A 144179-nucleotide genomic window follows, 5' to 3' on the forward strand; every position below is an offset into this window, starting at 1 on the left:
TCGGGCGTTGAAACTCGTACAGCTCTCCGAACTGCCAAAAATGCGGTACCGGTGCCCTGTGCAGTGCGCGACACCTCCTGCGGGAATGTTCAGCACTCAGTGTTCCTAGAGAACGCTGCCTAAAGACCCTTGGCCCGCTACGACCGGCAGACTACGAACTTTGGATCCATCCACTTGGAGCCCCACCTTACATGAAGTACCTGTTGGACACTCTGCTGATTTTCATCAGAGAAGCCGGCATTGAGGACTGCTTCTAGCTGCCTTTCTTTCCATGTTCTCCCCACTCCTTACCTCCCATTCCTTTTCCGACTCTTTACCGAGGCCTCCGGTCATGTCAAGGGGACTTCTTTCCCTCTTTTTTTCCCAATAAACCTGTGTTCTCTCTCTCCACAAAAGGGTGAAGCCAATTGCAGGATTGAAAGCCTTGAATTCAATAACAAAAAATGTTTTTCAAGGGCGTTTATAGCATTTTATTCCTTCTTAAAGGCAATACTTCCCGCATTGTAAATTCGCAGAATAATACAAAGCAGCTAAAGTCATTCCATTTTTTTCATCACGTGATCGCTGTTTATGATAAATCATTCAGCGGTCTCGCAAGAAGTTCCATTTACAACTTTCTAGAACACGTCAATCACTAGCACTTAATTAACTTTTTAGAAGAGGGCAACAAAATGGTCAAATATCAACCGGGTATTCGAATGGGCGGCTCCTTCGACAACCAAGTTGCAGCGTTCTTTTATGACCCGCAACTCGCTTGTATACAAACTGATTCAATGCTAAATAATTTTCTTCATCTCTTTTGGTAAATCATTTCCTAATCACATGTTGGCCGCAAAGGTTTCTTAATATTCCGTACTTGTACTTGGTGATTAAGGGTAACAGAGTAACAGAGTGGATCCTCAGAGAAGGCAAGCGTGGCAGGGGGCGGCCGAAAGTTAGTTAGATATATGAGATAAAGAAGCTTGCTGGGATAAATTGGTCGCAGTTAGCACAGGACCGGGATAATTGGAGATTTATGTGAGGGGCCTTTGCCCAGCAGTTGGCGTAGTAGTTAGGCTGGGGATGGTGATGGTGACGATAACTTGTACTACCAAACCTTAATGTCCTTTCGTAAGAGTTTGGTTTAATAAAATGAAATAAAGTATTTTTTTCCAGGTAGCGTAAGAATAACACTGTGCGTTAGCTGTGCTCATATATTTTAGGAGAAGAAAGATTACATTTGAACCCATATTATACGACTTCCTTGCGACCAAGAAAAAAGCAGCGTAAAATAGGTCGCGGTAAAATTTGAAAAACAAAATTTTGCCTAGAAGGGCAGTTTCACGCGAGAAATTTGCAAGAAGCTTCAATGTAAAGTACGAACTAACGCCTCAAACCCAAATCACTCAAACTGGCTGTGGCCTAGCTTAGCTGACCCTCGATGTGCTAAGCTAAGGGTTGGCTTATCCTGGTGAAGTAGTGGTTTTACTTGGTTAAATTTACATTAGGCTGTAGTTATTTTAGTTTAGTAGAGCATGTTGTTGGGCTAGTTGGTGCAGCATTATGACAGCATTGCTTTGTACGGCAAAGAATTTGAATTTTTAAAGAGGATGGTGCACTGACAGGAAAAGATAAACGAACTGGCTTCTGTGTGCGCATGTGCCAGAAATGACATATATTCTTCTTCATTGTTTCAATAAAGTTAGTTGTGAGCCTGCGCTTGTCCTGTCTACTTGTCACGGTTCTGCCTTTTACGCGCAGTTTTTTCTACTGTCGTAAAGTTATTTTAGTATTCGTACGGAGCCTGCCTTTGGATACGGTTGTGGTCCCACTTCCGGCGTTTTCCGAGGCCTCCCTCTTCCTCAACCTCCGACGTTAGCTTCGCGGGCTTGGCATTCCGGACCCTCTCCAGAGAAGAACTTCGGGTGCGATGTACGCGGGGTGGTCAGACGCCGCTTGCCGACAACGGCTCAGAGCCTTGAAGAAAAAACGTTGATGTAAACACCAAACGAATGAATAGCATGCTCGTAAACCCAAATCACTAAAAAATTACATTGGAAAGGAATAGCGCAGCGCAGGTGCAAATCAAGCTGTAATAAAGCAAACTTTGTACTCCAGTGTACTGCTGGGGATTCCGTAAGCCAGCGCAAATCATGGTATACGTGATCGCGACAAACATATGTGCAAACGTAAGCCTCTGCGCGTTACCTTCGTATGTTCATAAATGTACACGTTCATACGTCATACACAGTTATAAATGTTGTGGAATATACGAGTTTCTTAGCGGTAGCCAACCGACTCTCAAGCGTAGGCCAACACGCTAGGACACCACACCACCATCCACGGCAGCCCAGAGAGGTTCGGCGGTAGGAGAACGGTCCGCGGTACGAGAATAGAGTGGACAGCTGTGCCGAAGCATAGAGGTTTATTTCATCATCATCATCACCACCACCACCACCACCACCACCACCACCACCACCATCATCACCAGCCTATCTACGCCCAATGCACGGCAAAGGCCTCTCACATTTATCTCCAATTGGCCCGGTCCTGCGCTAACTGCGAGCAATTTATCCCCGCAAACTTCTTGATCTCATCTTCCCATGTAACTTCCTGCCGCCCCCTTCCACGCTTGCCTTCTTTAGGGATACACTCCGTTACGGTTAATGGCCAATGGTTATTTTGCTTTCGCATTACATGCCTGCCCACGTGCATTTATTCTTCTTAATCTCTACCAATATGTCCTTAACACGCGTTTGTTCCCGGACCTACTCCGCTCTCTTCTTGTCCCTTAAAGTTACACCTATCATCTTCCGTTCCATTGGGCGCTGAGTCATCCTGAATTTAAGTTGAACCCTCTTAGTGAGTCTCCAAGTTTCTGCCCCGTAGGTGAGTACCGGTAAGATGCAGCTGTCATTCACATTCTTCTGCAGGGACTATGGTAGGGTGCCATTCATTTTCTGAGAATGCCTGCCGAATGCACTCCACCCCATTCCTAAACTTCGAATTATCTCTACCGCATGGTTAGGATGCGGGGTCAGAACTTGGCCTAAGTAGATATATTAGCTTACCAGTTTCACGGCCTCGCCACCTATCTCAAACCGCTGTGCTGTCCCGAGGCTATTGATCATTACTTTAGTTTTCTGCATACTAATTTTCAGGCCCACGGTTCTACTCTGTTTGTCCAGTGCGGTAAGCATGCTTTGAAATTCCTCCTCCGAGTTACTTAACAATGCAACGTCATCAGCAAATCTGAGGTTACGGTTTTATTTAGCAGTAGTTTATTTAGAATCTTGCAAAGTATGCTAGCACGACGATTGATTGCTTTCACGCATCAGGCCATCCAATCATGATTGGGAATTGGATTCGCTCATGGCGCTCTGCAACAACAGTCCCCGCTTGAGATATGCGCTCCGCCGCGGCTGTTCCATCGATGTCACCCAGACTGGATCTCCGATCTGATTTTCTCTGCTTCCGCGCGCTCACCTTCGCGGATCCCCTGCTAGAGTGCGAACCATAAGCTTTTCTTTCCTCAATGGTGTAAACGCACGGAGCGGTGGTGCCACTTTCCGGGGCACTGGTAAGCTAGCCTCTCGCCCGACCGGTTTTCGGCGCACTTAGTCTCTCCCCGTAGCGAACACTGGCCACGGTTTGAGGATCTCTACGATTTTGACAATAGGCCCGCATAAGGTAAGCCGTGCCGACATTCGCATGCTGCCAAACCGCGGCAGCGCTGGCGGTTGCGACGGCTATTTCATGTAGTCACCTGTTGTGTAGTCACCGGCCTATTAACTCCAACTCTACGTATACCAAGGCTGTGCCAGGTAAGTTCATTTGTCGAACTGCAAATTTTGTCTTCTTAGAGTTTTTGGATAAACGTTATAGCATGAAAATGCATACGTACTGCCATTAGGGTACCTGTAACAAGGAGTGCATAGTGCCGTTTATTCACTTGGCATTGCGCGCTGTTACAAGTGAAAATAACAGCTGGTGCCACACAGTCAAGCCGAGTGCATAGATAGCAGGCCAACGCACTGCAAAAATCAGGCGTCCCTCCGTGTAAAGACGATGATGGTAGAACGCGAAGCTTTCTTGTGACGAACTATTTGGCTGTCGTCTGAGTTTTGACTGGCTTCTGACCACGTTGAAATGAGACAATCGGATAGACTCAGGTGCGAGTTCGGCCATTGAAACGTTTTAAGACCGCAGCTGTTTTGCAAGTTGTAATTTTTCGTGTCCGCAGTTAAAAATACCAAGAAAAATCCGAGCGAGGACACGTGATTCCGGGCCTTGCGGCTACCACCCGGCAGTTAACAAACCAAGAAAATGCCGAACACAACGTGTGTGCGTGCCTTGAGACGAGCGCTTAGCGTCCCCTGCGCACGTTTGTCAAGCCAGGCATACGCATTTGAGAGATTAGACAAGATCGGATAAAGAAGAAATACCAGCGTTCGTCATAATCGTGGCAACACTCACTCGGAACGAGGAAGGCACGTCATGGCGTACGCCCCTCCTAGCTGACATCCTATGATTATAACATGCAAACTGATGAGATGGCTCACAATTATAGCAATTATGATAGAGTAAAGGCTCTTTCCCTCCACCCACGATCAGTCATTGCCGTTGTCAAAAAAGTTGGCTTTTCTACAGGGTGTGCTAGCGTGGCAAACGCCATCAGTGCGAACACTAAACATTCCCTTTCAATGTCCCAAAAAAGGCCCCAAGCCACCACCTCCCTTGGGCAGCGCGCGGTGACCTTCATGCAGAAGACGCATCAGGTTCAGTCCACACCCTGCTGGCCCTGCGGGCAGTTCACTGTCACTTCTATTATTTATCTATGTAACCCATTCTACTCACGGTCCCAGTTAACCACCCAGCATACCCAAAGTTCAGTCTTCTGTACGCGAACCCAGAAAAAACGGTTTATTGATTGATTGACTGATTTATTTATTTATTTATTTATGCATATATGTTTATTTACTTATTGATTGATTGATTGATTGATTGATTGTAGCGTTTAACGCCCCTATGTAACGCTGTTGATGAGGCGCGTCGTAGTGGAGCGCTCCAGATTAATGTTGACCACCTGGGGATCATTAACGTGCGCCGAAATCTCATATACACCGGTGTTTTTGCTTTTCGCTTCCATCAGAAAAGCGGCCACCGCTGCCGGTACAACACCTTGCAAAGCCAGCCCAATTCCTTAGCCACTGCAGAAAAAAGCGGGCGCAAGAATAGTCGATGTCCACGTATGCCGTATTATGGGCAGCCTGGAAACAAGAAAAAAATCACACCATGTCCCCGAAGGGAACTATGTGGTGATGCAAAGCAGAATTGTTGGCGTCCATTCAGCTCATCGGACGGTGCAGCGTGTCTCAACCGAAGCAGCAACTGAGAAAGCGGCGCGCGGACGGGGTTTATTTAATAGAGCAGATGGAGTGGAGAAGAGGAGATAAGAGAGGAGGCGTGCATGCGCGCTTAGCGCGCTGCTGGCGTGTTGCCGCTATGTTGAGTGATCTTGTGTTTAGTAGCGCCAGAGGGAATTCCACGTCCGGGTCCACACCGGTGGCAAAGGTACGTAAGTACTGTTGTGTTACGGTGAGTAGGCGGTGGTGCTCGAGGCACCGAAACTTGTCCATCATGTTATTGTCGATGTTGTCGTCTCTGTGGTAGAATCGGTAGTCTCCGTCAGCGTTGGTGAGGTAAAGGTTGTTGACGTTGGTGCACCGGCTGACAGCAACGTGCACGCCCTCGTCTTCGCAGCTTTGTTGTTGTTGTTGTTGTTGTTCCTTCACAAAATGGCGCATACCCAATCAGGGGATCGGCCAAACATCAGTTGCTAATTCGAATGAGATTGCTGCCTAGGTGGAAGATTCAAGGAAAGTTAGAAAATTTTGGAAGCTTTTTTCTTCTTGTTTTTGAGGAATCGAGATTGGAAATCAGTCAAAATTGAAACAAAATAAATAGAGAAAGAAAGAAAGAAAGACGAAGAAGAAGACGAAGCAGAAGAAGAAGAAGAAGAAGGAGGAGGAGGAGGAGAATAATAATTATTTAAAAAAAAAGAAAAACGGCAATGGAAACGTTTGGACGGCTCTGGTGAGGTTCCAGAATAAGATACGAATTAGGTTGTGAATCTTTTGGAATTTTCTATGAAGCGCAGAAGAGCAGAGCAAACATCCCGGCGGCCATATCCAGTTTCTGAAGCCCCAAATGATAAAAGAACCGGCACTGATAATGCCAACCCCAGGCGATGAAGCGGCACCTCCAGGAGCTGACGTCTGAGGCTTGAAAATCGTCGACAGGGCAAAAGGAAGTGGTGCACAGACTCTTCTTCATTACAGTAACTGCACATGGCAGACTGCGCCAGACGAGACCTGTGGAGGTATCTATTCAACTGGGGCACACGACATCGAAGGCTCGTTACTATCACCTCCAGGTCGCGTGAGGGGCACCAATTCGGTTTCCAGGAGAATTTGAGATGACAGAAATCTCGCAACGACAATAGGACTGATTCGTTCTGCCTTTGCAGTTTCAACAATCTACGGAACCTTGCGGCGGCTAATAGAGGCGTAGTCTCAATGACATCGACAACAGGCCCGGAGAGTGCTACCCTTGCCAGAGAATCTGCGGTTTCATCAAAGGTGATTCCCGCATGCCCAGGGACCCAAAGAAGGTCGACTTCAGTAATATGAGGTGGCAGAAGTGACCGAAACGTCCGTAGAAGTGAGTCTTTCGGAGAAGAAAGGGCTAAGCCTACGGATAGGGAATCTGTAATTATGAGTGGAGACGATACCGATATGTGAAGCTTTCGTAGTGCCAACACTATTGCCAAGAATTCCGCATAAAATATTGGGGTAAAATCTACCAGACGAACCGAAAAGTACCAATTTAGGGAAGGGGAAACTATACCTATTCCGGATTTTTCATCTCGTTGAGAAGCATCTGTATAAATGATAGTATCTTGCTGAATTGAGGCCAAATGATCTTCTAGGATACCATTGAGCAGTCTGGCAGTTAACATTTTAGCATTTTGGGGAAAGATGTTCCGGAAGTTGACCGTTATCGTATGACCCCTATCAAGAGATAGAAGTATGTTATTGAGCGCAACCCCTAATGGAGACACCAAGCTTTGTGCTAGAGTAACTTGCGGTCGATAGGACCTGGGCCACTGGGCCGCCAGAAACACAGCTGGCTCAGCTACAAAGATAAATTGTGCCCTGCTAACCCCCCCGCCATAGGCTCTCAAGAAAGTCTCCACCGTAAGTATTCGAAATCGGTGATTTTGTCTTCTTCTCCTTCTTCTTCTTCAGCGGTTCCCCTACGGGAAGTAGACGACGGTGGTTGAACGCGAAGCTATCTCGCGATGGATTCTTTGGTTGGCCAATCCCTAGGGGCATCCTGCCAAAATCATCATCAGAAGCGCTGCGGACGGGGCGTGAGCAACGTACACGCCCTCTTCTTCGCAGCTTTGTCTTCTTCTTTTTCTTCGTCTTCAGCGGTTCCCCTACGGGAAGATGACGACGGTTGTTGAATGCGAAGCTATCTCGTGATGGATTCTTTGGTTGGCCAGTCCCTAGGGGCATCCTGCCACAATCATCGTCAGACGCGCTGCGGACGGGGTATGGACGCGGTACATCCCCCCGAGCAAAAGACACTAACATCCTCCTCTAAAGTTTTCAGTTCGTCGTTTCCGTTGACGTTCAGCTTCGTGTGCCTTCGTTGTATAAGTAGCTTCTTGACGTAGTTTGGATGAGTCATGGACATAAGGCGTGTTCATAGCACTTTCTCCTGTCTCGGTTTTGTAGCGCAGTTGGAAGAGCGCCGGGTACCCCCCGTTGAGGCCAGAGAGTCGTGGGATCGAAACTGGGCGCCGCTAAATATTTGTTTTTTATAGTGTAGGGGGAGAGGTGTGGACAACGGACGGACGCCGGACATAGCCCCGAGCAAGAGATGATTTGCATCTAAAACATGTGCACGTAAAAGCCGTAGAAAAAAATAGCGTCGTGGACAAAAACAAATTGCACGCACCATCGCACACACACCCAAGCCGTGTTCTCGCTGCGGTAGCGCTATCTGGCAGACGTTTTGTATAGGTAAGGTAAAAGGCCGTGAGGCACATTCATACTGTGTAACCACCGTCACATGTCTCATGCGGCCCCAAATGTGGCGCACTCAGAGCGCCAGCTATCGACTTATATGGCCGGAAGTTGTACGAGCCGAGAGCGCAACAAACGGCTCCGGCGGCCACGAGCCTCACTTGGTAGGTTTCCTGGTACCTCATCGCGGTCTCATTCGCGGTCTGTTCACTGTTTGCGTAACACGAAACGTCATGAAATGACACGAGGGAGAAAATTCGGTTTTCAATTGACAATTTGTTGCATAGCATTTTTCACCACTGAATAAACCCTGAGAGGGTAACAGAGCAGGTGAACTTGGTTCTGAGTCCAACGTGCTAGTTGCATTCGATGTGCTTTGAAGTTCCCTCTGACATGCAGTATTTGGAAACCGACAAAATGGTGCGGGCGGTCGATACAGAACATTTTGAGTGCCTGCATTGACTGTATATTGCGGCCGTTCTCCTAAGTATAAGGTCAAACCCCTTTCCACATTTTAGTACATGTACTAACCGTATTCTACAGCTTTTGCACTGCTGAACTATGGCTAATTGGCTTCGGATACTCGATTTTTTATGTGGTCGTGCGCGCATTTTACAGAACCTCCAATGTCCTGCAGAGCAGTGGAAGCCTTTTCGGTTGATGCCCTTTTCCAATGCTTATAAAACATCCTGCGATATATTCTTCAGGTAACCAACGCTGACGTCAACTACCCAGGGCTGACAACGGTAACCTGGTCAACGTAAAGGCTGTGACAAAGTACGTGTTTTTCTTCCTTCAAACACTCGAGGTATGCCGATCAAAGGGACATTCAACAAAACCGGATAAGAGGATGATTTTTCTGGTGTGTCCCTACTTCCCGGCTAACCCCTGTGCTGTAGGTTTTCTATTTTTTAGGATCAAAAATAGTGAAAATGACGTGTGGCATTTCAGCTGCTTTTTATTTTTTAAGTATGTAATTTGACCTGCTTCTCCTGTTTCGAAACATTCCAGCTGTTAACCCTGGCGTTTTGTCGTGCGTTAAACTATCTAGTGCGTCTGTTAGGTCGAGCATAGTAATGGTATCGGTGCCTAAATCCAGACATTCCTGTTCCCATATAACTTGATGCTTCACCCTCAATCGCAAGCTCCTATTGGAAGGCTGGCGTCAAAAGCTTAACATCGTAAAGGAGAAAAGTCTTCTTTGTGCAGGTACCTACTCAGTCTAACACTACACTATTTGTTCATAGATTCCACATGGCCACAATAGGAAAGATTGGTCACAGGTTCATCATCACCATCATGTTAATATAATAATACTAATATTAATAATAATCATCGTCATCCTCCTCATTATTAGCCTAGCTACGTTCAATGCAGGGGAAGGCCTCTCCCATAGATCTCCAATTATCCCGGTTCTGTGCTAACTGCGACCAATGTATCTCCGCAAACTCCTTGATCTCATCTGCCCATGTAACCTCCTGCCTCGACCTGCCACGGTTGCCTCATCTAAAGATACCCTTAATGATCAAGCGTTATCTTCTTTTCGTATTACATGCCCTCTCCACGGCCATTTCTTCTTAATTTCTACTAATATGTCCTTAAGACGCGTTTTTTTCCTGACCCACCCCGCTTACCTTCTTGTCCCTTAAGGTTATATCTGTCATCCTTGGTTACATTGTTCCCTGAGTCGTCCTGAATTTAAATTGAACATTTTAAGTGAGTCTCCAAGTTTCTGCCCCGTAGGTGAGTACCGGTAAGAAGAAGCTGTTATATACTTGTTTATTCGGGGACAATGGTAGTCTGCCATTCATTACCTGAGAATGTCTGCCGAATGCACTCCATCCTATTCTTTACCCCATAATAATATTTGCCTCATCATTTAGATCCGGGGTCACTACTTGGCCTGAGTAGATATATTCGATTACCACTTCCACTGACTCGTCCCCTATCTCAAACCACTGTGTTCTCCTAAGGTTGTTAAGCGTTCCTTTAGTTTTCTGCGTAATAATTTTCAGGCCCATGGTTCTACTCTGCTTGCCCACTGCAGTAAGCTTGCTTTGCAATTCGTCCCCCGAGTTACTTAGCAAGGCAACGTCAACAGAAAATGTGAGGTTACTGAGGTATTCTCTATTAGCTCTTTTCCCACCTGTTCCTGATACTATGGTATGAATACCTCTCGTAAACGTGCTGTGAATAACATTGGAGAGATTGTCTCTCCTTGTCCGACATCCTTCCTTATAGGTATTTTACTGCTATCTCTATGGAGGGTGATGGTAGCTGTAGACCCATTGTAGATATCCTCTAGTATTCGTACATAATGCTCATCTACCCCCTGGTTCCGTAATGCCTGAATGACTGCTAGGGTTTCGACCGAGTCAAATGCTTTTTCATAATCTATGAAGGCTATATATAGGGGTTCAGTGTACTCAGCGCACTTCTCTATCACCTGATTGATCGTGTGAATATGGTCCATTGTTGAATAACCTTTACGGAACCCTGCTTGTTCATCAGGTTGACTGAATTCTAAAGCGGCAGAAATTCTCTTTGCGATTACCTTAGTTACAGGCTGACAGTGCGCTGATCAGACTGTAATTTTTCAAGTTCTTCATGTCACCTTTCTTACGGATTAGGATGATGTTCGCGTTATTCCAAGATTCCGGCACACTCGCGTTCATTACCCATTGGGTGTACAGGTTTGCCTGTTTTTCTAGTACAATTTGCCCGCCATCCTTCAAGAAGTGTGCTGTTATCTGATCCTCACCAGGTGCATTGTCCTTTTTCATGTCTTTTAAAGCCTTCCTAACTTCCCGTACATCTCCTTTGAACTACTTCCTCATTCGGTATTATACTGGATGTCGCGGTTACTGTACAGATATCTATAAAACTCCTGGGCTATTTTAACTAATTTATCCTTCATTGTCACGTCATTGCCTGGGTTGTCTATAACCGCATACATCTGAGTTTTGTAATCATGTATCCAGCTATGATTGTTATCGAAAAGGAATCCCAATCCCAGTTTTCTTCTGTCCACTAGACCACGGTAACATAGGAAGTGTCCATTTTTCAACACTGTAAAGGCTTCACCTGTCTTGCTAACCTCGCTGAGCCTTATGACATCCCATTTAATGCCCTCTAATTCGTCGAACCGAAGCTCTAGACTCGCCTCGCTCAGACATTTTTAAGGTGCAATTTCATGCCCGGCTCAGGACTATGACAGCATTAGTGTTGTCCTTGGTCTGTCTATTTTGCTGTCCTTCTTGCTATTGCTCATCTAATTTTCGAGAGCCTCCAAGAAGTTGTCATCCGTGTTAAGGGTGCACATCCCGTGTGGCTCACCGCATCTCCGCCGTCGTGTAAGGAAGATCGAGAGTCGCATTAGATGCTCGTGAGTATTTTTGAGTGCTTTTCGTGTTGTGTCGATAATACAATTCCTTCAGAAAGTGGTTGACCGTTGCCGGTGAGGTGCGAGAAATCTTATTTAGATTAAGCAGCTGCGTGGTATTACTTTCATCTTGGCCGATTGCACAACTAAGTATATTTTAGGCTTTTGTGATACCCTTCAGTCCCTTCATACCATCACATGTCTTATGGCAGCTTTGATGCAGTTTCTGCTTCGCGCAGGCCTATATTCTTTACTGAAGACTGCCAGCCCTCTGAGTGCTGGCGTGTCTCTCGTTTGTTCGCGTGTGTATTGTTTCCGTGGTTTAAAGCTTTCCTAATTAGTCTCATTCTGTAACGTTAAGCTGCGTGCCCCCTTGTTGTTCGAAGGGGGCGCCTCTATTGTGAAAACCTTATGGTGGTCACTTTGTAGGTTTTTGTGTATTTAAATATTTTACTTTAACATTTAGATTTCGCATAGAAGGTAAAGTTTAGTGTAGTGTCGACACAGTCGCTGTTTTGAATCGTAGTGCGGTATATTGGTCGGTGACGTGAGACGGACTTTGTTGCTGGGCATTAGGCAGAGATTCGGCTATTACATTGTCCCCCGCTTGTATTCGCAGCTTGGCGTAGTGCGTTGAAGTCCCCTAAAGTTAACAGCGTTTGTGGGTCACTCAATCTGGTGTTCTGCGAAGCAAGTTCACAAAACTACAAGTCTTGCGTATGGTGCTGTTCACGTTTTGTATTGAAGGGCGCCTACTTCCGGTGTTTTGACTACATGATATCCACGAGGGAGCGCTTTATGATTGTTACGCCGGTGTCATGATGAATGACCGGAAGGTTACGTTTGACAAGGGTCGCCATTGATAACTGTTCATTGTCCGAGGCCGGTCCGTCCTCCCAGTAGTACGGGGGCTACACGGAGAGTTTGGCCAAGCCTCCAGTCTCTCGTCTCCTGGTGGCGGATGACGTATGGCATCTCACCCTTTTTTTGTCTACGAATAGGTGTACGTTCGCCTGTACCTCGTTGTGCCCACAGAGAGAGAGAGAGAGAATAAACTTTAATGAAAGGAGTCAAGCGGGCGGTTTCCTCAGTTCAGGACCCCGTTGGAGGGTCCAGCCGCCTCAGCCTGGTGGATCAACCGAAGCTGCTCTTCGAGGCTAGAGCTCTCCAGCACTTACTCCCACTGCTCAATCGAGGGATTAGAAATCGGGGAAAGTGAGGGGCTAAGCTGGCACTCCCACACCATGTGATACAAGGAGCAGGGCGCGTTGCAGAATTGGCACTGTGAGTAGTATATTGTTGGCCAGAATAAGTGGAGTTTGGTCGGGTGGGGGAACGTGTTGGTTTGGAGGACACGCCAGGAGCGCTCCTCTGCCTTGCTGAGGGAGTGATGGCCAGCGGGTAGCATAAGCCTGGTGAGCCTGTATAATTGGGTCACCTCGTGGTATGAAGTTACAGGATCGCTGTCTCTAGCCAACTTTCTCGCGGCGCTCGGCTGGTTAGACCTCGAGCAATCTCATGAGCAAAGACATTACCTCAGAGGGAAGCGTGAGCTGGTGTCCAGACAATCGACACCCTTTTCTTCGGAGGGTTCTGGCCGAGGATCTTCATGGCGATGCACGAGATGTGGCTTTGGAGGTAGCTCCTACACGCTGACTGCGAATCCGTGATTATCACTTCCGCTGGGGTCTGCGTTATTGCCAGTGCAATAGCTACCTCTTCGGCCTGTAGCGTCGACACTTTGTTGAGAGTGAGGCTCGTGGCGTGGCTATCCTTCTTCGTCCCAGTCGCTACTATGGCTCCTCGTCTTGCATAATCTGTGGCGTCCCTATAATAAACTATATTGTTTGAGCCGTAGTTTTTCTCCAGGGGTCTAACTCGCGCCTCTCTCCGACCCTCGTGGAACTGCGGGTGCATGTTTCTGGGCAACGGGGCCACTCTGATGTTTCGGCGTAGTTCGCGAGGGATGTTTACTGTGGTTTCAGGAGGGCGATCAGGGATGTTTATGCCCAGTCTTAGCAGAAGGGCCCTGCTGCATCCGTCCCTGCTAGCCGGTAGCGCTGACTGAGCAGGTGGCCCTCAATCCGCTCGTCCACAGTGTTGTGCACCCCAAGCTTGAGGAGACGATCCGTGGAGGTGTAGGGGGGCAGACACAGGGCTTGTTTAAACGCCTTTCGCAAGAGCGTATCTAACTTGTTATTCTCTGCCTTGTTTAGTAGTGCATAGGGCGTCACATAGATTATTCTCGATACGACGAACGCCTGGACGAGGCGAAGCGTATCCGCATCCTTCATGCCTCTTCCCTTGGTCGTGATCCGACGGAGCGTGTGGGCAATCTGACAAGTCGTGTGTTCCAATTTCCTTATCATCGTGGTGTTTGCGCAATCTGCTTGAATTATCATACCTAGAATCTTCACTTGCGGAGGGTAGCGCCGTCCAGCGTGATCTCCATCGAAGGGACATCTGCTTGCCTCCCGCCTTTTCTGCGCACTAGAAGCAGCTCAGATTTTTCTGGGGCGCACGAGAGTCCAAAGTTCTTAGCATACTTGTTCACGGTATCAGCCGCCATTTGGAGACGGTCCTGCATCTCCCCGACCGAGCCCATCCAGGTCCACACCGTGATATCATCGGCCTAAAGACCATGGTGTAAGCCCGGAATCAACGCCAGTTGTTTAGGCAGGCCGATGAGGGCAATGTTGAATAGGAGGGGGGACAGGACCGCTCCTTGTGGCGTGCCGCGTCCGCCGGTGCGAGTCGGTTGTGTCTGAATGCCTCAAATCTTGAGGGTAGTTTGCCGCCCGGTGAGAAAGTCTCTGACGTAGGTGTATGTGCGACTGCAACACCCGAGCTCCTTCAGATTAGTGAGTATGGCTTCATGGCTGACGTTGTCAAAGGCCCTTTTAAATCTAGAGCCAGGATGGCCTTAGGTGTGTGGGTGTTGGCCCGTTCTATGATGTCCTCCTTCAGTTGCAGCAACACATCTTGAGTCGACAGGTGCTGCCGGAACCCGCACATGGTCGGTGGGAACTGCTTTGTGTCTTCGAGGAAGTTCCGACGTGTTCGAACAGCTTCCCGATACACGACGTGAGGGATATTGGCCGTAGGTTTTCGATGCCGAGGTGTTTGTTTGGTTTAGGTATTAGGCGCACCTCACCAGATTTCCATTCAAGTGGGATGGCTCCTCTCTCTCAGCACTGATTGTAGTAGCCTGTGAGGGATGTTTGTGATTTGGTACTGACCTTGCACGGTATTTCGGCGGATTTTCTGAAGCGCAGCTTTCACCTCAGCCGTGGTAATGGGTGCATCCAATTGCGGGTTTGGATCTCCCTTGTAGACAGGGGCCGCATAAGGTGGGTGCATGGGCAGGTATTTCTGCTGCAGTTTTCTGAGCAGATCCTCTTGGGATCCCTCAGACTTGTGAATAATGGTGTTAATTTTCTTGCAGGCTGCGCTTTTGTAATTTGTCCGATCAATGAGGTATCTGAGCAGCTTCCATGTTTTGGATGCGCTGAGGGTACCGCGGAGCCCGTCGCAGAGCTGCAGCCAGTTCTGACTGCATAGCTCCGCTGCGTATTTTGCGGCCTGCTCAGACAGTTTTGCTATTCTCTTCTTGAGTTTTCTGTTGTGGCGCTGACGCTTCCACCTCCTGATGAGGCTGCGGCGAGCCTCCCACAGGTGTAACAGCTTGGGATCGACACTTGGAGTCTAAACACTGGCCTTGACTTCTTGTGTTGCCGACTTTATGTCTGTTAGTATCGAGGAAGCCCAGTCACTAATGTCTTTGATTTCTGAGGCGGATTGGATCTCTCGCGTTGGGGAGGAGTACAGAGCACATAATGACGTAGCCCGCATTGTGGATTGTGCCCACAGATATTCCTTTGCCAAATTACTTACTTGTCTTTCTTCCGTGCCTTTTATATTTTGCTGTGCTTTTTATACGGTGGTTTGGCGCTTATTGGTGATACCGCTCTGTGGTAAGGCTTGAACTTTGTGAGCACCGCTCTTTTCTCGTGTCGGAAAGGCAGTGTAATTTTACCTTCAAAAGGGCCATAAAGAAAAATCCAAGGTTTGGTTCATTCGAACGATTGACTCGTTCGAATCATACTGGCACCACTTCTAACACACGCTTTGCTCAAATAAGCAGTTAATTAGGAACAGTGAAACATCCCCCTCGCGAGGGGCACGATCAAATGCAGAGCATTTCCGGGGGCGCACGACGTTAAGTAGTTTGCGTTACGTTAGTGTTGTTGCATTTGTGGCAACTGCTGACGAGAGAGCGCTCGTCAGCAGTAATTTGAATGAGTCAACCATATAAGGCGCGTTCGTAGTGTCCCATTCTGTGTCGGCTTTGTGGCGCAGTGGGTAGAGCACCATGTACATTGCGTTCCGCCAGCAGGGTCGAGGGATCGAAACCGGACGCCGGATAGTATTTTTTATATATAGTAGAGAGGGGTGCGGTGCGGACTACGGACGTCAACGCGGGTGACATTGTGAGTTACTGAAATGCTCTGCATTTACAAAAACCGAATGGTCATGCTACCCACTAGCTCATTTCCCGGAACAGAACGTTTGATGTCATACCAGCCAGCAATGCGATTGGCGGAGGCCGGCGAAAGCAAACGCAAATTAGGCAGAGCTTATAACGCTGCCGAACGAGCTATTGGCCCTTAAATTTTGGGCACATTTCTTTTATAGCATTCAGAGTGTGGGGATAAACCGTGTAAGTTACGAAAGCACCCGCAAACTTTGATGTGCGTATTCGTAATGTCGTTTGTACTGCGCGCACTATGCTTGTTTTAGCTGCACAGTAGTCCGCCGCTTTCGAGTTGTCTTACACGCAGTAGCCGATTGGTGTAAGCAACGTTGTCTTACGTGACTCTGTTTGTCGAGGATATTCCATGTTTCATGAAACGATTACTTTCTACAGTAACAGAACCAATCCAGGTATAAATACGGTCACAAAACAAAGCAACGGCACAAAATGGTCAGTGCATGAGTAGGGTAGCGCCATCTGGGAATACCGACGGCAAGCAGCGCTGCAGCCGAATCACGCAATGCAAGTTAGTTTGTATACGCGCGCTTATGACTTAACTGCTAACGTGCCGAAAACGCATGATTTGGTGGGAGAATCCAAAATTTAACCTAAATTGATTAATATCTTAGTTAATACGGCATCATTTGGGGCCGGACAAGCGCCAGGAGCACCATAAAACACAAAATATTTGGAGTAAAACAAAGTTGTATTTGTCCTCATAGCTGCTTTAATGGCTGTCAACCTGGCGTTAAAGCGCTGATTTTTCCAGCAGGCATCGAACTTTGTACCAAACATTTCGCCCATCTTCTCACCGAATATATGTTGTCTTTCTGTATAAGTCTTCTCCGCCCCCTGAAGGGCCATGGACGTCTGTTGCTGGATCGTTCGCCTTGAAGGAGTACTGACACGAAATTCCAAAGATCAGATAATTATGTAAAAAGCTTCCTTTGTATTTGGAGATACTCTTTACAAATATAAACCATAACCGCTCAGTAAAACATCTTTTAAATCAACTTTATTTCTTGCACCCACGAGAAAGCTGATCCGCGCCATCGAGCCAGCTCGTGACGTCATCTGCGCTTCGACCTAAACGGCCGACGGCGGGACTCCCGTGACGTATCGAGGCGGCGGAGGTGCGATGAGCGCGCGCTTTTCCGCCTTGTGCATCCCGTCACATGTTTCGGGACTGACGTCATGTGCGACTACGGATGGTCGGCCGATTTGGCGCGCGCGCACGCCCAGACCGGCATCGGCTGTGGTGCGACGAAAACAGTGACGTCGAATGCGCCTTCCCTTCAAGGCGGCTGCCTCGGTGTTCGCTTCACCGAAATCGACACTGACACGAATAACCGGAGCTGTAAGTAAATATTTATGCTGCGTTCGACATTATAATATTCCATTTTGGGATTACTGGGATCGTAGGCACCTCTGGCCGCGAAACAAACCCAACACAAAAAATTCGTGTCAGTACTCCTTTAAGCTTCTGAGGAAGACACTCAAGCTTCAACTGTTCTACTTCACTGCTACGCGGGTCAGCAGCTAATCGCATATTTACTGGTATAATCGGGTTTGGCTTACCATGGTTTGGGCGCAGGTACAGTGGTATTGATGGACCATGCATTACAGGGCCAGGTGACCGCGTGATGCTTTTTTTTACTTTTGCTGCTTCGGGCTTCAGTTGTGTATCCGCTGCGACTAACGTATCTGGAATAACTTGGTTGCGCCTGTTTCTAATTGCCTGTTTGGTAGCGATAGCTTTGTTGGAGCGTTTTTAAGGTAGATTTACTTCGCGTAATTTTTCTTCATTGTGCCGTCTTTATTGATATGAGCCCTGGGTGCTATGCCTAAAGTGTTGCCTGGCTTGAATTTTGCCTGGTGCTCTAGTGTCTACCCCGAGCCGATATCAATTCTTGTCTCACCTGAGCAGTAGTTGGAGAAAGGAGTTCAAACCGTTTGTTGTACCTCTTCAATCTCTCCCTAACACATTCGTTGCTACCGATAGCGGATGTGAAAGCTGGGTCTTGGTGCGCACCATGTTTGCCGGCTTCATGCTATTATGATTCCCTCTCCCTTTGCGTCTGCCGTATGAGGTGCGCCGTTTCAAAACACCAGCACACTTTTTTCCGTAATAGGGTGACGCCTGCTGTGTAATTTGCGCCGAGAGACAAAGAAACGAACACTAAAAAAAATAAGCTAGTGGACCGTACCATTCAAAAATTTTTAATAAGCATTACAAATGGCAGCCTTCAAAATGTCTGAGCTGATTTAGACGCTGCAAATTTTTTGTTCTCCGTGCAAGAGAGCTTACACAGCATTCCATATCCTAATTAATTAGTTCAGGTGCGCTGCTGAGCACGAGGTTGCGGGTTCACTTTTTGGCCGCAAGGGCCTCTTTTCTAATGGCTGCCAAAAACAAAAACGCCAGTGTGTACGAAATATCGGCGCACGTTAAAGATCCCCAGCTGAACAAAATTAATCGGGAGAACTCTACTACGGCGCGCCTCATCGCCTGCTTTGCGTCGGACGTTAAACCATACAATCAATCAACTTAACTTGGTCAGCACGTTTTTGAGAACGAATTTAAAATAGATTACCTTGAGCAATAACGCTGGTAAATTGTTTCAACGTTGGCGGCCGACGCTTGTACCAAACAACTCAATCTATTCATTGTTTTTGTGACAGCAGGAGGAAGCGTGCTACAGTAACCACATCGGTTGCTTTAAAGTTGGAAATTCGATGACGCAAGGAGACACTCTGCCAAGGTCACCAAGTTGTGTTCACAGCGTTATGAAACTATTCAGTCCTTCGACGCCACAAAAACCCCTCATTTTGAACTACGCAGACAACCGCTCCGTTGAAGATGTACCGGATATTGATACAATGAAAGGTATCAAGATTTTATTTCATGGATTCAACCAAGGTGGAGCAAGTCCATGGATCCAGCAGGCCACAACCGCGTTCACAAAATTAGTAAGTTGCATTTCAAAAATAGACTACGACCTGTTTTAGCGCCCGAATCCTAAATCACTACAGTTAGGTTGAAGTGTATAGATTTATTTTCCCCTGGTGGCGCTCGTTCTAGTTCGCCGTAGTTCACCTGGGAAGCCATAAGCTTTTCTTTATTATATATTGGGGCTTTTTGCTTCATAACGATTTTCGAAGGGAATCTAAGGTACATCCTGCGTACCCCTAAATTACGTTCAACACGTGAGGTCTTCCACCGACTCTTCCGCAGCAGTTATATTGTTAGGCGCTTTTGTTTAGCAATAAGGATAGCTTAAGTTGCCAAAATATACCTTATCTGCGCCTACAAAGAGAGTTGTATCTCTAGTTTTGCTTATGGAAGTGTGCTTAGTGTTTATAATAAAGTAATGCTAAAGTGCAGGTTTTATAGCTTTTATAGCGTAATTCACTGAGCGAATACGTATATCTGAAGGTTATTTCTACTGGTATGATTCTGTAAGAATTCGAAGGATGTATTCCAAAATCCATCGCGCTTTTCCGGAAACAAAGAAGGCTGTGTTCCAGACGGGAGAAGAGAAGCGCCATTCACACAGTCGTGCGGCAGCCAAGCAGTACAGGCAGGGGGAAGGGAAAAAGTAGGTAGAGGCGACGGCAGTTGTATCGCTTACTTCGCGCAGGATCTGGCCGAAAGGCTCGTAGTGAGGTAAGCTCAATGCAATGAAGACACGGAGGGTCGCAGGCATGTTTCTACTAGCCGCGCCGCCGCTTTACGAGTTCTTGCTTAGTTTTCATTACGTGCGAAGCAAACAGTCGGAGTCGGAACAGGGTGCAATGGAAATTAACGTGGCGGAGTGCCACTTTTCCAAACAACAACAAAACAAAATGTCGCGCTGCCAGTGACACAGCTAAAATAGCATAGGTGGCTTCTGAAACAGTGCGCAAAGCAAGGCTGCCAAAGTGCACGGATGTTGCTTTAAACTGACAAGTGAAAAACCGAAATATTGCGGACCTGCACGGCCGCAGCTTCGCATGCGCTTCGGGCTCATCCTCATGCACGCGAGGAACCGGAATGCAATGCAAAAGTATGTCTAAGTATCCACAAATAGCATGTTAAGGGTGAATGAGTAAACATTTCATTAAAGAGGATATGCGTGTGCGGGGTCCCTTGAAGGCTGTGATGAGTTGCCTCCCTCACCCGCCATCATCATCAGCAAAAGCGACGTCGGGGAGTGTGCCCGTGCGTCGCCGTAATCAATATATTTGGCGCATCGGCCAGGCTGTGGAGCACCAGCGAGAAGGCAGAAAAAAGCGGGCGCTTGCGGGAGACAGTTTAGCTCTCGGAACACCAGGCAACTGGCCATGATTCTACTTCAGGGAAGCTGGTCGATTCGTACAGCGAGGCTGGGCTACGCACGACTGACGGCGCACCATAACAAGGCGCTGAGTGCGCTAGCGACTGTTTCCACCACAAAGGAGACGCCGAACACCAACGGGCAAGTGCCGTTCCACGGCGCATCGTGTACTGACCGCATCCAATGTATCCTGCATAGTGAGCTCATCGCGTGTCTCCTCAATTTGGTTTTTGAGTGTATGAGTGTTGTAGGGTTCTTTATTTGGTTGTGTACCGCGCCCGTCCATATTCCTGTGCAAGTATTCAAGTAACATTGGTTTTCCCCTATCTGCGGCCCCTTCTATTCGTAATCTGCGCTGAACTCTTCCGGTTGTGATCCGTTCGTCTTCGACCGGCAATCGCACCACTCACGTAGTGTTTGTATTTACCAGGTGCAGTTTTTGTCACTGATATGCCGTTTTTCCCGATCCAAGGTAACTTACTCGGTGGTCAACATAACTTTTACACGCCCCTAAAAACGATAGACCTGACTTGCATATTTTTAATCGATCACCAATACAGGCTTCAGTATTGGGTCTCGGAATGGGTTATATCTGATTCCAATGATGGCTTGGCGTTTACAGTGCTTTTGGAAGTTTGAAATCGTTTACCATATCCCAGTTGCGCATTCTGGCGTAACGCGAGAAGATACCCCAGCTACAATTTTTACTGAGTTTGTGACTTTGAGGGACAGGGAAATACCCATGGGTTAAAATTACTGCGAAATGGTAAACGTGTTATGTTTATGTGTACGCACGTCAACCAGCAAATATTGTTACAATACAGAGGCGTTTCCTTGTTTACGGAGCTTCTTCATTAGCCTTTTCAGTCACTAATAATGATATTCACTGCATAAAAATTCAATACAAGGTAAATGTAACTGGTAGCGAAGCTTCCATAGAAGGCCATACGTTCAGAAAATGGCGGCTCTTAAGCTGCTCATGGGGCTTAGCGCCATCTGTGTGAGGAGGGAACACTTCCGGCGGAACAAAAACTAAACAGGATGTGACGCAAGATCCCGTCAGAAAGTGACGTCATTTTGGTGGCATTAGCGGAAAAATTTGACTTAAAATAGCCTGAGAAGGCCTCTGATCGTTGAGGGCTCATGCACAATAAACTTTTTTACACCCTTTTAGCCAAAAAGGGTGTAGCATAAGTGAAAAAAGGGTGTTGCGAGGCCTTTACACCCTTTTTTCTTGAGTCTCAACACCCTTTTCCTAGCTCTACACCCTTTTTGTTTGAAAAAAAGGGTGTTGGTCAACTTCAACACCCTTGTTTTTTCTTAGGGTGTTGAAAGGATGTGAAATAGGTGTTCAGCTGTTCATGGAATAAGGCCGTGTTTGAATGCATAATAACGCAATGAAGAATAAGACATCCCCTCAAATACTCCTCTACTCGCAAGAAATTTCCAAACGCAAAAAAAATAATTGCTCATATGCAATGATCGCTCGCTTCCTTATTCGGTGCACCACATGCCCCAAGCTAAGCTTTGGCACGTGAAACACCAATTGAACCTTCAAAATTAAAAAGACTGTAGTCGTGTGGCGAAAAGGATATTTACCGACTGCAACACGCTCGGCTTTCTTTAGGTTTTCGAAATGGTGTGAAATAGGTGTGCAGTTGCAAAAAAAGAAGAGCGGAGCTGGGGGTCGACCCAGTTTCTTCCACTGTTACTAAGTTTGTTATGTTTGCTAAGCTTTACAATGTTTTTGCTAAGCTAGGATGACCCCTGAGGGGTGGTACCAAGTTTAACCGGATTTTGCAAGGCTGTTCCAGTGTGCCCCCCTTCACCCCTCCCCCCCCCAACTGCCAGGGATCCAAGGGAGAAACAAGCTTGGTCAGACCCCAGCTATGCTGTTTCTCCATCCTTGCAATACTATTGCAAGCTGCGCCAGTTTTTTTGCCTTTTAGAATAAAAAAAGACTATTACCTTTGAAATGGTACAGTAAGAGGTGCGGATACGCATACGCCCCTTGTGCTCACACTCTAACAAGCTCGAAAGCCGACTTCCCTGTTATAATGCCCTACATGCGGTGGTGCATCCTTTACAGATGCCTCACTTTTTTCCTAGTTGGCGGTCTTTTCTTACACCCTTTTTCTTACACCCTTTTTTCTTTACGCCCTTATTCTTTCTTTCGAACACCCTAATTTGTAGCTTTGCACCCTTCTGGGAAAAAGGGTGTTGAAATAATGAACACCTTTTATGAAGGGTGTTGAGGTGACGGGGAAGATTTGTATGGTATTTAATAAAATTCTATAAGTTATAGATCACAAAAACTACCGCGTAATAAAAAGTTTTTGCAAATCCGCGTGTTGATTTGTATATTCCCATAGTAAAATCCAGACTTCCAAAGTTAGCGCTAAAATATTAGTTTTTTTGCGACAAGCCCACTGACTCCATCGGGGAGCTTTCCTCTGCTGGATATTAAAGCAAGAACAGCGCATGTAGTGCTAAGTATCCAGTCACTGTACCGCATGCATCCCGTGTTCCAATTGTAACTTGTGCATATTGGCTGTTTGTGTTGAAAGCTGCGCACTCCGCCGTTTGACATTGCCACTGCGCATGCCATCACCTCAAAAAAGGGGCGTGAGACTCAACACCCTTTTTTTAGGGTGTTGAGCATTATCAACACCCTTTTTTAAGGGTGTTGAGCTCAACACTCTTTTATCATTTGTACACCCTCTTTTTTGCCAAAACACCTTTTAAGGGTGTTAGCCATGGGACAAGATTTTTACACCCTTTTCGGCCAAAAAGGGTGTAAAAAAGTTAAGTGTGTGTCATTGCCATCTGATGCAAGTTGGCGAGCCCTTTGCGTGTGTGCTTCAAGTCAACTCCAGCTGAACTAGTACAGACTCGTGACTAGAGAAACGTACTTTAGCAGACTGTCGTATGATTCGCCTCGGTGTTTATAAAAAAATCTTGCATTTTGTCTGAAGCTTTAGTCTGTATTCATGCCTTCCACTGCTGTATTAAAGCAATCAGTTGTTTATTTTGATTGCAGTGGGTGGAAAACCGGGAACCAGGCACGTCCCCCCCCCGCCTTCGCCCCCCGACCAGAATTTGTTTTTCTGCCTTGGGATACAGAGCACAAAATGACACTTGACCACTGTCCCCGGCCCCCTTTCATATAAAAAACGTGCCCACTCCTTACCCCGATACAAATTTCTACCAATGCCACTGCTGGCATATGCAGGTTGCGTGCGTGCCTTAAGTATAGATCAAGGCTATATAATACTTGCTCAGTTCGTGTACACAGTAAACTTTTTTACACCCTTTTTGGCTGAAAAGGGTGTAAAAACCTTGTCCCATGGCTAACACCCTTAAAAGGTGTTTTCGCAAAAAACGGGTGTACGGACGAAAAAAGGGTGGAAGAACAAAAAGAGGGTGTTGAGCTCAACACCTTTAAAAAAGGGTGTTGAGGACGCTCAACACCCTAAAAAAAGGGTGTTGAGCATCCTCACACCGTTTGTTAAGGTGATGGCATGCGCAGTATTATGGTGCTGCGCATGTCATCACCAGGGCCTTGGCGGCTTGCGACCTATCACCATGGTGTCCTAGCGCAATTCATGGCGACAGGTGTATGTCTGGCGGCTCTGTAAGTGAATGAAATGCAACAATTTATGACTAATGGCACAATTTTAAGTTACATATACAGTGATTCCTCCTGGTGTCAAACTCGGATATCTTGAAATATCGGTTAACTTGACATGACACAAAAAAAACGTAGTAGTCTGAACCAAAAAAGAAGAAATAATAGAACTTCACAATTTCATGCACGTGACGATCACAACATTGGTGCACTAGAGGAACCACTGAAAAAATTTTCAGTGTGCTCACTACACATTAGCATTCAAGTGATACAACTCGACAGAACTGGACCCCCACTACAATTGCAATCATGTTTTCTGGTGGTGGCTTCCAAAAACAACATCTCATGTGATGTGCACCCGTAGAGAACTTGTATTGGTAATTGTCGTCACAACTTTTTTAAAAGGTAGACTCCAATGCCCGTAGCTGGGCCGAATTTCCGGCAGAGTACGGCTGGAGTACGACGACCTCATCTCGGCTATAAGTTCAAATGACCATAAATTGCACAATTTCTATTGTGTCAAAAATCTTGAGACTCAAGCCGAACGAAACCATGTTTTCCGAAGAAACTTTTACAATTGACAGTAAATGTCGCAACATAAAATAGAAACAATAATGTTTGCAAAATTCTGTGTATGAATCCTGAAACTAAAACTAATTCACAACCATAAACTATGATTGAGGTGTCTATTAATAAACATATTGGCGACTTCACTTTAAACTTTACAGCCAAGCACATACGAAATATCAAGATACAAGCAGTTATAAAATTCCATCCCTCCGAATGCAATCAGGTGGACACAGCAGTCTGAACTATAAAGAACATTTATTTTTGACCCATGCTATAGCCGGTATTGACAAGTTTAGCTGTCAATTTCTTCGTTTGGCAACAATGAAATAGCCACAAACATGGCTGATCGCGCCACGGACATGGCGCGGCTCGTGCTACTGCGGCCGCACGCCGAAGAAAAATATAACACCAACGTGCGTCGCCTGCTTCGTTTCAACCGATTCTCAACAGTGGTGTCATCACAGTTGTTATTAAAAGCACTCGCATTGGAGTCGAGGCATTACTTTGCGTTCGGCGGGTTAGAGCTTGGAATGTCCAAACCATATCATGCGCTTAGCATGGACAAGTACCGCCATCTTGCGGAGCTCGACGTAACCACACACTAAGCAATTTTACTCCCAAAAGGGTGCGTTCAGCTTGTCGCCCCAGGAGCACCCTCATAACACAATTTTTACACCCTTTAAGGTGCTTGGATTTTGTCGCCGCAGGAGCACCCTTTTCTGCCCAAAATATCATAGGGTGCTTACTTAGCACCCGAATCTGTAGGAGCTTTTCCTGCAAAATCACCCACCTCACGGGGTACAAAAGGGTGCATCATCCTTGGTTCACAAATGGCGCTGCAGGTGTGCAGCCACATATGGCACAGTATGACACACAATTACGATATGAAACATTCGTGCTTTCCAAGCTCCGTTCTATGAGACATACCGTTGAAGCTCAATGTCAGCTGATAATTTACTTGAACTTCTTGACCCACCGATTTTTGAAACATCCATTTATAAAGCCTAATATTACAGCCAGATCGCAGTACAGATATGGCACAGTATGACACGCAATTACGATATGAAACATTCGTGCTTTCCAAGCTCCGTTCTATGAGACATACCGTTGAAGCTCAATGTCAGCTGATAATTTACTTGAACTTCTTGACCCACCGATTTTTGAAACATCCATTTATAAAGCCTAATATTACAGCCAGATCGCAGTACAGAAGTTGTATCATTAGTGGTTGTTGATTATTCAAAACAGTGTTAAATATTCAATTTTATGTTCATTTTGCTGAAGTGCAGCGCACATCCTTCGATCTTCACTGCACAGCATAAACGTGTTATGCAGTGAAAGCAAGTAGGCGTGCAATACATCAACCACACAAAAGTTCTTTGAACCTTAAAAGCCTTGGCTTCTCAGCATTGCATCAAACTTCCAATTATGTTTAGTGCCTTATTCTTGAGCTTAGCAGAAAAGCTCAATATTAAGTCAGTCCAAATGCAATATGTATACTTCCCTCCATACTGTGGCTTTATTCTACCCATAAAAGTTGGGTCCCCACTGCCACTTATTTTATTTTGCAATATTCTTTATGCTCCAGTAAAAATGACCCTACATAGCAATACCAAGAACTGTAAACATCAAAGAACAATGCATATGAGTTCCCTGGTGAAGCCCATGGTTGAAATGTGATGACATTGTTGCTATAGCAGTATTTTATCATGAGTCTAGCTTATGCATGGTGCCTTCCATTATGTCCCTGCTGGTGGAAGTGGGGTCATTTTTTAATGTTGCAAATGAAAAGCCAACAGCCAGTGCCCATTAGTTTCGTCTAGTATTACGAGGTGTTTCACAGGAAGCATCAAACCCGTCTATAGCCCTTTTTAGAGTTGACTAGAAGTAAAATCAGCAAAAGAATATCGATAAAACGTTCAGTATCTTTTTTATCAGCAGCTTTAGTGTTGCTACTTTCCATATTTAGGTTTTTTCTGCTTTTGAATGACATTTTTGTTTTGCTGAGAAGGTGCATAACCAATGAAAACTTTTCTGTAAACCTTTGATAGTTATGCAATTGTTAGAAAATATTTTACTAAACAAGGAACCTTAAACTCAGAATACTTGCATTTAGAAACATTAAAGCCAATTTAAATTGATCATATATTTCTGGCTGTTTTTACACAAACCTGCACATGGGATATTAAGTGCGCCGCAGAGGAGGGCTTTGGATTATCCTTGGCCACTTTGGGATATTTATTGTGGACTGAAATCTCCACACATGGGCATTTTCACTTTTTGCCTCCACCACGAAAATGGCCACCAATTTAGAGAGCTATTCTTACTAGTATTTGACGTGCATTTTAAAATATTCTCAAGTATTATAGCCACAAGATTATTCTCTACAACAGCACCCAGCGGGTGCTGTTATAGCGAGATTGTGCACTACACGAGACACTGTACTACACTGTCGAGAGCTTTGACATCTGCAATGACCTCTACAAAGGAAGCTAATACTCGGAAAATGTTTCATACCATAATTACTGCGTGTTCAAAGCTCACGTGTGAAACAGAGATACCGGTGCTTCAGCAAGAACCGAGGATGAGCACCCTTCCTGGTTCTGAAAAAAAAATAAACATGGAAAAATTCTTTAAACACGATTAAGAAACAGGGTTGAAAGAAAGTGAGCAAGCAATTCTTTCAAAATATGTAAAGCAATGCAAACAAATATTTATTTCAACTCCATGTCTACAAAAGACAATCTCATTAGGGCTGGTAATGGGGTCTTGGGTAAAAAAAGAGCAGAGAGCACTTATGCTAAAGGGAACCTTCAACCCAAAAATTGCTTGAGCACTTAAACTAATCACTGTTCAACAAATTCGTGAAAATTCAATGGATGGAAAACAAGCTGTAAACACAGGACGCAGTTAAAAGAGAACAACGGGACAAGCTTATCCCGTCATTCTCTTCTGTAGCCTGTGTTTTCCGCTGGTTTTTCATCCATTGAAACATGTACCAACTAGCACAGTCCGATGCCTTGGTATCATAGAAATACGAATTGTCACTCCTTACAGACAGTTGGAAAAAAGAAAGTATAAAGCAGGTGACAAAATTAAAATGACAGCAGATTGGTTAACTTTTAATTTTAAGTGATAATATAAAAAATAATGGCATGAATGAAAGTGAGCAGCAACCAAAGGACCATCATGCTAGGCAGACATTTCACTTTGAAGCAAAATATCCGCTTTCAATGCTACATAGACCAAACATGCAATGAGGCAACCCTTTACGCCCACAAAAACATACCATAATCTTTAAAAAGCTAGAATTTAGTTGAGAAAAACTGATCACAACAAATTGGAATTGACAACTAGATACAGTTTCAGAAATACACAGCGACATCATGTAAAAAATACATGGTTTCCGTACAGAGACTCAATAAAATGAAAAGTGAGAATTACATATATAAGACTGGCATCAATTGGCAAAGCAGCTTAAGGTAGGAAGACGGTCTTCACTTAAAACACTAATATTGGTATCAGAAAAAAATTCAGTACATGTGTAGTCTCCGGTTAGAACGGCAGATATGAATTTTTTTCGTGTATAACTAGTATTTTAAAAATTATTTCAAATTTGCAAAAACAACTGCTGCTTGGGTGAAATTCAAGATTGTAATGGTGAACTGTGCACAAGTAAAAGATCGCAATAAGACTAACACCATCATTCAGTTCCCGAGCAGAAGCAATGACTGTTGAAATTTCAGGCTTGAAAAGTAGAACCACAAAAAAACCATTTTGTTTTTCAAGAGGGAACCTAATGGCTCCAAGTTATGCTTTAACAAAGATGGTATTATGTTGTCTTTATTACTGCCCTTGACTGGTGCAAAGTTCTTCAATACCATGGTTAGCAACATCTGAACAGCAGTTTAACCTGTACAAAGTTATATCCAGAAACTTGGACAAATTTCATAATTCTTGGACAAAACCAGCGGGAATTCAGACGAAGACAAAGAAAGTAACCACAAGAACAGCCGCTGGCTGTCCTTGTGGTTACTTCCTTTGTTTTCGTCTGAATTCGCGCTGGTTTTGTCCAAGAATGTCTAAATTCCAACCAGCCCAGCTCGCAACCCTCCTGAAATTTTATAATGCCTGTGTTACACAAAACAGAATGCATTTGTACCATCATAAGCTAAAGCTCCACATATCCAAACTTTGGCCCATCTACAGCAATAGGGTGGCTAACTGCACAGCCCAACAAGTCTGAAGAGAAGGTACACAGGGGAAAAGAAAGCCTACTAAAGACTTAAAAGGACACTAAAAGCTGATTAACTGTTAGCTCTAACTGAAAGACCATGCCTTGCTCTCAGTTTTTCCGTACCATGTGTTGGTGCTGTTGCAGCCTTTCTAGCAAGCTCCAGGTTTCGCCAATGTACGTGGTGGGGCATTGTGCACAAGAAAACTTGTAGATGACTTGCGCTTATTCTTTTGGCAGTTGCCCTTTTGGTCGTGGCATCACACATTAGGAGTTTGATGCCACAACCAACCAAACAAATATGCGGGCAATGGGGAACACTTTCATATACGAGAATTTATGGTATCATTTCGCTCGCCCCTTCAACACAAAGTAGGCAGATGCAGGTGGGTCATTAGGTGAGGGGACAGAGAATAAAGGTAGGCATAGAATTGCTGACCGGTGGTGTTGAAGGAGCGAATATTTTTTGGCTGTTCCCCAATCAGTGAAAACGGCATTTGATGTGGTGAATAAAGCTGCGGTGTATCATTTTCCTCTAGGTCTGTGATATAAGACTTTTTCCTGTCATATATTTTGTCGAGCAAGCTGTGCGTAGAAGAGCCAGAACTAAAGAAGCCTTGTGCGAAATTGAGTGGTATGACGTGAACTGGAGGTAGCATCCAGTGTCGGTTATTCTTCCATACAACATGGTGATTTTAATTGATTGGGATGTTTTTTGTGAAAACTAGGAACAGCAAGGCATTGCCTGTTATTCTTATTATGGCGAACTAAATCGTTGGCTCAGCCGACTTGAGATGCCCAGGAAATTAACTGAGCCTATTGGGTGATGATGATGAGGATAGGTTTTCTTGGCGCAAGGGCATCAAGGCCAAAGAGCGCCAGTACTATGGTGAGGATTATTCAAGTGGGAATATAAAGAACAGAATATATAATAAAAGGTATCTCAAATTTCTGTTAAAAAAGAGAATTTGTATAGAGGGCCAAGTAAAAACATTTGTCATTATGACACGAATTTTCTACGTGCACCCCTTGCAACCATCTTTGCTGTAGCAATGAGTAGCTGTACCGGGTTCTAGCGTGCGATGGTGGCTCGGCACACGGGTGATATGACACATACCTTAAAAAATCTACGTCTGAGAGGTACTTAAAAACACGGTTAACAGAGAAAAGTGGCTCGTCTGATAAAAACAGCAATGGGTGTTGAGGGATCATGCGTCTGTACAATTCTGGAAAATGAAGCTTTCTTTGCGGTTCAAGTAGTTTGCATTCTACCAGTACGTGAATAACTGATAGCGAACCTCCCCACCTCAAGCAGCGTGGCTGTTCTGTTACTTTCAATAGGTAGGCATTTGTAGCATGGGTATGGCCTATGCGCAGTCTACAGAGAGTAACCTCTGTCATCCTGTCCCGTATCCCACGGATCGATCTACCTAACTTGGGTTTTACCATGTGCAATTTGTTTGCTGTTTGCCCATTCCAATCTTCCTGCCATTGGTCGCGCAGCCTCTTGCGTACGTACGCTTTAAGATCCTCGTACGGCACGCTATGACTATCTAGGTCACTTCGAAGAGCGGGAGTTACAGCATTCCTGTTTGCTTGCTCATTTCCGGCTATGCCGCAGTGACCTGGGACCCAAAGGACTGTGATTTCAAGTTATTGTTTGTGGGCTGAGCACACTAGTTTTAGCAATTGATTAAAGACTGGATTTTTTTGTAACTTTCATGACGCTAAAGCCTGCACAGCACTTTGAGAATAAGTGAATATCCCTGACTTTTGGACATTGTTCTCAATAATATATTCTACAGCCAATACTAGGCCGTGTGTTTCAGCAGTGAATATAGATGCAGCTGCAGGCATAGTCTTTGACGTAGAAAAGTTTGGACCATGTGCAGCACATGATACTGCACCAGTTGACTTGGAAGCATCTGTGTAGAACTCAGATGCTCTGTACTTGTTCTGCAAAAACAAAAAGTGCAGCATAATTAATTCCTTTGGAGCGGTTCTTTTGTCAATCTTCATAAAAGAGAGATCATAAGAGATAGTGCAGAGATCCCATGGAGGGACAAAGTCAGCAAAGCTGCTTTTCTGAGCGTCAGTGAAGGACATTCCCAGGCCTGTGGCCAGTGCCCTCACCGACAGAAGAAATGGCTCAGCCATGGCAGGTCGCTTTTCAAAAAGCTTGACTGCCTGTTTACCTAGAGTGCTGTTCGGGTGTCTGGTCAAGGATGTCACTTTTAGAGCACAATTCAACCCAGTGTACTTCCGCTGTGTTTCAAGAGACCACTGATTGACTTCCACATACAGGCTTAAAACAGGGCTTGTTCGGAAAGCTCCTGTAGCCAGACGACGGTCAAGATGGTAGAGAGGGTCTAACATCTTTAGTGCTGTTCTCGCGGCAGAAGGATAAAGAAGACACCCGTAGTCGATGCGGGACCTCACAAGGCTATTGAATAAGGCCAATAGGCACTTTGTGTCAGTACCCCAAGACTGGTGTGAGAGGACCTTCAGGATCCTGACTGTATCCAAACATTTAACTTTAAAGCGTTTGAGGTGTGCAATGAATGAAAGTTTGTCATCAAGCACAACCCCAAGGAACTTGTGCTCCTTTTTTACTGCTATGGGTGTTTCATTGAGTTTAATAACAGGATCTGCGCGGATACCACGCTGCCTAGAGAAGACCACACACGTGCTTTTTTCTGGGTTAAAACAGAAGCCATTCTCATCTGCCCATTTTGTAAGCTTGTTTGCAGCCAGTTGGATTTGCCTCTCACAAATGGACATATTACATGATATAAAGGCAATGTGCACATCATCAACATATAGCGAGTAGGATATGGAGCGAGGCAGTGCAGTTCACAAGGAAATCATTTTAACAATTAAAAGGGTGAGCTGAGCACACCACCTTGCGGCACTCCATTTTCTTGGACGAACATCTTCGAGAGGACATTTCCAACCCTAACCTGAAAGGTGCGCTCCGAAAGGTAATCTTTCAAACTGTTCAGCATGTTTCCACAAACTCCAAGGCGGCGCAGATCACAACGAATACCGTAACGCCAGGCTGTGTCGTAAGCTCTCTGGAAGTCAAAGAAAACTGATAAACAATGCTGCTTATGAACAAATGCATCCCTGATGTAGGATTCAATAGCCACTAGGTGGTCTTATGTAGATCTACCAGAGCAAAAACCCGCCTGGCGATTGTCCATAATACCATGGTACTCAAGAAAATAGATAAGGCGACGGTTAATAATTTTTTCGAAGACCTTGCATAAGCAACTGGTTAAAGCGACCGGTCTGAAACTGGTTGCAAGTGATGGATCTTTCCCCTCCTTTAGAATCGGCACCACAATAGCCTCTTTCCACACTTTTGGAAATTTCCCTGCATGCCAGATGTTGTTAAACAACAGTAAGAGCGCTTCTAGCGTGTCGTCATGCAGGTGCTTAATCATGCAGTATGTTATTCGGTCTCGACCTGGTGATGATTTACCACAAGTAGTGAGCGCAACTTTAAGCTCCTGCATAGTGAAGGGGCAATTATACCCTACCTCATACTGCCGTTTGTCACGTACAATTTTCCGTTCCTCTGCATTCTTGTGTCTCAGGAAGTTATTTGAATAGTGAGCTGAGCTTGATACATACTCAAAATGCTTGCCTAGGGCATTCGCATGGTCTTCTAATGTGTCTCCACTTGCGCTGACCAAGGGTGCGTAAGAGTGTTACTTCCTCGGAGTGCTTTAATTCTCCTCCATACTTTCCGCGTGTCAGTATATGATATGATTGATGACACAAAACGATTCCAGCTTTCTCTTTTCACAATACGCCGAATCCGTCTGCCATTGACCTTTGCCCGCTTGAAAAGTACCAAGTTTTCAGTCGTTGGGCACGTACGCAAGACACCCCATGCCTTATTCTGTTCCTTTTGGGCCTGCCTGCAATCATCATTCCACCAAGGTTTTGGCTTAGCAACCCTACTAGAAGACGTCTGGGGGATGGACTTCAGCGCAGCTTCAATTAAATGGGTGCTCAGAGTCTCAGCAGCTTCATCAATACCAACGTTGTCTATAAGTGTATAGTGACACTCAGAGAGCTCTTTGAACTTTTTCTAGTCTGCGGCCTCCTCCTTGAACTTTTGTGGGCATGGAGTGTTGTCTTGTTTATTGTCTAAAAGCTTGAGGCTTACTGGAATGTGGTCACTTCCGTACAGGTTATTAATGACCTTCCACTGGAGTGCTGGAAACAGAACTGTAGAGGCTATGGCGAGATCTATGCAGGAGTACGTGGCATGTGTTGTGTTATAATGTGTTGGGTCTTTCTTGTTAAGTATGCACGCTCCAGATGATAGCAGAAATTTTTCAACGAGGTGTCCTCTAACATCCATGCGTGCAGAACCCCAGAGTGGGTGGTGAGCACTAAAATCGCCAACTAGCAGATACGGCTCTGGCAGCTGATCAACTAATGTTTCAAACTCCATACTGGAGAGCCCGTGGTCTGGAGGTATGTACAGTGAGCATACTGTTACCAGTTTAATAAAGATAATGGCTCGTATGGCTACAGCCTCTAAACTGGTCTGTAGCGGTAAAAACTGGCATGATACTGATTTTTGCACGATAATCGTAACGCCTCCAGAGGGATGCAAGGAGCCATCCCTGTCTTTCCTAAATACAGAGTAGTTCTTTAAGAAGTTTGTTTGGTTCGTCCTCAACTGTGTCTCCTGGAGACACATAATACTTTTTTGGTGTTGTGACAGCAATTCATAGATATCGTCCAAGTTTTTCAGGAGGCCTCTGCAGTTCCATTGGACTACATTATCAGCTACCATCAGCTTTGGGTGAACAAGGATTAAGGCACTGCCATGCTGTCACCCTCCCAGGCTCAAGACACCTTCCCAGGAGCCGTGACCCTAGGTGTCTTTTGCTTTGAATGGTCAAGCGACTTGCCCCGCCCTATTGGCGTTGGCGTACCGTGCAACAGAGATCTTGGTGTTGTGTCCATGGCTTCTTGCGAAGCCTCGACAAAAGGGCTAGGCTGGCTGGTTGCGGGAGCCTGCCTCTCAGCAGGGACCGGAACTGCAGTGCCAGCAAGGGGCCTAGCGTTTGCATCAATGGGTGCTGGGGCAGCCCTTGACGCTTCTTTTGTGGCATGTGCATTGGCCTTAGCCACCGGCACTGTGGGGGCTTGGGGTGTCCCTTGGGGCCTCGCTGGGAGGGTTCCAAGGGGAACTCGAACCGATTGTAGCGCCGCCCCCCGTCGCTCTACATCGGCAAAGCTAGTGTGTGTCAAGAACAGTCTCTGTCGTGCTTCCCTAAAGGTAATGTTTTGCTTATACTTCAGAGCAATTATTTCTTTTTCTTTCTTCCATTGCGGGCACAAGCGCGAGTACGCGGCGTGCTCTCCGATGCAGTTTACACAGTGGAGTGGAGCTTCACAGGTGTCAGAGGAGTGGTCAGGGAGGCTACACTTTGGACATGCTGCCTTGCCTCGGCAGCTCAATGAACCATGGCCAAATCTTTGGCATTTATAGCAGCGTCGGGGGTTGGGAATATACAAACAGACAGGGATTTTAACGTAGCCTGCCTCGACAGACTCCGGTAGTACACTGGTCGAGAATGTGAGGATTACATGCTTGGTCTAAATTTCCTTCCCATTTCTACGTATTTTGATTCGTTGAACATTCACAACATTCTGGCCCTCGAACCCTTCCACGAGTTCTTGCTCAGTCAAGTTCAGAAAGTATTTATCAGAGATAACACCTCTGGCAGTGTTCATGGATCAGTGGGGACTGATGCTCACAGGATTGTCACCAACAGTGGTTATTTTCGTCAACTTGGCACACTGAGCTGCGTCTTGTACTTCTAGGAGAAGGTCACCGCTTCCCAACGTGCTTACTTTATAGCCGCTGCCTAGCTCATTCGTTAGAATTTTGGCTACCAAGAATGGTGACAGACGTCTCATTGACAAGCGTTCTTTTTCACAGTGCATGACGTGGAACTTTAGGAAATTTTCTGACTTTTTAGGAGTGAAAAGCTGCTGGACTGCTTCGTTGCGCCCCCGTTTTGGAGGGCGATCATGGGATGCAGAAAATCTTGTTGCCATAACAAGTGAAATCAATTCAGCAGCTATGCTGGCCGCCCACCACCGAGCCCAACCTGGGAACGCGCTAGATGCGCGTTAGCCATACATAGCTGCTATAACCCTGTATAAGTCCTCAAGGTTGATTCCTTACCCAGGGTTAACCCTCGCCGCCTGGAAATGTGTGGAAATGAGTAAAAGAAGAGATGACAGGATAGGGGTAGAAAAGAAGACAGGAAGGTGAAAGAGCTGAGAGGGAGGCAGGAAAAGGCGACTGGCTGGTTCCCCCCGGGCGGGTCAGACCGGGGGCACCGACTGCGAGAAGCAGGGGCCAAAGTGGCGTGTTGCCTCTTCTGGGGGGCCATGAAGGTCCAAAACAACCCCGGCTTTGGCTCAGCCACCAGGATTCCCTTTTCCCCGGACACGGCTCAGCCACCCACAGCCGGGGCGTGGGTGGGTCCAACCCACATGTGCTCGGGTCCGTGGTGTGGCAAGTCAGCAAGTGCCTACCGCAGTAGGCACCCTTGGGGAGCTCGGGACCGTGGTGGCGCTACTGACCAAAACACCTTGAGTACACAAGGTGCCCCCTGCGGGGAACTGAGCCTATTGGGTGCAGAAAGCAAACCAAGACTACCTTCAATTTATTGCTACCTCCCAGCCTCGTACTATGATTCATTAGCTTTGGTTCTTCAATACAGGGCAAGAACTGTATGCCCAAGAGAAAAAGATAGAGATAAGGAAGGAAGGAAAACCTATTGCTGTCCTCAAGAAAAACAGCTGCACCACCATGTTTGTTCAATGCCTCAGAGGCTGTAATGACCGATGTAGCGACAACCACGAAATTTAATTCCTTCAACGTCGCTGGCCAAAATTTTTTCCTTCAGTCACCATCACCTCCCCTCCATGCTTCTTTACCAACAGCCAACCTGCACCTGTCTACCGTATGGTAAAAGGGCAAGCGAGACAATACCATGTATTTTCAAAAAGGAAGGTAGTCTCGACGCCCACAAGCCTACGTCAACTCTAAGATGACTGTCATGACCAAAATGCCTGTATAATATTAAAGAGCACAAAGGATTATCTACAAAATTCCTCGTCCGTAATACCCCATCAACTACAAAGGACGAAACCCCAAACTTTTCGAAACATTGGCAGCACAAAAGCAACGTATGAAATCAAACATACAAGTGCATTAGACGAACACTGCAAGAAAGCAGATCGCCATGCTGACTTTGGAAAGGTGCAGGTGATAGACGACGTGGAACGAATTACTCGGGAGTCCTCCTTGATTCAGTGCACACCCAAGCAAGCCGGCGAAAGATGAACAAATATCTAGCTGTCCTACCGCCTATTTGTGCCCTAGCCTCTGATCCGCTGCAGCAAACAAAAAAATTGTTTATATGTAGAACTATTGCTCTTGGACAAACATAGACAGTTCTAATGAAGGAGCCAAGTAGGTTCCGAAACGTTGGGAACGCTCCGGATCAAGTCCTTAGTTAGAGTATTATATTTGTTTCCATCAAACACAAAGAAAAATGCATGGTAAAGCGCTGACATTAACTTTGTCTACTGCGGTTCCTTCATGGTGACATCACTACAGGAACCAAAAATACAATACAGTGCATTAAAAGGGCCATTCGGACAACATAGAAGTTCGTTTCGTTCGAAATATTTCCTGTTTTATATTGCCCCCACCACTTGACCGGCAGCAAATGATGCTGCATTCAAGAAATTAATTTAGGTTAAAAGTCTGATTCTCCCTCCATATCGTGTGTTTTTGGGATGTCAGCAGTGAAGCCTTAAGTGCGTGTTATCAAACGAACTACTGCGTCACTCGGGTCTGCAGCCTTGCTAGGCATCAGTCCTCCCAGGTGGAGCTACCATACTCATCCACGAACCGTTGTTTGCCATTTTTTTGTTTTTGACCGTATCTGCACCTGGCTTGTTTTTGTTACCGTAGAAAGTAATGGCTTTGTGAAACATGGGGTATCTTCGACAAACAGGGTCACGTAAGACAACATCGCCTATGCCAATCGGCCAGTGCCGTGAAAGCCAACTCTAAGGCGGGGGAGTGCTGTCCAGCTAAAACAAGCATAGTGCACGCCGTACCAACAGCAGTGCGCATAGGTACTTGTATGTTTACGCGTATTTTCGTAACTTTCATTGTTTACCGCACCATTCTTACTGCTGTAAAATGAATATGCATTACATTTAGGCGCAAATAGCTCGTTCGGCAAGCTTATAAGGCCTGCCCCATTAGCGTTTGCTTTGCCGGCCTCAGCCAATCGCACAGCTAGGGACATATGACATCATAGGTACTGCTTTGTGAAATGAGCTAGTGGGTCGCATGGCCATTCCATTTTTCCTAATTATATAGCTTATTCGAGGGACGTGCGCTTTAAAAATGCTCTCAGAATGATTCTAACCAGGCAATCTGTCGAATGAACCAAACTTGTGTGTTGTCTGCATGGCCCCTCTAAGCAAAGTCAAGGCAGCCAATTTTTTTATTTAGGCTGCCTTCATGCACAAAGTAGTGCTCTATTACTGCCAGAAACTTATTACGGGACTCCTGACATATTTAAAGTTGCAATAAAAATCAGAAATAGAACGAAAAATCATTGGACACTCCACAATGTCCAAAAAAAAAGGAATAATGTGCCAGTGAGCTACCTCAAACACTGCCACAGAAGATCATATTCATCAAGGCAACTAATAAAAACCATGGCTAGTGCATAGCCACTACGCAGCTCATTTAAGAGCTTATGTGCGTCCCCACAAGTTGGCTGTGTAAACCCACTGACACCTTACAGAGTCCAAGGTTCGACGAAAACTCGTCAGGGGAGGGTGATTCATTGATGAAATACAAGCAGACACTCGCCTGGTGAGAAACAAACAAATGAAGACGCCTTGGGGCCCCTACGGGACGCTTGTTCACAATGAAGAGGGGGTGAAAGGTCGCGACTATCTATAGGTTTGGTGGCGCAGAGTGCGCATGTATATCTCGGGGAGATTACCCCGCGACCGGTTAATCGCGTTTTTAGTTGGTTGAATATGCACTGATTCTAAAAGTAGTCGTGTCGACAGGCGCTTCTTTGATGCAATTATGCTTATGGAATCCCAATCGATGACGTGGCCAGTAGCCAGGTGATGATCCCCAGGGCATTTCAACTTGCACTGCCTTTTTTGACATCGTTCTGGTGCAATTGAATTCTTTTAAAAATTTCCGGTTTCCCCTATGTAGGATGAGTCGCAATCATTGCATGGAATTTTGTAGACAACTCCGGGGAATCTTGATTTTTCTAAAGGGTCCTTCACACGTACCAGCTTCTGCTTAAGCCTGTTCGTTGGCACGTGTGCAATTTTAATGCTATATGTGCCAAACACCCTTGCAAGAGCTTCACTGATGCCTTGCGTGTAGAGGACGGCAGCGCGCTTTTGCCTGTCTTCTTCAGGAACCCTTTCGGAGAAGGCCACTCAAGCCCGCAATTGTGGCGTCCTCTGAAGCTTTGAAGACTAGCCGTTGCTGCGAAGGTCCTTCCTTACCACGGCTAGCTCTTGCTTGCGCAGACCAGGCTCAGAGCAGATTCGTGATGCGCGTGAGAAGAGTGCAGCGGCGACGGAGTGTTTTAAATGCGGCGCATTTCTTAGGCTCGCCTGGTCCTCCGTCGTGGATGGTGGCGCCGTCTACACTCACACTGCCCATGCGCAACTCTCCTCCTTACACCCACAGCTCCGCGATACTACACTATAAAAAAAAGAAATAGTTAGCGGCGCCCGGTTTCGATCCCACGACTCTCTGGCCGAAACAGGAGGAACGCGGTGCTCTTCCCACTACGCTACAAATCCGGGACAGGAGCAAGTGCTACGAAAGCGCCTTATGTCCTTGACTCATTCAAACTACGTCAAGAAGCTACTGATACAACGAAGGCACGCGAAGCTGAACGTCAACAAAGACGACGAACTGAAAACTTTAGAGGGGGATGGTGAATTTCCCGTGCGAAAGCTGTGGCGGGAAGCGCCACGCGCCTTGCAGCTCAACCAGCCCCGTCCGCAGCGCCTCTGATGCTGATTGTGGCAGGATGCCTCTAGGGATTGGCCAACCAAAGAATCCATCACGAGATAGGTTCGCGTTCAACCACCGTCGTCATCTTCCCGTAGGGGAACCGCCGAAGAAGACGAAGAACGAGAAGAAGAAGAAGAAGAAGAGCAGCCAGCAGGATTCACGCTCCACTGCCAGCGTGGTCGCTTGCTTCTAAGCCGCTTGGTTCCTCGCTTTCCTGGTTCAGGTGATCGGCCAACCTTCAGGCAGATTAGCGGTTGTTTGCCGTCATTTTTTTGGTATTCTTTTCTTCCAGGTTGCTGGTTTCCGCGCCTGGATGTCTTTAGAGTCTCCTGGCCAGGGGAGTTCCCCCTGGGCGGCCTCTATTCGTCCGCAGGACGTGCAATTGGAAGCCCTAAAGCGCAGTGGGGTGGGCACCATCCCCGTGGCCCTGGTGCCAGTAAGCGGCGGATTCATCCGGCTGACAAACCCGCGGGCTGTACAGGCGGCACTTCGAGCGGCTACTGAGAAGTTCGAGCACATTACGGAGGTTCGCCCGTTCGGCAAAGGTGGCGTCTTGTGCCGATCGTCAGACGAGACCTGTGTCGCTGACCTCTTGAAATGTACAATGTTTGGCTCTGTTCAGGTGAGTGCATTTATCCCCCCTCACCTTGCTTGCGTGAAGGGCATCGTTCAAGGTGTTGATGTTCAGATGACACCTCAGGAGGTACTAGAGCAGTTTTCAGTAGCGGGAGTCACGTCAGTTTACCGTTGCAGCCGTGCTGTAGAGAAAAACAGGGTGCCAACAGAATCTGTCATCGCTACATTTGTAGGGACCGCATGTCCATCGGAGATTAAAGTATGGCCACTCATTTACCGTGTGGAACCTCTCTCTCCTCGGCCACTTCAGCGCCACAGCTGTTGGCGTTTTGGCCACACATCCAGGGCGTGCAAATCGTCTCCCCGGTGTCGCGCATGCGGTGAGAGCCATTCTGTCGAGCTATGCACTGCCCAAGATGCCAAATGTTGTTTGTGTGGAGCGGCACACCCTGCTTACTATTCTAATTGCCCTGCTAGAGCTCAAGAAGTCCAAGTGGTTGAGGTCATGGGTAAGCGTCGCTGCTCGCGCGGGGATGCTGTTGCCATTGTCAAAGAAAGGACACATGGGTACGCTGGAGTTACTGCCAAACAATCTCCATCACTCGCTGACGCAGCCGTAGTCAGTACCATTGTTGCCGCGGTGGAAAAAGCGGTTGCCAAGATCCAACAGCCTTCCCTCGCTGACCCAGCTTTTGCTTCCGTGGTTGCGGCGGCCGTTGAGAAAAGTGTCACTTCAGTTATCACCCAGTTAACTTCCAGTATAATCGAGTGCGTGTCCCGCACAGTGGTGACTCAGCTGGCGCCATATTTGCAGGCCGCTCCGCTTTCGTGTACCTCTTCTCCCCAAGTGATCCAACAAGTTTCCACCGCCCCTGAAGGTCCGCTGCTCTCAGCAGCTAATCTTGCCTCGGATTCAGTTAAAGTCTCGTCTACTCTCACTACCTCTGTGCGTGGATCCGAACATCTTACTTACGCTGAGGCTGGTACTTCGTCTGATGGTGGTACTAAGGCCGACACAGACTATTTTCCCCCCCTTTCGCCCTCTTCAGACTCGGACATGGAGCTTCAGACTTGGCCCATGGAGACTGTAAATCAGTCCAGTAAGCGTTCCGGATCACCTAGTACCGAAACCCTGGAAGTGCAGCCAAAAGCAAAATCCAAGAAAGGTAAATCTGCTTCAAAGCCCAAGGGTCAGATATTAGAGGCTGCAGTTGCTGCAGCCGGTCTCTCTGAATCATAGGGGTTCTAAAAGTTATTCAGTGGAATTGTCGCTCTGTTTCGGCAGGCTTTGCAGATTTACTTTGTTTGTGCTCCCAATTTTACCCAGACGTAATTTTGCTACAGGAAACCTGGCTTAGAAGCAACCAAGAATTTGGTCTTTATAATTACCGCACCTTTCGGCTAGACAGACCAACCCGAGGTGGCGGTCTGTTAAGTTTGATATCTAGAAAGTTTGCTCATAACGCGAAGGTGTCCTTCCAACTTCAACGCTCTGACTGTGAAATTTTAGTGCTGGAATTGAAGCTACCTGGTTGCCTCCCTTTTTCATTAGCCAATGTTTACTTTCCCAGTGGCGTCGTTGATTCTGAACCCCTTGATTTGGCTATTGCTTCGGCTGTACCTCCAATTATCTTTGCAGGAGACTTTAATTCCCACCACGTTACTTGGGGCTTCCGGACGGATTCTTGCGGTAATCGCTTGTTGGATTGGATTACAGATAACAACTTAACATGCATAAATTCGGATTCTCCAACCTACTTTAAGGGACAAACGCAATCTGTTTTGGATTTAACTATATCTTCTCGAGGTGTTTCAGTGCCTTCTTGGTCGACCATTGATGGCGGGTCGAGTAGTGACCACATCCCAATAGTTTTTGACATCGGGTGTCCCATCCGTTTAATTAACCGCCAAAGTCGATCTTTTGTCAACTATAAAAGGTTTCAAATCTCTCTGAAGGAGTCCTTGTCCTCTCTGGTCCCACAAAACGAAGCTGAATGTGCGACAGGCCTTTGTTCTGCCCTTTCCACTTCAGCTCAGTCGTCATTATTTGAAGTGATGTCGAAGAAGTCAGTGTCGCCTAGTCCCTGGTGGGACGAAGAGTGTTCGCGCAGCTTTAGACGTAGAAAGGCGGCCTGGAAGAAACTTTGCCAGAACCTATCCCCGCTTAACTGGTGCAACTACAAATATTTTTCAGCTGCATTCAAACGCGCAGTTTCCAATGCTAAGCAGAGTTATGACGCAGATCGATCTTCGTGTCTCTCCAAGCCTAACAATAAGCGTGCGCTTTTTCGCTTTCTTCGATCGCGGAAAGCCGTACCCTGTCCAGATAATACAGACTCTGTGGTGCTATCTCCAGGTGAACTCTCAGAGTCCCTAGAGTCGATAGCTGATGGGCTTCAAGCTCGTTTTTCATCTTCCTTAGCGGTGTCCTTTTCCCCGCCAGACGTGGCAGACGACTTCATAGAGGTTACGCTCTCAGAGCTCGCTGATGTCATGACTAAATTGAGAGCTGCAGCTCCTGGCCCAGATGGCATTACTACTGAAATGCTGAAATTATTATATAATGAAGCTCCGAATCATTTACTTAACATGATCAATTATTCTATTAGACATGCATGGATCCCCGATGTCTGGCGTCTCGCCAAAATACTTCCTGTACTTAAGAATGCTGGTCAAGGCCTCTTGATTGAAAACATCAGGCCTATCGCGTTGACATCGAACGTGGTTAAATTAGTCGAGCGGATTTTGCAGCAACGCATAATGCAATTGGTGTCTAGTTCTAGAATCTTTAGCCCGAGACAAATTGGTTTCCGCCCTGGGTGTTCCATTTGGAGTGCGCATATTGACCTTGAAAGCCGGATTAAACTAGCCCGTCGCACTAACCAGTTTTCGGCTCTAGTTACCCTAGATGTAGCAAAAGCTTTTGATAGCGTGGAATACCCTGTGTTGTTGTCCCGGTTACAAGTCCTAAACTTCCCAAGGTACATTATAGCTTGGATTTGTGAATTTCTGAAAGACAGGCAGTTCAGTTGTGTTAAATTTAATGTTACTTCTTCACAGCGGCCACAGTCTAGGGGCGTTCCGCAAGGGGCGGTCCTTTCCCCTGTTCTTTTTAACATCCTTGTAAGCGATATTCCGGTGGTTTCTGGTGTCTCCACATATGTATATGCCGACGATGTTGCATTTTTTGCATCAGCTCCTGACATTCAATCACTTTACGCTTTAATGCAGTCATATCTGAACCTCATTGCCTCCTGGTTGGACAGTATTTGTCTCTCTTTGAACGTCAACAAATGTTCCTTATTAGTTTTTCCGATCTCAGGCCCTGTTAACATTACGCTCAGTTACCGGCAGTGCATAATTCCTCAGGTTCCTTCCTTAAAGTACCTTGGGATAATTTACACCAGTGAACTTGACTGGACCCCACATATTGCCCTCATTGAGGCCAAAGGTGCACGTGCTGTTGGGATGTTAAGACGTCTCAGTCATAGAAAGAAGGGAATGCGCAGAGAGACCCTTCTTATGATATACAGGATGTACGTTCGCCCCATTTTAGAGTTTGGGTGCGTGTTATTCGCTGGGTCCGCGGCGTATAAGCTTCATCGTCTGGTTATTCTGGAGCGCCAGGCTCTTCGCTGCTGCTTAGGGTTGCCTAAGAATGCAGCAAATGCAGTTGTCTACTTGGAAGCGCGCGTTCCTCCTCTGCTTAATAGGTTCCGGACACTGACTGTTGAAACTTTTCTGAGAGCTTATAGCTCTGAGGTGAACAGGGAGCAGTTTATCTTTATTGTAGAACCAGGTGCGTTTATGGTGCACCAATGGCCCAAGTCCTCATGTCCACAAAGCACTCTGGTACAGAGCCTCCATTCTCCGTTGGGTGTAGCAATAAATCAGGTTATTCCATATAGAGACAGGAGTTCTCCTCTTTCTATCAATTTCCAGAACATTTTCCCCAAAAATGCTAAACTTTTACCAGCCCGACTGCTCAATCGTCTTCTCGAAGGTTATTTGACCTCCATGCAGCCAGGTGCTATAATATATACAGATGCCTCTCAACGAGAAGAAAAATCCGGTATAGGAATATTTTCCCTTTCCCTTAACTGGTCCTTTTCGGTTCGTCTGGTTGATTTTATCCCGATATTCTTCGCGGAATTCCTGGCAATTGTCCTGGCGCTACGAAAGCTGGATGTATGAATTACATCTCCAATCATAATTTCTGATTCTTTTTCTGTATGCTTAGCCCTTTCTTCCCCTAAAGACACTCCTCTTCTGCGGACGTTTCGGTCACTCCTGCCACCTCACTTCACTGAAATTAACCTTCTTTGGGTTCCTGGTCATGCGGGGATCACATTCAACGAGACAGCCGACTCTCTAGCAAGGATAGCACTTTCAGGTCCTGTAGTAGACGTCGTAGAGCCGACATCATTAATAACAGCAGCTAGGTACCGCAGGATGCTGAAACTCCGAGAACAGCAAGAATCGGTTTTACTGTCATTAAGTGAATTTAATCATCTTAAATTCTCATGGAAACCTGAATGGTGCCCTTCACGCAACTTAGAGGTGGTTATCACAGCCTTACGTTGTCGAGTACCCCAGTTAAATAGGTACTTGCACAGGTCTCGTCTGGCGCCAACAGCTCTGTGCAGCTATTGCAACGAAGACGAGTCTGTCGAACACTACCTGTTGACATGCCGACGTTTTTTCCGACTGAGACGTCAGTCCCTGGAGGTGCCGCTTTGCAGTTTGGGGATATCACTAACAGGGCCGGCTATACTATCGTTCGGGGCATCCGAAACGGGGTTTTGCCGCCGGGATGTATGCTCTGCTCTCCTGCGCTACATTGAAAATTCTAAACGATTCTCTTTATGATTGAGATTGGTCATCCTCGCTTTAATTTTCCAGTTTTTTTTTCTTCTCAAAACAAACTGATCTAAATTATCCTTCCTAGGCGTGTCGTGAATTGATAAGAGTACCATTCATTTTTACAATCCTCTGTTGTTTGGCCGATCCCCTGATTGGGTATGCGCCATTAATTATCAGGATCAACAACAACAACAACAACAAAGCTGCGAAGAGGAGGGCGTGAACATTGCTCTCAGCCGGTGCACCAATGTCAACAACCTTTACCTCACCAAAGCTGACGGAAACTACCGATTCTACCACAGAGACAACATCGACAAGAACATGATGGACGAGTTTCGGCGCTTCGAGAACCACCGCTCTACTCATCGTAATACAACAGCACTTGCGTGCCTTTGCCACCGGTGTGGACCCGGACGCGGAATTCCCTCTGGCGCTAGTAAAAACCAGATCACTCAACATAACGGCAACACAATGGAACCACACGGAACCGCCACGATGCTTCGCATCCTCATCAGGGTTCCCCACGGGAAGATGGTGTAATTTTTTTTGGCCTATAGGATGCGCAGAGTGGAACCTCAGGTATCTACCCGTGTGGGTCGGCTTTCGATAGACACTGGTTGTAAATTCTTTGGCCGAACGTTTCACAAGTACGTGGAGGAAGGCGATTTGCCCATTTTCTTGTTCCATGGTGAACTGGATGCTGGGAACACAAGTGTTTAGATGCTCAATTAAAGGCATTACGTATCGGCGGTGAATTACACAAAAACAGTTGTCTACGTAGCAGACAAAGATCTTGGGGCCGTCTTGTACGAGCACAGCACAGAATTTTCTAGAGCCTCTAAGGCAATATTCGAACAGACTACTGAAACGGAAGCTCCCATCACTGATCCAAACCGCTGCTTGTAACAGTGTCCGTTGAAAAGAAAATATGTGTTCTGCAGGCCAAGTTCTAGGAGGCGGTGTAAGTCTTGCGTCTCAGTTGGCGAATGTGAAGGCAGAGATGCATCGTTCTCGAGTAGATCCTTGCAACTCCGGACCGCGTAATTTTGCCTGGAAGTTGGCCTGCAGAACACATCTTTTGTTTTCAACGTACAATGTTACAAGCAGCGGTTTGGAACAGCGATGGGAGCTTCCGTTTCAGTAGTCTGTGCGAATATTGCCTTAGAGGCTCTAGAAAATTCCGCGCTATGCTCGTACAAGACGGCTACAAGTTTTTTGTCTGCTACGTAGACGACTGTTTGTGTGATCCACCGCCGAGACGTAATGCCTTTCCTTGAGCATCTAAACTCTTGTGTTCCAAGCATCCAGTTCACCATGGAACAAGAAAATAATGGACAGATCGCCTTCCTCGACATACTTGTGAGGCGGTCGGCCAAAGGATTTACAACCAGTGTGTATCGAAAGCCGCCCCACACGGGTAGGTACCTGGGGTTCGACTCTGCGCATCCTATAGGCCAAAAACGCTCCGTCGCCGCTGCACTCTTCTCACGTGCATCACGAATCTGCTCTGATCCTGGTCTGCACAAGCAATAGCTAGCCGTGGTAAGGAAGGACCTTCGCAGCAACGGCTACCCTTCAAAGCTTCTGAGGACGCAACAATTGCGGGCTTCAGTTGCCTTCTCCAAAAGGGTTCCTGAAGAAGACAGCCAAAAACGCGGTGCCGTCCCCTACACGCAAGGCATCAGTGAAGCTCTTGCAAGGGTGTTTGGCACATATGGAATTAAAATTGCACACGTGCCAACGAACAGGCTTAAGCAGAAGCTGGTACGTGTGAAGGACCCTTTAGAAAAATCAAGATTCCCCGGAGTTGTCTACAAAATTCCATGCAATGATTGCGACGCATCCTACATAGGTGAAATTGGAAATTTTTAAAATAATTCAATAGCACCAGAACGATGTCAAAAAAGGCAATGCAAGCTCAAATGCCTTGGCGGATCATCACCTGGCTACTGACCACGTCATCGATTGGGATTCCGTAAGCATAATCGCATCAGAGAAGCGCCTGTCGATACGACTACTTTTAGAATCAGTGCATATTCAACCAACTAAAAACAAGATTAACCAGTCGTGGGGTAATCTCCCCGAGATATACATGTGCGCTCTGCGCCACCGAACTTATAAATAATCGCGACCTTTCACCCCCCTCTTCATTGTGAACAAGGGATGAGTAGGCGCCCCAAAGCGTCTTTGTTTATTTGTTTTTCACCAGGCGAGTGCCTGCTTGTATTTATCAACACCGAACTAACCCGCCTGAATCCCTTTATAGACATTGAGCAATTCTTTGAATTGGTTTATTGTAGCAAAGTGTCTTGTTTATTCCTTAATTTTTATTGGCATTTCCTGCCTCATTTGAAATTGGGAGACCAGATAGCTTTTAGATCCTCGTACGGGACGCTTGGAATATCTAGGTCACTCCGAAGAGCTGCAGTTACAGCATTCCTGTCTGCTTGTTCATTTCCGGCTATGCCGCAGTGACCTGGGACCCAACAGACTGTGACTTCAAGTTTTTGTTTGTGGGCTGAGCACAGTAGCTTTAGCAATTGATTAAAGACTGAATTTTTTTGTAACTTTCCTGACGCTAAAGCCTGCACAGCACTATGAGAATCAGTGAATATCACTGACTTTTGGACATTGTTCTGAATAATATATTCTACAGCCAATACAAGGGCGTGTGTTTCAGCAGTGAATATAGATGTGGCATTAGGCATAGTCTTTGACGTGAAAAAGTTTGGACCATGTGCAGCACATGATACTGCACCAGCTGACTTGGAAGGATCTGTGTAGAACTCAGATGTTCTGTACTTGTTCTGCAAAAGCAAAAAATGCTGCATATTTAATTCCTTTGGAGCGGTTGTTTTGTCAATCTTCATAAAAGAGAGATCAAAAGAGATAGGGCACAGATCCCATGGAGGGACAAGCTCAGCAAAGCTGGTTTTCTGAGCGTCAGTTAAGGATATTCCCAGGCCTGTGGCCAGTGCCCTCACCGACAGAAGAAATGGCTCAGCAATGGCAGGTCGCTTTTCAAAAAGCTTGATTGTCTGGTTACCTAGAGTGCTGTTCTGGTGTCCGGTCAAGGATGTCACCTTTAGAGCATAATTCAACCCAGTGTACTTCAGCCGTGTTTCCAGAGACCACTGATTGGCTTCCGCATACAGGCTCAAAACAGGGCTTGTTCGGAAAGCGCCTGTAGCCAGACGAAGGCCAAGATGGTAGACAGGGTCTACCATCTTTAGTGCTGTTCTCGTGGCAGATTGATAAACAAGACACCCGTAGTCGATGCGGCACCTCACATGGCTATTGAATAAGGCCAATAGGCAATTTGTGTCAGTACCCCAAGACTGGTGTGAGAGGACTTTCAGGATCCTGACTGTATCCAAACATTTAACTCTAAGGCGTTTGAGGTGTGCAATGAATGAAAGTTTGTCGTCAAACACAACCCCAAGGAACTTGTGCTCCTTTTTTACCGCTATGGGTGTTTTATTGAGTGTAATAACGGGAGCTGGGCGGATACCACGCTGCCAAGAGAAAACCACACGCGTGATTTTTTCTGGGTTAAAACAGAAGCCATTCTCATCTGCCCATTATGTAAGTTTGTTTGCAGCTATTTGGATTTGCCTCTCACAAATGGACATATTACATGATTTAAAGGCAATGTGCACATCATCAACATATAGTGAGTAGGATATGGAGCGAGGCAGTGAAGTTCCTAAGGAATTCATTTTAACAATTAAAAGGGTGCAGCTAAGCACACCTACCTGCGGCACTCCATTTTATTGGACGAACATCTTCGACAGGACGTTTCCAACCCTAACCTGAAAGGTGCGCTCCGAAAGGTAATCTTTCAAACTGTTGAGTATGTTTCCACAAACTCCAAGGCGGCGCAGATCACAAAGAATACCATAATGCCAGGCTGTGTCGTAATCTTTTTGGAGGTCAAAGAAAACTGATAAACAATGCTGCTTATGAACAAATGCATCCCTGATGTAGGATTCTATAGCCACTAGGTGGTCTGCTGTAGATCTACCAGAGCGAAAACCCGCCTGGCGATTGTCTATAATACCATGGTACTCAAGAAAGTAGATAAGGCGACGGTTAATAATTTTTTCGGAGACCTTGCATAAGCAACTGGTTAAAGCGACCGGTCTGAAACTGGTTGCAAGTGACGGATCTTTCCCCTCCTTTAGAATCGGCACCACAATAGCTTCTTTCTACACTTTTGGAAACTGCCCTGCAAGCCAGATCTTGTTAAACAACAGTAAGAGCGCTTGTAGCGTGTCGTGGTGCAGGTGCGTAATCATGGTATATGTTATTCGGTCTCGACCTGGTGATGATTTACCACAAGTAGTGAGCGCAACTTTAAGCTCCTGCATAGTGAAGGGGCAATTATACCCTACCTCAGACTGCCGTTTGTCACGTACGATCTTCCGTTCCTCTGCATTCTTGTGTCTCAGGAAGTTATTTGAATAGTGAGCTGAGCTTGATACATACTCAAAATGCTTGCCTAGGGCATTCGCATGGTCTTCTAATGTGTCTCCACTTGCGCTGACCAAGGGTGCGTAAGAGTGTTACTTCCTCGGAGTGCTTTAATTCTCCTCCATACTTTCCGCGTGTCAGTATATGATGCGATTGATGACACAAAACGATTCCAGCTTTCTTTTTTTGCAATACGCCGTATCCTTCTGCCATTGGCCTTTGCCCGCTTTAAAAGTAACAAGTTTTCAGTCTTTGGGCACCTACGCAAGACACCCCATGCTTTATTCTGGTTTTTACGGGCCTGCCTGCAATCATCATTCCACCAAGGTTTTGGCTTAGTAACCCTACTAGAAGAAGTCTGGGGGATAAACTTCAGCGCAGCTTCAATTGAATGGGTGCTCAGTGTCTCAGCAGCTTCATCAATACCAAGGTTGTCTATAAGTGTATAGTGACACTCAGAGAGCTCTTTGAATTTTTTGCAGTCTGCGGCCTCCTCCTTGAACTTTTGTGGGCATAGAGTGTTGTCTTGTTTATTGTCTAAAAGCTTGAGGCTTACTGGAAAATGGTCACTTCCGTACAGGTTAATAATGACCTTCCACTGGAGTGCTGGAAACAGAACTGGAGAGGCTATGGCGAGATCTATGCAGGAGTACGTGGCATGTGTTGTGTTATGATATGTTGGGTCTTTCTTGTTAAGTATGCACGCTCCAGATGATAGCAGAAACTTTTGAAAGAGGCGTCCTCTAACATCCATGCGTGCAGAACCCCAGAGTGGATGGTGAGCATTACAATCCCCAACAAGCAGATACGGCTCTGGCAGCGGATCAACTAATGTTTCAAACTCCATACTGCAGATCCCGTGGTCTGGAAGTATGTACAGTGAGCATACGGTTACCAGTTTATTAAAGATAATGGCTCATATGGCTACAGCCTCTAAAGTAGTCTGTAGCGGTAAGAACTGGCATGGCACTGATTTTTGTACGATAATCGCAACTCCTCCACAGGAGTGCATGCAGCCAGCTCTGTCTTTCCTAAATACTCAGTAGTTCTTTAAGAAGTTTGTTTGGTTCGTCCTCAAGTGTGTCTCCTGGAGACTCATAATACTTATTTGGTGTTGTGACAGCAATTCATAGATATCGTCCAAGTTTTTCAGTGGGCCTCTGCAGTTCTATTGGACTACATTATAAGTTACCATCCGCTTATGCTGAACAAGGATTAAGGAAGTGCCATGCTGTCACCCTCCCAGGCTCAAGACACCTTCCCAGGAGCCATGACCCTAGGTGGCTTTTGCTTTTAACGGTCAAGCGATGTGGCGTGCCCTGTCGGCGTACCGCGCAACGGAGGGCTTGGCGTTGTGTCCATGGCTTCTTGCGAAGCCTCGTCAGCAGGGCTAGGCTGGCTGATTGCGGCAGCCTGCCTCTCAGCAGGAACCGGCACTGCAGTGCCAGCAAGGGGCCTAGCGTTGGCATTAAGGGGTGCTGGGGCAGCCTTGACGTTTCTTTTGTGGCTTGTGCAGTGGCCTTAGCCACCGGCACTGAAGGGGCTTGGGGTGTCCCTTGCGGCCTCGCTGGGAGGGTTCCAAGGGGAACTCGAACCGTGTGCAGCGCCGCTCCCCGTCGCGCTACATTGGCAAAGCTAGTGTGTGTCAGGAACAGTCTCTGTCGTGCTTCTCTAAAGGTAATGTTTTCCTTATACTTCAGAGCAAGTATTTCTTTTTCTTTCTTCCATTGCGGGCACAACCGCGAGTACGCGGCGTGCTCTCCCTTGCAGTTTACACAGTGAAGTGGAGTTTCACAGGTGTCAGACGAGTGGTCGGGGAGGCTACACTTTGGACTTGCTGCCTTGCCTCGGCAGCTCAATGAACCATGGCCAAATCTTTGTCATTTATAGCAGCGTCGGGAGTTTGGAATATACAAGCGGACAGGGATTTTAACGTAGCCTGTCTCGACAGACTCGGGCAGTACACTGGTCGAGAATGTGAGAATTACATGCTTTGTCGAAATTTCCTTCCGATCTCTACGTATTTTGATTCGTTGAACATTCACAACATTCTGGCCCTCGAACCCTTCCAGGAGTTCTTGCTCAGTCAAGTTCAGAAAGTATTTATCAGAGATAACACCTCTGGCAGTGTTCATGGATCAGTGGGGACTGATGCTCACAGGATTGTCACCAACAGTGGTTATTTTCGTCAACTTGGCACACTGAGCTGCGTCTTGTACTTCTAGGAGAAGGTCACCGCTTCCCAACGTGCTTACTTTATAGCCGCTGCCTAGCTCATTCGTTAGAATTTTGGCTACCAAGAATGGTGACAGACGTCTCATTGACAAGCGTTCTTTTTCACAGTGCATGACGTAGAACTTTAGGAAATTTTCTGACTTTTTAGGAGTGAAAAACTGCTCGACTGCTTCGTCGCGCCCCCGTTTTGGAGGACGATCATGGGATGCAGAAAATCTTGTTGCCATAAGAAGTGAAATCAATTGAGCAGCTATGCTGGCCCCCCACCACAGAGCCCAACCTGGGAACGCACTAGATGCGGGTTAGCCATACACAGCTGTTATAACCCTGTTAACGTCCTCAAGGTTGATTCCTTACCCAGGGTTAACCCTCGCCGCCTGGAAATGTGTGGAAATGAGGAAAAGAAGAGATGATAGGACAGGGGGAGCAAAGAAGACAGGAAGGTGAAAGAGCTAAGAGGGAGGCAGGAAAAGGCGACTGGCTGGTTCCCCCCGGGCGGGTCAGACAGGGGGCACCGTCTGCGAGAAGCAGGGGCCAAAGTGGCGTGTTGCCTCTACCGGGGGGCCGTGAAGGTCCAAAACAACCCCGGCTTCGGCTCAGCCACCAGGATTCCCTTTTCCCCCGACACGGCTCAGCCACGCACAGCCGGGGCGTCGGCGGGTTCAACCTACATGTGCTCTGGTCCGTGGTGTTGCAAGACACCAAGTGCCTACGGCAGTAGGCACCCCTGCGCAGCTAGGGACAGTGGTGGCGCTACTCACCAAAACACCTTGAGTACACAAGGTGCCCCCTGCGGGGAATTTATCTAGGAATGGAAACAATGTAGGTAATCTATACATAACTACAATCAAACCTTTAAATTTTTACCTACTTCACTCCTAACAAGCACACATACACATTAGACATGTAAGCAATCTGCTAAATTTATGCCCACAATCTTAATCAGGCATGAGAAATCGGCAGGGAACAACGTGTCAACTTTAAATGGCACTTTTTTAGTTCAAAAGCCGTACATGGGCGAGAAATACTTATAACTATGATATGGTACCCTCATATGATATGGTTTTCAGGCAATGCTTACATCTCACTTCAGTACCTTCAGGTGGTGGAGATCTTTGAAAACTCATTTCGGGCAAATGGGTTGTCTTCAAGCACTCGTATCTTGCCAGCATATGCTGGATTCCACCATTCCCAATTTAACGTGACTCGAATGTGGTGGATGCAAGAAAGAATAAGCACACGCCAGGGGCGTAGCCGGAGGGGGGGGGGGGCAGAGGGAGGGCACACCGGGCCCGTGCCCCGCCCCCGAAATATTTCATGCCAAGGCTGGGGTGCGGTTTAAGCAGCCGGAAAAACCGCGTGAAGTCGCCTGCAGGCGCGGAACCTGCAGTTTTAACGACATTCTTGCTCATATCAAGCTGAAAACAAGGGCTACGTCAACGTCTGATTCCTGCTCCCGCTCCGAATGCTGTACCTGTCATTATATACAGCCCGGCTGCATTTCGCGCCGGATACACCGACAAGCGCCGGGAACCTGCCCCGAGCCGGTCGAAACAGCCCCGCTGTTTCACTGGCGGAACAGCACGGCCGTGAAATGGCAGAACAGCAGTAAAAGACTCATATAGGCCTACATGTGGTCGGGAGCGTGTCATTCCTTGTCTTTACACTGGTACAAAGTGTAATCACATGACAGAGCATGTCGCTGTATCTTGTTCAGTCAAGTATCAATCCTTGATGTTTTATTTTTCTACCGACATGGAATTTCATTGACTATTGCAGATCCATAATTTCTGCAGCATGAAGAGCATTGCTCTGACCATCTTGTATTTCCTCCACATCAACAAAACTACACAATTTTCTGTATTGCGGAGCTTTGTTTTTTTGGGCATTATTCCACGTTTCCTTGATCTCCTTCTTGGTTAGAATCAGCATTCTATATTTGCTTCACCGGAATTTTACTGAAGCCTTGTCTGTTTCAATTTAACAGATAGAAATATAATGAAATTTAAGAAACATGCAACAAGCGCAAAATTCTACAGCAGTGCAATAAGGTGTTCCGCTAAGCGCAAGTTTACTATTCACGTTACTAGCACAAAAAATAACAAAAGGCGATTACTTAAGGACGAAGACGCACGTTTGCTAGCTTCACCGCCATAATAGACGAATGCGCGGCATGTACAGTCCACTGCGATTCGAAGGTTGTCGCGGGAAAGCTACTCTTTAAAACGAAGCAGAAAGAACACCAGCTTTAGCAAATATTCCATGCAAGTTTCGTTATCGTCGGCGTAGATAAAGGGCAACCAAGTCCAAGTCTGTGCTTGATGACAACGAATGTACAGCTTGAAGCCCAAAGGGTGGCAAGTCAGCCGTACGGGCAATTGTTGTATCATGGAACAGCCAACAAGGGAGCGAAGAGTGCGAAATCTCGATTTTCATGGTTCCGAAAAGAAACCAGGGGCTGGTGGCACGCTTGGCCGCTCGATGCTGCCGCGATAACCTTCAAATAGTGCTCTAATGTACTTCATAGCTGACAGAGAGACAAAATAAAGGGCTATAAAATAAAATAAAAGCCCAACCCGTACCACATACGTATCACGGGTGACGCCAATTAAAAATAAACAAATTGGACTGAAGTCAAAGAGTGTTTTTACGGGAGGAAAAGAAGAAAGAAAGAAGAGAGATCTATCACGCGAAACCAAGTCAAGGGAGGGGGCGGGCGGCAATCAGTCGTATTTTTTTAACTATTATGTGGAAGCTCGGTTATGAGTCAGCATGTCGGTCTTCATACATGTGATCTCGATATGCAAACACAAATGCAGTTTAAGTGCTTCCTCGATGGTGAAATTTCATGCTCAACGTTGACTCTTCTTGATCTTCTGTCTTGATCTGCCGTCTTCGTTCTCTGCCGTGATCCGATCTTCATCTTCCCCTGTCCTGCTGTCCCTTCTGTCCTGGTAGCCCTTCTGTAAAACTCAGAAACTGATTACTTCCCCCGACCCCCCTTCCCCGTATTTTTCCTCCCCTTTACATCATATTGAATCTTGCTGTTACTGATGTTCCAACCTGAACTATCGTTTCACCTTGTTTCTGTTACTGATATCCCTACCTGAGCTATCTTGATTGTTGTTGCAACTCGTTTTTTACGAAAATTTGTTAGACTTCCACTGCTTGCCACTCCTTCAACGTATACTCACTTTACAATTTGTACTGCCTACTTTATTTCACCCTATTGGTCTTATGTCGTGTTTATCGCTCATTTTCAGTAATATATGATTTCTTGCACCCCGTTACGCGATTATATCTGCCACCTAACCTCAAAGATTTTCAAGCGGGTGCGGTCACTATATGTCTTCCTCTGTTCCTTAAACCTTACTGTACATATACAGTTGTACCCTTTCACAATATTTGTTTCTCCATCCCCTTTGTAACCCTTCCTAATTTCCTGTGTGCATCTTTTTACTTGGTCTTCTATTTTTGTTATAAGAGCACTAAAACACCAATGGGTCCTCAATTGTAATTGTGCCTTCTTGACTGACCAGCCCTGGTTGATATATTCCCGTTTTAGTCCCTGCCCACCCTGTATATAATAGTTCCCACCACTCTACTACAATTCCGTGCTCTTCTTGAACATACCTCCCACGGGGGAGGGTATTGGTCCACCTCTTGCCACGAAATAGAAAACTTATTAGTCCCTTTTCTAAAGGAAAATCTGAAACACGAGAATCTTGATAGTAAACACCCAGTGTTGGTCTCCACTTCCGCCCGACGAACTTCGGGGACCGCGCACCACTCACGAGCGCACTCATGATCACGCTCACGAGCGCGGGTCCGCCTAACCACCTGCTCTGCGGACGAATGAACTACCCGTGGTCTGCCCATAGACCAGCGAACGGGAATTTAGGTGATCATCATTATCATCACCATCTAAGCTCCTTAAGGTGTGCTTTGCAGTTATTGTTGAGCATACACAAATAGTACGTTAAAGTCAGTTAATTCCAGCTTCGTCTGAAAAACAACGGGCAAGATGCCTTGCCTACATATGTCCCCGTCCCATCTTTTGGTCGACCACGCCCCCCCCCCCCCGGAAAAAATTCCTGGCTACGCGCCTGGCACACGCCCAACCAGGAGTACGTTCATCATGCACGTCGGTTGTTTAAAAAAAAGGGTGTAATGTATTGCTGAGCAGACTCAATGCTTGCACGCATCTTGGAGCAGCAACGGCCTTGGCAGATGTGTTTGAGTGGTTTTCCTCTCTCATAACATCCACAGTGCTTTCAGGAAAAGCCCCAGGCCTTGCAATTAGCATGTTCCAGTTAAGAATAATGCAGCTGATACTTTACACTTTCAAATCTTTTTCTTTGTGGAAGGATGTTTCTTTATTGGCGGTACAGCACTAGCGTGCGGAAATCGCAGCCTTCAGAACCCCAATCAGACCTCTTTAGATGGTACAGGCAGTTACATAACTATTTGAAAAAGTGGACTGCAAGGACTGTCAATTGAAATGATAAACATCCAAAAAATGGCTGGAAACAGAACTGGTAAGGCTTTATCGAAGACCAAACTACAAAGATAACATTTTTGTGTCACCACCTAAGAAATATGGCTTCACCGTAAACATGACTAAACCAGGAAATTCGTATTTATGGTGATTAACTGCTTCGCCAACATTATGATTTTGGGTAAAACTTTGAGTTTTCCAAAATCAACAATAAAGGTGGCCATTTAGCGGCTACATGTTAGGTTATGCATGAAACACCAATAATTGTTACGTGGGCGAGAACTTGTACATTCAAGTGATCGAACATTATTCAAGTATGATAGCCCACTGTGCTACCAAAAAACTGTTTGAAAACTTACGTTCTGGCGGCCAAACACTGTTGGCAATGCTTGTGGCTCTTGTCCGGTTGAATAGACGGACGTGATATGCTCAGACCGTCCAGAGGTCTAAAACAGGATGACACATGATTACCACACAGGCAAGAATGGAAATGATTGGGTGCACGAATGTTACAACTCGGGCAACACAACATTCAGCCAAAATCAGTGCCCGCGTACAGCGGCACCGTACACATGGTGAGGTGGCTCGCCGCAAACGCAACGAAGCTTGCGAGGCGCGCACATTCGCTCGCAAACGATTCTCCCTCGCCATTCCCAACACGACACAAACGACAGCGGTGATTAACGAAGCCGTAAACGCTGCGCAGCGCAGTTTAGAGGAGTAGCCGCCCGTGTTTTGATAAACCACGCGTAAGACGTGGGTCGCAGTGGTGAACTCTGAAGCTGTTCAATATAGTGCTGCGGAATGGGAAACGTTACTGAGTTACTGAGCGCCAGTGCGTTACTGAGCGCCAGTGCGTTTAACGCTCAATGCAAGCACCACAATCTTCTTTCGCACATCGCCTTTCTAGAGACGAGCCCTCTAGGTTCAACCTAGCCAGTTCAGTTAAACAATTCACCCAAGCGGGCTCCTCTAACGAATCCTTAAAGCGGCGATGACAGCTACAAACGACATCCAGTCACAAGAAAGGCGGCAAATGTGCCGAGACAGCTTACCTGACAGAAACGACGCAGAAGAGCGAGCTACGTTCAAGGGAAAGCGCCAAACAAAATTAGCCGTCTTCAGGTGCCAAAGTTCTTCTCAAATACTTTTTCTAACGGCACGACGGCACACCACAGATCACAATCGACGCCAGACGGGCACGGGACGATCGAGGTAACTGTTACGGCCGCGCCGCCGCTCGCCGTACTCAAGGTGTCGGCCATTGGCAGGGGGTTGCGTAAACAAATTAAAATGACAACAACAAATAATTGCCTCTTTTACTGAATATAGCAGTAACTTTAAGCTTATTATTTTGTTGTGTAATAAATTAAAGAAGCTTAGATTTTTAAAGTTTACAAACACAAAACGCGAAGTGATTTTCTTGGCGCTCCATATGAACGTTAAAAAAAGCAGCAGATGGTAACATAACACTGCGCAATGAAATTTGGCAGTGTTCTAGTGTAACTAATCGTATTATTATTTGGCGTCTATTTATTTAGCGCCCGATTTCATGCCCCCTCCCTCCCAAACGTTTGTTTTCTTTTGATATCTGCCTTGTTCTTCAACGTTGTTTCTGCAGGAGAAACTAGGTGGTCTGTTTATTGCATGTGTACACAATATTTACGGTCGCTAGCAATAAGAATGGAATAAAATTGTGATTGCTAGCACGTTATAACTCCACTCAGCGACGAGAATGCCTGTTGTCAGAGGGGGCTATGATTGTGCTGGTGGGGCAGGAGAGGAACAGGGAACGATGGAATCATGATACAGATGTCACAGTTCAAGGTTGTGCTGTGCTCCGCGCAAGGCTGTAGAAAACAAAAAGTGGGAGGGGTAGTGTTATTCTGTCGATTTCGTAATAAGCAGGGGCTGATATTTTTTCCTGTTTCAAAACCGGTGCTGCCGCTGCTTTTTATTGAATTTGGCAGCTTTTTTTTTGCTTTTGAACATTTTTGACGAGTTTGGGAGGATGGTGCAATGGGATGTCTTTTTGAAATTATATTGCATGCAGGGCTTCAATCACTGAAGAGCTGAACACCTTTTCCACACCCTTTCAACACCATTCCAAAAAAAGGGTGTTGACGTTGGTCAACACCCTTTTTTTTCACGCAAAAAGGGTGTAAAGCTACGAGAAAGGGTGTTGAGGTTCAAAAAAAGGGTGTAAGGGCCTCCAAACACCCTTTTTCAATTATCTTACACCCTTTTTGGCCAATAGGGTGCAAAAAAGTGTAGTGTGTACTTCTGTTCTAAGAAGAAATAACGCATAGTCATGCTGTAATCAAGACATTTGAATTCTATTCCAGGATAAACATAACACAACTTTACCACACTGGACAAAATCAGCACGTATACAATAAATATAAAATGTTCGTGGGCACTACATGCATTAGGATTTTCCTTACGCGCCGAAAAATTGACTTTACCTGTAACACACAGCATTATGAGCAATAAAAGCGTCAACACAAGAACTACTTCGAAACAAGAGACAAGATCTAGGCACTGCATCTTGATGCAGAAAACCGGGCCGCAGGAAAGTGCAGCCAGCACACCGCAGCTGTCCCGGCGTCTTATCAAGTTGACATGGGTTTCTACAGGAGTTCACTCAGCATTCACGCCTGCAATTTCCTGTTTGCATTATTAGGCAAGTGTCGCAACAGATAAGTAAAAAGAGGAAAAATTAATCAATGCAAACGAAAGCGACGGCAGTGCGCAAAGCACATAGCAGGAAAGATTTGGCAGCAGTGCAGCACGGAGCAGCACAACAGAGTACTGCGATGGGAATTATGCTTGCGCATACAAGTGCGCGAAGGAACGAGTACTACAAGCGTTGTAATGCAAAATAGAAGACACTGACATAGACAAATAAAGCCACTCGTTTAAATTCGAGTCGTACTACGCTGAGAAGCCCTATAACTGACACCACTTGCTCCGAGCCAGACTGAGGTGAAATCAAGAGATAACTGTGACATAACAAAGCTTTAAACCCATTTTTTTTCGAACACCACCAGGTCCCCTTACACAACCCCCGTGCACGTATAAAAGTACTATAGTTTCGCGTTACCTGTGGAAATGAGAGGAAAATGGTGAAGTAAAACGCCAGGCGTACGGGAGTTGCTGTTGAAACCTTGTACCGCACATCGCTTGCGTAGGTACCGAGGAAACCGCTCCGCTCCAACCGTTGGCAGCATCGTCCCGTAGTTCACCGTGCCCGCCGGGCACGGTACTAAACGTGTTCACCGACGATACAACGCACCTCGCAACTCCACGCACAGCAAAAATTAAGTGCCCACCAAATTAACAAGGAAAAACGAATGCAAATGCGCACCACCAAAACACGCGAGGGGCGTTTCCTAGAAGACGAACTTTAGGAGCGCCTTTCCGAACACTACAAGGGCTGACTCACAGATCAATGACATGTGCCATTCTTCAGAGGGCACTACAAAAAAGGTCTTTGAGAATGAACAACATTTTCGTAAACTATTTACTCACTGTGCCTAAATAATTGTGGTTCAAAAATAAATATGGTTCGTAAAATATAAATGTTGTTTTATTGTTGAGCAAAACTTGGTTTTTTGTTAATAGTGTTTGTTTTCTCCTCACCTAGTCGCGCTTCATTCGCCACTCCCATAAGCCCCCATGCTGATGGCGCTGCAAATAGGTTCTGAACCGCTTTTCGCCCAAAGCTTCGCTACCATTTATATTTACCTTGTTCAATATACGCAGGCTTTGCAGTTTTAGGTGTCTAGAGGAAACAAAAAAAGGTTCCGTCTTTCTAGAATAGATATTATGCCAATGGCGGATGTAGTCATATGGAGACACCTTAACACAACCTGGTTTTCCCGATAAAAAAAATATTGAATACCTTTAGCCAGTTTACAAAAAGCAGGTGAAACAATTTTTTCTTCATGTGGAACAGGTTATTTTCACTTTTAAAAATGATTTACGCCACAGTAAAACAGGACTTAGGGCGGCAACTAACCGGGACTTCCATTAAACACGGTGGTGCACATTGCGAAACGATGTTTATGAGTTCTGTTCCACCGTTCCGCCTCAGATTGCGCTACCTTTCACTTTTCTAAGTTTTGAACATTAGTTGCACCGCTCTCAACCACGAACTCTTTTCGTTTTCATGACGGTGTGTGAGTGAGTGAATAACGTTTTATTGAGCCGTTGAAGTGGGAGTGGTTCTCTATTCCAGGAAGCCACGTGATGAGCGGGCAGTCTTTGCTCTCAAGAGAGAGAGAGAGAAATAACTTTATTCTGGAACCGTTGGGTCAACGACGAGTGGTGACCAGCGCTTGGAGGGCGCCGGTGACCTGGGCTGCTGGCTCAGCGAGTCCTTGCTGGACCCGCGGATCCGAGCTGCTTAACGCCGCTTTCCAGTGCTCCACACAAGAGATGAGAGGGAATGAGTTTTGAGGGCATTGCCAAATGATATGAGCAACTGTTTCGTGGGCTGCACAGTCGGGGCATTGGGGAGAGGGAAATACAGATGGATATATTGCATGTAGTCTAGCGCGACAGGGGAGGGTGTTGGTTTGAAGAAGGCGCCAGTACCGTTCCTCGGTGATAGAGAGTGACCAATGGGGTGGAGGGTAGCGCCGGCGAGAGAGGCGGTAGTGGGAGGTAATTTCCTGGAAAGTCAGAAAGATGTAGCGGGTTGATTGGGCTCAATGGGAAGGGGTGCGACGTGACCCAGCTCGGTGGGTAAGCTCTCGAGCTACAAGGTTAGCCGCTTCGTTTTCTTCCAGCCCCGCATGGGCAGGAGTCCAAATGAACTCCGGGGGGGGGGGGGGGGGGAAGTGGGAGGATTTTGAAGGAGAATTTGGAGAGCCTTTGGGGAAATAATCCCAGGTGCGAAGCGGTGGGTAGAAGAGCAAGAAGGAAGAGGGAAGCCGCACAGCGATGCAGGCCGAGCCGTTCGCATTTTAAACAGAGATCTCATTGCCGGCGGTTCCAGCTAGGAAGTCTCGGCAATAGTAGTGTGGCATTATTCCCTCTCTTTTTAGATGCGGCGCATCTCTTGCTCGAGGGGATGTCACTTGTCCGTGCCCCGTCCGCAGCGCCTCTGATGATCATTCTGGCAGGATGCCCCTAGGGATTGGCCAACCAAAAAAATCAAACACGAGATAGCTTCGCGTTCAACCACCGTCGTCATCTTCCCGCAGGGGAACCGCTGAAGAAGAAGAAGGTGAAGAAGACAAAGCTGCGAAGAGGAGGGCGTGTACGTTGCTCTCAGCCGGTGCACCACCGTCAAGAACCTTTACCTCACCAACGCTTAGATGCCAAGCATCTCTTGCTCGGGGGCATGTCACTTGTCCGTGCTCCGTCCGCAGCGCCTCTGATGATGATTGTGGGAGGATGCCCCTAGGGATTGGCCAACCAAAGAATCACTATATAGCTTCGCGTTAAACCACCGTCGTCATCTTCCCGTAGGGGAAATGCTGAAGAAGAAGAAAGAGAAGAAGAAAAAGCTGCAAAGCGGAGGGCGTGTACGTTGCTAATCCATCACAAGATAGCTTCGCGTTCAACCACCGTCGTCATCTTCCCGTAGAGGAACCGCTGAAGAAGAAGAAGGAGAAGAAGACGAAGCTGCGAAGAGGAGGGCGTGTACGTTGCTCTCAGCCGGAGCACCAACGTCAACAACCTTTACCTCACCAACGCTGACGGAGACTACCGATTCTAACACAGACACAACAACATCGACAAGAACATGATTGACGAGTTTTGGCGCCTCGAGAACCACATCCTACTCACCGTCACACCACAGTACTTGCGTGCCTTTGCCACCGGTGTGTACCCGGACGCTTAATTCCCTCTGGCGCTACTAAACACCAGATCACTCAACATAACGGAAGCACAATGGAACCACACGGAACCTCCATGATGCTTCGCATCCTCATCAGGGTTCCCCACGGGAAGATGGTGTAATTTTTTTCGAGCATCGTCTCGGTACAATACACCAATTCCAAGACAAAGAAACACGAAGAAAATGTAAAATCAAAAGTACGGAAAGAAAGCGTAGCGCTGCCATGAAGTACTGTTCTTCAGGGAAGTTGTTCTTGATTACTATTGAACGCGAGTTTGACGGTTTCGTTTTAGGCACGTGATCCAGCTCTGGGAACTACCTCTTACGAGATGAGCGGATGATTCCTCCGGGTGCCTCTTCGTAGATAAAGTCACTTATTTTGCGAACCAACTTGTATTGACGGAAATAGCGAAGCAACCATTTTGCGGAATTTCCTCAAAGGCGTATATGGCTTAATATAAATATGAGTCTTGTGAATGGTAGGTTGCCTGTTAACGGCGCTGGTTGTCAACAACGGCAAGGTCGATAGTTTTCTCGCACCGTGTGCGGTGTCGCGGAAGCTCTCTAGACGCTTCGGCATGGCGAGTGAATTGGGTAGCCTCACACGTAAACTCGTGAGTTCCATCGGGCAGTAACATTTCGGCCTGAGTTGTTTTGGCGTCACGGCCGTGAAGTAGTTGAAAAATTCCCCGCATTTCCCCGAGGGGAAGAATGTGAAAGTGCGAATGCACGAGTTGAATTTGCTCGGTTCGGTAATGTTCGCGAAAGAGAGATCACACACACACACACACAACTACAAAGAAAGAAAGATGCATTTATTCACAGACACCTATTTGTATTGTCGTTGTACCTGATTGCTAGAGCGGATCTCAGCTTTGAAATTTCGTGTCAGTACTACTTTAAGCGGGTGCATTAGCCCTTCTCACGCCCGATTCCTGGCCAATCCCCCACGTGGGTATGTGCCATGTCAGCGGCCAGGCAGCGCACGCCCATCTCCCCCCGTTGCCAAGGAAGACGCGGAGATTCCTGGCCAATCCCCCACGTGGGTATGCTATGCGGACATCGCCGGTGGACGCAGGTTCAGGGTCGCTTAAGAAGTGCATTCGCACTTAAAAGAGTGAAACTCGTCGTTTCTTGTACGGCGTGGCATATGCGAACATTACAATGTGCCGTTGTCTGGATCATCGTCAACGAACGTTGAAATCATATCTGCTATGGTACTGGTGATCTCAAAACGATGGCGTATTATCACAGAGATGAGCGCCTTCGTCTGGGGTGAGAGGCCATCTTTTTGCTGTGAACAGTATAACTTAATTCCTTTATGTTTGTGAGAAGGCCAGCTGGGAACGCTGTGCCTCTGTTGGTTATGACGACTGGACGGTCACCATAGAGAGCACGATGTTCTGGAGAAAAAAATTTCGATCTCAACCGATGTTGCCTGAGTAACGTTTCATTTAGCAATAACGGGTGAGATAGTTAGGGGCGACTACAATCTACCTGTTTGTGGATGTTGACGTAGGAAATGGCTCTAATAGATTCATGCCGATCTTTTGAAATTTGAATTGAGGTGGAACTTGGAACTTCGGTGGGTAGACAGCATGAAGGAATCCACTCGACCTAGCAGGCAGCGTCTTCCTTATCTACAGCCAGGGCACTTTTGACGTAACGCTTAATGGTCGGAACTAGTTTGGCACGGAAGATCAAAAATAGTTTTTCGTATGGTCTGCTTCAGTTGAAATTTGTAGGCGCAACCCATTAAACTAGAAAGAAAAAAAGGATTTGCAGAGCCTCAGTTCACCCAGACTACTCTTGTTGAAAAAATGATTGATAATTGCTATGTGAAATAAATCCGCGAAAGCCTTCGATACTTAAGCAAGAGACCGTGTGAGGACTAGATGCAATTTGGGAACCGTTGCTAGCATCAAGGAAGAGCAAAATACGAGCCGGTGTACTCAAGCAGGGAAGAATGGCAAGTTGACGAGTTTCCTGTGCGCGATGAGAGATAACGGGGAATGCGCAAAAGTAAAATAAAAAATAGGGAGAATAGTAAACACTAGCGTAGCTTATTTAGTGGCTTTAGTAAACATCATAGAGTAGTAAACAACATGAAGAAAAATGAAGTTCTGCGGCTCTTCTACTGATGCCTTAGAGTCCTGGAATTATACATTTGAGCGCCATGCGATGCAGTTTATGGCATCCTAACCTCCAATTCAGCAACCGCCGTGATGAAATCTGGTACTGTTGTTTGAACAAACCACTGTCAATTACCAATTTATAGTGGATGCCACTCCCAGAAAAGAACGTCGTTCCTTTAAGCGGAAAGCAGTGTTTTAACCAGTCGTCTTGTTCCTGATTTTTCCTGAGGTTATCTCAGGTGCCCTCGGCATGCGTGATGCAGCCTGTAGTCAGCCCGTTACTTTCGGCTACAGCTACGAAATTCTGGACGCATAGCGTTTACGGTGGCTTCTAATTGCTTAGTTTTTCCTTCAGCTCTTCCCCAGTGCGCGTTGGCACCAACAGATTGAAGGCCTCCAGTTTTTTGCACGAGCTGTTTGTTTTAGGTAAGCTGTCACCCAACGACATATGAATAATTTACAGAAATTGCGGTTCGTTCTTTTCAGCTGGCGAAGTGGCTCTACCTGGTTTAACGGCGTTCTGCGTAGTTGTTTTAAGTAAGCATTTCGCACTGGGAACACCACTATGATGTTCTCCCTATTGTACATGCTGTGGTGGTCATACAAAATACCTACCTTCCGGGCGGAAGTCATCAGGGTTCCGAAATTTCCTATGGCTAGTAGTTGTGATACGATGATATGTTGTCCGGTTGTCGGGTGCACTGATAATTGTTTGAGATTATCACCAGACAATCTTGGAATATTTCAATTCGCTGTGCCTATTTTATTGCTTCCCACACGTCATCAACTCAATCAGGAGGGGTAGGCATGCAGAATATGATTGTTAGTAGTACTGCGTTACAGCCATTATAGTGGCCACACTACAACATGCGCAGAATACGAAACGGGAATTAGAGTCCTCTTTAACACACCCTCTGTTCTGCGAAGTTTGCTTCTAAATAGCACAACAATTTTATAATGTCCACTTTCTGAATGAAGGACAAAGCAGCGCGACAATGTTCAGCTTTAAATATTTCAGTTAACTCAGAAAATAAGCATATCTAGAAGGTAGTTAGGTAGTCGTACACGAATTTTCGGCGTATAAAGTAATGTATAACGTAATTTACCGCAGCTAATAACGTAATTTCAAGTTCTTAGAAGTAGAATCCATCAACCTTTTTTTAACGTGCCATCTGTGTTGCAAAAAATAATTTCCAAATAAAGTGGTTGAAAATGTTTACGTACGTTATTGCCATTTATATTTCAGGGTTTCATCGTCATCGTTGTGGACTGGAGCAGGGGTCAAAGCTTAGTGAAGCCCAAACAAAGTGCACCAGACACGGCTATGGTTGGGCGAGAGGCATCGGCGGTCCTACGTTTGCTGATCACACGATATCCCGAGTGGATACATCCATCGTTAACACATGCTATTGGATTCAGCATGGGGGCTCATGCAGCAGGATTTTTCTGTCGGCATTTTCACGCCATGACGGGTCAAAAAATCGCAAGGTTAACAGGTATGATTTTATGCATCTTCGCGCAGTATCGTTTAGCTTTCTTACACGAATCTCTGCTTGTTGTCTGTGAAGCGTACAAACCAGGTGATTGGCTGCGGCCCAAACTGCTAACGCGGTTCGGTAGTACGCACCTTGTAACATTCATTCTGAGTTCAAAGGGGGGAAAGAACGAATGCCCGCTTATGTTATGCAGGAATGTCCTTGGTGAAAGGAGTATGTCCTCGGTATGCGCGGCGACATCCCGCAGGAGCATAAGCAAGCACTTTTCAGCGATCTCAGGCGATGAAATAATAACTGAATTTCTGATTTCCAAGTGGGGCTCTGCGGTTGCGTTAAAAGCGCTTCTTGAGTCGTTAACTCTAAATGAGCTTTGAACCCACTCGTCGGATGAAATAAGTGACCGCTAACCACAGAACACGTGCATCTTGACAAGAAACGGGGACGTGCCCCCGGTTAATGTTGTCGGTGCGCAAACATGTGCGATTATGAGGAGAAGCGCTTACAATATTTGGTATGTCCTTTTAGAAGACGCCACGAGTGTTTACGCACACGCTCGTTGAGTCGCACAATAGAGAAATCGCGATAAAAAGAAAAAGGTAAACAATTACCACTCAGCTACCACAAAAAGGTAACAAAACACATATGCCGCGTATATCCGAGAAGCAAAAAATGGCTACAAAACGACTCGACAAAGATGCCCCCTATTTTGACGACGTGTTATATCTCTCCGAATGTCCGGCTGACTCAACCTTTTCTAGACGATCTAAATCGGGTTTTCTAAACGTTGAGAAACACCCGGTTTAGAATAGGGATAATATAGAACCTGTAAAATTCGTTTTCAATGTATTGCTCAATCGGCGTATAAGACGTCTTGTAAACGGTTGCGAAATTCCGGTTTCAATCTAGTCGTACGATAACATTAATATCTCTTTGTTGCCTTACTACAGTTGCTTTAGGCAGCTTGATAGGTGACCATCTCGTGCCTTTTGTTCTCGCTTTACACGCATTTGTTGAATAAAAAACGGAAACACTGCAGTGTGCGACAAAATACAACGCACCGCACACAATGCCTGCGTTACACAATCTTCGGGATGAAAAAAAACGCAATCCCTCGAAACACTCTATTCATTCAAGTGCAACACACTTGCAGGCACTGCAATGTATGATTCATGGTTTGATTGTGATTCACGATGGTTAGTGTGGAATGACTATAAATTTCTCCATAATGTTCCGGCCTGTCCCGCATCCATCTGGCACTTGCTTGGCAGCGCCGACAATTTCATAGCGTTCCTCAGAGAAAGAGGAACGTAAAAAAGGAGACTCAGCACACTGGGACGTGATAGCACGTGAACTATAAACTGCAAAGTAACACTTCCGGAACGGTTCTGAAACGCACTGGAACCTCACCAAGAAAAGAAGAATGACGCCTGCAAATCAAGCCGTCCAACGTTGCATACGACATGACATCGAAATGTTTAAACCGGAGTCAAGTAGAAATATACAAAACAGCCACACTGGCTGCGAAGAGCACAGGATTTTCCACAAGCCGCCGGCGGTAGCACACGCACGGAATCTGCTTTATCGGCAACGCTGGTAGACATGTCGATGCATGAACGTACGTTGGCACCCCGCGTCTGTGATTCCTGGCTGCTCGCTCCCTCTTGCGAGTACTTGTTCAAAGGTACACGAGTGATGCGCCCCCGTTGTTCATAAAGTGCGCAATGCTCGCTTTGGCTACTCGTGCAAAAGGGGCGCATCGCAGCTGATTAAACGTGGAAGTAAAGGCGGGAATACAATATTTCAGACCACGGGAGTGCGTGGCCAAAATCGCCGCTCCGCATTCTCGAGGCACGGCACCTCGTGTCGAGACGAACTTGGCGCGCATGCGCGTCCTTGCTTTTATTAATAGAATCACCAGTTTTCTCGCTTTCAGCAGCACCGCTATAATTTTCCGTAGGGTACCGCGGGGCGGCACATTTGTAACATCCATTTGGCCATAATCGACGACCAGTCTACGGGCCGACGGACCAATTCATCGTACTTCGCGCGTGTTTTCTCCATGTTCTAATGAATCATTCCTAAGAAAACGTGGAGTGTTTCTAACAGCTAAGCTGTTTGCCTCGCGGTGACCGCCCAGCAGTAACAAAAACCAAGAGATTGCCTAGCGCTCGTACGTGCGTACCTCGCGAAGACCGCTCAGCGTCCCCTGCGGACGTTTGTCAAGCCAAGTATACCGACTTTGGAAGATTGACCAAGATTGGCAAAAAGTAAACAAAAGAACTCCACCGTGTGCCGTAATTGTGGCAACACTTGCTTGGAACGAGAAAGACACGCCATAGGGTACGCCGCTACAAAGTTATGTCCAATGATTATCACTTCAAAAAAATGAGAAAAGCCCACACATTTAGCAACAAAACGCATTAAAGGTTGTTGCGGCAGCGAAGAAGAAGCATGTTGGGTGCAATCGTGACTTAAACTTTGTGATGGTCGTGAAGGTTTTGTACAGCTTTATTACCTTCAAGTCCTGCGCGTTAGAGTGACCTTCCTTCATTTTTTATACAGTTGGGTAAGAAACAGCGAACATGAAAGAGACCATTCTTGGTAACCATAGATTAGCACGACAGAGCGACGTTCATTCGCGAAGAGCAAGATGATAGCTCGATGAAAACCTTGCTAGAGAGCGTGAAACTGGGCGCTAAGAAAAAGAACGTTTAATTTCATGAGAAGTCCGGCTTATGGTACCGCAGTTACACTGATGCCAAGGGTCGGAAGTACGAGTAACTTTTCATCCCGGAAAAGTATCGCGGTCAGCTACTGGAAGTCGCGCACGAAGACACGTTGGCACGGCACCTCGGTCTGAAGAAGACGAAAGCTTGACGCGCTAGGGTAGTACTGCCCTAAATACTGGAAAGACATTGAAAGGCTTTGTGCGCTCTTGCGACCCATGCCAAAGAGTCGGCAAGCGTACAGATAAGAGGCAGGCCTCTATAAAGTTGGTACTAGTCATACCTGAGCCGTTCCGTCGGCTGGTAATCGACATAATTTTGCCACTGCCAGAGTCCGAGAACGGCTGTGGATACATTCTAGCCGCCCTGTGTGTCACGACTGAGTTTCTGGAAGCAGTGCCAGTAAGCGAGATCAAATCTCGGCAAGTCGTTGATGCGCACCTTTCAATATTCGGTCGTGTCGGATTTCCTGTTGAAATTCATGTGACAAGCGTAGCGTCTTCACTAGCTTCCTAACCGAGACTTTTAAATGCGGAGCATTTCTTAGGCTCACCTTGTCCTGCGTCGTTGATGGCTGCGCCGTCCACACGCTCACTGCGCATGCGCAACTCTCCTCCAAACCCCCACAGCTCCGCGATACTACACTATAAAAAAGGGAAATAGTTAGCGGCGCCCGGTTTCGATACCCCAACTCTCTGGCCGCAACGCCAGGTACGATGTGCTCTTCCCACTACGCTACAAATTCGGGACAGGAGTAAGTGCTACGAACGCGCCTTATGTCCTTGAATCATTCAAATTACGTCAAGAAGCTACTGATACAACGAAGGCACGCGAAGCTGAACGTCAAGGGAAACGACGAACTTAAAACTTTAGAGGGGGATGCTGAATTTCCCGTGGGAAAGCTGAGGCGGGAAGCGCCACGCGCCTTGCAGCTCAACCAGCCCCGTCCGCAGCGCCTCTGATGCTGATTGTGGCAGGATGCCCCTAGGGATTGGCCAACCAAAGAAACCATCACGAGATATTCGCGTTCAACCAACGTCGTCACCTTCCCGTAGGGGAACCGCCGAAGAAGAAGAACGAGCAGACAAAGCTGCGAAGAGGAGGGCGTGTATATTGCTCTCTCTCAGCCGGTGCACCAATGTCAACAACCTTTACCTCACCAAAGCTGACGGAGACTACCGATTCTATCACAGAGACAACATCGACAAGAACATGATGGACGAGTTTCGGCGCCTCGAGAACCACCGCCTACTCACCGTAACACAACAGCACTTGAGTGCTTTTGCCACCGGTGTGGACCCGGACGCGGAATTCCCTCTGGCGCTAGTAAAAACCAGATCACTCATCATAACGGCAACAGAATGGAACCACACGGAACCGCCACGATGCTTCGCATCCTCATCAGGGTTCCTCACGGGAAGATGGTGTAATTTTTTTTAAAGGTGCGGAATCAAGGTGGTGCACAGCTCTATCACCCGCAATCCAACCCAATCGAGCCAATACATTCAGCGTTAAAGCGAATAATGAGAGCCATCTGCTTTGAGCAAAAACGCGATTGGGAAGCATGCGTACCTGCCGCTATGTACGCTTTGAGGTCTGCCCCATACGAGAGTGCGGGCTTCAGCCCTGCGCAGGTGGTTTACGACCGAGGTCTCAGAACCATGCTGTGAATGCTGCGCGAGTCTTGGGAAGGTTACAGTGAATATACAAACGTGGTCGAGTACGTTCTTAAACTACTGTTGAGGCTCGGGAAAACTGAAGGCCTTGTCGAGAGCCACATGAAAGCTGCTAAAGCATTGTCACAGCTGTACTACGAAAAGTTGGCGAGGAAGCGTACGTTCGAAGTGGGTAGACCAGTGATGCTGCTGCCCCCTTCAAAGAAAAATTAGCTAGAAGTTCATTGGAAGGTGCCAGCGAAAGTACTGTCGAAGCTTTCTGGCACCAACTACGTAGTAAAACTAGGCAACAAAATTTATCACAGCTATTTGATGAAACTTTACATTCAGCGTCATGCTGTGGGGAACATAGCTTTGAATGCCGAGGACGAGGAAGGCGGAGATATTCTGTCGTCTGCGGACCTGAAGGAAAGCACTTCGGGTCTCTTTCGGGAGCAAGTGAGGTTAGAGACCTTTCTAGGCGAAGTGCAAAAGGAACACGAGGAGAATATAATTTTCGAGTTTGAAGATGTCTTCTCTGATCGTCACGGAAAGACTATGATAATCAAGCATGACATTAAGTAAACGCGGGCCGAGCCAATTCGTAGCCAGCCGTACTGATGTTCTCCCGTACAGAACGATCATAGGAGACAACGTTAAGCGCATGTGTGAACTTTGAGTCTTTGTTCCGAGTGAAAGCGATTGCACCTTTCCTCTAATACTAGTCCAAGAACCCGGAAGGGACCCCAGGCCGTGCGCCGATTACCGACGCCTCAATGCGATAACCCGAGACCAGACTTATCCGATTCCGAACCTCGAGGAGAGGGTGGAGACAGAATCAAAGGCGAATAGCCAATAGTCCTCGTGTGAGGCTATTGGCAAATTTCCCCTATCTGATCGTACCAGTAGATACGCTGTGCGCGTTTCCCCGTTGGGAACATTCCGTGCCGTCATGCTGAGCGTCGGTCTCAACAACGCGCCGTATTGCTTCTCGAAAGTAATGAATCACGTGCTTCGTGGCCTGTCTGAGTACGCTCCCTTACCTCGACGATGTCGCCATCTTTTCTAACACATAGGAGGAGCATGTGGAGAACTTACGAGTCGTCCTGAGCAGGCGCAAAGAAGCCGGCCTAACAATCAAACCTTCGAAGTGTCGCATATATTGCGCCGAAGTAACATACATGGGGCATTTAGTGAGGCGCGGCCGACGCAGACCGTCGGAAATCAAAGTAGCCGCTCTCGTGGACTGTCGACGACCAAGCATCAAGTCCGACGACCAAGCACTAACTCCACACTTCCTAGTCTTCTAACTGACGCTCATAGAAAGACTGAGCCAGTAAAGGTGGAATGCTACACAAAGGAGGAGGACGCTTTACAAACGCTGAAACGAGCCCTGAGCGACGAGTCATTTCTAATGGCCCATGACTTTTCAAAGGGTTTCGTGACTCAGTGCCATGTGAGCGATCGTGGCATGGGAGCTGTACTATGCCAAGAGGATGCGAACTGCAGGGAACGACCGGTTTTGTACTTAAACGGCGAGCTGGCTTGCAGGGAAAAGGCGTGCAATACATCCGAAAAGCAATGTGGCTGCGTCGTGTGGGCAGTGTAGAAGTTGGGGTGCTATGCATCCGGTTCTCAGTAAACTTATCATTGCCTTATAACCTGGCTAACTAACATGTCGTCTAAAAGTGGTCGTTTGCTAAGGTAGAGTATGATACTCCAGCAGCACAGTCCTGTCGTTTGCTATAAGAAAGGCAAGTGGAACGCTAACGCAGACGCACTAAGCCGTGCGTTCTAAATAATGCTGCCTTCGTCCTCCCCGTGGCTTTTGTTTCATCTCTTCGTGAACAGCTTTTAGCCAAGCAGGTAGATGGGAGGAAAATTATTACCCTCATTTGCTGCCTCAGTTGATTATTTGTGCACCGTTTGATTTTAAGTAATCAACTTTAGTTATCATCATTTCATGTCGTGTGTTGTGTTTGACACATAGTGGGAGTTCTCATTTAAGAGTCTTGCATCCCGCATGGAACTCTTGGTGTAGAGGGTCCAAATGTGGGATAGACACATAACAAGGAAAGTTTATTATGTTTTGGAGTTTGGTGTTCTGACGGAAGACAGACTCATGAGGCTGCTTGCTTGCGCGGTGTCTTGCCTGTTGTCGCTCGCTTCTTTGCAAGCTGCAAAACGATGAGCGCCCGGTGCTGAGAAACGAGACGGGAACAGCCGGGCGAGGCTGTTCGAGACATCTGGGCAGCACGGCGATGCACCTGTGATCCGGACCTGGCAGGTGGTACCTGTTTGTGGAAAGGAGCGTGGTGAACCTGGATGTGAACCTGGAGGTGAACTGGAGGTGAACCTGGATGAGCCTGGAGAACGATCGCTCCCGGCATCCGAGCCATGTGGAGGCAGCTCGTCATTTTAGAGCATTGTCTGGCGGCGGGGGTGCTGTTGTGCCAGAGCGCCCGGCCCAAATTTGTTGCATGGGGCGACGCGCCGACGGCGGGGCCGATTCACGCCTCGTCCGGGCCTGACCAGACCACCCACAGGCGGCGGGCGCAGACTTGCACCGCCGCAGAGTCGCCTCGTCGCGGCAGCTTGGCCGAATCATGCATCGGGTGAACGACCGGCGGGCCGACGTGCTGCTGCTTGCCTGGAGGCGGTTTCGCGGAGGCGGCAACGGCGTCACCCTCCTCCACCATCGTGGTGGCTTAGCTGACGCAACCGTTTCACCTCTATTAGTCGCATTTCAAACTTCGGCCAGCGAGAGTCCTGATTGGAGTGATTAAAACTCGGGGCCGCAACGGACTTGCGGGGGTATAAAAACCCGCCCGGAGGGACTTATCGTCGGCATTCTTCGGCGACACTTTTCGCAGGCACCGAGTGGAGAGGTGCTGTCAGCTTTGTGCGAGCCATGTAACGCTGTTGTTATCCTTGTACATACTGTACATAAATGTTGCCTCAACGTTTCGTCGACTCCAGAACTTCATCGCTCTGTTCTGCGCCGCGTCGATAGCGGACGGAGCTAGGCAGCGTCGCTACACCGGTGACTGCGCTGGGAAGGACAGTCGCAACGACACCCAGAAATCAGTGGAGTTCGCTTTTTTAATACACTCTTCCGTAGAAATAAACTTGTATAATAGGAGGAAGTGTTGCGGCTTACCTGATTAGGGTGAATATATCTGATCTACCGTGAGCGTTATGTCATTTGTTTTGGAAAAGTTGGCGCACACGTGTCACAGAAAGCCAACTCGTGGAGAAGGCAAGGCTTGCCAAGTTTTGCCAGTTATATAAATACGGTATTTAGAAACTACTGGTAGTGAAGGTGGTCCGACAAGGAGAGAATGCTTACTGACAGATTGAAAAATGGTTTGCACTGTTCGGGGGAATTTTTACTGTCTGGCTATCACCTTAATATAACAGAAAAAAACAACGTATTCCTTTTACGGTATCTACTGGTGTTTATGACATCTTGTAAAACTGTGTTTTTTGTGTTCTTGCTAGTGTTAAAGGGGGTTGTTATACCCAGAAGTTTTGTTTAATGGCAGAATTCATATTACGACAGAGAGCCGTGCCAAACAATATCACTTCGATGTAATTTCAGACTTTCACCTTCTCACTAGAAATCCTTCTGATTCAAAGAACATTTAATGGATCGCGCCACCGCACTCTGTTCTTCTGAACTGTACAGTGGCCCACACCCTTTTTTCGATAACACCTTCACACCCAAGCAATAACCCAATATGGTTTTTCAATTAAAAATGCCCTTTAAAAAGGTGTTTCCGGTGTTTTCCTCGGGTGTAGGACTGTTAGGCAGTGAAAATTTGCTTAAGGCTGTAAGACATTTTACAGCACTTGTATATGATCGAGCCTCTAGAAATAACAGTTGTTATTGTGATGAAACAAACAGAGGCGCTGTGGGCTCTCTCCTATATGACTGTAATGACGCCGAGAGTGCGACATTACAGTCATATTGTCAAGAAAATCTCAGCATGAGCTAGATGGCAGCCGGAAGGTCCTACATTTCGGGGTGGTACTTGTCTGGATCGCAGTCACTAAATGCACCAAAGTAAAAAACAAAAAAATTGTGTGAGTGATGACCTATTATTGACATATTCCTTCTAGCATGCATGAACAGGTAAAATCGTCCTTGAGGCTTAACTCTTCGTTAGGCAGTTATTACGAACAAGTTAAAGCAAAGGCTAGGCATAGCGTGTTTCATGAAGCATTGCCATTGTTTGAGCTTTCACGGCCTGCCGTCAAGCTGTGTCTAGCGGATGCTTGGATTCATGTTTACGCGTGCGCGAGTGGCGCATACAGAAAGCCGAGCCAGCGCTCAAATCGATGGCGAGAGTGGGAGACCAAGCGGTGGCGAAGCCACCGTTATACCCCAGTCTAGTGACATGGCTCAACTGTGCTGTAAGCGCCCGCACAGACGACCCGGCCGGCGCTGAGCGATGAAGCGCAGACGACGCAGCCGCTTCACCCTTTCCTAGAGCCTCGTGCTGCAGCAACAGGCTCTGAATGAGCGAGGGGACGGAAAAGCGCAGCTTGCGCGTCGGCGGTTGGAGGGGGCTGGCGACACGAGGAATGACCTTGAAATATGCATCGTAGGAGAGCTTTTGCTCTAAACAATGCTGGTCAAACGTGGTCTGCAGAAAAAAATAACCCGGTGCCATCTCGTCGAACTTTGTTAGAGGTCATCAATATCATCGCTTATCTACGCCCACTGCAGGGCAAAGGCATCTCCCATGGATCTCCGATTATAACGGTCCTGTGGTAACTGCGACCAATTTAGCCCCGCAAACTTCTTCATCTCATCTGCCCGACTGACTTTCGTTCGCGCGCTGCCACGTTTGCCTTCTGTAGGGATGCACTCTGCTACAATTAATGACCAACGGTTATCTTGCCTTCGCATTGCATGCCCTGCCCCAACGCCGCCTGTATTAACATTGCCTGACGCGTCGCGCGCTTTTCAATGGGAAGGGTAGGGACGCTTAGTTCAGGCACTGATCCGCTATGTGGCGCGTGCCGGCGGACATCTCGCCTTACGTCACTGCTCGCGAGTCGCGAACGCTGCACTAGAGTGTACTAGAAGTTTTAGAGTGGCCCGAGCGGCGGCCTCTCCCATTGCTCCGCCGGGTCGACTTTCGCGCAGAAAATAAAACCGATATAGCGGCGGCGCTGCTGTCGCCGACAACTGAACAGCCGACGCTCCCCGGCACCTACGCGCGGCAAGATTTGCTTTGCTCGCTGCGGTGTTTTGCGCTTGAAGTTTGGATTATGAGGTTTAACGCGCCGGTGCTACACAGACGATGTGGCAAGCGGTAGTGGAGGGCTCCGGATTAATTTTGACCATTTCAGGATCTTTAGCATGCGCCGAAATCTCGAAGACACGAGCGTTTTTCGCTTTTATCCTCCGTCACAAGAGCGGCTGCCGCGGCCGGGAATCAAACCCGCACGTTTGGTCAGCTAAATCTACTTTGGTGATTTAGAAAGTAGACGCAGACCGTTATGACTTCGCTTGATCAAACTTTAAACTAGTACGACCCAACATTTATCTAACCCCTCCCCCCCCTCCCCCCAAATACTTTCTCATGTTTTGATGCGTGTTCTGAAAACGTTGTTGATCTACAGTATTCTCTCGTTAACTCAAAGTCGTAAAATTAGCTGAAAATTTCGAGATAAGCGCGGAGTTTCGAGTTAAGTCAAATCCAGGAAATTTGTGGCTAGGTCCCTGAGTGCTTCTAACAAAAGCACTATTGCACAGGAGATATTTCGTTATAACAGCAAAATAATTTGCAGGAAAAAGAAACTTTTATTATTGCAGAAGAAAGAACTGTGTTGTCCTCGGCTGTGCCGCGTTCGCATCTGCATACCAGAAAAGCCTACTCGAGCTTCTCAATACATCGCATGAATTGGTGGTCGCCACCGCTACATTCTACCTTGCTACGAAGCAGACGCAGCATCTATGTTGTATCGGCCGTTGTTGTATGTTGTATCTGCCGTCGTAGTCACTTCTGGGGGCTCCTCCTCCTCCGCATGATCAGCTGCGTCGTCCACAGCTATCTCAATGATCAACGCGCCAGACAGCATTTCAGTAACGGGGACGCGTAGTCCGCGTAATTAAACTTGCACTTCACGGCCGCGTTCGGTGCGCAGTGGGAGTAAGCATTCGAACGGGGACCTTATCAGCTGCCTGTAGCGGACTTTGCCTTGTGTCCTCTCTGCCAGTATTTCGAGATCATCCGTGGTCCTCCGAAAAAAAAAAAAACGTTTCGAGAAGCGGGCAAATGCGTATGGCCTATGGGAGGTAAACACACGGCAAAAAAAAGTTTCGAGAAGATATTCTGAGATAGCGTGAGTTCGAGTTAACGAGGGGTTAATTTGACGGACAGGCACCAGGAATGTTTCCCATTCCCCTTCTTGACTCTGCGCGTGAAGCAAAAGCGGCGGGGCGCACATTCTATAGGCTGAAAAAAGTTTGCTGTTTTTTTACGTTCCTATTTGGAACGAAAATATTAAGAGCCTTCTTCTGAGATACCCCTAACGTTGGTGCTTGTACTGTCGTTAGTGGGCTTTCTTATTTTATTAACCTACTATGTCGCAGGAACTTGGTCAGTAAGTGTGTACTGAAAACGAAGTGCCAAGTCTGCAGGACCAACTACTGCTTCCTGCATGCCAGGGGAACATGCCGCTGTGTTTACTACATCTTGTAATTTTGGGGGACTTCTGAATCCTCCTCTGCATTTTTTAAAGTTTATTAGCGATCTCTAGGACGTTTTTACCGGTTGTTTCAGCGACAAGGAGCTCCACCATGACAGCGTTATGGATGTGCTGCAGCCCTTATTCACAACAAACACCTTATCGGCGTTGGTTGCTACCAGCACAGTGAGACCTTGACAGCAAATTTGGTTGGTTCTGTATACATTGTAACACGGATTCATTTCTATATAAAAGGTTTAAACAAGTTTTGTGATTACATGCGAAGGAGGGAGCAACACCTTAAACTTAGCCGTCGCTAATGATCGCAGGCGAGTTATGAAAATGCGTTGGCGAAAAATGTCAATTTAAATTTCCCTGTTAGCGTCATTCCTAAACGGTTACCTGTGTAGACTTTGTGCATGATTTCCCGCGTAACATTTTATATGCTAGGCTATTGAAAATGAAAACACAATGTGTGTTTTGTTCTAGTTCCGTTTATTTGAACCTCCATGTTAGCTTTCTCGACTTTGTGTATGATTTCCCGTGTTATATTTCATTTTTGTCGAGGTCAATATATTTTCTGATCTATGCATGCTTTGCTTTGGTTTTATGTGCGTCTAATTATACTATCGGCATACTTGCGAATTAAATTTGTGTTAATTTGAGTGAACTCCTTTCTTGACCTGATCAGGTGAAAGGTGGTGCGATTAATAAATTGTTGTGGGCATAGTTCTGTGAAAGGCGGTGATTGGGACAACTGAGCTAACCGCTGAGCTAGCCCCTTTTTATTTAAAAAGATATCTCTCTTGCGCGTGTAATTTTTTGTTCGGACAGGCTACAGCATAACACCACGGTGACCCCTAATTATCACAAGCGGGCCACTGCTTAAATAACAACTTACACAATAAAAACAAAAAAACACAATCTATGATATTAACCCACATAACTGCAGTCGGAGCGTAAAGTGCAAGACAATAAATAAGAATTTTTTATGAAAACCCATCATCCCAGTCCTCATATTTTTTCATGTCATTTGTGTCGACCAATTATGTCCATCAAGCAGCACAATTAAGGACACAATCATAAAGCAATCATGAAATGGTTCATATCAGGCAATTTCACGCAAAACAAATTTTGATGGAAAGTTGGAATAGCCAAAATGTCGATGCAAATACTTTATTTACAATCCTCTAAGAATGCTGCACTCAATTAAGAAAAATCCGTAATTTTTTCGTTGTTGTCGAGCGGGAAAGGCAAAACTAACGCAAAATGAGCAGCAGCGTTTATTATTCCTTTCGTTACCCACAGTCCACTGTACCTACAGTATATTGAAGCAATTGGACGCCCCGCAGAACAAATTTCGAGCGCTCCGCGCGTAAAGAAGCAGCGTTTCTTGGCCCGACTGGGCGAGCGGCCGTACGCGCGGCCAGCCGCCGCTTTCAGTTGTTGTTAACTACAGCGCCGCCGCTATTTTCTGCGCGAAACGAGCACCTCTCCGGGCGGCCGGGCGGGCCACTCTAAAACTTCTAGTACACTCTAGCTGCACCCACTTCTACGACGTGTGTCTGCCAGCTTGCCTGTTGGGCTTTAAGGGCCGTTTCGCTTACATCTTAGCCGCGACGGGGCGCTAGTTCTGTGGCGCACTGGGGATCTCGTTCAACGTGTCGCTCGCTTCATACTTGCTGCATTTTTCCAAAGATAAAGACGGAGGCGGACTGAAATAGTCTAAGAACATACTGATTGTCGGGTAGACATATAGCTAATAGAAAAACGATATTTTCGGATGGGGCAGCCATTATTTTACTGATATTTTTCTTTCTGGAGTATTTAGAGAAGAAAAAATTGCGTGCACGTTTTTTGTTCAGGCGCTCACTTCTACGATTCCTTTCCAATAATATCATGTGATTGTAAACTTCAGAAAATTATAGGAAACAAAAGGATAAGCAGCTGCGATCCCGCCACGCTGTCCGGGCGCTTCTACAGTACAGTCCTCAATTTTAGAAGTGCGTACCGATGCGGAGTGCGAAAAGGGGGGTCAAAACAATACCTAAATGTGAAGGGGATAGAGGGGGGATGCCCCACTCAGAAAATTTCAGGGCCTGCGATCCGAGTAGATAAGCGCGCAAAGCCGGCATCAGCCTGCGGCATCGCAAGGGGTTTTGCTTCGTGACAAAGGAAGTTTTATCAGTGACAGACCAAGACAGACAGGCATGGTGAAAAACAAGAAGGCGTATGAGCGCCGCCTCGGGAACGCTAAACAAACTTTCCACTATTTTGCATAGTTTCCGAGAAGCGGCGCTGGCTGGCGGACACGAAAGCACGCTGGAAGGCTACGGAGCGGGGAAGGGTAGGAGAGAGCAACAGGAGAGTGGCTGTTTGGCCATTTTTCGCTCACGCGTTAGGCACTGTTTATACAGGCGGCGTTGCCTGCCCACGCCCCTTTCTTCTGAATTTTTGATAATACGCGTTTAACACGCGTTTGTTCCATGACCCAATCCGCTCTCTTTTTGTCCCTTAGTGTTACACCTATTATCTTCCGTTCCATAGCCCTCTGAGTCGTACTCAATATAAGTTGAACCCTTTTAGTGAGCCTGCAAGTTCCTCCCCGTAGGTGAGTACCGGTAAGATGCAGCTTTCATACACTTTCTGCTTCAGGGACGATGGTAGGCTGCTTATCATTATCTGAGAATGCCTGCCGAATGCCCTCCACCCCATTCTTATCCTTCTAATTATCTCTGCCTCATGATTAGGACCCGGGATCGTTATTTGGCCTATGTAGATATATTCGCTCAAGACGTCCACTGCCTCGCAATCTATCTCAAACCGCTTCGCTCTCGCGAGGTAATAAGCATTATGTTACCTTTCTTCAAATTCATTTTCAGGCGCACAATACTACTCTGTTTTTTCAGTGCGGTAATCATGCTTTGCAATTCGTCCCCCGAGTTGCTTATCAAGGCAACGGCAGCAGCAAATCTCGCTTTTGCTGAGGTATTCTTCATTAACCCTTACGCTCACCTGTACGCAAACCAATGTTCTGAATACCTCCTGTAAACATGCTGTGAATAATCTTGAAGATATTGTGTTTCCTTGTCTGACGCCTTTCTTTATTGGTATTTTATTGCTCTCTCTGTGGAGGACGATGGTAGCTGAGGATCTGTTTTAAATGTCCTGTAGTATTCTTACGTAGTGCTATTCTACACCCTGATTTAGCAATGCCTGAACAACTGTTGAGTCAAATGCTTTCTCATAATCAATGAGGCTATGTATAAGGTTCGGTATACTCTTCGGATTTCTGTATCCCCTGATTGATCGTGTGAATATGGTCCATTGTTGAATAGCCTTAACGAAACCCTGCTTGTTCATTAGGTTGACTGAGAATTAAGGTCGAAAGCGACTGGAATGAAGAAGTGTCGTGGAGTATAGTTTAGCGCTAAAGGGATTATAAAAAAAAACTTATGAATGCGGTATACGACCCGGCGATGATTGAGTTCGCCTACATGGAGGACGAAATCACCAGAACAGACTAATATAGCCCAAAACATCCTTTTTGGTAGGCGGGAATGTCTGCATCATCAAAGAAACCGTCGAATAAGAAAACTGGCTATCACACATGGGGAAAATGGGTCTCTCCTCGCGTCCGCATTTTTTTCCGCCTTTTTGCCTGTCCAAATTGCGTTGTTACCAGCAGGGCTAAACATCTTTGTTGAAGAGTGGTGACGCTTTCGGTGGTGTGCAAAGCTTCCTGGGTGACGCTTCTAACCTCCTAGCACACTGTATATCGGACTAAACCCATAGTTTCAACGTTTCTCCGAAACCAGCTGTATCCCTCGGCAGTTTGAAAATGCGAAGCGTAAGAACGGTATGGGAGAACATATAACGATGTTGGTTTGATTGTGGCGCATGTGCGACGCTGACTAGGGCGTGTTCGTGACCCCATCAAGATGTTTTAGGGTTGACAGGCATCGGTTGTAGCGGCTGGGCAGGAGACGGTTGTCATAAGTTATGGCGCTAGGATTTTTGTTCTACGCCTTACTGCAACTGAGGCATTAAACAAAAGGCCGCTATTTGATTCGGTCCCCGGGTCACAGCTCGTGAAGTGGCTCCAGCCTTCACTGAAGGTAATAAAAAATCACTGTCGATTACTATACTTCGTAGTGCGATATTTGTGCGCAGCTCGAACTGCAGTCTTCTCGGTCACAACGCATATCTGCTGCGTTTCATGATGTGATCGTATGGTGAGAAAACGCAAAAGGCTGGTGCTACGCTTCCGTTATCAAGCAGCGTGACGCCGCCGCCGAGTATGTTGTTGCGAATCGTGTTTGCAGATCCCGGGAAAATGTCACGTGGTTTGGATAAGCTGCGAGCGAAGGAGGAGCGTTGGTGAAAGTGTGAGGGGGCGGACGCGCCCCGATTACGACGCATATCGAAAGTGTAGGGGGGAGTGAGTGAGAGAGAGGGCGCCATAGCAGCACATGCCGCCCTCCCCCTCACACTTTCGGCCGACTCCGTTTCTTTTTCTGCATTCAGTTGCACGTTCGCTCGCTCCTCTCAAGTTTAGCGGATATCGCCGCCGCCACAGTAACCGCGAAACCACGGTACCATGCGCCAAAGTGCTGCGCACGAAAAGAAATGTTCAATGCCGGTCTACGTTGTCAGTGTGGATAACAACGGGGCTGTTTGTCGTTATTGGTTAGCGAGCAGCTGCCTCTCAACACGCACCGCCTCCCGTGGGAAACGCTCAGTGGGATTGTGAGTAGGCTTCAGTGTGCAACTGTTATGTGGGAAAGCCAGATTCAAGGATCAAGCTAACTTCGACCTCCCTAAAGTCGGCTTTTCTTCTAAACCAAATGCATTGCTTTGAAGACCTGTTAAAGAAAAGCTTTACTAACAGAGTCAAGGTGGATATAGCCGTCACCGGCAATTTGACCTTAATTTGACCGGAGCTGCGCGGTAGCCTTGGCCACGCATTCCGTGACTCGTCACGCCGAGCTCCTTCCCAGTTGAATTGGCGCATGAGCTCTTCTCATCTGGGTCACCGCCTGCCCACGTGACTCCCTGGGCACCTCGCCATGTGGACCGCTTCGCTTGCTTAGTGAGTGCGCGCTTGGCCACTGATGAGAATGAGACCGGGCCGCCTTCTCTGAGCGTTGTGCGCGGGCCGGAGGCTCTTAGCGGTCATTGCAAGCGGCGTTTGAGCACCCCTTAGATATCGACGGGCGAGTGGCTTCACTGGAGTGGGCCCGAAATTTGAAGAGTGGAAGCTGGTGTCAGAGGCTGAGGAACCGTTCGATTTCCTTTATGTATCCAGGGTTAGCTTAGCTAAGCCTCGGCTGTGTGTTTTTATGAGGGATATACGACATCTTATATGAAAATGTGAAGCGCCAGGGGGAAAAAGCATGCGCAAGGGAGGAGCAGAAGAGGGATAAAGAACGGCGGAAACGCGAAGAAGTTAAGTAAATGTACCCTGCACTGGGTCAGGCAATAAAATAGAGGGAAAACAAACAGGAAGAAACAGAAGGCGCAAGGCGTGCACTCTAGCCCCGCTTTTAATAGAAGAGGCGTTCATTTAAATTAAGGGTGTGCCGAAGTAAGGATTAGGGCAGCGGCTTTTCAGGTCCTGCGGACGCAACAATACAACCGCGACAACAAGAAGAAAATTGTGGAGGTAGCCTATAACAGCACCTGTGTAGTAACTGGTCATTGTGCTGTCAGTTATAGTGAGCACCGTAAAATGGGCTTTGTAGAAATTTTTCGACACAATGTACTTTTTCTTTCGATGGGTCAGTAAGAAATAGTGTATCCAAGGGGATTTTTGTTCATTAACTACACAGCAAGATTGGGTTGAGAGTTCCCACACGCAACTAATATCATTTATCAGATTTGGCGCAATTGTTAGCATATTGTGTTGAAAATATCCCGATATAATATTGCTTGCATAGTTCTTGGGAAACAAACTTACGGAAAGCAAACGCTTCTTCCTCTCGAAGACGTGCCTAAACACGAAAAAATCTAGACCATTCACAGTGTACTTAGATCAGAAGGGGCATATGGCTCTAGAGGCTTGGTTGACCAACTAGGCTAGCGGAAGTGTATGCTTTGCGAAAGTAACGATACGAAACAAAACGTTAAGCTCACCTCTTAAACTAGCCTCTTCTGAAACAAACAAAAACAGCGACAAGATCATTCTCGGAGGCGACAAACTATTTAGACATCGCGAACAAAAGGCAGCCTCTGAGATAGTTGCCGAGCATAGACGACACGAACAGTGTTATAGCTTTCTGCCTCGCGAGTGTAGCACTTAGAGTGTCAAAGATAATAGGTACTGCGTACTCACTGCTACGGTAATTGTCAAAATGGCTTCAATTCTACTTAAGAATGAACGACGGTACTGAGAATTTCGCGAGAAACTTGCGTGTGGAGGTTCCTCCTTTTGCTGCAGTAAACCAAAGACAAAACGTAGAATCAGTACGATGCACATACAAAAAACTTGTAATTCGTACATGCCTGAAATGCGTGCGTATTTTAAGCATTCATTACATGCATGACATGCGCGCTAATCTAGGTTACACCTCACGGAGCATGCTGCACGTAACCAGATATGATATCAGGCCAGTTTGTATTACAAATTTGTTGTTCGCGAAGCTAAATCAATGCAACATCCCTGCATAGGTTACCCGCGGGTCTTACGCGTTCCTACGACTGGTGTCCTTCAAGCCGACACGCAGTTTCTTGCTCTACTAAGACCTAATAGCGTCGTGAAAAATATCCACTTAACGCTGGGTATTCTACAGATCTCGCCAAAAAAAAAATATATTTCCGTGCCTTCGTGAAGCTTGTAATGTTCTCTCTATGAGTTCGTTAGTTAGGAAAGCTTGGCATTTGTTTAAAAGTAATATTGCAAACTTTTTGGAGACCTATGACTGCGTTGCGCAAGGGGCAGGAGTCGCGGAGATTTATACTGAGAGCGACAAAAGGCTGACGATTACCATTCTCCGTTATGCGATATTTGTGCGCAGCGTGAACTGCAGTTTTCTCTTTCACGGCGCATAGCTGCTGCGTTTTATGAAGTGGCCGTGCGATGACCCAACGCACTGTGGCACGCGCTACTCTGTCGTTATTTCACAGCGCGTCGCCGCCCCAAGCATGTAGTTGCAATCGTTCTGGAACCTCCCGCGTGGATTTCACGTGGTTCAGATGAGGCACGCAACAGGGAAGATGACGAGCGACCGATGTAATGGCAGCAGCCGTTTCTGGGCCTATGTGGCGCGGCCTCGGAATACTGCCCTCCCCCTCACACTTTCGCCACCCTTTCATCCTCTGGTATCCTGCGGGCCCATATTCGGTGGAATCTTCGTTCTCTCGGTTATTTAATTAGCACGTCGCCGCCGTAGAGCACCTCTGGCCGCTTCGGCATACCGCCCCCGCTTACACTTCGCCAGACATTCCTCCTCCGATTTCCTTCGGTGTTCCCTTCGTTCGCTCTATTGCGAGGCACGACGACTCGGGGAACCACAGCAGCGGACGCCTAATTGCCGCGCACTAAAATGTGCATGAGAAAATTCCGGTGTCCACGCGTATGAGACAAACTGCGGCTGCTGGTGGGCTTTCTTTTCCATTTTAACAATAGGTTCATTCATTCATTCATTCATTCATTCATTCATTCATTCATTCATTCATTCATTCATTCATTGATGCATGCATTCATTCAACACAAATTTTAGCGTAGCTGTTTGGCTGTTTTGACTTTGCAAATTATGTAGAGACAAACAATTTCAGACAGAAATATGGGTACGATTAGAGACCACTATTACTCTTGAAATACTATTCCTCTCGTGCAGCGCTTTCTATCCATAAACTGCACTGGTGAACGCGCTCGCCGCATATCTCTGGAATGGCGTCAGCGGCGAACACGAGACGGGGCGCGCAGCTCTGCCCCCATATCGCAGCGGGTGGCCACCGCAAAGGACGTCTCGCGTGGCACACGCGCCATTACGCCTCACACTTTCGCCCCAATTCCTCTCTCGCTTTTCATCTCTTTTTGCTATCCGCTGTGTTCTTTTGGTTACATCGAGCGACGATGGCCAGGTACCCCCGCGAAACCAGAGGAGCGGCCGCATAAAAGCTACCTAAAAACGACATCTACGAGGGCTAACGTCAAGCTCAAGTTTATTAGGCATGAAACATGATCAGGCATTAGGATGGTAGCCGTATATGTCTTAGTGGAACGAGATTTTCAGTTTCTTTGGCACCGGCCCGAATGGTTGAAAAGCTTAAGGAAAGCATTAAGTGAACCAAAAGCCTGCCATCATTGTATAAGATGGAATTCAATATTAACACAACTAAGTATTGCTTGACTAGGGATTGATAGTAACGATGAGTTAGTAATCTGGGGATAAGGTAAACCACGATAGGTTAAAGTTGACTAATATGGAATAACAATCGCCGTGGCCGTCGTTTTGTTGAGTGTACATGTATTTGAAGGTAACCGTTGGAACGGCACGTCAGGCTTTCGCCTTCAATTCAAATACAAGCATTTTGTAGTTCGAGGAAATTTTGCGCAGAGGGAACCGTAAGTTTAGCAGGAAGGTTTGGAGAGGAAAACAAGACAAACAGTATTAGCGCACAAAAAAAAGTAAACGTCGGTAACTCTGGCGAGTTTTATACAAACGTGACACATTCAAGGAACATCTCTTTGCGGTCGTGGCGAGCCCGCTCTGGAATATATTCCAAACCCTTGTGCAGCTACAATCAGTAGACAAGGCTATCCTCGTTAGCTTTGGTGACGTTGCTTTTATACAGCCCTCAGCTCTTTCTAGATTGTATACTTTGCCGTGAACACCTCTCTTAAATTTGCAAAGGCCCACATTTATTTCCGAAGCTTCTAAGAAAGCCCTTCACCTTTGACATTGTTCACGCTGCTGTAGCTTTGTAACGATCGATACGCCCAATAAACCACGGGTATGACGACATCGCTTTATTCCAAATCTTGCTCAGTTCGAGTGTTTAATTTGGCTGCTGTCTAGTATTTGGCCTTCAGTTTTCAAAGTACAAGTTTTATTTTGAGGTGTCCGGATGACGAATTGTTGAGCGAAAACTTTAGCACGAAGGCCTGAATTGGTACCAAGCATACAGTTCCTTTTCGTTCCGGGGTCGAAGATTAGTTTGCTCATTACACAATTGCTCGAAAAATTCATTGAAGTTTTGTTACAAAGTTTTTGTAATGCTGCTGGGTTCTTCGATGTAATCGACCATTCCGCACGAGTAATGTTGGTGCACTGCTAGGTGTCTTAGCTCTAGTTCACGATGCCAAAAAATGCGCCGTTGCCATTAGAGCATCGTTGCGGTAGGTCCACCGATGAGCACAATATGCAGTCCTAATCGAAATGGTTCTCACCGAATTTGATGGTTATTTCGACGAAGAATTCCTGCAGGGGCAGTTTTTATATCCCGGGAAGGCCACACAGATCAATGTAGCCTTCCAACGCAGCAATAAATGGTTTGTTAAAACTCTGTGTGGTCTACCACACACGTATACGCAAAATTTAGAAATGACCCGCCAGGTGAATGAGGGGCACTGTTTGAGATTTTGAAACGTTTTTTGTTCTTTTGATAGACTACAACCAGAGTGAGCACTTTTTTCTAGCCGTTTTGCTTAATAGCGGAGCGTATACCACAGCATACATCATTTCTTTCTGTGCGCTTTTTGGCTTCGGCTTCCTCCTTCATTCGGGCACCTAGAGGCCAGCTTTGTAGGGTTTTAAACTCGCAGAATGCTCCGCGTGAATGGCGCGCCTATCAGCGCGAAGTTTTCGATGAAGCGCCGGTAAGAGAAATACGGAATGGGTACTCTCTCTGCAACTTTTTCTTTTCGGGCGTTCGGAAGTTAACTGTCAAGAGTTCCCGCCGGGCCAGGTCAGACTCCATCGACGTTGCCGAAATTCCCTAAAAATTGCAGTTCCTCAAATAAGATGGTACTTTTTTTGAAGCTTCAGCACTTATCCCGTCATTCTGGTCGCCTCGCATTTACTATCGCATGGCGTTTTTCCAAACTTGATGGCAATACAAAAACGTCGTCAAAGTAGACAGGGAAGGGGTGCCCCTTGAGGCGGGCTAGCGCTGTGTCACCTACTACGTAAAAACGTTGCTTGTGGCCTGTACAGCCTTTAGTTTTTTGTACCGTCGGATTCTGCTTGCCGGAAAAGCAATGCGAGGAACTGTTTATTAGGATGGTTCGTTCGTGTCTGCGGCTGCAGTTCGGCAGGTTCCTAACGTGTAAGAGATGTGAACGTTTTCAAATACGAATGGGTAAATAATAAGCACTTCTTGAGTGTGCTTTCCCAGTTCCCAAACCAATTGTGAACAGCGTCTTCCAAGTAATGGAAGATTTGCCTACGTGTTTCTTTACGGTACCAATGGTTGAACATCCGGACCCGCTCTTGTTGCTTTAACTTTTCTTCTAAATGGTCTAAAAGCGACGTGGCTCGTCGCTTTCCTCGGCAACACCACGAGCCACCTGGTGGCTAGTGGTGTTGCCGAGAAAATATCAGGGGGATGACAGCATTTATCAAGTTGGCTTCATTGCTTATGGAGCAACGGTATGGCTTCTAGCTCTGCAGATGAGCGTACTGCGGTGAATATGTTACTGTTGTTGGCGGCACGAGTGGAACCTAAAGAGTGCGTGCACCGACGCTCCATCACATTCAAGTTGCGAGAAACAGCGGAAGCTTGCTTTAGTAAATATGAATTTATTCGTGTAATAATGTGATATACAAACAAAAAACTGGAAGAAACAATAAACGTCTACGAAGCGGTCAGCATAGTGACCTGCGAGACCGAGCTTCGCCGAATCAATTACCGTAACCTTTGCTACTAATGCATTTATCTCAAAGCGCTCTTTCTTCACACCTAGCAAATATGTTGGGAGCGTTCTCAATCCAAAAAAAGCGGAATAGATTTGTGAGGACAAGGTAACACATTTTATCTATCCACTGACCACATGGTTGGACAGCATTAATGCTCAACCGTATTGGTCCATGATGTGGTTGGGAGACATAGTTCACCAACCAGAAAGAGAAAGCGCAAACGGGCACTAGGCTTGAAACAAAGGTTAAGATAACCCGGCGAGTACATGCTCTAGTTTTAAGAGCTGGAAAAAACCCACAGAAGGCCGTCGTTTGTCGCAATGGTCGTGTACAGGCACCTGAAAAACTATGTATTTAAAATTTACAAAACTAAGGCTGTTTCATTGCATAAACCGCTTTTTTTTCTGCATATGTACTTGCCAAGTAGGGTGCAAGTCAACAAATACTCATGCCTTATGTTTGTATTTCCTTTAGACTATTATTGAGGCTGTCTGCCCTGGGGCCTCACAAAAATCTTATCATTATACTCTCGTCGAAATGTTTGGGAATATACTGCTCATTTGGCCTTCCGCTGCGCAACATTTTTATAGGTAACGGTGGCCATCACCACATTCCTTGTTTCGCCCGTGTCGAGTACTGAGCGGTGTTTCCAGGCAGTTGCATCGCTTCGGCACGCATCAACCCAGGGTAGCATATACAGGCCCGTTTCCCTGCCCCGTACCTCCAGGCTATGACCAGCCGAGAACAGCCCAGACGTGAGCAGTTGCAGTTTGACCAGATGAAGACGCCGCTTCCCTGACCCGTTCTCGATGCTGTTCTGAGGCCGGTGTTCCTCAAATTTATCATTGTCATTATTGGATGCACGGACTTCTTCACTGTGCATTTTTACGTAATCTTTTGTTATAAACACAATTGGCCCTCTTCGAGGTCATTACGACGACGGTTGCATTCGACGGGGGCTTACACCACGAGATGACAGCGAAGGGGTCAAGCCATCACGGTGCTTTACTATCCTCCAGCGACGACATCAAAGATCTGTGGGGCAGGTAGCATGGCTCGCTACCTCTCATGGTCGATATTACGTGAATACGTCACTTCAGCTGAGCTATAGTTCCGGTCTTATGTCCTGCCGCGACGTAAAAACATTGTTACGTGACGGCATGATGAATGGGGCAGGAACCTTGGTCTATGAGAACACGGCCATGAACGGGTCTGCACAGGCTGCACGAGAACCACCCCTTGTTTGTCGTGGATGGTTTTCATTGACCACATGTGGTATTTATTGTCCACATATATACCGTCACAACATTACGGTTTTACAATAAACGAATAAAAAGGTAATATGAGGGTTATGTGAGCCTAACAAACACGCGATCTCAATTTCAGCTATATTTTGACGCTTACGCACTGGAACCCCTTGGAAGTTGTTGTTTAGAATTATTGATTGATTGTATGGTTTAACGCGCCGACGCAACGCAGGCGATGAGGCGCGCCGTAGTGGAGGGCTCCGGATTAATTTTGACCACCTGGGGATCTTTAACGTGCGCCGAAATCTCGCACACACGGGCGTTTTTGCTTTTCGCCTCCATCAGAAAAGCGGCCGCCGCGGCCGGGAATCGAACCCGCGACCTCGTGCTCAGCAGCGCAACGCCTTAGCCACTGAGCCACCGCAGCGGGTGTGTTTAGAATTATATTATTGCGCAAAAATGCACCAACGATTACTATACTCCCTAATAAGAAATTAGAGCGCAGCACGAGCTGCAGTCTTCTCCTTCACGGCGCATATCCGCTGCGTGTCAGGAAGTGATCACGTGACCACTGAACGCACGGTGGCGCGCGATACTCTGCGGTTATGTCGCGCGCGTCGCAGCCACCGGCCAGCGTGTCCTTGTAAATCATGTTTGAACTTCCCGCGTAAATATCACGTGGTTCCGATTACCGTCCACGGTGAAGCAGCCAGCATGTTGTTGCAAATCATGTTGGAACCTCCCGCGTAAATGTCACAAGGTTTGAATTAGCGGACACAGGAACGGTACCTGGGGAGGGCGAGGGCAGCGAGGGAGTGTTTACCGGCGGCGAATGAACAAGAGTGAGAGGGAGGCTGCTAGAGAGCCATATGCCGGGCGTGGTGCCAACCTCCTCACCCTTCGCCAATGCCCCCTCCATTTTTGTGTGCTAATTCTGCAATATTCGGTCATTGGGTTGCACGGACGCCTACGCCTTGAACCGCGGGTAACGGCTGTCACAGAGCTGCGCTCAAAAATATCTCCGCCATGCCGGGCAGCCGCGTGCGTTGACTTGAAGGCGCTATTGCACGAGGATCATAGTGGTTGTATGAGGCAGCATAATTGTGTGCTTGTGGGAGAATCATCAGCCACGCGAGGCAGAAAATATCCCATATATTGGGGCGGTTTTGATTCGTGGTGTTTTCCTAAGGCGTGTCAAAATTTTACGCTTCCCGAATTGTTATAAAATGCTATGCTGCGTTCTTATTTCGATGCTGTGCAAGAACTGGTGGCCAATACTCAGCCGGAGTAACCGAGTAACATTGTAGTTGCTGAAAGTGTCTTTTAGTATTATCAAAAAAAAAGGGCAGTGTCCCGTTTTCCACAGCCCTCTACATATTGGTTAGGGACTTCGGTGACGAAAAATACTGACCTGCGTGTCTATTCTGTCGTCTAACGTAGGCCGAACACCCTGTGCATTGTAGTTGTTAGCCGTCTTGTTTCCTCATTTCAGCGCGCGACAGTAAGAAAACTTAGGAGAGGCCATGCAGTCCATTTAACGCTGCGCAAAAAGTGTGTACGTGGTCTAGTCACACGTAGTCTGACGGCTTCAAGAGGAATTTGCTAACGTGCCCTGGTAACAGTGGCTTCACGGCATTTCCCCCGTGCTCACGTCAAGGCAGTGGCCGAATCAGTAATCACTCATGAACCAACGCATCGAAAGAGTGGGCGCGCTTGCAAAGACGCAGGAGATGCCAAGTGTGCTGAGAATATTACAGAAACGTGAAGGCGCAATACAAACCTTCAAGCTACAAAGAAAGGGTTGACAGGACCTCTCCTTAGTTCATCTTCTATCTTTTCTTCGCACCGATGACAGCACTGTATAACTTAAAAATAAGTGTGTATTGTCAAACAGTCCGGTAATGTTTTGCAGGCCTTGATCCAGCATCAATATACTTCGAAGATAAGAGGGGGCACATGAATAAACACGATGCCGCATTTGTGGACGTCATTCACACATCTGCTGGAAATCAGTGGTGGCGAACAAAAGTGGGCTTCACAAAACCTTTGGGGCACGTGGATTTTTATCCTAACGGAGGAAGTACGCAACCCGGGTGCCGATGGACATGTGAGTAAAGGGTCACTTATCGGTGCTAATGGCTTGGTTTGCGGTTCTTGCAATTGCTCATCTAATTTTAGGGGCAAAGCCAGTTAGGTGCTGGGGCTGTTGGCGTCTGCTGTCTTCCGTCGTCTTCGTCGTAATCGGCGTCTCATGTAGTCACGGTAATAGAACACCGGAAAACTCGTTTACGCCTCGCGCTAGAACGTAACGCGTGCTAAAGAACACCAGGCCGTATTCTGCTGATCCGATGCGCCTCGGATGCTCGTGACGTCAAAACGACGTAAAATCGCCAAAGCTCCGCCCTCGGAGCATGCCTCGGGAGATCGCGGGCAGTACGTCATGTCCGGAAGTGCGTGTCAACGCTTTCCGGGACAATATCATAACTTTGAAATGCTGCTAGAATGAATAAAATTCTTTAAATATAACAAAGCCTTTCCTGTTTGTGTGTTTTCACGGGCACTGCCGTTGCTGCTAATGCTAGTTTAACAAGTTTACACGCATTTATGTTTTTACTTTGTTCCGTTATGAGGCGCCAGGGAGCGCTGCGCGCCGCACAGCTGTTTTTAAAGGAGGCATATTTGAACGCTCAGTACAGTTGCTGCACAAAGATTTCGTCCCACAAGGGCGTTCTCTTGGGACGAAAAGCGACGTAAACGGTACGCTGTTGCCCGGCAGTTATATATAAGAGGACTGTGACGTGAGTACGATATTTTGATCGATTTTCTAACGCCATGTCATTGTTCGGCCACTCTCGCTTGTGCAGTGAATTAAACCCGTTTTTCAAAACGCATGTGTGCGCGTTTTGCGCACGATCAGATTGCGTACTTATATTGTCACGAAGCCAAGGATGACGCAGTTGTCTTGAAGGAAAAGTACGTTTATTGTAGCGAACTTGTGCTCCCCTAACAGCTCAAAAGAATACAGAGGCGGCGAAGCAGCGGTCAACAGAGTGACTTGTGCAGCGAGTGTCGTCGAATCGAATGCCGCGGCGTCTGCTCTGCACGCTTTTATCTTTCGGCGCAAGTGTTTCTCGAACCGTCCATTGAAATACAGAACATTGTAGATCAGAGAAGATTATTCTGGGCTAGTGCCGTTAGGGCGAAACAGTCTGCTTATCGGAATGAGATAGCCCGTGCGGCATAAAAATAAAGAATGGAAGACGCGCTTCGCGGACACAGATAACAGAGCCAGGCGTGGCCTGGCGGTAAAAACAAAGAATAAACAAACCCATACATGGTTCGCGGCAATATCCTGGCAAGCTCGTTTTAATTTTTTTAATGAAAGCAGGGCTGCAAGTGCAACGTCAATGAAAAATAGTACTGACCTCCAATCTTTAGCGTCCCGAGGATACGTTACCCGCCTAGCTTTGTTTCATGAGCTATATTAACATGCTATTCTGCGTGACGAACTGCTCTAACAGCCTCAGCATGTATCACGTCACATTGACCACGCCCATAAAATTTTGTGTTTAATCATGCAACTTGAAGTAGTTTGCTCAGTTTTTTTTTCTTAAAACATCCCGAGAATCAAACCGCCTTCCCGCAGGTATTGTTTTCATCCGCGATAACCACTTCTTTCTACAAGCATAGGTACAACTGTGCAATGAGGTGTAATTTTTGTAAGTTGTATCCTTACGTTAGCATATTTTGTAATTCGACTTCCCTATTTAATGCCTCTATCCTTGAAGGTTAAATAGGTAAAGCATATCGCAATACGCTTCGTTAACTAAGATAGAGTCCAAATTTTCAACCCTTTGTTGTTGTTTGGCCGTTAAGCTCATAATGAACACATTTTCAGACACACTGCATCTGGAGAGCTGCTGGACGTGGAAGGCCCTGCACGAACAAGCAGTACTGTGGGCCTCAACAATAGGTGCCAACTATGAGCACTTCAACAAGCTGGAGTAGAGAAAGCAGTTTTGGCATTGCATCACACATCAATGTGCCCTTCTTTATTTTTGCAATGAAGATAGCATTGGTCCCTGTGCACTTTAAATAACGCTGTGTACGATCACTACAGAAATGCTATAGTTGATTTTGTCACGATTATTTTTTTCCAAGTGTTGGTTACTCTTGGACGGTGCTGCTGCATGCAGGGGAAAAGGAAACAGTTCAACATAACTTGTCACACTCTGATTTATTGAGGAAAAATTCAATACACCTTTGTAGATGCTGCTGTTGGCATATCATAATTATTTTTTACAAGCAGGTGTCCTACATGATAAAAAAATCGCAATATCACTCTTCACAAACCTAAGCAAGCAGTCATCAAAGCACTGAGTGCTAGAATACAGGCGACTATGGGGTAAATGAAACTTTTGTAACAATTTTTCCACTTATCATGAGAATGTCAGAGTAAACCATGACAGTGCACTCTGCGTTAAGAGACAGCCTCCAACATTTTAAGCATGTTTATTTTTTTGTATCAACACTGGAGATGCATACTTGCGTATCGTGTTCTCTTAAGTAAACTGATCTGTCAGGGATTGCCAAACAAAGTCACCGTGCAATGGTTGCGCTATGTCATAATATAACTCTTGAAAGGACTGAACTAAATGTGTCCAGAAGAGTCGTCAGTATACTGATTTTTGTTTGTTTGTGGTACATGCATCATCATTCTTTGCTTCACAGCAGAATGACGGTTACAGTGTAATAAACAGAATTTTCTGAAGAGAATCTTGCCCGGTCTCTATATTCACAAGGCCTCACGACCCATCAAAACAGTAGTCACTGGCTATACCAGATCAAGCAACACCGTGTCAAGACATAGTATATAGTGATCGAAAGCAAAGCAACTTTTTCTGTTATCCTCACACCACCATGTCAAACACAAAACGACAAGAAGCTTCTCTACAGGAAACAATGACGCGTCAGGGCATAGTATATGCTGCTTGAAACAACAACAAAACAACTTTCTCCCAACAAAACAAACACCGCACACCACACACAATCAGAAACGAAAGTTAAAAATGACACGTTTAGTGCCACCAAGCTGTCTGATGATGCCTTGGTTGCCCTGCTCTGCACCTGCCTGTCCTTCAGGAGCAAGAATCCACATGTCGGGGGCAGGCACCTCCTCAGCCGCGTCGTCTGTATCACTGCCCTCGTCCACTTGCTGCTGCTGCAGCTATTGTCGTCTGTCGTTCCAACAGGCAGCCACACAACACACATTGACAATGTTGGCTGCTAGAGGAGGCCTATGAAGAAAAGCTGGTGCTACTGCAGGCAAGGAAAACAGCTCTTGAGAACTGCAATGTTGCACTTCACGACAGACCACATCGAAGCATGTGCGGCATTGTACTTTTCTTCAGGTGTCTGGGGCCTGGATGACGAGCGGGGGGTGTCATGAGCCACGACTCCAACAGGTGGCCACCATCAACCCCAGAACTCGCCACCAGGCTTTACACGTCGCGCGCAACAGTGAACAGCCACAGTCACACAAAGGCACTGTAGTCGGCAGTCAGGGTCAGGGCCTTAATACAGGCGTCGCACACCTGAAAGAAATACATAACACAATTATGTACTAAAGTATTAAACAAGTATACAGTTATAAAAAAGGAAAAGGTAATAAACAAGAGCAAGAATACAAAGAACTGGGTTACTCAGAACTGATTCATTCCGCAACTGCATGCAACGACGAACGACGTCGCTGTGTTGTATGTGCCTTTTCTTTAATCTTCGTTGTTTCGCGTAGCAGGGGAATTAGAGCATGCAGGCGACCTGAGAGGAAAATTGGTTACTTACAACTATAGAAAGGGCCCTCCCACCCGTCTATGCGGTACAACTGGGGAACACAACCTCCCCTCCCCACCCCGCATTTCGAAATCGGTAAACCCTTAAAACGAGCCGACAAGCTGAACTTGTCACTTTTTCACTATGTGTCAAGGAGGGCAAAACATGTCAGCCGAAGTGACAAGGCGCCGAAGCAGTTGACACATGATGGGGGGCGGGGCGAGGGCGACATACGTTACGAATATATTACACGGTTCGTTATGAAGTCTTTTAGACGCCCAACACGATACGTCATCTTTCTTTATAAGCTTTTTTTCTTTCAAGACGCCACCCTATTCGATACCTGTGAACGTGTTCATTTTAGCTACATTTTTTGACATACCTTTTCGATATCATTTCACTTAGGCGAACATAGGCCGGAGAGTTAACAGATTATTTACATATGCATGCATCTGCTAAGTTGTTTTTTTTTACACACTATTTGATCATTCACAATTGCGAAATTTATGGGAGATCACTGCCACCACACGAAACCGCTCAAAACAAAAGCATTTCAGTGACTGCTTTTCAGACATCGCGCTTCTTTTCCCTTCGATGCAAAACAATGGGGCTACATCATTTTTTGCTTCCGTAACAAACGTAGCCAGAAACAAGTAGTACTTACACCGTGCTTACGTCGCCGGGGTATCCAAAACCCCCGTGTGTCGAGCTCCGTCAGTGCCGACACCACAGTGTGAACACTGCGACTGGCGGCGGGGTGCGACAGTGTTTCATGGTGGCAGAAAACGCTTTGCACACTGTCAGTTGCGAAGAGGGGCAAAGCACGCACAGCACCTTCGTATCTGTTGACACTTCGCTGCACCTCGATGGCCGATAAGGGCTTCCAATTTCAGCGCCTCGGCAACGGCGTGAATGCTGCGGCTGACCGACGGCTGCGTCATGCCAAGAGTATCACCGCTACCGACAATCTGTGAAAGCTGCCGGTAGCGAAGAACCTCAGCGCGCACATCACGTTCGCTTCCGTAGATAGCCCCGTCGCACCTCGAGGCCTAACGTGCTCGTCAAGTGCGTCGCACAGCATCCGCGCCGGGCCCTTGTTGACACGGAAACGGCGCTGAAAGTCGCCGTCGCTCAGTCGACGCTCAGGCACGGGAGCAGCTCCAACAAAAGTGCAAAGACAGGCGGCATATACGCAGCCATCGTACAATCCGATGCGGTGTCAACCGCGCCGGATTTCACGCGCCGGTCGCGGGAGAACGAGCGGGAGGCTTTGGCTACGTGACGTCACCAAAACCGCCAAAATATAGCAAAAATAAAGCCGCGTGACGCAGGCAGGCTGACGTCAACGCTCCGAGCCAATCGCGTGACACCCCATCCGAGCGCCTCCTCACGTGACCGCACCGGATTGCGTCTCGGATCTAATCCGAGGCGCACCGGATGCCCAGCAGAATACGGCCACTGTACACTCGTTTACGCTTCGCGCTGGAGCGCTTCGTGACGCGTACTAAAAAAAAGATGGGCTCCAACCCAAGCTGAGAAGGTGGTTGGAAAGCAAATCTTTTAAAGACAACAATTTCCTATGCGACGTCACTTGAATTCACACACGTGGCTCTGCAAACAGTGAAACCATACATTCTGCCAGCCCTTACCTGGAATTCGCCGGGGCAGTGTCCCGAACGCAGCAGCAGCGTCAGCCACGGCCGGGCGAAGCGGCGAACTCCTCCGCTGTAGCGGTGAGTCGGGAGAAAGAAAAGGGAGAGGAGCGTCTTTCGAAGGGTGAGACAGCGGAATCTAGACATCCTGATGTGCTAGCTTGGGGCTGCACCAGCGCGCGACACAAGCGCATGTGAACTTAGTGAGTCCAATTTATACCGATATAAACCAGTTATTTCACTACGGTTGAGAATTACGTGAACGCTGAGGGAAGTTTCATAATCGCTATTTATCAAAACCAGTTTCTTCTTTCGCCTTTTCTAACACCTGTTAAAACACAACCAAATTGGTAGTCACCACTTTAAAAAACGCAGTCCCATTCGTGGCAAGTAGTGCGTTTCTCTAGCCTTTCTGCAGCGACCAGATGTCTGTGTGTGGCCTCTATATTTTGTTTTCCGGCCCTGCAAACTAATCCTTAACGTATCTTTGCCGTACAAACCATATAATTCCGTCGGTTGCGGGTTACCCAAGAGGTGCTGTCGAACAAGTTAATCAAGCCGTGCGAAGGAAGTGCGCCATAGACGTGATGCTGCGCCAAAAGAGGCCCAAAACAACTGTCGCTAAAGCAGATGACAAAGCCGACGGAATGGTCCCGCCGACGCGATCGCCGAGGTGAGCAGCTCCGGCACGCGGAGAACGCTGGGTAAATTCGCTGCACCATCTACAGTGTGCTCCTTGAGTGAAACTCTTCGCACCAGCTCCTCCTCCGCTTCCCGCCGCCGCCGCCTCCGCCGCGTTGGGAGTTTGTTGTCCTGCACGCTACAAAAGAACCACTGGCTCCTAGAGGTGGAAAGCTTCGCTTTAAAAACACCGGGGCACTCATTTACGCCTGGCTCTACAGAGCTTCGTGCTTCAAAGACAAGACTTCTAAGCAAAGCTGTATACCTCTACCACCGAGCGGTTGGATCTCCCTTGGCAAAAATGCCAAGGCACCAGATATTTCCAGGTATTTGCAGATATTTCAAAAAACTTCATCTTCTCTGGTTCCAAAAAAAAAGATCCCGGGCCATTTCACAAACGTGAAAGCTGGGGAGGGGCGAAGCATGCAGTGTATAAGTGTATAACGACAGCCAAATTAACAATCTGGAAAAGCTCCATATTTCTCATAGGTGCATTGGCTTTTTCACCTTTAGTTCCGTCGTATAGCGTTACCAGAATAATATAACCAAAAAAGACCAAGCGCACAAAACTGTGCGCCTCGTGAGGACCGCCCGGCGTCAGCCAGGCTTGATGAGTTTGTGCCACATCATTAGGTCTCCAAAAAAGCACAAACAAAAAATACCGATAGCACACGAGCGTTCGCCTTGTGAAGACGCGCCGAGCGTTCGCGGCGTGATATCTCACGTGGTCTTCTTTACGTGGCTTTGCCCCTGGCTTCCCGCACAGACGACGAGTTCGTGCTACAAATTTCTTGTTGGCGAAGGCGGTTTTGGTGGGTTCTAGCGAGTGATAACACGGTCCATTTTGGGAGAAACGTCAAAAAATGGGCACAAAACGATCCGGGCTTGTCAGTGATAAAAAATGTACGGCGGCAAGTTCATATGAGGTGCAATAGGCAGGTCTCCGGCGAGAGGAGCGGTTGCCGCAAGCTCTGTGGTTTCTCTAGCCTTGCCGCACTCTTCCAAAGTGCACCAAAGTTTTAGCCCCTTATGTTGATTATTTGACGAATTTTAAATAATTTCAATTCTTTCCGAACGAAGCACACAATAATTTTGCATTCACAAGTTTTTAATTGCCCGTATACCTTGATGATGTTCCCAAAATATAACGTTTACTTATGAAATAGCTAGAGGGGTCCACAATGCCCGCCTTAACAAAACATTTAACGGTGACCTCATTTCAACCGTGCTAAATGAGTCTTTTTGCCTTCTTTTGAGGGCTGATGGAGCTTTGGGAGACTGCTAAAAGGGTAATGGCAGCTGCTCGCAATAAATTGTAGTAGGGTTTGTTTATGCACACTTTAGATTGTACTATCTAGAACTCGTGTTGAGAAACAACTTTTCTATTTTCCTCACACGCAACAGGATCTTCACCAGCAACAACCTGAGAAGTTGTTGCTGGTGTCTCATTTATTGAGGCACATAATCTGCGCAGCAATGGTTTCTTGACAGTAAATAACGGGAAGCTGTGCCTTCACTAAGGTCATGCAGAAACAGAATGGAGGAAACGGGTGAGGTACTCATGTGGTAAAATATATTTACTCAGTACTTCTACACGAGAAATGTGACGCCTCGAAACAGAAGAAAAAAGCGTTACTAGTGAACGTCAGATATTTATTTTTCAGAATAGCTTGTACATAAATGATTGTAGAAAAAAATAAGAAACAGCATAATAACACGTATCAAAGTGAAACGAAGTTTTCTGATTACGCTCACCATAGCCAAACTTGGAAAACGTTAGTAGGAAAGCAGGAAACAAAATTGGCCTAACGAAATATCAACATTTTATCAAATATATCACGCTGTTGTTTAACAAACAATACAATTACTAACAACCAGGCAATGTCATGGTTAACGTGTTACTTAGATCGGCTGAAGAATCTCTTTTGGGTGATGGAGCAGCCGCGAACCAGTGCGTACGCACTAGTAGACAATTGATCAAGTTTTACAGCTTTTCTTACCTGTAAATATGTAAAACTAGCCCGGCAATCACCAGCACGGTTCATATTAAGCACCTGCGGATTTCAAAGAGATGATGTGGTGCTGTTCTCAGGGGCCCTTTTTCGGGTGGTTACCACAGTACTTCATTGAGGTTTTATTCTTGAACGGTGTCGAAGTATCGTTGCAGTAGTCTCAGTATTTGAGGGTACCTGTTGAATTCCCCGTCTATTACTAGAATAATATCCAATATTTAGTGATAAGGGCTGCTCAAATAAACTTTCTTTAAAATTTGCCGATAGAACCATTTAGTGCTTTCTCAGAACCATTTAGTGCACACTCAGAATCGCTCAAGACGTATATTTTCATCATTACAAAGTGATAAGACTTGTTCTTGTTGTGCGTCTCTGTTTCAGTGTATCCTTGCAGTCATCAAAGAGCCTGGCGTCTTTTTCTTGCTTCTATCACACACCGTGAACGATGCAAATTCTACACCTGGATTTGTCCCCGAGGCTATGAGCAAGCCATGGAACAAACCTGCCCTTACACCCGCGATTTATCGACGAGAGGTCGCCTGGGGTACTACAGCAACACGGAACCTGGCCGAGGCGTTCAGTATCTGCACACTACGAAGCACGAGCCATATTGTGAAAACTAGCGAACATTTTTATTTGACGTGTAAAAAGCTGCCTAACACTTTTTGCCTTTTAGGAACGAAATTTTCTCTCTAGTAATAAAACCAATCTTTAACAACACCTTTGTAGACGAGGTAAAAAGACTTTAGTAGTCAATACGACGCCTCATCTATGTGGTGAAAGGCAGAATCGAGGCGAATTTAATTGTCCCAACAAAGCTAGTTCGTAATTAAAAAGGCTCAATTCCAAAGCATTCCCAAAACGCCCTCACAACTTGTACCTTGTTTATAATAAAAATGATCAAATACAATACATCAAAGATGTTTTCCACATCCTTGAAAAAACGCGTCGACATATACTTCATAAGCACGCCATATATTTTTATTAGGACACCTCAAGTCAATAGCATTTAGTGAAATTAGGACATTTAGGACCACCCGCTTTCCCTCCGCTCACAAGCTAACCCATAGATGGGGTACGTAATAAGAAACCCTGTAGCCTTGCTGCTACAGACCAGGAGCGTACGCTGAAGCAGGGCTTTAGCACCACAGCGGTTCCTTCGGTGCTAACAACTAAGGCCTGACAGTTTAAAGATTGGCACCAGAGACAATCTTCGAAGAAGAGGTGGTTCTTCCAAAGGTGTCGGCGGCGACTCCCTTTCTGCGGGTGGGGGCTAAACTCAGCTGCGGTAGCCACTGTTCTTATTAGAACGCGTGCCTGAAGATGGGACCCGTTCACCGCGGATCCCAGCATTTACCCGAGGCGGTATGGAGTCCCAAGAACGACTTTCCAAGAACCGGAAGTCCTTGTAAAATTCCCAAGAAAGTTTCCGCCGTAGCTTAGTGGCTAAAGCGCTGTGCTGCTGAGGCCAAGGATGCGGATTCCATCCCGGCCGTTATGTTTGATCCCGGACTATTTCTGCTTAGAAACAGCACAAAGGAAAGGGGTAAAATGGTACAAACGCCAGCGAATTCGAAATCTGAACTCCGACTTCCCGCGCTGTTTTAGAAGGAGTCGTGTGTACGCAACTATCCCAAATTCAAGCAGTGGAACCCTGGTTCTCAGTGATTCGATTTCAGCGTAACAATTCCAGTACAGCGTATTTCTGTGCACGATGATAGTTGGTGTGTAATGGCTCCAGGCCAACCTAATTCCTAAGCGTATTCCTAATTCTCAGTTTGCGAAAGTGTGCCACATTTAAACGTTAGTTTTCTGTAATTTGAGCAAAAAAGCTTTACTGTCTGCAAATGAATCAAAAGTGAAGCCGCCATGCGAAAATTGCAAGGTGCTAATCAGCCAAACAAGTAACCCGATGAGTGGTGTCGCCCGCTACCGATGTTTTCCAAGTTTTGCTAGCCAATGTCGTAACTACCCATGGATTAATGTGTGAGACAGCTATTAAACAGGCAGGGACCTTTGTTTTTCTTCTTTTGATAGATTGGAACATCGATCTAACCGTAAGATTACACACTTTCCCGTGCACCTCGTAGGTGCGCTACAATAACACTACAATGCAATAACATCTTCTCAACTTAAGTCGAAGTTTAATTGCCGCCGTTTAAATCGGCACAAGTAATTTCACAGACCCAAAGTAACTTCAAGCTGTACTTCAAATGTACTTCGATGGATCTTCATCTGCCGACATTCAGTCAGAGTCGCAGCTTGCTTCAAGCCAACCTCGTTATTCCGACATGGCGGCTAGGCACCGGCACCGCCGGCACGGGCAGCGGCACGACGTTGCGAGCCGGATCGCTGGCTTGGAGGCGGCCTGTTGTACCACTGATCTTGTTCCTGGTGATGTGTATGGGAAGCAGTGTTGCGGAGTTCCCACTCCGGAATTGGAATGATTCCGGATTCATTCCACCTTTTCGAGATGCCGGAATGGAATGGGAATGGAATGAGGACAACGCTTGGAGGAATGGAATGGGAATGGAATTAAGCGCATTTTGGTCGGAATGGAATTGGAATGGAATGGGGATTTTTAGACGGCGGCGTCACCATTTCTGGCGCCTTCAGGCTACTTAATTAGTCTGTGGCGACGACTGCGTCGGTACATTTCAAAGGGAGCGCCGGCTACGAAAACAAGAACGTATACCCGCCATCTCGAGTAAGTGAATCAGCGCAGCCTGCCACAGCGCGTGTGAAAGTGAACTCGAGCGCCGCAAGCGCGCCTGGCCGGTAGAGCCGTTAGGTCGGCTCTTCGAGCTTCGACAGGCTTTTTGAGGAATAGCTTTCTCTGTACAACTGTCTGTGGCGCCGACGGCAGACCGGCGTCTCTCTAAGCGGCAGGCGGCGTGTGGCCAGGCCAGTAGGCGGGGATTAACATCAAGAAGCAGGGGGGAAGGGGGGATACGCACAGCGCGCATCCGAAGCCGCAATGTTTCTCACCGTAAGCTGATGCTGTGAAATCTTTGAGCTAACAATATAAAGTATTTGCGCATGAAACATGAAACAACGAGCCTGCTTGGCGTTCTTCTCCCATCCTCCATACAACTCACGCAAAATATAGCCTTGTAGCTTGTAAGCCGACCTGGTAGGCATCTCGCGGGAATACGGCGCCAACCTGCCGACCGTCTGTCCGTGTGCTACAGAGAGGCCCCAGGGCTCCAGCAAATCAAAACCAAGACGGCAAAAATAAAATTTTGGGTTAGGGCCCTGCGTGCGCCCGGCACCCGCCATCAGCGTCAGAAGCGAGCTTCGGATGTGTTACTGAGCTTTCTACCTCCACGCTCTGCTACGGTAGTGGGAAGCTGTGATATACGATTACATTAGCTATAATATACGAAAAGGCAGAAGACACAGCTGCAAAATTGCGTTTGTTTCTAGCAGTTCCGGCTCCAGAGCGTCCTTGTTTTCGAATGTTTTGACAGCTCTCAGCAGTGCGACACCGTGCTTTGCTTCGATCCGAATGTGCGGACATCTCCTTCAGCTGCGCCAAACTTGTTCGTGGTTTGGTTGTTGTGCTTCTGTGAACGTGGCCCTTGCTCCTGAGTAAAAACGTACTTGATTATTGAAGCCTTAGTCGTTGGCTTGAAAGTTGGAGCACCGCCACTATTGAGGTAGGTAGGTCTCATTTCAAATATATTTATCAGGTTCTCGTGCATATAGGTTGCTCGTTCATGGAAACAAACTGCCTCACCATACTTCTTAATTTTGACAGGGCTCCCGTCACGATATTGTTCTGTCACTTTAAATGAGGGAGTCACAAATAATTTCCTGTATTGAACGGAATGGGCTGAGGTAGTACCAGGGCAATAAACAAGCGCAATGGAGGTCAACGTGGAAGTGGTGGCGACTTTCCTACGGTGAATGCAAAAACGGTTGACGGTGTTCCGTGCCGCTGCCCTCCCGTCTCTCACGTTAGTATAGTAGCATTAGTACTAAATGCTGTAAATTCACTTGAAGTCGTTTAAGTAAGCATTTCGAATTGGCGCACATGTCACCAAGCTCCTCGTGACATACCTGTGAGTTATACACAGCATACTAATTTCACTGGTATGACGGTACGCAAAGGAAATAGCAAGATAGCACGCCACAGACTGTGCAAGGAAACGGAAAAAGCAGACATCAACGTAATAGCTGCTTCATCTCGCGTCACGCAAAAGCAAACTATTAGAACATGCTGACATGCAAATACTATAATAAGTAATGGGCTCCCGCCACTTATTACGCAAAAAGGGGCATTGTAACACTGCCCCTGTTTAAAGCGAAAGCTTTTTTAGTTGGATCGATCGCATTCTGTCAGCAAACTAATACATTCCCCCTTAGACCGGTTGCTCGAACGAAAAGCTCTGATAAGGTTTGACACACGGCGAGTGCGTGAAACCGGGGACGGCAAATTAAATCTCTCTCTCTCTCTCTTTCCCTCTCTGTCTGTCTCTGAAACTGGGCTTCCATTGTCTCAAAACGCTTAATTGAAAATCGCAAAAGACCACCGGTTCTAAAGGCAACACACGCGCCGATCACAAAGAAGCAGTACAATAGTATACCTTCATCTCGTAAACCACGTAATGGTGTACATTTAGGGAGTTCGTAGTTGCGTTTACTTAGTGCGCGAAAAATCGTCGCATGGGTTCTTTCTTCCCTGAAGGTTTGACAATAGATTAAGTTGTGCGCACTCTACTTTCGTTTGGAAGGGACGGTATTTTTTTGCATTCGGTTGTTGTTCTGGTTGATTGATTGTAGTGTTTAACGCGCCGACGTAACGCAGGCGATGAGGCGCGCCGTAGTGGAGGGCTCCGGATTAATTTTGACCACCTGGGAATCTTTAACGCGCACCGAAATCTCGTACACACGGGCGTTTTCGCTTTTCGCCTCCATCAGAAAAGCGGCCGCCGCGGCCAACGCCTTATAGGTATAAGGCGTTGCTCAGTGGCAAAATAGCCACTGAGCCACCGCTGCGGGCAGGGCTGTTGTTCTGCACGAGATATGTAACCAACCAGCTACCAACTCAGAACTTCGGTAAAAAGTGACACATTTTGTAAGCTTTTGCAGTTTTCAACCCGTATGATAACGTCAGATTCATGTTGCGTTCCTCAGTAACTCGATAGGGCACCTGAGGCAGTTTTTACGTTGAGGAATTAGAGGAATGGAATTGAACTTCCCGTCCATTCCAGGAGTGGGAATGGGCTTACTTCAGTCATTCCGAGGAATTGAAAGGAATGGAATCACAACAAGTTACAATTCCTCGGAATGGAATTGGAATGGAATGGGGAAGCCCATTCCGCAACACTGATGGGAAGCTGAAAAGACTACGCCGTGGATGAGCGACCACCGAAATCCATGTACGCGACATGCGGAGATTGCCACCTCTTACACTGCAACAACCTCCGCTGCCGCTTCGTTTTTACGGGGCGGGTGACGGAGCTTCTTGACAACATCAACTGTTTGAGCGGCTGTTGTAAAACGCGGACGAGTGCAGATAGTGCTGAAATCGGCATATTTGCATTTACTACATTTTCATTTACTGATATGAGACAACGGGCTGTTGCGCTTTGGTATCCCTTGAAATTCTCACCCGCATCATTTTCCAAACTGCCGGGACGGGGCTACCTCTCCGAACATTTTTTGGTCTTTGTTTTTGCCTTTATGTTGCAGCGTTTTGTTATTGTTACCTGCCATTCGGTTTTCAAATTGAACCCAGCAAAAAATGTGCAGTTCACACTGTTGCTCAAGTTTTTCCCTTAAAGGTTAAATGAATGGAACACAAATCGTATTGTTTTAAAGGACTGGCCTTCAAAACACTCAACTCTATTATGACTCCGAAAATTTTATCACGCCCACAATCCAAGAGGTATTGCACGTCAAAAATTTTCACTTCTCTGTGTAATCGTTAAGATAATTGCTCAGAGGTAACAAAACAGTGCAAGCAGAGTGTTAGTTCCATGCTAGCATTCAAGCAACACAGGCCAATAGCACAAAGGGCCCAGTTCCATTAAAAGCCTTGTTAATTTGTAGCGGCTTTTGTGGGTCGTGTACTGCACCAGTAGTGTAGTCGTAGTGTTGCCACAGGGGCAATGCGAGTTGCTGCGGGCCTCAAATCTATCATCCGGGGTGCGTGCTACCTAGAATGATTTTTAAGTGTGCTTTAAGAATTAGCGTGATTGGTATTCGGATTCTTGGTGTCATCATCTAATTTAATGAATCGAACTTATTGTCATCATGGTCCTTTTAATTGCGTAATGTTTTAAGGGAAGTTGTTGGATAAGGCAATCCCTACGATGGTGCCTTTTGAAAAGTTTTCGACGAGAAGTGCATGGAAGCTCCAGGAAGAACTTTTTCTCATCCTATAAGCTACCTTGAATGGTCCATGTTGTCCTTGCTGTACAATGACCACTTGCTCATAATAATCTATTGGACGCCTTTGTGCCTACGGTCGACCTCTTGGTATTCGTTTTCTAAGTTTATTATGACTAGCAGTTTCTGTAACAAACGCGGGAAAAACGTTCGACGTCTTTATCGGGTGTGGTGCCTTGTTTCTACTGTGTTTTCCTTCTGCTACCTTGTAGCACTTGTTCCTACAGAAACCGCATACACTGTGGTTGCTATGCTCGAGGCATCTTTTTCACGGTTTATTTCCTGACGCATGCACACCAGTGCTTTAAAGGAGCCATGAAGAGAAAATACAACTTCGTTTAATTTGAAAAAACTAGGATTCAGTATCTCCCTCAGCTCCATTACAGCCACAAAAAATGTTGTTTTAACAAAAAAGAGCAAGAAGTATTTAAAAACTTTCAAATTTTGCGCCACAGTGGCGTGTTATGAGCAAGAATGACGTCATACGGGCCAACAATAAAGCATAATTTTCAGTGCGTCAACTGCATGTTAGCATTCAAGTGATGTAGTCAAGTGGAGCTAGAGGCCCCATTACAGACGTCCAGTCATATGTCGTCTTTAATATCTCCGTTATTTGTTCGAATATTGCGATGATATTGGTATCATTGTTATCGGGACTTAGCCGTCTTTTTAATAAACCCAACTTGTGTTTTGTCTTCATGGCTCCTTTAAGCAGGTGCTTGGCTCCTTGTCAGAGGAGTACTATTGAGGAAAGGTTGGAGATGTCTAAGAAAGCTGGAATAGCCGCGCAGGGCCAGAGATAAGTCCATTCTACTTCTCTTAATCGCCTAATGTCTGGGTCCAACACGGGAGAGCTACTTACTTTTTTCATTATTGTACTTCCACTGTCAATGTAATCTGCCTAACGGAAAGATGGCTCAAACGTATGAACTTCGAGGCGTATTACGTGTATTTGGTCAGGCCCAGTGTAGCCGGTGCAGTTGCGGCAATGTTTGATGCAATACAAATGAATTGTTCATACTTTCTACGAATTTATTTTTGCCACACAAGCAAGTTTACTTCCTAATTCCCGTGTTTGGGTATGGAGTCCCATCACAGATTTCGGTTTCTTGAGAAGGATTGTAGGTATTTGGTACCACCGACCCACGCTTAGCAGTTATGACATGCTCGCTCATATTATATTGCAGATCCGTCCCTTGATGTCATCTGATTATTATGAAAAACATGTTTAAAAACTCTGTGGTATTCTAGAAATGCAGTAGGCGCCAATAAATTGCATATGCCATGTGTTGCATCAGTGTGCCAACAGTGCATGTCCATTGTGTTTAAAGTGCATTTAGTGAGAAGTCACCCCATAGCAGATTTTATTGAAGTGCTTCTCGATTGTAGATATTTATTTGTATGCGTGAGGTTCTTAGAAACACCTGGAAAAAGAATTTCGGTGGCTGGCAGATTACACTGGAATGCATCAGCAATCAACATGTATATCTCATTTTGGAATTTCGTTTTTTTGTAGAAAATGCCATGTGCACCGGCCAATTTGATGCACAAACACAGCAACGACGATTGACCTAAAAGGTATATATAGGTGTCGTACAAGATGCTACGTCGTCGAAGCCCCAGAGGCACCATGTACTGCACAGAGGCCGCTGAGAGTGCAGCACGTTTCCTATTACCGTCCATAAATAGGGGATAATTTCTTGACGAGTTAAAATCCAGTGCTGATGCTGCACACTACAACTGTGGAGCCCGCACTAAAGTGTCACTGTTTAAGATCAAACGAAAAGGAATAATTACAAAGAGTGTAACGGTGTGCTTATTTCGACCGCTGACCAGTTCTCATCTCGAGACTCAGGAACGCTTTATCTCCAGGACTAGAACAGCAGCGGCCGTTCTCGGCGTGCCAAACTAGAAGCAGCAGCCAAAATATATTTTTTCTCTGCTGAAGTAAATATTTCTACGACCACTGGATTTGCCGGCGACAAGCGTCTGCACTGATGTCTTGTGGTTTTTCCAAGCTACTGAAACCTTTACTTTCTTTTGAATTTTATAATCATGCCGTGGCCTCCTTCTGGGCTTTGGTAGCTTGACGCATGACAAAAGTGACTGGTATTAACAGAAGCTGGACAGTGACTCGTGCAAAAAGTCATTCCTGTGAACTGGAGAAGCAAAATATTTCAGGAAAGATACGTTTCACTCTGCCATGACGGGTAAGACGGTGCTGTTGCTCAAGCGGCAAAGATTACTCCAATATGCCTTTGCAAATACGCCACGCTTGTGTTCTTATGAAGTGATATTCCATTCGGGAATTAAATCTGTATTTTGCTGAGTTGCCAGATATTCTGGTTGAATTCAGTACAGAAAGCGCAAAATGGGGGACTGGTACTAAAATTTTTTTCGCAAAGCCCTTGGTTTTGTTGTTGCATTGAAAAATCTGTAACGATTAGAATGCTTCCTACAAAAAGCGGGAGACTAAAATCACAGAGCTTAATCGCATATTTAACATCGCTGTTTGAAAGCTTTGGGGATAACAATGAAAAGAACAGACACCTGCAAATACAGCTTCTATAAAAGTGGCATCACAAAGAAAAAAATATATTTTGCTTTTTCTATGGAAGCCAAGGAAGGCGTCTGTGGTAAAGCCTACTCGTCTCCTTTGCTTTTGTTTTTAAAAGTAATTGGGCCGGGGATTGTCGTTGTGATTGCAATGCTTCATACACAGCCTAACAAGAAACAGCACTCCGGGAAAGCACACAGCCCTGACGACATCCTTCCGCTCGCATTACAGTAAAATTCTTCATCCCTTCATCCCAACCGCAAAGGCACCTCTGGGCTCCAAAGTATCGTCGAGCAAGGCTTGCTTATGGTTTGTTTTATTCTCGGGAGGTCTTTCTCGAGCTCTTATTGCTCGTTTATAAGCCGAGCCCCTAGCTGTATTTTCTGAAGTTCAGCCTGGTGCTGTTCTCTCATGTGTTGAAGTTGCAGGCGGTGCTTTTGCGCAGGTGCTTCACCCTCATGCTATTCCACTTCCTGAGGTATTTCTTGAGCAGCGGATTGCTGCCGTTCAGTACCCGTCTGTGATTCATTCTGGTTGCTGCTGCATCCCTGCCACCACTTCTGCCAGATGCAGAAGCTGTAGCTGACGCCACCGAATTTGGCCACGAAATAGTCTCTGATAACAGGCTGTCACCTCGTGCTGTCTCAGCCCGTTTCCTCTGGTGGGGGGGTCCTGCCTAGACCAGATTATATAAAATGATTAAAAGAGAAACGTTGATTGTCATTTCTGACTATTTGTGAATGCGTGGTAGTGGAAATGGGGTAATCTTTTTTTCAAAGCAAAGGTGACCATGCTGTCATACCGAAAACGGCCCTCTTACTTTTTTCAGTGGCCTTTGAGTATGTATCCGGAAATGTAACCTAGGCCTCCAAAGTAGGAGCCAAGTAGTTTACCACTACTTTACATCAGCACATAGCCAGTGACTGGGCAAGAGGTAGCTAGAGAATGCATATCGAAAAGATATTGTTACGGCACATGAGTAAAAGGGGCGCGCATGAGCCACAAAGGGCTTTGATTCAAGGGTACTTTTGGCATAAAATGTCGCAAGTATATATGTCTGAATCATTTGGGCCACAAAAGCGGAAGTGAAGAAAGGGAAGCAGACGTGATGTAGTTGTGGTGAAATCTTTTATTGATGCTGCCAGTGAAAGCCTTACTAATTTCTTCTTCAAAGCACGCAAGCGGACTTAAGTGATCGAACAAGTGGTCTAGCGCACTGAGAAAATTTCCCCATACTGCAAGTGTTTTATTTGGAAAAACGTAGTACCACACGGGAGGGCACAGACGGAGGAATGAGATGACGATACGTGGCCTTTGTGTACGTGTAAATGGACAAGAAATACTGAATTTCGATGCGACTGTGAGATACGTGTGAGACCCACCATAGTAAATGTTAATAATTCGACCAACTGGGTCATAAAATGTGCGCTGGAGTCTCGTTTTCCAGCTACCACATGAAAACAGGCTGCAGCGGCCAGGATTGAACCCGCATACTCGTTCTCAGCGCTGCGCAAACAATCAAACCACCTAATGTGGCTGATGGCTGTGGTTTGTGTTGGTGCAAAACGTGTTCACACACAGCATTAGGCCCCTGCTACGAAGCCACAGCTAATTAATTCAATCACGAGCCCTTACTGCATCGCAGCTCACCGACGATGGGGAGTTCTTTTGTGCTAAAGATAGAAACGTTGTACACACCTGTGGCATAAACAGTTCAAATCATTGGTTCTGTCCACTATGTAGCGCGGCTGAGTCACTCTGACATCACCGAACCTTTTGTGAAATTCCCGTGACCTGTTATGTCGCCATTCGTTCTTATACCTGCTTCGTTGCAACTGCACTAAACATTGTTCGTCACTCGACTGCCGGCCCGCATACACACAATTGCAGGACCAGTTGAACCATCACTGGCAGAGGGTGGTAGCGTGTCCCACCCAGTAAGTTCTCAGGCCGTGTGGCCATGTGACCTGCTACTAGGCCGACCACCTCCATTGTCAACAACATATTTTGAGGTGATGGCCCTCCGCTAGAAAGAAAAGTTTAACACATCGTCAGTGAAGAAAAGGCTGGAGTGAAAACGAGTGTTTAAATATCTCCAACAGCAGCATTCCTTCAAACATTGACATACACATAACATATTCTCCAGTAATTAAAAATCAGACTTTTTTAAACTGTAGAATACAGTAGTAGGGAACGCAAAAATTAAAGCTTCTTTTTAATCTGCCAGTGTTGCGGTACTGTACCTTTGGCAGGTCGCCACGTTCCCCAGTATGCTGTGGCTTCACAGTGCTGATGACGGCCGGTCAGTATTTGGATGATGACAGATACTTTACGTGTTCAGAAGCATCACATACGAGACGAAGTTTACTAAATTCTACGTGCACGTATTTCCTTGAGTACAGGTGGTGCGGAGTTTTTAGCAGGTTCAATGACTAAATTTTTACGCACTTAGGGGCGAGATGTGTTGAAATCTTTAAGCACGCAAAGATAACAGACAAATCTGATATGTTTAATCTGGTAATTACATAAAAAATAAAATTAGGAGTGACGTAATATGTGGAAGCTTCGCTTAAGGAAAGCGGTTACGTTTTTTATACCGGAAGAAAACTAAGCCAGTGCGAGCAAGGAAGTCTATCTTTTAAGTGCGAATGCACTTTATAAGCGACCCCGAACCTTCCGCCGTCCGCACAGCAACAGCTGCGGGTGCGCGCGCTTTTCGTCTTCCTTAGCAACGGGGGGTGATGGGCGCGCGCTGCCTGGCCGCTGACATGGCACATACCCACGTGGGAGATTGGCCAGGAATAAGTGCGAATGCACTTCTTAAGCGAGCCTGAATCGTCGCGCTCGCATAGCGCCTCCTCTCCCCCCTCGCCTACTCTCCTAAAGCCCCTTTACTACTCTCCAGCTCGCAACACCCTCTCTCGGCGCGCCAGCCAGGCCACTACACTACATAAAAAAAAAACAGCATCCGGCGCCAGGTTTCGATCTGCGGACTTTGCGGCCGCAGCGCGACGCTCTACCGACTAAGCCACGGACGCGACGTTGATATCAGTGTTAGTAACGCGACTTAAATCTTTAACGCATTCCAACTACGTCGTCAGCGGCGTGCGTTGGCGACTCAGCGGCGTTATAGCGGCTTGATAACGGCGTGGTGTACACGTGATACTACAAACCCGCTAGTTCTGCATTCTTTCACGTGACTGCGCCTCCTCTCCCTTCACTCCGATCGGCGCTTCGCAGCTGCGGTGCGCTGCTTTGCGGTGCGCTCCTCCTCTCGAACATACACGTTAATTCACCAAGATTTCCGCAGAGGGACAAACGAGGCGTGTTAAGCCGAACGTGATCACGAGGGGGTGTTAATGTAACTAACGGGCAAAATGCCACCAAACTTCAACAAACTCCCCCTCATAGCATCACCCCGTGCTTCGCACTTCCTCATACTCCCCTTCGGGGAAATGCGGGGGAATTTTTTGAACACAGGGCGCCACAAAGTAACATGTATCCAGGTAGGAAAGTAGCATGTTTTGCATGGCAGAATAACGGACGCGTTTTTGTTCGAGAGGATGAAGTTGATAAGGTGATTCGAATTGAAGATGAGTGTGATCTGGTAAAAGTGGTCTAATGTGGCTGCACTAGCTGTAATTTGTTTGTACAGCAAATGGTCTTCGCATCTTCTGGCTGTGCTTACCATGATGTTGATTCTTTCACAAATAATGTATGTAAAACAAAACGCGCTCAAACTGTTTTTCACTCTTTCACCTTAACATACGCAGTTTTCGAAATAAAGAAGTTGAAATGAACAGTTTTTTATCCTCTTTGAGCCACAATTTTGTTGTGATGGCGTACAGTGAAACTTGGTACTCTGATGCTGCTAGCGTAGCGAATTTAAACGGATATTAACCAGAAACCAATAATTGAAGAACCAAAACAGGCTGTGGTGTTGCCTTGTACATGAAGGAGAGCCTTTTCTATGGAGTTGTTCCTGATTCCGGGTATTAAATCGCTCTTCATTGCCACAAATGTGCATGTTCTAGGCGTTATTTATCGCCCTCCTTCCGGATCCCCTCGAAGTGTTTTACGACGCTTTCAATGCAATATTACAAGATCTCTCAACTACAAAAAATGCAACTATCTCCTTTGCCCACTGAATTTGGAAATACAGTACATGTCAATTGCTTTACAAACTTAATTTATATACCGACAAAGATTACGTTTCACAGTGAAACGCTTCCGAACCTGTGTTTAACAAATTGTGATAAAGAGGATACCATGGCTGGGGTGCTTACTAGTGACATAAGAGACCATTTACCTTTGGTTTGCTTTATTCCGAGCCTGGTCGAACACAAAAAACTTATTGTTTATGCGCCCCTAGAATCTTCATAGGGATGAATGGTGGTAACGTGAAACAATTCCGCCAGCTTGTGTCGTCCACAGATTGGAGTGGCCTTTCCTCAACATCAAATCCCAATTTTTTTATGACTTGTTTATTATTAGATGATGATGATGATGGTTTGATTTTATTGGCGCAAGGCCGACACGGGCAAAGAACGCCAAACAGAAAGTTATTTGATGAGGAGACAACACGAAATAAAATCAGTTAAATACTTTGAGTACGGCTGGTGTAAAGGGCCAGGGTGAAGAACAAGAGTGGTTAAAAAATAAATAGGGTGGCTGGTGTATAGGACCAGGGGTAAAGCTATGGGTGGTATGAGATGAGTTGTAAAAAGTGAACTTCTGATAGGAACTTAAAGGTGCGCTGAACAGAAAACATGGCATCATCTCCTAAGAAGTATGATGGGTGTGGTGGAATATGTCGTGTGTGTAGTTGAGGGAAGTGTTTGCGTCGTGTAGTGTCGAGTGCCTTACATTCTATGAGGATGTGGATCACGGACAGGGCCTCTCGGCACCTGCTGCACAGAGGTGTTAGAGATCCAGTGAGCAGGTGCGAGTGCGTTGCGTGAGTGTGCCCTACCCGTAATCTAGCCAAGGCGACTTCAGTGTATCTATTGCGTGTGTCGGTGGTGTATGGTCCCAAGTGTGGTTTTATTACGTGTAACTTGTTGTCGGTTTGTTCGCTCCAGTGTGTTTGCCATGTTTTGCGAAGTTGTTGTCTGATGTGTGGTTTCACGTCGGTGTAGGGTAATGTGGTTATGTCTACTGTATTCGAGAGTGTAGCAGCAGCGGCCATTCGATCCGCTGCTTCGTTCCCGGCTATACCACAGTGGCCAGGGACCCAGCAAAGGACTAGTTCAAATTTGTGGACATACACAGACATATTACCCTTGACTATTAGATTTACAACGTGATTTTTTGAAGACTTTGTTGACGACAACGCCCGCACGACACTGAGGGAGTCTGTATATATAATGGATTGTGGGATGTGACTTTTAAGGATATGATTAACAACAAGAAGTACACCATAAGCCTCTGCCGTAAAGATACTCGTATTACTGTTAAGAGTTTTAGTGACATTAAGGCCGGGCCCATGCGCCGCGCAGGACACAGAGGTGGCAGTTTTAGAGGCGTGCGTATAATATTCAGAAAATTATACTTCTGCTGCAAATACAAGAAGTGCTGCAGAATTGCACATATGGGAGCTCGGTTTTTATCTACATGTGTGAAGGATGTGTCGCATGATACCGGGCGGAGATGCCATGGTGCTATAAAATCTGTTTGAGAACTTTGTATGGTGTCTAAAAAGGAGACAGAAAGCTCTGACGCCTTCTCTCTAACTCTGTAAGAGAAGGGCGCAGAGAACGATGGTCGGTTTAGGAGTAGTGCAGTCATAGACGTATCATAAAAAGCCGATTTAAAAGGATGGTGTGGCATAGATGAAATTTTAAAAGCAAAAAGGAGATCTGTGTATGCTCGCTGACGTTGTAGGTTCCACTTATTACACTCCACATAGAGGCTTTCGACCGGGCTAGTCCGGAAGGCGCCACATGCCAACCGCAGCCCCAGATGAAGCACTGGGTCCAGCATTTCGAGGGATGTCTTACTTGCTGACCCATAAACAACGCTTCCATAGTCTAATCGTGAACCTATCAGGCTGGTAAAAACACGTAAAAGAAGTTGTTTGTCAGCCCCATATGAAGAGTGGGAGAGAACCTTGAGTATATTCATGGCCTTTAAGCATTTATGTTTAAGTTGTTTTATGTGTGGAATGAACGAGAGCTTTTCGTCAAGGACTACACCTAAAAACTTGTGTTCATTTCTGACTGGAATTGAGACACCATTGAGTTTGATGTCTGGATCCGGCCGAATGCCTCGCCTTTTCGAAAATAAAACACAAGTACACTTCACTGGATTAAATTTAAAACCGTTGCTATCTGCCCAGCCAGCTAGCTTGTTAACACGAAGCTGGACTTAGCACTCGCAGTTGACAGGTTACAAGACTTAAAGGATAACTGCACGTCGTCTACATAGATTGAGCAGGAAATGGTTGGTGGCAGAGCCTTCCGAAGAGAGTTCATTTTTGCAATAAACAACGTGCAACTCAAAACTCCACCTTGCCGAACACCGTTTTCCTGCACATGAACCCTAGAGAGTGCTGTTCCAACTCGCACGCGAAACGTTCTTTCAGAGAGGTAACTGGCAAGCGTGTTCCACATGTTATCCGACATACCAAAGGACTTCAAATCGCTGAGGATGCCGTACCGCCAAGCAGTGTCGTACGCCTTTTCAAGATCAAAGAATACTGTCATACAGTACTGCTTATGGAGGTAAGCATCTTTATATATGACTCTAACGCAACGAGTTGATCGTTCGTAGATCGCCCCGCCCTAAAGCCCGCCTGACAGCTCTCGAGAAGACCGTTGTACTCTAAGAAGTACACGAGTCTCCTGTTTATCATCTTCTCGAAGAGCTTACACAGGCAGCTTGTCAGGGCAATGGGGCGATAACTGGCGGGAGAGGAAGGGTCCTTCCCTTCCTTTAGAAAAACCACTACTATGGCCTCCCTCCAAGAGCGTGGAATGTGCCCCGAAAGCCATATTTTGTTGTATAGGTGTAACAGTGTTTTAAGAGTGTCTGGGTGTAGGTGCTGTATCATGGTGTATGTAATCTTATCTGCGCCTGGAGCTGAAGGTTTTCACGTGCTCAGGGCAGCCCTCAACTCATAGAGAGTGAATTCAGAGTTGTAGGAAGTTTTTGATCTGTCTTTGTCGTGTAAGGGCTTTTTTTCTGCAGTTGTTTTGTGTTTCATAAAAGTGTTCGTGTAGTGTGCTGAACTGGACACGTGTTCGAAGTGTTGTGCAAGCGTGTTAGCCTGGTCTTCAAGTGTGTCCCCTGTTGTGCTAACCAGGGGCAGGCTGTGTGTCTGTTGTCCTTTGAGCTTGCGTATACGTGTCCAGACTTTGTGTGTGTCCGTGTATGAATTAATGGATGTCAAGAAGGTGTGCCGACTCTCTCGTTTCGGCTCACGGCGCACACGTTTTCCTAATGCCTTGGCCCGTTTGAACAAAATGAGGTTACCCAACGTGGGGTACCGACGAAGGACACCCCACGCCTTGTTCTGGGCCTCTCGCGCCCGCCTACAGTCCTCATTCCACCACGGCCTCCGCTGGTTGCGCGGGGCACCAGAGGCGTGGGGAATGGACTTTTCGGCGGCGTCGAGGATGTGCGCCGTGAGGAGTTGGGTAGCTTCTTCAACGTGTAGGTGTCCTATGGATGTGTGGTGTAGTTTGGATGTCTCTGTAAATGTGTTCCAGTTAGCTCGTGCTTCATTGAACCTATTATGGGAAGATGAACTGCTTGGGCCTTTATCTATATATGTAAGTGAGGTGGGGAAGTGGTCACTGCCATATGGGTCAGTGCCCACTCCCCACTCAAGACATGGAAAGAGAATTGCCGAACCAATAGCCAAGTCAAGATTTGAGTATGTATTGTGTCCTGTGTTATGGTATGTAGGCTGTTTATTGTTGAAAAGGCATGCTCCAGAATATGTAAGGAATTTCTCTATCAGGCGACCTCGGGCATCCGTTCTGGAAGAGCCCCAAAGAGAGTTGTGAGCATTAAGGTCGCCTGTCAGGATGTATGGTTCGGGCAGCTGGTCAACCAGCGCCTCGAAGTCAGAGCTTAAAAGTGAAACATCAGGAGGAATGTATATGGAGCATACCGTTATCAACCTATTAAATATTATTAAGCGTATTGCTACAGCCTCAAGGACGGTGTTCAAGGTGACAGGGTGGCATGCTAAGGATTTGCGGGTGATTATGTCCACACCGCCAGAACAGTGTGTTCTGCCAACCCTGTCCTTTCTGTATACCAGGTAACTATTCAAGAAATTTGTGTGCTTGGAATTCAAATGTGTTTCCTGAACACACATTACACTTGGCTGATTAGCATGCAGTAGTTCGTATACATCGTCAAGATTTTTAAGAAGGCCTCTACAGTTCCATTGAATTATGTTTTCTCTTCCCATTATTTAGTGTGAGAGCTACTGGAGTGTGTGTGTTTGTTTATGTGTCGTCTTTCGGGAATGTGATTCTCGCCTTTTTTGGCTTGTCAGGAAGCTTTGGCGTCGGGACGCGTTCCTTGCGCTGCGTTGCAGGCAGGAACGGCCCGACATCCATGTCGTCGTCGGATGTCCGAGGGGTGCCCGACGGACCGGGCCCCCCGGACTTGGCCCCCCTCGGGAGCCCTTCGTTTGAGCCGCCACTGCCGAGGGCGTCCGGGGCGCCAGAGGTTGCACGGGCGGTGCGGTGGCGGTGGGAACCGGTGCGGGGCCCGTGGTGTCCATCACCTCGGTACCCTCCAACGCACTGGAGGATGGGGAGACAGAGGCGGGAGCAGCACCTGTCCCGACGGAAGAGGTTGCCACCACAACTGCTGCTGCCTCGGCAAGCGGCGTGGTGACGGATTGGGCTGCCTGAGGCACCCCAGGGGGGGGCGGAAGAGGGAGCAGGTCAGACTCGCTGAACTGGGTCCCTGTAGACACCAGACGCCGCTCCGCCCCCCGGCGACCCGCGTCGGCATACCTCCCCAGGGGGAAAGAGGCGAACCTCTTTCGCGCCTCCGGGAAGGAAATGTTCTCGGTTACTTTTACGTTTATGATTTTCTTTTCTACTTGGAATTTTTCGCAGGTGCGGGAGTATGCTGGGTGGGGTCCCTGGCAGTTGGCACAGGTGAAGACCTGTGTGTTGCAATTATCAGTGGGGTGATCGTTCTGGGCGCATTTGGCACAGGTTAGTCTTCCGCGACAAGCGTTAGTGCTGTGACCGAACCGCTGGCACTTGAAGCAGCGGCGCGGGTTCGGAATGTATGGACGGACTGGGCAACGAATGAATCCTGCATTTATGTGTTCTGGAAGTGTCGATCGGTCGAATGTTAGGATGATTTCCTTCGTGGCTATTTCTTTGTTGTCTCTCCGGATTGTGATCCGCCTCACTGCCGTCACACCTTGATCTTTGAAGCCCTCGAGGAGGTCGATGTCTGTCTCGTTTAGGAGATCCGTCTCAGAGATCACACCCTGCGAGCTGTTGAGGCTGCGGTGGGGTGTGATCCTGACATCTAGATCGGCCATGCGGGTTTGGTTGAGAAGACGTGTTGCCTGTTGCTGATTATTGAGTTCTACTAGGAGTTCACCAGTTCTTTGTTTTTTAGCCTTATAAGATTTGCCCACAATGTTTTCAAGGAATTTCGAGATCAGAAATACAGACTTGGAAGTGATGGGGTCGCTTATAAAGTGCGAATGCACTTTATAAGCGACCCCAAACCATCCACCGCCGGCGGCGGCGGCGTCCGCAGTGCTCCTCTATATTTAAAAAAGAAACAGCATCCGGCGCCAGGTTTCGATCCGAGGACTTCGCGGCCGCAGCGCGACGCTCTACCGACCAAGCCACGGACGCGATGGTGATATCAGTGTTAGTGACGTGCCTTATATCTTTAACGCATTCAAACTACGTCGTCAGCGGCATGCGTTGGCGACTCAGCGGCGTTATAGCGGCTTGATAACTGCGTGGTGTACACGTGATACTACAAACCCGATGGAAGAGATGGCAGAGAAGGCGGCGAGGCGGTGGGCTGCGGGGGCCGAGCGCAAGCACCGCAAGCGGGCCGACAACCGTGCATTCGCACTTTCACATTCTCCCCCTCGGGGAAATGCGGGGGAATTTTTTTCTGTTGATTCGATTATTAGGAAGCGGGGGTAGTTGTCCGGTTTAGGGGCAGCGATTGCAGGGAGTAGTGGGAAGGAAACTTCGGTGCGGCCCCTTTTCAGGGACCAATCGTGTTTGGAGGGGGGTTTTGAAGAAGCCATGAATTAATAAATTCTATTCGGCCGTGGTGCATCCGCCCACCCCGGGGCCCAACAAGGGGACGCGACAGGTACTTGCAAGCAAGGCCGGCCTGCGCCAGATTTACACCACAGCTATAACCACATATGGCATAACACAGGGTTGTTAGCCACACCAGGTTAACCCTAGCCGCCAAGAAAAGGAGAACCAAGAAGAGAGAAGGTGACAGGAAAGTTGTTAGAAAGAGGATAGGAAAGTAAAAGATGTAGAGGAGGACAGGAAGAGGCGACTGCCGATTCCCTCCGGTCGGGTCAGGCCGGAGGTGCCGTCTACGTGAAGCTTGGGCCAAAGTGGTGTGTTAACTTTGCCGAGGGGCCTTAAAGGTCCAAACACTCGGCATTGGCTCAACCACCAGGTTCCCCTTTTCTCCGGACACGGCTCTGCCACGCACGGCTAGACGTGGGTGCTCGGGGTCCGTGGTGTCGCACATACACCAAACATCTGCTTGCGCAGATGCCCCCTGCGGGGTTGTTTATTATTAGGATGATTGAGACCTATAATAGTGTATTTCCTATGATGAATACAAAGATAGAGAGGCGTGTATTACAGTTGAATTCTAAAAAGAATAAAAGAACGCAATAAGTTTTTTGATCAATTTGTAAAATCCCGTGATTTAATGGTCGTGGTGGATTACAAGAGAGTTAGAAGTACACTAACAACGGACATAAAGAGAGTGCGCCTTCAATACTACTCAAACAAATTTCCGAGCATTCACTTTGAGCCCTCAAAAACTTGGGCGGTTATAAAAAAATTGCTTCGAAAATCAAAGGTTTCAGTTCCATCTGAACTGAAAATAGGAGAAGATACCTTCAGTGGAAAAGCCCTTACTAATCTGCTGAACCAACGCTTCCTATGTTTCAGGGTCTCCACTTCATGTAGCTCGGATCCAAGGGCTCATTTAACTAAAAACGTGTGCAGCTCAATGTTCCTCTATCCTACTACTACAACTGAAATTACCAACGTGGTAAGTAGTCTAACAATAATTGTTCTTCCGGCTTTGATGCAATTAAGGCTGAACCAATCAAAGCTGTGCTAGATTTCATTGGTGGTCTTGTGTCACCTAGCAAATTTAATGCGGTCAACAGAAATCCTCCCAAAAACAAGAAAATAGCAAAAGTCATTCTTTTACATAAATGTGGTGCCATTGATGAAATTAATAATTACGGGACAATTTCAGTGCTACCCATTTCCTCCAAGGTCATAGAGAAAGTTGTTTTAATTTCTAGACTATCCAGTTACTTTAAAAAGCGGAAATTAATTTCCGGAAATTAGTATCAATTTCAAAAAGGAGAATCTAGGTAACTTGCTTTAATTAACATCAAGGATAACCTTATTCACAATATAGAAAACCGTCTTTAATAAGGCTTTTGATTAAATTAAACATGACATTCTTTTTCCTAAACTGTCACACTATGGTATAAGGGAAACCTCACTTCAGCTTTTCCGCGCCTACTTACCAGGCCGTGAGCAATTCGTCTCAGGTCATGATGTTCAATCCGACAGGCAAAATACATCGTATGGTGTACCAAATGGCTCTAAATTGGGGATAATTGTATTTCTTTTAGACATTAATTATACTAATTCGATACCGTTAGCCCAGGATATTGTTCTTTATGCTGACGACAGGAATGTTTTTTTTGGTGCACTGATTTGGCATCCGTCATCGCTACTGCAATCTCCTGGCTACAGCAGCTTTTCGTATGGCTGGATGCGAATGAATTACAGCTTAATGTTAAAAACCAAAACGAATATATCATTTTCCAGTCTAAGAATGAGCCTAAGAAAATCCCTTGTCCGCTAACATTTCAATCCCTTCCAATAAAAACAGTTCAAATGAACAACTTTAAGGCGTCTTGTTTCACAAAAATCTCTGGAATTATTACGTAGAGTTTGTTAAAAACAAGACCGCACAATCTACTGGAGTGTTAAATAAACTGCGTCTTTTGTTAGCAGCAGCTGTAAAGCGCCAACTGCATTTTTCCCTTGTTCATTCTCGTTTGCATTATTGTATTTTGGTTTGGGGTGTTACTTCTAAGTCCAACCTTAACTCTCTCGTTTCGATTCAGAAAAGGGGTATTCGTTTTATCAATTACTTGCTTATGGCTGTTGATACCTTACCTTATTTTTTACAAAACTTAAGGTTGTGTGCGAGATTTCGGCGCACGTTAAAGATCCCCAGGTGGTCAAAATTAATCAGGAGCCGTCCCCCACGGTGAGCCTCATCGCCTGCTTTGCATCGGCGCGTTACACTCTACACTCAATCAAGTTATTCGAGATCATATACGTAACATTTATAAGTGACTGGGAATCCTTTCTCTTAAAGCACACATGCACTCAACCATACTACAACTTTTGGCATACTGTTAAAAAAAACCAGATCAGAACGAATTACGGTACCAAGTTGTTAGAATGGCAGATACCGAATCTTTTAAACTATCATCTGGATATAATGGGCGTTGTTGATTTTTGTAAGTCTTTATATTCATTTAAAAAGCGAATTAATCTTTACTTTATGAATTTATCATGACTTACATTAACCTGATTAGCTACCTTCATGCTCTATTTGCATCTGTTTATGAGGAGTGCATTCGAATTGTAAACTAAGAACCCCCTTTGGTTTGCTGGCTACAATGTGTGTATTGGTGTAATCCTGCTATTTCTCGTGTCAAATGTTGGCTTTTGTATAATTCTGTGTTGCTGTCTAATTTTCCCGTTTTTTATTTTCTTTTCCTTTCTATTTTCTTTCTTTTTTATGTGAAACGTCTTCAAGCTTAAAACGCTGTCTGTGCTGCCAGTGTTACAGGGAGCCAGAGGTCAAGTCAGGCGACATTTACGTTGCCTTTAGTCTGGGCGCCATGTACATCATTCTGCCAAAAATAAAACTTCAAAATTCAAACTTCGAACTAACGCAATACAGTTTCCTGAAAGTTTCTTTGTAGCAAGTCTGCTTGGAATGAAGAAAAGTTCATAAGCTTGGAATGAAGAAAAGTTCATAAGCTTAGGACCCCATAACCTCACAGCCTGCCGAGCCAACTAAAAGGCTGCAAAAAGCCAATGCGTGCGCTCTGCAAGGTCTCGGCTCTGAAGAAACAGAATATGACGCAAACTGAACCTTATTCGCTCAAAGGGCAAGATGCCAACATGCGAACTTCTTTAAAGGTATTTTTACTTAGTGCGACATAATGAATGAATACATCAGCTGTTTACGGCAAACAACTTGGTAGTCATGGTCAGTAGAAAATTACGGCCTAGAACCTGACATTATAGAGCTTTGGTAAGAATTATCACAATGTTTTGAAAGCATCAAAACTACATCGCCAGATCACGGTATCGCCACGCGGGACAGCATGCCCCAAAATCTCCAACATATAGCAGCGACATATGACTTGGCTTCAGACCAAAACAGGTGTAATATACTAAAGCATTTCAAGGGAGAAATACCTTGACGAACATGGGAAAGACCTTTGTCCTGTGGTAAAGACAAGCTGGTTGAAAATGAATACATGATGACGGTGTGGCAGGCCTTTGTGTTGGTGATCATATGTGTACATTGACTGTTTCTATGCACACAGACTGTTCCGGAGGTACGGAAACTATAGTACGGTTTATTGGTAAGGCGAATGAAACGTGATGGTCGAAGCGGTGTATTGTAAAAGCGAGCTTTCCCTTCTTCGGGCTGGTCCGATGCGCATGACACGTAATGAGGGTGTCAATCCTTGATCAAAACACGCACCTACTGTGGGATATTCTCTTTATCAGAGACATAGTCATTGATTCTTACGAAGCAAGCATGGTACCCCCTCACGGAATGCTGTGCGCAAGCATTTGCATGTGAAAAGCTTTGACAGCATTCTGCCTGGTCGAGTTAAACATGGAGGAAAGGCAAATAAACCAACCAAGGCCCTTTATTGAACAGTGCACCGAACGGTTAGGATCACGTCGGGCCTTGATAAGGCGCGACTGCATCCGACCACATGCAGTAATTGTATAAGGGAGATTCTTTTTTTTTACTCCTTTCGTGCCCTTGCGCGTAGTAGCCATTGAGCGTGAATTGCGGTAAGGGAACTTAGGGATCTATTCAGCCTTACCCTAGTCATTTCTATGCGCCAGGAATCAATGAGAATTCTTTGTGAGTAATTTTGTTTCATCCCACTCACCTGCAGGCTGTGAAAGGCAATCCTGCAGTCCGGTTTTTCTTAGTACTTATTCACTGGACGGCGCTGAACATCATTATTGCGGTCGTCATTTTTGTGCTGTCGGAGGGGTTTTGGGAATTTCTGGATTTCAAAGCGTAACTGGGGTGGAATCGTGCAAGAGGAATATAACAGCGACGTATTCCCTTTTTCCACTTTTTTGGGCGCTCTTAAGGTCAGGGCATAAGCCATCCAAGTGTGACCCCGCTAAAGATGCTACAAGAATTCCTTCCTTCCTAAGAATTCGGGATGATGTTTCACCCTGATCTTTACCCCAGGGGCGGCAAATGCGTGTTGGTCGTCGGGTGGTGGGGCTAGGGAGCCATGCGGCAGAGGATGGGAAGGGGGGTGACCGCCGTCACCGAAAGTGCGGAATTTCTTTGAATGCTGCCCGAGCTTGATAGAAGAGCGAGAAAACGTCAAAAACGGCAAATCTGTCATCGGGGTATTTCGGAACTTGCGGAAATGAGCTCGTCGAAATGACCGCCATTCTTCACCTGGGTGTATGCTTTGCCGACGAGATGAAAAAAAAAAAAAACGGACTGACGAAGTTGGATACAGTCCGAATTGGTAAAGTCATACCATCCACGATGGGCCGGTGGGGAACACCAGGCTTGTGAATTTTGCGTGACCCTTAAAAATTAGGCGCTGATTTTTCTTTTCGTGCAGAAGAGTCGTAGCTAAAGGCTTCAGAAATCGGGTACTTCTTGAAACTGTTGGACAGGAGTGTTTAGCTCCCTTTGAACTTGAGGGGCTATCCTTTTTTCAGTTTTTCGTACGTTGAGCAGTCGATGAGGTCCTGGACGGTTTTCTTAGGATTTCAAAAAAAGGGATAACTCCGTTACCATCGTACCATAGGGTACGGACGACTGCGGCTTGATCTGGCATAATGGTCTCTTAGCACTGTCGGGGAATGGTTGATATAACGCAAATCGCCTACAGTGTGACGTCCTTTCGAATGCCGGCTTCAATGCGCATAATCCCGCTTTGTACAGATAAAACCATTTTTTGCCGGGGAGGCCATGTAGTTGTTCTGTTAAAGCCACGAACTTCATCTAAAACAGCCGTCTCAGAAAGGGGGCATTGTCTGGATGAAAAAGTACAACACAGCTTGCACAGTTAGGGGGTGGAGCTTCTTTTTTCTATTGCGTTGACTGCTTACTTCTTGGAATGCCTGATGTTTCTGAGATGCCGACGAATTCGCACTGTTTTTAAAGGAGTCTATTGAATCAGACTTGCTTTGCATGCGATGATCTAGCCGTCGGTGCAGGAAGAATCCGCGTAGTGTCTAGTACTTAAGGCTAATCGTCTTTGTATAAACTGCATGAATGTTCCATAAATATGCACCGAATATTATTTCAGTGAAAACCAAAGCAATATTTGTTAAAGCTAAAAACGTAAAGTACAACATTCTTGATCATCTTAGGCTTGGAAATAATAGAATTAAAATAGCAAACGTTGTTAAAAGCTTAGGTGTATGGTTCAGCGAGGTTTTTGTCTGGGGCAGTCACTTTGAGCAAATCCAGACAAGCCTACCGCGTATGGTAGGTATTCCTCATAAAGTGTAATGGATGCTGCCAACAAAATCTGAACATCCGAATTAACGTGCGCTATTTCCTTCATATATCAGCGACTATTTAAAATGGGGGCGACAACCGCCACAAATATGCATACAGTTTTTGTTTTACAGAAACAGGTCGTACGGGTAATTGCTCGTGCGCTAGCTTTATCAACCTCCAGTCCACTGATTTTTAAATACCGCGTTAAGAAAGCCACTCACATTTACTACTTTCGCCTTATCCAACTATATAAAACTCAAATACAAAACGATGTCCCTTTTCTGTCTGATAGCGCTATCTCACACAAAAACTCAATTTTTTATCACAAATGACACCACAAATACTGGCACATAATTTTTGATCACACAAATTACGGTCTCTACACTCTATTGTACACGTTGCCTTTAGCGCTAAATAAATGTGATTTCGACGATTTATCTATTCGCTCTACGTCTTGCAGTACCTTTCGTAATATCTTTTAGAAATGCGGCACGAATGCCCAGATTTGATGTAATTGGTTTAAACAACTATTTTACTGTGCTTCTGTTTTGTCTTTGATTTTGTTTTTATTGGCTTTGTTTATTTGTATTTTGAATTTTTTTGCTGTCTCGTTTCTGCTGATTGTGTCAGTGGCAGGGGGGGGGGGAGAGCTCCGTCAAGCTGGGAGTACAGCGGGTTTTTTCCCGCCCTCTCAGCCATTGTGCTTGACTGAAATAAACAACTCCAACTCCAACTTGAAAGGTACTAGGCACACCTTTTTAGGGTTCCTTGACACGTGCGGATTCGAGAGATCACCATACCCTGTTAAGCTAGTGCTTCAATGTTGTTTCCTTCAGGAATGTGGGCCATACGCTTGAAATGGATGTTGCGAGGCAGGACTTCCAAGTTTCGGCATTTCTGGATAAAAGCTAGATGATTCTTGATGATGAGATGCCCTGTCTGGCGCTTATGTCATGTTCTGCCAGCGCATCTGCTTTTTGGCGGAAGTAAACGCGTCAAGGCATAAATTGAACATCTTCAACAGCACCCTGTATAGCTGGGTTATTTTTGAGAAATCGCAAGTAGATTAACCTAGGATGTATTAAGAGACGGTCGCGACATATCTGAGCAAACATGCTCCTTCTTCAAGGGTGGCTATGTTCGACCACAAGCAGCAGCTACACAAAGTGCCTTATTTTTACTTTTACTAATTCTTGCCCTTGCACGCAGGATGCCGTTACCGTAAACCACGGGTACAGCACCAAAGGATCTATTCAGAACACCACGACCGGGGCATCTTGTGTACTTGAAATGGCGGTATTGGCGACACCTGCGGACCCCGAGCTCCCCAATTCAAACCATAACCGCCGGTGGTAATGTATTTAAGGTTGAAGGATCTAAGCCTTTAACGGTGGATGTCGGATTCTTGATAAAGCTCCGGCCGATGGGTGCCCTGTCTTTCTACCAGGCAGGAAGCTCCCATACGTCTCAAGGTATCAGGGTAAGGTTTGAGAAAAAAGAACCCCGTCCCCTGCATTTATGCATTTATTACATGCCATGGGGTATTTTACAAATCCACACACAGCCGTGATCACCAAACTTTTTTTTCGACTGCTTCTTAACTTGAGTTTTCCTCAACCGAACTACTATCGATTCTTGCTGAGAGAATCGGTCGACCAGTGAAACCCCCTTGCTTCAGAGTCAGTACTTTTCGGTTCACAATTTCTGGGAGGTATCACTGTCGAATGATATAAAGCCAAAAAACAACAAACGGGTTAAATCCTTGTCGAGGTCAGTAACTAGAAACAGGCCAATAAACTCATTGCTCGAAACTACATTCCCGATCTGGCCATTAAGAGTCAGAGTCGGTGTGGAGGCTGGAGTCGGTGCACGAGCATACAACTACACTTGTAATTTCCTCACGGGTCGAACAGCCACACTCACCCATGGGCAATTGACTCCACCCCAATACACCTCAATAGCAAAGGTACCCCCCCAGAGATCGGTTTTTCTCCCTTTCTTTTTACTATGGCCCTACAAGGCCTACCCCGTCTCCTCGACGCACTCCCCGACCAACATCACAGTATATACGCCGACGCATCATGTTGTAGGTTACGTTACTACAGGATCCCATGGTCACATCCAAGATACCCTCCAAACAGCAAATGAAGTCGCCAAGGCGTATGCTTACTCTCACGGTCTATTCTGCTCCTGAACAAAACCAGAGCTTGTTCAATACAGATCTAAAATACAAGAAAAACAATCACCCTCTTATCCACCCTCATCCATATCACTACCTCCCACGGCCTACCCATCCCTATAGTTGACTGCATCAAGATTCTGGGTCTTCGTATGCAGGAAAACGAATACAATGTAGGTACCCTCCGTGCCCTAGAAAAATTACCCCACCTCCCCGCAAGGGGAACCCTGAGGAGATGCGACGCATCTTGGGGGTTCACTTGGTGTTTCCGTTGGATTGATTCTCTAATTGCGTGAAACGTGTGAGTTACGCGTATGATGTATTCTTTATTTAACACGCGGCGTAACGTTAACGATGACGGCCTTGTGGTCGCTGAAGTGTACGGGTAGTGAATGGGGAAGTAACGGGACCACAATGCAATTTGCAGCGAAGATCAGGTCTATGCACGTGCTCAAATTCGGAACGCCGGTGCTGGAACGACCACGGCTATGACGCAACGTGGCGCGGCTATGACGCAACACAATCCAATACAATACACTTTAATCCAATTCAATCTAAATCGACTCCAATCCAATCCAATCCAATCCAAGCCAACCCAACCCAATCGAAACCAATCCAATGCCCCTCGCGAGAGAGTGTTCGCTATCGGAGAGGAGAGGGGGTGAGCGGCGGAGAGTGCAGCTTGCGCGGCGAGGAGAATGGGGGAGGGGTGTGGACGGACAACAACGCCGTATGGAGGGACAAGGCGAGTGAATGAGATGCAGTTGCATCTAAAATTACACCATCTCCCCGAAGGGAACTATGTGGTGATGCAAAGCATGGGGGTTTCGTGTAGGTTCCACACCGGAGCAGAACCGGCGCAGGCGGTGCCTCGGAGCAGACTGAACGCCGCACAGCGCGCGCACCTGCTTTTATACAGCTGGAGGAGAGGACAATGGAGGAGAGACGCGCATGCGCAGTGGGGGTGTTGACTGCGCAACAACAAGGGAGGGACAAAACCCCGACCATGAGATGGCTCCTGGAGCGACAGTGTGGCCGGTGTCTTCCTGGGCCGGCACAAGACGAGGCGAGCGGCGAGGAGGAGAGCGGCGTTATCACAGCTGGTTAGGGCTCCTGGAGCGACAGTGTTTCCGGGGTCTTCCTGAGCCGGCACGAGGAGAGCGGCGTTATCACAGCTGGCGTGGAGAGGGAGACGAGCAGGAGAGGTGCGGACGCCGGATGCCGACGGGCGACGGAGGGTCGACTAAGAGATGTTTTGCGTCTAAAAGTGGTTTACCAGACTACACGACTCATCTCTCGCATAGCTATCAAACACCGGGGAGTGAGTGAAAGGAAACAATATAATACATTTCGTACAAGCCTTCATCATCAGTCGCATAACACACGTCATCCCCTTCGTAAACCTCAGTCAAAAAAACACACAAAATTGAGGATATGATGCGTAAATCATACAAACAGGGCCTTGGTCTTCCCGTTACCTGTGTAACAGGCAATCGACTCTGGCTCTGTGCGGGTTCGATTCCCGGCCGCGGCGGCCGCTTTTCTGATGGAGGCGAAAAGCAAAAACGCCCGTGTGTACGAGATTTCGGCGCACGTTAAAGATCCCAAGGTGGTCAAAACTAATCCGGAGCCCTCCACTACGGCGCGCCTCATCGCCTACGTTGCGTCGGCGCGTTAAACCCTGCAATCAATCAATCAATTTGGCTCGGTCTTTACAATACACTAGAAAAAATTATCCAAGCCCAACGGGTCTTGCAACTAGAGTGATTCACGAGGAGGCACATTGGACACCACATTCTACAGTCTCTGCCTCAGTCTCCCCATTGTCTCTCACACCTGCATCGATATTCCACCAGTCATTAGAGACCAACTGGCAATCCACCAGCTCTCTAAACACATGCACCAGGTTAATAACGAGGAAAGGAGCCCAGCGAGAGCTCAGGCTTCACACAAAAACACTCCTCGAACCCCAAGAAGCCTACATGGACGCTGCAAAATTTCCAGGACGCAAAGCCATGGTGGCAGCCGTAGTTGATTCATCCCACAAAACGCTAGCGGACCTCTCGACGCCTGCTCAATTTGAAACCGTAGGCGAAAAAATGGCTCTCGTTGCGATTATTTCCAGCCTTAAGATTACTACTATAATTAGGGACTCCAAATCGGCGTTACTAATTACTCCATAGTGCTAGTTTACCCTCAAATTTTGCGTCTACTCTGCAAGCACGCCAATTCCCGAAGTGAAAAATATATATCGTTTGGTCCCCGAACCACTCCGAACTCCTAGAAATAAATCCGTGCACGAGTTTGCTGGAGAAGTGGTCATCCGAGAGCCCGGTGATGCTGCAGAATCTCCTCAATGGTTCTCCCATAGGTCCGCCTCTTGTCCTACCGATCGGTACTCGATCACTACCGACTGTTCAGAGCTTGCTTCTACCCCCCCGACCCCTCCCTCTCCCGCCGCTATGCTGTAGTATGGCGGCAGCCTCACAAATTCACCTTTCCCACCCCTGCTCTCCGGAGTCGCAGTCTAACCAGTTCTGTCTTTGCCAAAAATACGCAGGTGTACCACATGTGATTTGGTGCTGTGAAGAAATACCCCGGCGAACTCTTAAAAAAACACCCCATTTTATTACAAATTACGAACGTGGAGCAGTGGGAGGACGCGCTGCTCAGCACTGACCCTATGATCCAGGCCTCACTAGCCCAGGTGGCTGAATACGCCGCAGAGTTGTATATGAATTCGGCCACCGCCGGAAGGACACTGTAGTGGTCCTGAGAGCGGTCCCACCAGTGGCAACAATAAAGTTTTGTCTAATCTGATCTGCTCGGTAAACGTAAAATTTTGAATGCATCATTCTTATACTCAATATTTACACCGTAACATATCTTAGCTGACGCAGAACGGAGAATAAACTGATCCTATCTATCCAGCATATTGCACAGAATCCCTATAATCTTGTTGCGTATTGGAATATGCTCGTATCAACATGTACCAGTTTTTCGACGAGAGCATGGGATGAATTCTAAAGTGCGTAGAAAACCAAAAACCAAAAAACAAACAAACAAAAAGGCCGAAGTTTTAGACAAACCTTCCCTGAGTATTATACAATATTTATAAATCAATTACAAGACAAAGTACAAGGACCACAATAATAGCTCTGCAGAAACAAAGGTTAATCGAGACCACATTTGTGGAGCTGGTTATGGAAAGAAAAAAATGAGATTTACAAAAGTTTACATAGGCAAGATTAGCCGAAAACCAGCCCATCGCCCCCAGAACAGGACCGTGTGACGATGATACCGCTTGCAGGTAAGTAGGCGCCACGAATGCAACCATGGTGTCCTCTGTGTATTGATACGATGATACGATGAAATAACATAAGAGCTTGACTCGACTGGACACGTTTTTCCATGTCAGTGGCGGCTCTTGCGGCGATCTTCGAACTCTGACATCATGTGGAGCTGTGAAACGTTGTCGCCCCCCGAAGATCTTCTCACAAGAATATAGAAGGGATCAGAAAAGTTCCGCACCGCGAGGAATAGGCAGGCATTCGTGGTAGCTGAAACTAACACCCGGCCACAGAGCCCGTTATAAAGAGAAGATCGCGTACGGCATATTCTTCATCGCGAGACCATGGCGATGTCGCAGCCGAGAAGGGCACAATCGCGAAACACCTACTGTAAGACGTAAGAGATTGCAAAGCTTTAGATAAAATTTATTGCTTTCGCATCCCAGGGGCAAATAGTCTAAAGCGTATCCCTAAATGTTTTCGAACTAACCTTCTTGGTACCGAGCAGTGGCGTGACGAGGCAATACATCGCCCAAGGCAGACACGTTTTCCCGTCCCTCATTATATAAATGATACAATTGATATTATTCGTAGCAGTGTTAATATTACGTTCCATTAGCGAAATAAACGCAGCGTGTTACTTTCGCGCATAAAAATGGGCGTTTTTTTTTAGTAATTGTTGATTGATGTGCACCGTCCTGTGTTCTTTTCTTCGTGTAGTCGTTTTTCGCGCTTTTTCTCATGATGTCGACGGTTGCGGTTTTAATATGTGCATGAATTACGCCGCCAGACGCTCACAAGATCACAAAGAAAAGCCTTCGAAGAAATCGGCTCTGACGCCAACGACAAAAATTATAACTATTTCTGTAAAGTAGGCTTCAAATAAAACCTTTTTTTATTGTCCTTGGCCAAGCATGTGGTGCTTCTCAGTGCCGCGTACAGGCTGCACGTCAGGAACTCTTCCACACCAGTATGTGAAAGGAGCGAACATTGGTTGGAAATAAAGTGGCGAGGTTTTTAACGGCCACAAAAAAAGGCATTGCCGGCGTTATCACGAAAAATGACATATAGCCGCGAACCATGTATGGGTTTGTTTATTTGTTGTTTGTTTTTACTATCCGGCCACGCCCGGCTGTTAGATGCGACTGCATATCATTCACTCGCCCTGTCCATGCAGCGTCAGCGTTGTTGTCGTCCGCCCCTCCCCCATTCTCCTCGCCGCGCGAGCTGCGCTCTCCGCCGCTCACCCCCTCTCCTCTCCGATGCCCTTCTCTCGTCCGCACCCCTCCCTCTACACTACAAAAATAATAGTCAACGGCGCCCGGTTTCGATCCCACGACCCAGTGGGCGGACCGCGAGGTACATGGTGCTCTTCCCACTGCGCCATAAAACCGAGACAGAATCAAATGCGACGAACGCGCCTTATATCTTTGACTGATTCCAAATACGTCAAGAAGCTACTGATACAAAGCATGATGGGGCAATGATTAACACTTGCAATAAAAGAAAAGAAGCTCCCACTTACAGCAACAGTGATGGAGTAAAGGTCATTGCGACAGCGAAGCCCTAAGCATACCACTTAGAGAGATTGACCGAGATGGGCCAATAAAACATAATAGTAATCATAAAACATAATAATCATACGCGTTCCCGACACGTTTCACGCGATTTCAGAATCAATCCAACGGAAACACCAAGTGAACCCCACGATGCGTCGCATCTACTCAGGGATCCCCTCGCGGGGAGGTGGGCGCACTTTTTTATCTGCGGCCCAAGTGAAGCGCGTCTTCCGATCTTTATTTTTATGCCGCACTGGCTATCACATTCTGATAAGCAGACTGTTTTGCCCTAACGACACTAGCCCAGAATATCTTCCTGGATCTACAAGCTTCTGGGTGTAAATCGACGGTTCCATAAACAATAGCGCTGAAAAATAAAAGCCGGCAGAGCAGAAACAGCGGCATTCGAACAGCCGACGCTCGCTTGAGGACGTCACTTTGTTGACGGCTGTTTCACCGCCTGTGTGTTCTTTGAGTTGTTAGGGGAGCACAAGCTCACTCCAATAAGCTTGTTTTTCCTTCAAGACACCTGCGTCGTCTTTGGCTACGTGACATCTGGTGGAAGTGCGGGGCACATGCACCCTAAGCCCTCTTCAAGCCGACAAGCAAGCCCAACTCGTGTCAGCCGCCGATAGCAAGGTCTTCAGCCAGAGTTTGGAATGCTTCCGGATAAAGTGAAGGAAGAAGACGTCGTGAAAACCACCGTGATCTACGCAAGCACCATGACTAGCACTTCCAATCGTGGCCTTGTTCTTCGGCAACCCAGACAGCAGCTATCATTTCATGGGTCACCTGCGGAGTACACAGAAGACTGTTTCGAGCAGGTCAAACGGGTCAGGCGGTTTAACGGTCGGACGACGCGGAGACAGAGGCAAGTGTTCTACCTTGAGGACTAAGCACGGATCTAGTCGGAAAACCAAGATAGCTCCCTAGGGTCTTGGGACTATTTCAGAACACAATATCTAAGGACGTTTACCGTAGTTGTGCGGAAAAAGCGGGCGAAAGTGTTGCTGCACACGCGGACGCAACAACATAACGAAAGCATTGTTGTGTTCGTCGAGGAGATGAAGAGGCTTTTCAGGCGTACTGACCTTTGCATTGCGGAAGAAAAGAAGTTACACTTCTTGATGCGCGGTGTGCAGGAGGAACTGTTTGCTGGACTTTTCCGCAATCCGCCAAAACCGTCACCGAATTTGTGACCGAAGCCAGCACAATTGAGAAGGCCCTCGAAATGCGTGCTAAGCAGTATGACCGCAACTTTGTGGGCGCTGCCAATGCGAACTATTTCGACAGCATGGGGATACCGGCAGACAGCCTACGCGAGACAATCCGCGCCGTAGTAAGGAAGGAGCAGCGCAAACGTCTTCCAACGCCGCCGCAACCCCAAGTCGCTTCCCTTACCGACGTCATTAGGGAAGAAGTGCAGCAAACGCTGGGAACTTGACTGACGCCGGAAGCACCCCGCGAGCCGCAAGACTTGACCCACGTGGCTGCTGTCCGTCGACCTCACCCGCCTGCCCCCTATCGTCCAGAGGCTCCATACCATCCTCCCCTGTCGCCGGCCAGACCACTTGCAGTGCAACCCCTCAGCCCAAGAAAGACCGACGTGTGGCAAACGCCAGATAATCGTTCGCTGTGCTACCACTGCAGAGAGGCCGACCACATCTACCGTGGCTGCCCCTACAAGAGGCTCGGTTTTCGAGTGTTCCCCGTCGACGCACCTTGCCCCCAGCCCGCCCAGCGCCCTACGGAAATCGAAGATTACCTGTCCTACGCCAATCGAGGTCCAGCGTGCTTCATCCGTTCGCCGTCACCCTAGCCATACCAATCGCCAAGCCGTCGAAGCAACGCAGACTTCACGCGTGGAAGTTACCCAAGCCCGCGTAGGGGGAACTAAAAGCAGCAACTTCCGGAGGTAAAGTTGCACGATGGCGGAAAAATGAAAACCCTCCAACGACGCAACGACTCGCCGAAGACCATAATTCCCGACATGCCCTTAGCCCGACCACCCGATCCAACCCGGACGTGACTCCCGAACACGACGACGACCCTACGCGACGCCTACCCGAAATGACAGAACCTGCCGCTGAGAAGACGACGACAATAACGACGCATAGTGCCCGACCGCCAACACGCACAAGCCGAAATACGACGCCCCGACGCACCCGAAACTCGAGGAAAGCGGCGTCCGACATCCAGCTGTCCATCGACGGCATTGATGTAGTCGCCCTCATAGATACGGGAACCGACTACTCTGTAATAAGCGGGCCATTTGCGTCTAAGCTGAAGAAAGTTATGGGACTGTCCGCACATACGCACAGCAGGAGGCCACCTCGTGACGCTAAGTGGAACGTGCACATTGCGCGTCACCATAGACGGCACAACGTGCCTTGCGGTGTTCGTCATTTTTCGTAACTGCTCCCGTGGAGTAATTCTCGAAATGGACTTTTTGACGGCCAACGTTGCAAAAATTGATCTACAGGCCAAGTCCATAACATCTTCCTCCGATATTTGCATGACACCGGAACCGAACCCCAAACACGGTCTGCTGTAAGGATCGCCGACGATCATGTCACCCTCCCACACCGCGCAAGCTTGATGATCAGCGTCTACTGTGAAGATGCGGTTCCTGACGTTGCTTCTCGGTTGCTTCCTGAGGTTGCTTCTCGGCCTCGGTGCCTCTGTCGCAAGAAGCACTGCGTGCTTTAAGCAACACCAATCCTCCGTTTTCGTCACTAATTTCACCCACCGACGAGTACCAGCATTTAAACAAGGGCGCTGCAATTGCGTTCCTCGAAGAAACGCAAGAAGCAAGTGACGTGATCGTGGTTGCCGAATTTGAACGCGCACCCGAAGATACCTTCAAGCTTCCGAATCCCTTCGACGTGAATCCAGCGTTACCACAAGTACAACGGAACAAATTACTGGCTTTGGTGCATCGCTACAGGGAGTGTTTTTGTCGAACTCAAAAGTACGCCAGACACCTCTAGCGAAGCACTAAATAATAACGGAAGATAGAGCCCGACCGACCCGACAGTCACCGTGCCGCGTCTCTTCACACGAGCGGGAAGCCGTCCCGGCTAAAGTCGGCGACATGCTCAGCAACGACATTATACAGCCATCGAAAAGTCGCTTGGCTGCGTCGCTCGTAATGGCGAAGAAAAAAGATGGCACCTTAAAGTTTTGCTTTGACTGCCGGCGACTGAACAAAATCACCAAAAAGGGTGTGTACCCCCCGCCACGATTCCACGACGCCCTCGACCACCCTTGCCATGCGAAGTGCCGTATTTACTCGCGTAATGATCGCACTTTTTTTCCAAGAATATTTTGCAACTTTAGGGGTGTGTTCAGTACGTAAGGTAAATTTTTCGCTAAAAATGTTTCAGCGTAGAAAAGGCAAGCAAGTTGCAGTTCACAATTTTTACGATAGATCTCATGAACATAAAAAATATAACAAAAATCTCCCACCTCCCCTCGCGGGAACCCCTGTGTAGATGCGACGCATAGGGGGTTCACGTTGCAGCGTTGGACAGCAGAGGAACGGGGCTGGAACGATGGAGCGGAGGGGAACAGGCACCGCGTTTATAGTGCGCAAAACGGTGAGGGGACGCAGCCGGCGCCAGTGCGTCTGCCGCGGCTAAGACGCAACACAATCCAACACAATCCACTTTAATCCAATCCAATCCAAATCCAACCCAATCCAAGCCAAGCCAAGCCGATCCAAGCCAATCCATGTGAATCGAATTCAATGCCCCTCGCGAGAGAGCGTTCGCTATCGGAGAGGACAGGGGGTGAGCGGCGGAGAGCGTAGCTCACGCGGCGAGGAGACTGGGTGAAGTGCGGACGCCGACAACAATGCCGACGCCGTATGCAGGGACAACGCGAGTGAATGAGATGCAGTCACATCTAATAAATAAGAACATAGCAAGAACTCCACAGACCACCGCCAGCCGCGTTGCAAGGTGACGCGAAATGCAGTTTTTGTATGAACTAAACAACGTGCCGAAACGAGTTTGCTGCGAGGTGAGAACAGGTCGACCAATAAGTGGCTGCGGATGTCACACTGCGGGAAATCAAAACATCTCACATGCGGCCGACACAGCAAGCTGAGCGCGTTTTAAAGACAATAGTCTTTCTTGGGCTACTTAAACGCAGAAAGTTTGGTCTGTCTTTATGTCTGTCTGTCTGTATGTCTGCCTGTGACTCAATTTAGCCACCCGGCCAAAGCAAAATTGATATTGCGCAATAGCCTTATATACTCACGTCTAAATGTAACGTCTAAGACCGGTTTATATGTGCATACTTGTCAACTTTGTTGAACAAGAACAAGACATTACGCAAATATAACACAGCAAATTAGTACACAAGGGATATATACAGTGTTTTTTTATTAAAAAATTCATGGATGGTGTGTTTTTCGATAGCAAATGATATTGCCACGGCTGGTAATGAGTTTGAACTTTGACGCCATGCCCTGTGCAGGCATTCACCAACCGCCCTTGTTTTTCCACATACCCAACTTGGGGGGTAGCCGCTCATAACTTGTGGAGACGAAGACGACAAAGAAAGGAAGCCGGAGAAGAAGAGAAGGAAGAAGAGCTCGAGAGTTCAGTCAAGGCTAGACATTCGCAGCTCGCTTGTGGGCACAAGTTCGCCTGTGTAAATAAGCAATTCTGCTAGTAGTTTTGTTTATGCCGTGACAGAAGTGGTCGAGGTGCAGGGTTCAGCGAGCCCGGGTTCGGAATGGCTGCCCGTAGATAGTCGTGTAAATACATCGCTTCATCGCCTCATGGTTCGTGTCATCCGCCGCCACGTTACATTTGGTGGAGTGTGCGGGTTCGTCATCCCCATCCTGACCCCAGAACTGCATCGCATCGACGTAGACGCAGCCCCCAAGGACAACGAAGCCGCGCCGGGCTGCCCCAGCCCCGTCAAGACCAGAACAAGACTGTCCCCGCCCTGTGTCCCCAGCCCGAAAGACCTCAATGAAGACCAGCCGAGACCAGCCCACCCAGACACGCCAACGATGTGTCTATATGTTTATACCGATGTGTTTATACCGTGAGAATATTCTACATCTACTGCAGAAAACCGGCGCCTCCTGTCGGCATATGAAAAAGTGAAGTACAAGAAAACATCCCCCTCGGGAGGGGCACGATGAAATGCAGAGCATTTCCGCGGGGAGCGCGCCTGCAAGTCGTATGGATTACGTATTGGTTGTTGTTGTTGTAATTGCTGTCTTCCAGCGTAGACATTGTCGATGAAGTCGATGGTGAAACGTGCCGTGAACCCCCTGCCGCGGCTATGACGCAACGTGGAGCGGCTATGATGCAACGTGGTGCGGCTATGACGCAACACAATCCAACACAATCCACTTTAATCCAATCCAATCCAAATCCAAGCCAAGCCAAGCCAAGCCAATTCAAGCCAATCCAATCGAATCAAATCCAATGCCCCTGGCGAGAGTGTTATAGCGGCGAAATCGCGCCACCACACGAACGCGTGATGTTGACACGATCACGCCACAGATGTTAGCGACCGGAGCGCGCGCGAACGACATATGTGGTTTAAGCGCGAACCGACTGCGGCGAGAGAGCGCGATGCGAGCGCCCCCACCTGTTCTTGCGCACGAACCCGCTGTTGCTCAGCGCGAACCCAACGCGGCGAGAGAGGGTGTTGCGAGCGTAGAGAAGGCGAGGAGGACGCGGGGGAGAGGGCGCACCTGTGGCCGACGGTTGAATGAGTCAAGGATATAAGGCGCGTTCGTAACCTTCTATTCTGTGTCGGCTTTATGGCGCAGTGGGTAGAGCACCATGTACCTTGCGTTCCGCCCGCAGAGTCGTGGGATCGAAACCTGGCGGCGGTAAGTATTATTTCGTTATATAGTGTAGGGGGAGCGATGCGGACTACGACTACGGACGTCAACGCGGGTGACATCGTGAGTTACTGAAATGCCGTGCATGTAAAATCACGCGGCAACAGCAACAAACGGTTCCACTAGCTAGGTTCCACGTTCTGCTTAAAACGCACGTAGAGCACGGCCACGCGGTTTTATAAACCTTGTAGTCGACAGCCACCATTCACGCGCGTCTCCGCCGTACTGCACCGCAGGCATTGAGGAACGCGGCCTGTAGCAGTGCAACGAGGTAAATTGAAATCACCTTGCGCAATCCTTTAGTGTGTTTACCTTGGTACGAGCGCGACGGTACAGGAACAGCATGAGAGGTGAGCGGGAAAGCAAAGGGGGGCATTTCCTTTGCAAATGTCTACAAAGCCTATCGTCTTTTGTCGACATTTGCAACGAAAGGAGCAGATACGTGGCCAATTTTTTTTTCTTTGTCTTGTAAGTACATTATGTGTCTTTAGTGAGAGTTTCTCCCGCCCCAATAATGAACTCATGCTTGCCGATATCGCTAATATTGGCAAGTCTGCGGCAATAACGTAACCATGTCCGCTTTGAGGGAGGATGAAACATAGGTAAGCACGACCATCGTCATTTAGATTTGCACACATACGACATATAGTCATACCCGGCTATAACGAACCAGGATAGAGCGAATTATGGTATATATCGAACAAAAATATTTCAGTTACGGAAATACTTGGGAAACATATTCCTTATAACGAAGTTCACATCCGATATATCGAACTCTGGGCGCCTAGAATGGTCGCCGAAATGCATGATCTCGGAGCGGCGCTTGAGATGTGGATTGGACGCGACCACGAAGCAAGAGCCACGACTGAGACATTGCGCCTCGCACGGAGTGACGTGACGCCCAATACTTTCCGTAACTGTTTCCTACGCGCGGTCCTCACGACGGAACCCGCCCTGTCAGCGAGTCCGGACCAAGACAGCAACATCGGTGAACTGTGGGAAGAGCTCGCCAGCGTTCCCGATGATGTCGCGAGTGAAATCCGTCCGACGCTTATAATGAAGCGCTTTCGGCAGTCGATGTGCTCCGCCAATGCTTCTTAGATTTTTAAGGACGCGGACTTGAACTGGTGCAAACAATGTTTGGTGTAGAGAATGCTATGCTAGTTGAAGCCGCCAAAACGAAAGTCAAAACAAAAACACCGCTTAGTTTTGCAACGTGGGCAGTTAAGGCGGAAAGTAGCTTTATTACTTGCAATAAATGGATTCTTTTGTTATGGTAATGGCTACTGTACTGTGTTTGTTTCTGCATACGCGGATGTTGGAGTTGGTGAGGAGGAGGGGGGGGGGTTGGGAGGCTCCCGCGGATTGCGAACTCGTAACAATAAGCTCGTTATAGGCGGGTTCGGCTATATCGAACTATTGGATATATCGAACCAATCACGGTGCATATTGCAGTTCGCTATAAACGGGTTTGTCTGTATGACTGCACCAAGTTCAGAGTGCGATCATTGCGCAGGAAATAAAAAAAAGTCATAATTTGAAGACAAACTTCCGGGGGGGGGGATCATTACGCGAGTGCGATCACTATGCGTGTAAATACGGCAAATGTACTTGATCACTAAAATTATATATATTTACATCATATGCGAAAGGAACAAAAGAATACTTAAAAATAATAAAATATTGGAACGTTTTTCGATTCTCATTGCCATATTTGGCTGTAAAAAACTGACAGTCTAGACAAGTGAAATAGCAATGTTTTGATTCTTAGATAATTCCAGGAATTTCCGCCGATTTTTTTTTCACTCTCTCTCTCTCTCTCTTTCGGAGGCAACCAAGGAAATTGAAACCGGGGAGGAGATAGATAGTACTGACAGCCGCCTAGCCCATTTGCTGGAGGCGAAAAGATCAATTCAGGAACGGTGGCGAAAACAACGCACCAAGCGCAGACTGAGAAAAAGAGTGGCCGAGCTGAATCGCACTATCGGAAAGCACTGCCGTACGCTTTGCCGGCACCAGTGGTACGAGACGTGCAACGCAGCCGACGGCCAAATGCACAGCGGAAGAACAAGGACCATGCTCCGACACTTGCTTGACGAAACGAAAACGAAATCACACCAGAGGGACAGCCTAGCCAAGATCCTAAACAAGGCGCTGCGCGAGCTAGGAGAATAAGAAGTGCGCAACCGAATTAACCCCAAGTACCTGCCAGCAAGCCCCCAGGAGTCACACCCAGACTATCGGGGAGCGCCAAATGAACAATTAGACAGGGACATCGAGGTCTGGGAGGTGTGGGCAGCGTTGCATCAGCTCAACTGCCGATGCGCTGCGGGCCCGGACAAGATCACCAACAAAGCACTCAAGAACCTCAACGAGGCGGCGATTGCGAGCCTGACAGCCCTCTTCAACAATTGCTGGAGGGAGGGCAGGTTACCCAAAATGTGAAAGAGGGCGAAAACCATCCTCATCCCAAAACCGGGGAAGACGCCGAGCATCGAGAACCTCCACCCCTTCTCCTTGACCTCGTGCGTCGGAAAGGCGCTGGAGCACGTCTTGATGAACCACTGGCAAAATTATTTGGAAGACAACGACTTGTTCCCGGAGTCAATGATCGGCTTCAGGAGCAAGTTGAGCACACATGACGCAATGATACAACTCAAGACTGAAATCATCGATGACAAGACCAAGACGCGTGACAACAAGGCCATATTGGGGCTTGACCTGCTGAGTGCATTGGACAAATTCAAGCACGCGGCGGTTTTGGCCCAAATCAGCGAACTGAACATGGGAGTCCGGACGTACAACTACGTGCGCGAGTTCCCGTCAGAACGCACGGCAGAAATCCACGTCGGCGACATCACGCTCGAAGAGAAGAAGCTCGGCAGCATTGGGACCACACAGGGCTCGGTGATCTCCCCACTGCTCTTCAACCTGGTGATGATCGGGGTCGGCCGGCGCCTTCAGTCACTGGCGGATGTGCGCCACACCATCTATGCCGATGACATCACGTTGTGGGTCCCCGGTGGCAGCAACTGGCACATAGAGTCGACACTACAGCAAGCAGTGGAAGCAACCGAGAGCCAACCTGACGGATCAGGACTGGTATGCTCCCCGAGCAAGTCATAACTCTTGGTGTTGCTACCGAAGGGCGCAAGAAGGAAGACGGCGGAAGAGGAAGCCGCGGCAAAAGACGAGATCATCATCCTAACCAGCAACGGACAGGTGATCCCTGAGGGCGGGAAGATCCGAGTGCTGGGCATGTTAATCGAGGAACGTCGCACGAACGGCGAAACCATCAATCGCCTTTCGGCTAAGGTCACTGCGGCCACACGCCTCATAAAGCGGGTCACCAACAGAAAGGCTGCCATGCGAGAGGGCAACCTGCTACGGCTAGTTCAATCGTTCGCCATAAGCCACGTGGCGTAGGTCGCCGCCTTCCATACCTGCCGGTTAGACGAACGAAACAAGATCAACGCGATGATACGGAAAGCCCACAAGGCCGCACTCGGACTTCTCGACTGCACGAGCACCAAGAAGTTGCTGGCCCTCGGCGTGTACAACACGCTCGACGAGATCGGATAAGCACAGCGAGCCGCCTAAATCGAGAGGCTCAAGGAAACCAAGACGGGCAGGACCATCCTCGCTACACTGGGTCTAGACCCCGGTACGAGCGAGGAAGAGCTATGCGAACAAGAAAACGTACCCGAAAACATCAGGAGAGGAATGTGGGTCTACCCCGTTCCAAAGAACATGGACCCCGAACACAGCGGAGAACGGCGGAAGGCTCGAGCCAAGGCCATGGTCGAGTTGCACGCTGAGATGCCAGGCACGAGGTACGTGGACGCGGCAGAGTATCGAGGCAAGAAGACGTACGCGGCGGTGGTCATCGACGCCAAGATCGGCTCAACAGTCACCGCGGCAAGTGTCCGGGCGCGTGATGCGAGATGTGCCGATGAGGTGGCTGTAGCCTTAGCCATCGCGGACCCACACACCAGGACCATGCGGAACTTCGCCAGAGAGAGAGTATGTAGTAGAGCAGTGAGGTTGCTCGCCTCACTGGACTTCGCGAACAGGCACGTGACAGTGAAGTGGTGCCCCGCACACGCGGGGAAGGAAGTGTCAGAACAATATGTGAACCACAATGAGACGGTGAACTCTACCGCGCGAGTGTTAACTGGCCGTGCGGCTGGAGCGAACCCGTATGCAGAACTGTGGGGGGAAACCAAAGACAGCAAGGGGACATATAACGAAATCACGACATACTATAGGATGAGAAGAGAAATGGCGCCACCGCACCCCGGCCTGGCCAGGGAGCAAGCGGTGGTACTAAGACAATTGCAGACGGGGTCCTTACTGACCCCGGTCATCATCAAGCATGTGTACCCCGAGCAATACGAGGACGATACGTACAAGGTGTGCCGCAGTGCGCGGGCTGCGATGGCTCAGATCCTGTGGGACTGCTCGGCAAGACCTACAGAAGCGTCAATGTAGACAAAGATCCCGCCGTGGTACCTGACCACGGCGCGGAGCAGTGATGAGGACGAACAACTACAGGCCGTCCAGCAGATCCTGGCGGCACTTGAACAGCATCGCCCGAGCGAAAGCCGAGAGGGTCCGGCCGCCCAGCGCGGGCAGGCCGGAGGACCTCGACACTAGTAGCGGGGAGCTGCCTAGTAAAGAGCCCAGCCGGAAAGACGTAGGGTCGCGTCACGGCACTTCGGTAACGGAGGCCGCCTGCAGACGATTTTAATAAAGTCGTCACTCACTCACTCACTCACTCACTCACTCACTCACTCACTCACTCACTCACTCACTCACTCACTCACTCACTCACTCACTCACTCACTCACTCTCTCTCTCTCTCTTTACCCCGCAATCCAAGTATGGGCAGTGGCGTGAGGCGGTCATCCGCACCACCGCAGATAGAGACACTGGAATAACGCAGTAGCACGGGGAAATATACAACCGTATAAATTTACGCTGCGTTAATTATCCAATTAGGCGCCACCAGGAACTTGCAGCGGCGGAACACGCAGGAGACACATCAATGTCATTTGAAGTCCTTAACGAGTATCGCAAAGCAACGCCTCTCCAGCGGCGAGATTACGGGGCCTCTTGATAACGCAAATCGGGTGTAGTCGATTTTAAGCGCTCAAATTGAAGTTAATGCTTTCGCATTCACAACTTATAATGGCGCTTAGGTATCCACAAAATTATCTTCATTTACATGCGGCCATTAAGCGCATTAGGTTGCTTTCAGCCTGTTGGCTAAACAAACCATTACTGCCGAACGACGGTACAATACAATGATTTCGAGCAGTGATATAACAGGCATGCAAAAAAACCGAAGTTAATGTGATTTCTGATAACATTTTACACCCGTTTGAGGTTTACAATATTTGAAGTTTCATGCGTTGCAGCTTCACCTGGGCGATAGGGTCTAATAGGGTCTACATAGGGTCTACATAGGGTCCATAGGGTTTTACGTATTGAAGGTCTACACATGAAGTGACACAACACGGGCACGTTTGGGTGCTTGCCTCTAACCAACAAACTTGTCCCACAACAAAAAATGCTTGTTTGCCGGAATAACGGGTTTAGTGGTTAGCTTTCAGTTACAAAATAAATGTAAAATTCACACATCGTAGGAAGCGCTTCACAAGTGGAGCACTTTAAGTGGAGAAAGAGTGGCTTCATAACAAAATATTTTGGGCTCACAAGGACAATGGCGAAAAACACAGGGTTATTGTGTGTCCCCCTCATTTCAAGCGAAGCTCGTGTAGGCTTATTTGCAGCGTTTGGAAGTAAGGCGGGCAAGCGAGAATGCCTCGCTGCTGCTGATGATGACGATTGCTATTGGTTTCCTCTTTGTAGCGGGGTGATGACATGTCATCTTACCAAGTAGGACTAATATACCTGTTTTATATTCTCGGTTTAATACTAGCGCTGCTTCAGGCAGGCTCAGAAAGCTTATTAGGCACAAAATACTTTCTGTTACAGGTGGTAACTGCCCTAGGCAATATTCACCTCTCTGCTTTTTGTCCACCAGCATTCTAATCTTCTTTTCGTGCCCTCGACAGCCTTGAAGTTAACTTCCTCTGTGCTACTCTTAAATCCTAGGGCTTCTGAGCGGAATAGTTCCCTCTAGATCTGGAAAGATACCCTTGCATTCTAGCACATTCTAAAGTAGCAACGGCTACATTACCCACGTTCTCTTCGGCGCAGATGATGTTGATTATGATGGTAGTGGTATTGTTGATGATGAACGCAGCTGAAACGGGCGTGCGCGCAGAACTGGCGCTGGTTGTTGTTGTAGTCCCTCTCGTCCCCCAAATCACATGGGCCGTCACTCGCTCTGGTCGGTCAGTTCACCTTCTAGATGGGCATGGCTAGGGTGGGAGTTGTTCGCTTCGTGGAAGAGCGCGCAATCATTCAATAATGTAAGCGCCCAGATAATCACTCAAGCGTGATATACAATTACGTATACCGAGCGCTGGCGTTCGAGTAACGCTCTGCAAAATGAAAATGTTCCGCTTTGCTCGAGCGATGGTTTTGCGCTTTCATTTTGGTCATTTTGTTTCGATTTTGATGGATGTCGTTTTCACTAACGTCAAGCTTTACGTGCAGCTCTGTTTCTGGAGAGGAGAGCTTCGCGAATTTGTTTATCCTAGTATTTGTGGGCGAACGCTGTGTGCTGGCTCAGCACCCCGCGTTTGGCGTAGTCTTCCGGTGTGTGATTTAAACACGAAAGTGTTTTATGCCCGGGTACACCTAGACCTCACTCACGTCCTATCCGTCACAGTAGTGACGTCGCCAGAAAAAGTTCAATTCACGTTGCGGTGCCAGGATTCGAGCCCATGCCCTCTTCCCGAACATGTCGATTGATTGTAGGGTTTAACGCACCGACGCAACGCGGGCGATGAGGTGCGCCGTAGTGGAGGGCTCCGGATTAAGTTTGACCACCTGGGGACCTTTAACGTGCGCCGAAATCTCGAACTCACGGGCATTTTTGCTTTTCACCTACATCAGAAAAGCGGCCGCCGCGGCCGGGAATCGAACCCGCGACCTGGTGCTCAGCAGCGCAACGCCTTAGCCACTGAGCCACCGCGGCGGGTTCTCGAACATCTCGCCGCAACGGGATTTATGTGCTGCCCTACCGACTGCGCTTTGAGTAGAGACGTGAGCTGCCTTACATACGAGCCTCATATACTTCTCTGTGACCCATTCAGATGGTGCTGCCGTCTAGTAGAGGCGAAGAAAACTAGCGCATGAGGACGATAATGAACGCCAACAGTTGGTGTCTCGGTGCCAGTGCCTTGGTGTACGGGGGACGCGTCGGAATTTGAGGCACGTTCCGCGTTGGCATTGTTCGCATGACCATTGTGTTTCAAGCTGCTGTTTCTGTGCTTGTCATTTTTGGTTTGGTTGTCCCGGAATAAACCGGCCATTTTTTTGTTTCTTGCGTGTCGCCGCCAATTCGTTTGGCGGGGTCAGGATCGGGAACCCTTCGCAAAAGATGGAAATTTCCTGAACAATCAACTGCTACTGTGAAAGCACCTTTCACTTACGGGTTTTAGCGATTTTTATGAAAGAGGGGTCAACCGCAATGTTTTTGTGAAATACATTGCTGGCCAAGTTGGTGTCTACAAAACAAAATAGTGGAGAGAGGAACGCAAGAAAATGACGACGGAACAAGCTCTTGTATTTGTCAGTGCCCTGCTTGTGTACTCTAGCGGCCCTGTGTGCCCCCTCTGTCCATGTCTCTGTAAGCACTACGTTGCTTTTTATAATGTCGTGCCAAGAATCCCAAACTGGAACGCTCTTAAACTTATGGTTTTGCACATGCACAGCCACCCCCCGATTTTCCCTCGAGAACATGTTGGATGAACTCATCTCGTGGTCCTCTCCAAAG

General features: G+C 47.1%; 1 long non-coding RNA gene across 1 annotated transcript; it reads left to right on the forward strand.

Annotated features, from left to right (window-relative positions):
• The first annotated feature begins 8755 nt into the window (after positions 1-8755).
• LOC144139401 (uncharacterized) lies at positions 8756-64986 on the forward strand. Its single transcript, XR_013316187.1, has 3 exons — positions 8756-8852; positions 18834-18961; positions 64746-64986. It is a non-coding gene; the product is annotated as an uncharacterized LOC144139401 (long non-coding RNA).
• The last annotated feature ends 79193 nt before the right edge of the window (positions 64987-144179 follow it).

Source organism: Haemaphysalis longicornis, unplaced genomic scaffold (genome assembly GCF_048455015.1).
Source record: "Haemaphysalis longicornis isolate Haplotype H1 unplaced genomic scaffold, Haemaphysalis longicornis Haplotype H1 scaffold_5, whole genome shotgun sequence".
Lineage (NCBI taxonomy): Eukaryota > Metazoa > Arthropoda > Arachnida > Ixodida > Ixodidae > Haemaphysalis > Haemaphysalis longicornis.